The 140,169-nt window shown below is 46.5% G+C and overlaps 6 protein-coding genes and 1 pseudogene across 10 annotated transcripts in view; 3 read left to right on the top strand and 4 right to left on the bottom strand.

Annotated features, from left to right (window-relative positions):
- The first annotated feature begins 7,125 nt into the window (after positions 1-7,125).
- NRL (neural retina leucine zipper) lies at positions 7,126-9,861 on the top strand. Of its 2 annotated transcripts, none has more exons than XM_081048098.1 (2): positions 7,126-7,521; positions 8,420-9,855. In XM_081048098.1, exons 1-2 carry the CDS (start codon positions 7,141-7,143, stop codon positions 8,750-8,752), a joined length of 714 nt encoding a protein of 237 aa, XP_080904224.1. In that variant the 5' UTR covers positions 7,126-7,140; the 3' UTR covers positions 8,753-9,855. The 2 variants fall into 2 exon arrangements, with proteins under 2 accessions (XP_080904224.1, XP_080904223.1); XM_081048097.1 differs by lacking the exon at positions 7,126-7,521 and adding an exon at positions 8,174-8,305 and having other exon boundaries at positions 8,420-9,861.
- A 1,936-nt stretch (positions 9,862-11,797) lies between these two features.
- On the bottom strand, positions 11,798-18,566 carry CPNE6 (copine 6). The gene is made up of 17 exons (XM_081048588.1): positions 18,129-18,566; positions 16,636-16,807; positions 16,076-16,255; positions 15,677-15,751; positions 15,437-15,511; positions 15,221-15,304; positions 15,041-15,130; positions 14,583-14,687; positions 14,261-14,347; positions 13,961-14,020; positions 13,567-13,700; positions 13,429-13,483; positions 13,287-13,338; positions 12,845-12,978; positions 12,468-12,704; positions 12,101-12,275; positions 11,798-11,996 (listed from the first exon to the last, which is right to left on the bottom strand). Exons 2-16 carry the CDS (start codon positions 16,801-16,803, stop codon positions 12,138-12,140), a joined length of 1,674 nt encoding a protein of 557 aa, XP_080904714.1. The 5' UTR covers positions 16,804-16,807; positions 18,129-18,566; the 3' UTR covers positions 11,798-11,996; positions 12,101-12,137.
- Positions 18,567-19,991: 1,425 nt separating this feature from the next.
- CARMIL3 (capping protein regulator and myosin 1 linker 3) lies at positions 19,992-36,782 on the bottom strand. Of its 2 annotated transcripts, none has more exons than XM_081048586.1 (40): positions 36,723-36,781; positions 35,083-35,177; positions 34,722-34,772; positions 34,562-34,621; positions 34,360-34,475; positions 34,055-34,152; positions 33,746-33,816; positions 33,570-33,643; positions 33,241-33,316; positions 33,070-33,158; positions 32,530-32,624; positions 32,218-32,304; positions 31,898-32,007; positions 31,693-31,770; positions 31,063-31,139; positions 30,877-30,981; positions 30,713-30,782; positions 30,162-30,243; positions 29,940-30,036; positions 29,738-29,792; positions 29,490-29,662; positions 29,211-29,279; positions 28,893-28,986; positions 28,707-28,805; positions 28,146-28,274; positions 27,858-27,971; positions 27,255-27,430; positions 26,432-26,519; positions 26,159-26,296; positions 25,807-25,870; positions 25,504-25,712; positions 25,043-25,143; positions 24,094-24,409; positions 23,579-23,707; positions 22,896-22,962; positions 22,708-22,797; positions 21,083-21,201; positions 20,820-21,000; positions 20,555-20,665; positions 19,992-20,430 (listed from the first exon to the last, which is right to left on the bottom strand). In XM_081048586.1, exons 1-40 carry the CDS (start codon positions 36,760-36,762, stop codon positions 20,405-20,407), a joined length of 4,119 nt encoding a protein of 1,372 aa, XP_080904712.1. In that variant the 5' UTR covers positions 36,763-36,781; the 3' UTR covers positions 19,992-20,404. The 2 variants fall into 2 exon arrangements, with proteins under 2 accessions (XP_080904712.1, XP_080904713.1); XM_081048587.1 differs by having other exon boundaries at positions 20,279-20,430; positions 20,820-20,994; positions 36,723-36,782.
- A 789-nt stretch (positions 36,783-37,571) lies between these two features.
- On the bottom strand, positions 37,572-48,617 carry LOC308497674 (dehydrogenase/reductase SDR family member 4). Its single transcript, XM_081048589.1, has 8 exons — positions 48,351-48,617; positions 47,059-47,236; positions 43,044-43,145; positions 40,930-41,000; positions 40,783-40,834; positions 40,352-40,486; positions 39,845-39,900; positions 37,572-38,110 (listed from the first exon to the last, which is right to left on the bottom strand). The coding sequence occupies exons 1-8, from the start codon at positions 48,479-48,481 to the stop codon at positions 37,996-37,998; spliced, it is 840 nt and encodes a 279-aa protein (XP_080904715.1). The 5' UTR covers positions 48,482-48,617; the 3' UTR covers positions 37,572-37,995.
- Positions 48,618-98,686: 50,069 nt separating this feature from the next.
- Positions 98,687-103,787, bottom strand: LOC308497834 (dehydrogenase/reductase SDR family member 2, mitochondrial-like; the record flags this gene model as incomplete). Its single annotated transcript, XM_081048937.1, has 8 exons — positions 98,687-98,798; positions 99,082-99,137; positions 99,393-99,527; positions 99,840-99,891; positions 101,512-101,582; positions 102,738-102,839; positions 103,220-103,397; positions 103,648-103,787. The coding sequence occupies 8 exons, from the start codon at positions 103,785-103,787 to the stop codon at positions 98,687-98,689; spliced, it is 846 nt and encodes a 281-aa protein (XP_080905063.1).
- A 22,217-nt stretch (positions 103,788-126,004) lies between these two features.
- LOC308497835 (mitochondrial import inner membrane translocase subunit TIM14-like) lies at positions 126,005-126,369 on the top strand (annotated as a pseudogene). Its single transcript has one exon. The product of its transcript is annotated as a mitochondrial import inner membrane translocase subunit TIM14-like (transcript).
- Positions 126,370-129,507: 3,138 nt separating this feature from the next.
- The window catches only part of LOC308497675 (dehydrogenase/reductase SDR family member 2, mitochondrial-like), an 11,525-nt gene continuing 863 nt past the window's right edge, over positions 129,508-140,169 (top strand). The window contains exons 1-8 of one of the 2 annotated variants that reach the window (XM_081048590.1): positions 129,524-129,775; positions 132,926-133,115; positions 134,562-134,739; positions 135,280-135,381; positions 138,295-138,365; positions 139,371-139,422; positions 139,690-139,824; positions 140,066-140,121. In XM_081048590.1, the coding sequence (XP_080904716.1) occupies positions 132,967-133,115; positions 134,562-134,739; positions 135,280-135,381; positions 138,295-138,365; positions 139,371-139,422; positions 139,690-139,824; positions 140,066-140,121 (743 nt within the window). In that variant the 5' untranslated portion in view covers positions 129,524-129,775; positions 132,926-132,966. Of the gene's footprint in view, positions 129,776-132,925; positions 133,116-134,561; positions 134,740-135,279; positions 135,382-138,294; positions 138,366-139,370; positions 139,423-139,689; positions 139,825-140,065; positions 140,122-140,169 lie in introns of both variants that reach the window. The other variant, XM_081048591.1, reaches the window with a different exon arrangement.

Consider the following 140,169-nt stretch of genomic DNA (forward strand, 5'->3'; position numbering starts at 1 on the left):
GCAGAAGAAGGGGGAAAAGGGAAAACAAAAAAAGTAAGAACATATCCCATTCAGGCTTAGAGTCCCTTCAAGGCTTCCTGTCACATGGCAATTGATGTCCTTTATAATCTGTTTGCTTTTTATCCAACATTATCACCCCCTCTCCTTACTTGCTGCCTTTCGCCTACATACCAAGCTCTGCAGTTTCCAGAGCACGTCGGTGAACCCTTTTTGCCCTTTGGACTTAAACACCACCTCCTACACGGAGTCAGTTTGCCCCTTAGGATTAACATCTGTCTCATCTTTGTTGGTTTTATAGTGTGTACATACGTATACTTTTGCACTTACCACACTTTATTCAGTTGTTTTAATATATCTGTAATGCTCACTAGAGTATTAGCTCCTTGAGAGAAAAATCTAAATTTTAGTCTTGTTTTTATCCTAGCTTCTAGCAGAATCTGGCCTATAATAGGTACTTTAATAAACATTGGTTAAATGAAAGAATGAACAAGTCCCATGTTTCTGAATAGCTCCCCTGCCCCCATTCCTTCCTTCCTTAACTTTGGGCAGACTGAGCAAAGAGCTCCCATGAGGATTTCCTTGCACTGCTGATTCCCCTTCTCTATCACATACTTTGTTCAGTTCCCTGGCCCTCCCGGAAGCTTGGCCCTCCAGCTGGCCCAATGTCCATGGTGCACCACCAGGGGGCAGGGTGTGACCAGCCTTGGCTCTGGTCCGCATTTACTCCTTCCCAGGGCAGTGGGGGCAGGAATAGGAGGTGGGTGGGGGATGGGGTGGAGCAGGCGTGGGAGGTGGGGGGGGTGTGGGGTGTTGGGGGATTGGGGTGGGGGGTGGAGTGGTGGTGTGGTTGGGTGAGGGTGGTGGTGGTAATGGGGGTGCTGGGTGGTCGGAGATGTGGGTGTGTGTGTGGGGTGTGGGGGTGTTGGATATCTCACAGACCCCCTGTAGTATAGTGGATGATGTGATGTGCTGCCCAGATGCCCCCTTCGGGACGTGGTGCTCACTGTCGCAGCCACTGAATATTGGCTGCTGATGGCTCACAGGTGAATGCTGGCTTCCCTAAGAACTACCTGTGGCTGAAGGGAACTGCCTTACCAAATGCATTGCCCCTTTCCTGGGATAGGACTTGTTGATGTAGGGGTACAAAGGCCTAGGCTCGTTGCCTCATTTTGAAACAACTCTGAAGGTCCATCCCAGCTCCAGCGCTCCTATGGGATCAGCTGAAGCCTCTTCTGTTGCAACTGTGATGCATTTCCACTTTTCCCTCTGCCATCCTGTTTCTCTCACTCCCTTTGAAATTCTTCCCCAATAAACCACCTATACACAAGTTTCCATCTCAGTTTGTTTCTAGCTTAAGATACCCCCCAAACTCAACTTGCATACTGCATTAGCCTCCTTGTCTGATTCTGATTCCATTTTTGCCCTCTGCACTAAGTCCAAAGTGATCTTTTTAAATACAATCTGATCACGTCACGTCCCTGCTGGAAATCCTTCGGTAGCTTCTCACTTCTCTTAGAATAAAGCCCACATCTTAAACTTGGCCTATGAGGCTCTGCATGATCTGGATCCTGCAGACTTCCCCACCCTCACCTACCACCATTCTTCTCACCTTTCCTGGTTTCTACTCTATGGCTCCATTGGTCTTTTTTCAGTTTCGTGAACATGTCCACCTCTTTCCTGCCCAGAGCCTTTGTATATATTGTTCCTGCAGCTTGCAATCCCCACCTTCTTGACATCTCCAGGCATGGTCACTTCTTATTCACCTGACCTGTCTCAGTTTATTGTGACTTTCTTAGGCAGGCTGTCCCCACTGTGCCACCTCCTCCCATCCCCCACATTAGATTAGATCTTCATGAAATAAACTCTCATAGCACCCCATCTTTCTCTTTCATAGCACTCATCTGGTAGAATGGTTTGTTTTCAGGTAGGCACGTCCCTAACATATGCAGGGCCTGCGGCAAGAGTACAGATAGAAGCTCACAAATCTTGTGTTTAAATATTTAAAATGTATAACTCAAGCTAACAAACTGTTAAGTATGTTCTATTCTTCTACCTTGATAAATATATACATAATGGTCTAGAATTTGGTTCAAATTTGGGTTCAAATTTGGATTTTGCTTGGAATCCTCAGGATTTCACAGTAGTATGTGGTGATATGGGGAGAGGCGGATTTCTGCCACTGGCCCTCAGGCTCACTTCTTTTTCCACCCCTGATACCATCTTGTACTGAGAGGGGCCTCATGTACATGCATGTGGACCTCTCTGTCTACACATCCCAATTCTGTCCACAGCCTCCTGCAAACAGTCGCCTTGGCCATCCATTGGGTGTAGGGATGTGTGTATGGGTCGTATGGTCTATCCTTTGGAGGGCAAACCCAGGGAAGCGGTCCATGCATGTAGGCCCTAGAAGTGGGCTTGGAGTTCTTTGGGCAGGGAATCCCTAGGTATCTGGAGTATGGTCCCGAAAGTGATTGGGGGTATGGGCAGAAGAGGCCTGGACTTCTCACTCCATGGGACACAGCCAGAAGAGGGCCAGAGCGGAGCCTTCCAAAGCATAGGGCCCAGAGCAGGGGCCACGAATACACTGATGTTTCTATTTCATCAGTCTATGAGGTCCAGAAAGGCAGGGCTGGTGTCACTCTGATTTACTGAGGTGTCCCTAATGACTAGCACAGTGACCGGGGCAGAGTAGATGTTTAATAAGTATCCATCCAATGAATGTACAAGATAGACCAGGAAGAGGTTTGAAGATTTGGATCCATTACTGATGATCTAGATACCAAAATACAGAACTAGGAACGAGAATTAATCTTACAGGGCTCCAAAAATGGATGCAGCACAGAGGAGAGAGTGACAGCCTCCTGGATTACGGACTCTGTCTCCTTCTTCCCTTCCTTTTTGCTCTCCACCTCTCCAGGCCCTTTGTCTACTTGGCCCTACTTTGCCCATGGTCCAGCATCTCTCTGTCCATATCTTTCTATCTTTTTATCCTTTGGCCACTGTTCTTTCTCTGTGACCTGACCACCTATCTGTCTATTCCTCTGTATTTGTTTTCAGTTCTTGATCCTCCATGTTGCTTTCCTTTTCTTAATTTATTCTACCACTTTTGCTCTTCTAGTCCTTTGCTCCCATCACCTCTCTTATTACTCTTACTCCCTTCTTAGTCCCCTCCCAGAGCCTTCCTCTCTATTTTAGTGCCCCATGGACCTTTTCCAAACTCTTCCATGTGCCTATGTCCCTCTGTCTCCTTAAGCCCCTGCCCTCTAACCCAGGTCTGTACCCACTGACTCCTTAGATAAGTCTTTCTGCTTCCCTTTTTCTGTTCTGTCATTTCTAGAGTCTACCTGGCTTTGTCTTTTTCATCCCCTTTTCTCTGTCCCCAGATGTCCTTGAATCAGTCAGTCTCAGCATTCATCCCCTCGCCTCCCCACAGAAGACCCATTAACTACCACCGGGTACCCAGTGGCTGCTGGTAGTCTCTTTTCTCTGTGCCCTTCATCCTTTCCCCTGGCCCAGACTCCTTTCCCTGGTCAGTGGCCTCTGGTCTGAACCCCTCGAGGCTCAACTTGCTTGAGCTTGTTTAGTCTGACTCCTTTAGCTGGTTAGCAGCTTAGCCCTCCCACCTCTCCATTGAGCCCTCCAGTAAACAAGAGGATTAGGACAAACCTGACAGCGGCTGGAGGGTGGGGGTGGGGGGACATGTCTGGCCAGGCCAGATTGGGCATGAAAAAAGGGCTACATTCAATACTTCCTAGTCTTTACTCAACTAGGGAAATTCTGGGGTCTCTTTCCTGGCTGCCATACAGCTACATTCCATGGGCATGTGTGTGGGGTTCCCTGTCTCCATTATCACCATTCCCATTTTGTGGCTTTGTTTCCAGGCCTTTGGCTTCCTGATTCTTCTACAAAAACAACAGCAGATCATGGCAATCACACTGCGAAATCCTTCTTGAATAATGATAATGGTCTCTGCTCCACAAAATGGAGGCTAGGTGTAGGAAGAGAGAGATGTCATCTGATCTAGGTCTTCTTACATGTATGTAGAGAACATGGCAGGAGATACCATACACAAAAACACATCAGGGGAAGCTGAGTTGACTGTAGGCTTTCTGTAGCTCAGGGTTTATTAAAACACAGATTTCCACCCGATCCCATCTGCAGAGTTTCTGATTCAGTAGATTTGAAGGGAGGCCAGAGAATTTGCATTTCTAACAAGTTCCCAGGTGATGCTGCTGGTCCACAGTTTGAGAACCACTGTCTTAGATTCTATGACTCTCCCACTTTTTCTACCCAACACCTAAGGCCGGGACCAGGTTAATTTTTATAACTGATGATCCTTGGGGCTGATGGACACCCAGGTCTCTCTCTGGGTTGGGAGAGAGGACCTGTTAACCCCATGGGAGACTTTGGGTGTCCTCCGTAGGTAGAGAAGAGCCTTTAACTCTTGGGAGTTCTCTTCTGGCACAGACCCTATTTAAACAGCTTCAGACAGGTTTAAACATTTCCTTGGCTAATTCCTAGTATCCCTGTTCCAACTTCTACTTGGGGATGATAGCTCTAAGAGGTGTTAGGGGATTAGGCTGAAAATGTAGGTCACCCCTCGGCCATCTGGGAATCAGGATGAGTGAGAGAGGAAGAGAGAGGGACAGAGAAACACACAGGGAAAAGATGAGAGGAAGCAGAGGGCACATGAGGGCACTTACAAAAGTCTCAGATGGATTGATGGTGATTAGATTTCAGTGTCCCACAGTGGCCCGGAAGGAAGAAGCAGAATTTCCCATTCTCCCTTCTCCAGCTCCTCCTAAGCTGGGCTGTATCTGCCCTGGGGCTGGGTCAACAAGAGTGGGAGGGGCTGCGGATTGGATGGTCATGTCTAGGAGATTCACCGTGGGGAGGGTGGCTTCTCTCTGATGTGATAGTTATGAGGGTCATGAGGCTAGGTACAGTAGGAGTGAGGCAGGGAAAGAAATGTGAGGATTTCTGAAAATAGGAGACTCTCAACAGGCCAGGTGAGAGGGTGTTTGGGAGGGCGTGTACTCGCCCAAAACACAGGGCTGCAGGGACTTAGAGGGTGAGGGCGCTGGGAGCTTGTTTGGCTCTCTTTTCTAGTCCCATACTTTCAGTCACTGAGGGCTGAGGGTGTTCACACGAGGGTAGTGGTCTATACTGGGAAGTTGAACACGTGTGAGTCAGACCATCAGTGAGAGGCTTTGTTAGGGAAGATGCCCATTTTCCTTCTTTGAAAACAGGCATACTTGTCCTTTCCTCTTGTTTACTCCAACCCCCCAGGCCAATGAGATAGGCAAATGATCCCCTTACCTCATTGGCTGGAGGCCTAAGGACCACAGATGACCTCAGAGAGCTGGCCGTTTAAGAGTGCCTTGTGGGCTCTGTGCCCACAGCCCCTCGTTCTGAGCACAGGGGCACCAAGCCCTGTTCAATGGGGCCTCCAGTCTCTGGGGAAGCTGTGCCTGCCTGGCTCTGACACTGACCACACCATCTCTGTCATCCCTTAAGTGAGTATGTCCCGGGCCTACCTGGGTTCTGGGTCTCTAACCTAGAGCCCCCTCCTCCGACACCTGCCGTCTACTCTCTGTTGTCTATTTTCAGGAATCTTCACACTTCTGTCCTCTGCCCCACGCCCACTCTGACTTTATGTCCCTCACTGCTATCACTCAGAAAGATAAACAAGCCTTCTCACTTATCTCTTCATCCAATTCTCTCTGGACACCTCTCTCAGTGTTTCACCATCTCCTCCCAGCCAAGGACCAGCTTCTTCAATCTGTGTCTTTGTTCCCATCCCCTCTGTCCTCTCAACGGTGAAGGGCTCAATAGATAAGGCAACAACCCTTCCCTGGGACAGAAAGAGAGAAAGGCCTTGTCCTTCCTCCCACCTCTCTGGGCAGAGCCTGGGGGTCTGAGATGTGGTTGGAAAGAGGGCTCCTTAGGCTTGGGGCATCAAGATGGAGCCAAACTCTAAGCCTTGGGAGATGAGCACCTTGTACTTTGCCACTTCTGGGGTTGGGGGGACTGCTACTGGAACAGGGAACTGAGCTAGGGCTTGGGGCTTCCAGGCTGGGGAAACTCCCCAAGGTCATCTAATCAGAGGTTTCTCAGGTGAGCACATGCTCCATGGTTGATAACAGGGAGGAGAGTTCCTTGGTGACATAAGTTTGGGACACTCTGTGTTGAAGCTGAACAGATGGTTTACTGAAGGATTTCTCAGATTAATATGCTGCTGTGTGTTGTGAATGTGCAAAAGGTGGGGATGGGAGGCAGCATTTCTCAAAGTTATCTGAGCACAGCCCTCTTGGGTATTTCTCAGACTTAGTGTTTCATGGAACACTCTTTGGGAAACGTTAAAGTATAATTACCTTCTTTGAAAAGAAGGGGAAACTGGGGTCTGAAAGGGGATGGTGATCTGCTCAAGGGGGTTCTGAATAAAAGGAGGGAAACCAATCTTGGTTGGTTCCCCTTGGAGAGATCGGCCTTGGGGAAAGATGGCCATTACTCAGTCTTGATCTTTATAGAACTGATTCTTGGACCTTTCTTTTTACCTTGGAAAGTCTCACTCATATAAAAGGGATTCGTTGACTGATAAATCCATAGAACAGATGTGTAGGAAGGGTCTTCTGTGTACAAGGCATTGGCCTGGGTGCTCTGAGAGAGAGGTATAATACTCGCACATTATCCTTATATATTAAAATTCACAGCATACGTGCCTTCCCATTGTCCTAAAATATACTTTGTCATGGTTAATTAAGCAAAATTTTTTAATTGCTTGGAAATGGAATGATGCCTCTTGAGATGACACAGCGGCTCAGCATGTCCCAGCACTAGAGTTGGAGCACTGCCATGTTCCTCTTGTTTGTCATAGATCTCAAAGGCACCTCGTGTGCTAGCCTCTTCCTCAGTCAGGCCTTTAAGCTGCTTGCCCTTGATCAGGAGCCCCCACCATCTGAAAAGTTGGCCCCTAGCCCAGAGGTGACTCTGCAGGGAACAGGGCTGCACCCTCACCCCAGCTTTCCAGAATTCAGGCTTCTTGGCCTTTGGGGGAGCAGGTTTCGGTGAAGGCAGCCTCTAGGTGCTCCAAACCTCTCCTCTGTTTTGCAGGTGTTCCCCTCTTAATCCAGCCCCAGAATGGCACTGCCTCCTACCCCCCTGGCCATGGAATATGTCAATGACTTTGACTTGATGAAGTTTGAGGTAAAGCGGGAACCTTCGGAGGGGCAATCTGGCCCCTCCACAGCCTCACTGGGCTCCACACCCTACAGCTCAGTGCCTCCTTCACCCACCTTCAGTGAGCCAGGCATGGTGGGGGCCACTGAGGGCCCCCGGCCAGGCCTGGAAGAGTTGTACTGGCTGGCCACCCTGCAGCAGCAACTGGGGGCTGGGGAGACACTGGGGCTGAGTCCTGAGGAGGCTGTGGAACTGCTACAGGGTCAGGGCCCAGTCTCTGTTGAGGGGCCCCATAGCTACTACCCAGGGAGCCCAGAGGACACAGGAGCCCAGCATGCCCAGGTGAGTGATCAGTGAGCTGGTCCGAGGGGAGGCTGTGTGAGGGAGGAAGGAGAGTTCCCGGACTGGGAAAGAGACAGAGGGCCTGAAAAGGGAAGAAAGGCCCTTGAAAGAAATCAGATCAAGGAAACTACGTTCTGCTCTCTCCCTTCTTTTACAAAACGAAGAAAAATGAATAGGCTGAACCAGGAGGAAGAGGGAGAAGATAAGGTTAGAAGAGGACAGAAAGGGGAGAGTTGAAAATTAAAGGGCATTGCAGACCAGGAGATTACGGGAAGCTAGATATACACCGTGTGTGGAAAGCAGGGAAAGGGTGTGCATGGAATGGAGCGGAATTAAGACTATGGGAACCGGATTGAGGTTGGCCTTTTCAAGACTTCATGCTTCCCCAGCCCCCAACCTTCTCAGAAAGGATTGGGACTCATCCTATTAATTATAGACACTGATGGCAGTGTCGAGGGCATTAGGATAAAATCCAAATCCTTTGAGGGTCACAGGGTTGCGGCCTTCAGCACAGGGGTGCTGGAGCTAGGTGCGCTGGAGGGGCGGGGTGAATCTGGGGGCAAGTACACGTGAGCCTGGAGCCGGGTGCTAAGGACCACTCAGGGGCGGAGCCGGGTTCAGGTACCCGATTGGCTTGCCTGACAGTGGGAGGCGGGGCCTGCAGAGCCGGACAGGCCCAAAAGGGCACCAGTTCCCTGGCAAGGACCCATGGGGCCCAGGAGCATTGGGACCTGCGATTAAGTCAGGATTGAGAGATAGATTCAGTGGGAGGGCGGGCATTCAGGTAAAGGCAGGAGCAGGGGGCGGGGCTTCCGGGGGCGGGGTCTGACTTCCCGACCTGAGAGCGGAGCCCAGCGAAAAGCCGCGCTGACTCCGTCTCTGCGGGTTCCCTCTGCAGCTAGCGGTGCGGTTTTCTGACGCGGCGCTGGTGTCGATGTCTGTGCGGGAGCTAAACCGACAGCTGCGGGGCTGCGGGCGCGAAGAGGCACTGCGGCTGAAGCAGAGGCGCCGCACGCTGAAGAACCGCGGATACGCGCAGGCCTGTCGCTCCAAGCGGCTGCAGCAACGGCGTGGGCTGGAGGCCGAACGCGCCCGCCTGGCAGCCCAGCTGGACGCGCTGCGGGCGGAGGTGGCCCGCCTGGCCAGGGAGCGCGACCTCTACAAGGCTCGCTGTGACCGGCTGGTCTCCAGCGGCCCCGGGTCCGGGGACCACGTCCACTTCTTCCTCTGAGACGCTGGGGGCCGCGGAGTGGTGGAGTAGGTGGGTGGGGGGCACCACTCAGGAGGCGGCTGTACCATTCACCAGATGGTTACTGAGCGCCTTCTGGTGCCAGACACTCCGTTGTATGACCCACCAATATTCGCAAACTTCCTGGACCCTTAAGGCATACTCTGAGGTTAGATGCTGGTCATTTTCTGAGAGGGGTCCCCCTGCCCTCATGGCAGGTTGTGCTCAGAAACCCTCCACTTTCTGCCCCACCCCACATGACCAGGACACTGAGACCTACAGGAGCCAGTGCCAGGCACTGTGCGTGTGTGGGGGGTGGGGGTGGAGGGGTGGAGGGGGAGGGCGTGGATGACGGCTCTCCATGACACAGTAAATGGGAGGTGAGGGAATGACGCAGCTCCCCTTCAGTTTAGATTTTAATTCAAGGTTTTCAACCTATAGTGTATTGGGTGGTAATTAGCAATAATTGCTGTGGTTTTGTTGTTATTGTTGTTGTTTTTTGAGGCTGTTAACATCCCCATTCAGGCCTATTGCATTTTCAATATTTCAATTCCCAGTAGCAAGACAGAGTAGGAAGTCTATCCCATAGGCTTTCTTCCTACCTAACCCAGTGGCCTGCAGGGCCCAGAGAAGCCAAGGTCAGAGGAGCTCTGGGGGTGGTTGGTGTGGGCTGGTGTGAGAGGATCCTGGGCAGGAGTCTGGAGATCTGGCTGCTAGTCCCACTCTGCCACAGGATACTTGTGTCACCTTGAACAAATTACCTGCTCCCTGGATCTCGGTTACCTCATCTAATTCTCATTTGGATTGGATAACTTCTGACACCTTTCCAGTTATGGCATTTCCTTAATGTGGGAGTCCAGTGGTCTCCCCAAGACAATCTCACCAAAGGGACTTCCGGTCCTGTTCCAGCTTCCTGGCTACAGCCTAGGCCATGGAAGAGGCCCAGGCACTGGGAATCTCCTGCTCCCTCCAGGCTGCCTTGAGCTACAGACCTGCATAGGGTACCCCTACCTCCTGCCTCTCTGAGGGCTGAGGTAAGACTTTCCCCAGCATGAAAAATAGCTGACAGAATGCAGCTTTTCTGAATTAAACTTGAAGTCCAGGCAGAACTTTATGCTATTGGCTAAATGTTCTTTGTTCTTGCAATTTAATAAGTGTTCATTCTTTATCCTTGTTGCGTGTGTGTGTGTGTGTGTGTGTGTGTGTGTGTGTGTGTATGGGGGAGGGAGAGGGAGAGAGAGAGAGAGAGAGAGAGAGAGAGTGAGCAGTGACCAGGTCAGGCCTGTCTATAGCTCTCCATCCTGAGGTCTCACAGTTGCCATGGTAATCCAGCTCTCTGATCCAGCAGCCTATGGTGAGAGTGGGTGGGGGATCTGGGCAGAGCAGAGCCATTGAACTGGGAGCAGCAACCTCACTGCTCAACTGGGAGCAGCACTGGGAAGAGCAACCTCAGCAGCAAAGTCACTGTCATGGGTCCTCTAAGGGATATAATAAATGGGGAGAAGCAGTCAGGTATGGGGGAAGAGGTTCCCATATGTCTCTCTTCCTTTCTGCCCCCTCTATCTGCCCCCTTGCCAGCTGTCTCTTCTCATCCCCATTCGTGTTCCCTCCTTCCCCTCCTCTAAACCAGCTTGTCCCTCCTCCACGCAGGAGCCTACAATGGGAGGCCTCTCCTCCATCTCCCCCAGAATTTCTTTATTTTCTCTCTCTCCTTCCCTCCGCTAGCTAATGGCTATTGGCTACCCTCTCTGGCTATAGCTGGCTCGCAGAGCCTTCCTGCTTTCCTTCATCCTCTTTCACATGCATCACTGAAGGGAGAGGCTGGGGCAGGGAGTGTCCCTCCAGGAGTCCAGCGCTTCTTCCCTCATTCTATAGCTCACCTGTGTTCTTGCCTGCTCTCTGTAGCTGCAGTCCAGACCCACAACTGCTCTTGTATACCTTCCTTAACTGGCTGAGGCCCTGCATGGCACACACATGGGCAGAGAGGCACCTACACCTACACATCCACAGGCACCTACACCTGTATACACAATCAGACGTGTATTCATACACCTGGGTCACAAGAGGAGGGTCACACAGATGATACACTCCACACAGAAGGTGCACACTAGTGAATAAGAGTGTGGCCACTTTAGTCAGATTTGTCTGGGCTCAAGTTCCAGGCCTACCAGTTCTTCTTTGGCTAAACAATAGTGTATGCTGCTATTTCCGTGTTTCTCCGAAAATAAGACCAACCTGAAAATAAGCCCCAGTTAAGATCGTCAGCCAGACGGACGCATTTAGTAAGGTATGACGATGTTCCAGAAGATGACATGACTGTATTGGAATAAATGTAGATTGTTGTACATGAACAAATAAGACATCCCCTGAAAATACACCCTAATGCATCTTTTGGAGCAAAAATTAATATAAGACCCAGTCTTATTTTTGGGGAAATACACTATAAGACCTGGTCTTATTTTGGGGAAGACACGGTTTTAATGTACACAGCTGAACTTCCTGAAACATTAAGGCCATACTTATGCAGAGTCAGGGATGTGCAGTGCATGAACACACACACACACACACACAAACACATACACATTCACACAACCAGGAGAACCAGGCTGCATAGACCTTAGATGACCCCTCTGTATTCATAATTCACTAGCAGACCTGCTACCCTCCTTGAATCCTCACACGCCCCTTCTGGGCCCCACCCCACAGCTGTATGGGGGCTGGGGTTCAGCCCCTGGGGACTCAGCTGGGCTTCTCTGGAGACAGCTGTAAAGAGGCATCAGCCTGCCCCCTTGACAGCCCCTTATTACCTCCCCCCATCTCTGGTAGTTAACCCTGATGGAGTCTGGGCCCCCTGGGGTTGGGAGGTGAGGGTAGGGGCTCCTCAGATCTCGCTGTCACATAGTTGGGGTGAAACTGCAGAGACATTTGGCTGCCTGGTGAGCTCTGGCCCATATTTCAAAAGGTGTGGTTCTCATTTCTTAATGGTGTGTGTGGGGCTGCTACGGGCTGCCCAGTGGGCATCTGAGACATGATGAGTAGAGGCTGAAGTGCCAGGAGTGGTTCCTTTTATTAACAGCGAGACAGTCAGGATCACTGAAGATAGTCACTGAGGGGCCAGAAGGTTGAGGCCTACGGGGCCTGGGGAGAGGGGGCAGGGCTTGCCACTCACTTCCAGGACCCAGGGAGCACAGCTGGTCCAAGAGGAACAGGCACTGGTCACTCGAGTCACAAGGGTCAGGACAGGCACCTGGGAGAGGGTGGGACAGTCATCAGCACCCTCCTCTACACCACAGTTGGCCAAGCCCCACTTTGCACCCCCTACTGTCTGCCCCTTGGGTCCTCAAGACTCACTGAAAGGCTGAAGGAAAGTCGGTCCGGTGGGAGGCAGTTAAGGGCTAGGGCTGGGGGTGGTGGCCGGCGTGCAGGGTCTGGGCACCCCGGGGCTGATGCCCTGGCTGGCATAGTACTCCACCACCTGCCGCGGCACCTCAGCCAGGACGCACTTCGCGAGCGCAGAGGGTGCGGCCTGCGGGCGGGGGTGGAAACGTGGTTAGAGCGGGGCCGTGGGAACCGGCTCAGGTGAGGGGCAAGGCTTCTGCGTGGCCTGCTGGGCTCTAGTGCCCCTAGTAGGACATCAGCTAGGTGCAGAGCCAGGTCAGATTTGGGGGTATGAGGAGCTGAGGAGTCCTTCTGCTGGCAGAGGGCATCAGGCACTCACATCCTTGAAGTCCCGGAAGGGCACGAATTGGACGATGTCGCGGGCCGCGGGCACCCCTCGGGGGCAGCGCAGGGGACCTTCGTCGCCGTCCAGCAGGCGCATGTCGGAGAAGTCAGCATTGCCCACGCCCACTATGATGATGGACATTGGCAGGCGGGAGGCGCGCACAATGGCGGTGCGGGTCTCGGCCATGTCACTCACTACGCCATCCGTGAGCACCAGCAGCACCGAGTACTTCTGAGGGCAGGCGGAGGGGAGAAAAGGTAGGCTCTGTGCGCAAGGGCCTTGGCATCTGCCCCAAGCCCAGGTCCTGGCCCTGGCCCCCAGAGGACACCTGGGCAGAACCTGGTTGCCTGCTTCCTCCTTCCTCTCCTCACCGTGGCTTGGCCAGTACTCTGCTCCCGCTGGGCTGGCTCCGCCACGCGGTTGATAATGGGGGCCACGTTGGTGGGGCCATACAGCTGGATCTGGGGCAGGCAACGGCGGTAGGAGGTGATGACCCCCGAGATCTCTGTGGGCAGAGGTGAGGCTGGCAGAGATTAGCAGGGAGCCCTTCTTGACAGCCCTTAAATCAAGGATGTGTCCCCCATCTCCTTCCTCAGTAAGTAGGAGACTTGGGTGGTCCAGACCGGGGAGGAGTTGGTGGATAGATGCCGGGCCAGAGGCTGGAAGTCTTACCAAATGAAGACAGGTGCTGGATGGGTAAAGGGGCAGGGAGCTGGGCCCATGGGAATGGAGTCTGTGTTCTGGCATGGGGTATGCAGGAGAGTGCAGCAAACTGTAGGGGCAAGTAGGGCTGGTGGGCATCTCCTCTCTTACCTTCACATTCAGGATTTTCCGGGTCAAAGTTGATAGCAAAGTCATGAGATACCTGTGAAGATAGAGTGAGAGCAGCAAGGGACTCCTTCCTTCCAGTCTGACTCTCCCACCATCTCCTCCCTTCCCCTTGAACCCAGCCTACCTCGAAGTTGGGAGGGATTCGAGCCCCAAAGCCAAAGGCTGGAAACCGCTTATCACTGGGGAGAAGAAAAAGCTGTGGGGCCCATCGGGCGAGGCCTCCCTGCCTGTCTCCCCACCCCTGCTCCCCACTTCTTCCTACCTGTCATAGTCTTGGCAGATGCCTCCCACTGCACGCAAGGCCTGCAGGTAGTGGTTGGGCTGGCGGGAGCTGAGGCAGTGTAGGGACTGGCTGCTCCTTGGGTCCCCATTGGAGGCAGTGAAGTCAATGGCCACCTGGTAGAGGTGGGGATAGGGACACGTCATCCATGACAGCCAACAGAGAGGCTAGGCCAGAGCTAGGGCTTGTAGGGAGGACTAAGGTGAATCTGGGCAAGCCCACAGGTAGCCTCATCATGGGGTTGAGTGAGGGGTACAAGGTGACAATGCTAGGCTTATTAGAAGCCTAAGTAGCGCAGAGGGGATTCTGGGTTTCTTTTGTTCACTATGGCTTAGCACCTCCCTCTTGCCTGTGTCCCCATCCCCTCGGCCTTTACCGTGAAGCTGATCTGGCAGCCGCCCATGATGTAATCCAGGAAGGTGTGTACCTTCTCCACCTGGTGAGAGCAGAGAAGGTAAGGTGGAGGGATGGTCCTTTGAGGAGGAAGGTAGGTGGGGTGCTGTGGGGGAAATGGAGGGACCAGAATTTTTGAGATTGAAGTTGGCAGTGGGATAGGGCAAGGGTTCTCAGTTTCCAGAGCAGAGAAACTGGTCTTTGAAACAAGGGCAGAGCTGAATGTGAGGTTGCGGTAGGGCTCGGGGCTGCGGCAGGGCTTGAGGCTGGCACTGGGATTTACCATGCATTGGGCCAGCACTACGGTCCCCGAGCTCCTGTAGTTCTTCTTCTTGTCCCGGTACTTGGGGTTGATGCAGTCCCACTGCACCTAGACCCCACATACCCCCAAACCCAGGGTCACAATTCCATAAGGTGACTCCTCACCTTCCTTCCAGCAGAGCCTCCCAGAGCAAGCCCCTGTGGCTCAGTCCTTGGGCTGAGTCTGGGGACTTTGCACTCTCTCCACCTCCTACCACGTATGGTGGCCTCTTCAGCATCACCCTCAGGTTCTCCCAGGGATCTTGGGAGTAGGTTTCTGGGGGCGGGGGTGAGGTCTTTGGCACCTCCTGTCCAGGGTTTGCCGTTCCTTCCTGCATCTCCTGGAAGGTGCTGGTGAACTCGCCAATGAAGTCATGCTTCCCACTCGAGTCATAGTCATACACCAGGAACTGAGAAGGGGCGGAGGGGGGGTGAGGGTCAGGGATGCTTTTCAGTGGTTCCTGGGGGTAGGGGCAGGGACTCAGGGAGGTAGGGGACTAACAGTCTCTAGGCCCAAACAGATGACTTCGATCTGCCCAGAGAGGTCACCTGCTAAAGTTCATTCTTTGGCTCAACCTGGCAAAGACTTTGGCTTCTGATAAAAGGCACCCATGTAGGAACATTGAGCTGTGACCAGTTCTTTGCCCCACAGTGAGAAGACCTTATCTCATGGGGGAGAGGAAAGGGCTTGCCGCACGTGGGGGGACGGTCTCAGACAGCAGCCTGATGCTCCAGCAGGCTGCCCTTGCTTGTGGGGCTTCACCTTGAGAGGCCGGTGGACATCACAGCTGCATAGGGAGTGCAGGGACAGGCGGAATGGCTCCCAGCAAGGGTTCAGGTTGTTCTTCACCACCTTGGAGAGGCACCAGAGACATGGTCACCTGCTCTCTAGGTTTCTCTACTCTGCTCTTCCTCCCGCCGTCCCCTAGCCCCAGGCACCAACCTCGGTCCTCCAGACCAGCTGCTCGCTCTGGTCCTCATTGGTCTTATAGATCTCCATGAAAGGGTCAGACTTGCTGAACAGATCCTGGGGGCAGAGCGGAAGGGGCACATTGGCCTGGTGGGGTCTGCAGCGCGAGGTGGCTAACACTGAGAAGGGAGCAGGGCTAGGGCTCTGGGGTTTGTCTTGAGTGGGGAACCTGGACTCTAGGGTTCCAACCTTGTTGTCCAGCTTGTGGGCTCTGAAGGTGAGTTGCACATAGTCGTTGGTGCCAGAGACCTCCTCGGCCACAATCTGCAAGGGGAACACAAGTGGCAGAACTCCCCCCCACCACCACAAGGGCCACCCTCTGCCCTTTCCCTTAGGTGGAGGCCCATCCTGGGCATGATGTCACCATGGATGTCCAGGCAGAGGCATTGAACGGCCTGCCCAAGCGGGAGGACAGGTGACCTTGCCTACCGTGATGGTGGACTTGCCCGCAGTCTTTCCATTCTTCAGCAGCAATGGCTTAGTGACCTTGGTTTGTGACACAATCTGGGGTGGAGGTAGAGGGAGACCCAGCTGTGATGCCCCCACCTGCCTTGGCCAGGGTACAAGGGACAGGGGTAATAAGTGCCACTTGGACTAGGGTTGGACTTAATTTCCAGAGCAGTTTTAAGTTAGACACTGCGACCCCTTCTTATTTAGATGAGGAAACTGAGACTAGAAAGGTTAAGTGTTTTGCCCAACGCTGCACAGCCAGTGAATGGAGGACATGGGGTCCAAGCCCAGATTGCACTTGCGGGAGAGCATGCTCTCTGTTATTTTGCATTGCAGAGGCAGGAGCTGATGGGAGTGGGATAGGGTGGGATTGCAGACCTGGCCCAAGGTGCACTCTGTAGAGCCAAGGAAGGTGTCATTGCTGGGGCTGGTGGCGCCGTCTTCAGCATCAAACACGTGGAATTGCAGGGGCTGCTTCTCCTCAAAAAAGTACTCAAGGGCCAGCACCCGGGAAAAGACAGGGCTGGAGCAGGAGCGCAGCACCTCCGTGCGCTCTATCTGTGCGGCAGGAGGGATGAGGGCCCTCTGAGAACCCAGTTTGTTTGCCCAGACCCGGATTACCCATCATGCCAGTTTTCCTTGGGTTTGCGCACCCCCAGGGAGCTCTGGGTCCCACTAGACTATCAGTCCTCTGGGGCTCTCATAGGCCTTTGGGAGCTGTGCCACTGCCTCTGGGGCCATCTCAGAACCCTCTGGAACTCTGTGCTTTAGAAGCTGTAAAAACGGCTTGTGCTTGTAATTATGGCACACTCATCACCAAGGTTACCCACACAGCCTAGAAGAGGCCCCTCAGGGTCTTCACACTCCCCCGTGAGGCTTCCTGCCTTCCGCCCAGCTTCCCTCCTTCCCAGGCCAGGAGGTCAGTGACGAGCTCTCACCTCCACCCACTGCTCATCAGAGTAGAGCTTGAGCAGCACACAGGGATGGGGCTTGGTGAGTGTGTCTCGGTCCAAGAGGCCATGGCAGGACACCCGCAGTTCCACCCGTGAGGCCCCCAGTGTCATGGCTGGGGGCTCAGGCACCCATGCCATCTCAGGGTCCGACATGTTACTGTGGGGACAGAGCAGATGGCCTGACACTGGAAAGGGAACGCCTGCCAGGGAAGGGGGTCTGTCTTCTGGGGCCTGGGCCCCGCTTCCCCTGCCTTGCTTCCTGACGCCCTGGGACCTCATGGACCAACTCTTTGCCTTGCCCTCCCTGGCTCAGCACCCCCCAGTGCGCTTGAGCAGGGGAAGGCCCTGGATCTGAGCCTCCCACTCCTTCATAGCCCTATGCTTTTGTCATCCCTGCTGGCCTAGTATGCATGGATGGGACTGGACAGGGCTGGAGGGCTGGGGGCGGGGGTGTTCCTGGCAGTCTTGGCTCTTAGGCCATCGATTGATGATGCTTTCTGCTGCCTCAGCACCTTCTGCTATTTCCTAACTGATGCTTGAGCCAGTGCTGCACTCAGTGTTGGCACGAGGGAGCTGAACTGGGGCAAGGGCTATGAGAAAGGGGGTGGGAGGGTCCCAGGAAGTCTGAAGAGGACGGACCGCAGGAGTGGAGTTTGCACTTGGCAGGAGGAGGCAGGTGGAAGGCGCCCTGCGGGGCTGTCCCTATCTACCTGCCCCTCCTCACCTTCCGGCTGACCGATGGGAAGGGAGAGGTGGTGGGCTTGGGGAGCTAGAGGCAGAGCCCTGCCCCTGCTGAATGCTCCTCCAGGTTCTTGGCAGGGGCTGCCACTATGACAGCTCTCCCTTCCCTCCCCACCCCCCTGTTCTCACACTTCTTGGCAGCACTGGCACTGTCTCTTAGCGACGAGATTTTTGGGGCGCCACGGCCCCCTCCATGCTGCCCGTGGGATGCACGCACGCTCCCCTCCCCCAGCAGTGGTATCAAGCCTCGGGCAGCAGCAGGCAGGGGTACGCTGGCCCGAGCTCCTGGCCGGTCAGTGCATCATCTATCTGTATCTGTCCACGTCTCAGGGTGAGGCTGTCTGATCTCATGTCGTGCTTCTCCCCGTGAGTGTGCATTGGTGTGTCTGAATGCCCCCACCCTGTGTGTCTGTCCTCTAGTCGTGTGTCTGACTCCAGGAGGGTGTGACAGTTCCTGTACGTCGCTCCCTCAGAACTGGGACCCTTCTCTGGCTGGGTATCCCCTCCCTACGGCAGATGCCTTTCTGGATCTGTGAGGGAGGGTCTGGGTTGGGGGTTCTCTACCTTTTGGCCAGGAGTCACCCAATTCCTGCAGGTCCCCTGGGATGGGCAGGGGCATGTGGTGGTTAGGGGATCAGGCAGGAGTAGAGACCTTTCTGGGGGTTGTGGGAGATGTTATGGAGACTGGGCCAGGCTGGGCTGGGCAGGGCTGGGCGAGAAAGGAAGGGGAGGCTCACCTGGGCTTTAGTCAGGGGGCTCCTCTCTCCGGCTCTGGCCCTGGCCCCGACTCCCTCGCTGCTCCAGCCGCTGGTGCCAGCTCCGGCTCTGGCTCTGCTGCTATTTATGGGGCCTGGATGGGGAGGGGGGGGGCGGCAGCACCAGCTCCCCGGGCACAGACCGGTTGGGAGGGAGAAGAAGGGAGGGGCAGGGCCTCTGCCTGGGAGGGAGCCACACAACCGGGGGAGGAGGGTGGGCTGGGGGTGGCTCAGAGGCAGGACCCCCACAGACACAGTGACACATATCTTCCCCTTCATGCCACACCCACACCCACACTCAGCATCACAGAGATACACACATTGTGGTGGTGCGTGCCACACACACACATTCACACCAGAAAATGATGGAGACACGCACCCACGACTCCCAGGCTCACACATATTTTGTCACGTACAGGCGCCAGCACATAAACTCACTGTGACACCATGACAGTCACAGCCCTACAGATACACATAGGTAAACACAACCAGTCTCACAACACTCTCCAATCATACTTGTTAAGGATATTTGTCGTCACATATAAAAGAACACTGGATGAGACTTGTCACACACACACACTCTCACTCACACTAACCCAAAGTCAACAGAATGGAGATCTTCCCGTGCTCCTTGAAAATCATCACCCGCCACGCTGAATCCCATAGCTCTGAGAATGCGATCCAGTGTCCTAGCCACCTTTTAACAGGGAGACACAAGGAAATGGACACAATTGCTTAAGGGCACAGTCTTACATCCTGGTCACACAGCCATCTGAAGACAAGGCTGCACGGTGGGGAGATGTTCTGAAGGCCTGATTCCTGAGGCATCTTCCTACTGCCCACACCTCACCCCCCGCCCTGAGATTGAACCCATTTGGCCATATCTTCGTGGGAGGGGCCATGTCATGCACAGATCTTGCGGAAATGAGATGTTAGTCATTCCCTAGTGAGACCAGGGGAAGTGAGCAATTGCCTGGGCGCTGTATGCCACACGTGAAGATATTTGGTACGTGGTGATCTGGGATGTATGTGCAATAGGGGTCACCAGCACATCTTCACCCTGCGGTCCCTCAGCTGCTCATATATTAAAGCAGCAGCTATTTATTGAGCATTTCATGGGTGCCAGGCACTGTGCTGAGGCTACACAGGTGATTAAGGCCCAGCTCCTGTCCCTGGGGGAGGCACGTGTATAGAACAGACAAGCCCACAGACAGGGAGACAAGTCAATACACACAAGTGCAATGAAGTGTGACAGGTGCAAAGGTATGGACCTGCTCAGGATGCCGTGGGCCACAAAGAGGGAAGCTTCAATTTGGATGAGTTGGGCTAAGGCCTCAGGAAGGGCTTCACAGAGGAGGCGGCTCGTGAGTGGGAGCCTTGAACACCGAGCTAGTGTTTGGTAGCACACCAATGGGAAACAACGAATTTAATCGTTGATCTTCTCACACCACAGACACTTCTGTTCCCCTTCAGGCCACTCTGCTGTTGAGATTTCTATGGATGGGGCCCCCAGGATGCCATACCACCATTTAATTCCACCGTTAGTGAGCCTGCTGTGTGTAAACCACACACACACACACACACACACACACACACACACACACACACACACAGATACTACTCCCCAATCTCCTCCTGGTACACTGGGGTCTTCTAATCTCACTGTACCCTGAAAGCTGGACACACACTGGTGTTGGCTTCTGTCATTTTGGTTCCTTCTCCAGCCAGCTCAGCACGTGAAACCCACCCTGGCTTGGGGACTTCTCAGTCCCTCCTGCCTGCCCATCAGTTCTCTGGTCTTTCTCCCTCCGCTCAGAGCTCCAGCCCCATCCCTGCAAGGTGTTCCTCGGTTTTCCCCACTGAGACCAAGCACTGAAGGGGAACAGAGGGAGAGGGCTGGGGGCAGTGAATGGGGAAGACGGCAGAGACTCCAGGCAGGCAGTGATGTTTTTTTCTTTTTTTATTCTATACAAGTGGGGAGAGGGCCCCTGGGGACAGAGGGCTACTTCAGCCCTCCTGTGAGGGACTGACCACCACCCTGAAGCTCTCTGCTGAGGGAGCTAGGCATTGAGAGCCTCCCTCTCTCCAGTTGCTCCCTCCCGCCCTGCCCCCCACCTCCTGTCCCCCCCGTGCCTCATCCTGCCATCCTGCCCCTGTAGAATGGGCTGGCAGAGGGGCCTGAGGTGCGGGGATGGGTGGGGGTCAGTCCTTGTGAGGCACATGTTGAGAGGAGGGCTGGAGGGGGTACTGCGGTGCTGTCAGTCTGTTCCTGGCTCACTGGTTCCTGCGGGGACAAATCCAGGGAGCCTTGTTTCCTGGGCACAGGGAGCCAGCCACCCGGTGTGGGGCTCGCCACGTTGGACAGATGGGTGGGAAGGGGGCCTGCCCTCCAACCTCCCCAATGGCACCTGTGGGGTCCGGGGGCCGTCGCCTATCAGGCTCCAGCTTGTCACAGGACTGCGCCCGCCGTGTCCTCTTGGGCTTCAGGGGGGCAGTTCGGCGGCCTGGATCCAGGGGCCCTGAAATGACAGTCAAGGCAGGCCTGCCACGTGAGTGGGGCTCACAGGCTAGGTGCTCATCCAGGCTGTGATTCATTTGGGCCTGGATGGGGAGCCGGTGTGGGCAGCAGGGTCCCAGAGGCTCCCTGAGCCCCACGCCAGCCGGGTGGCAGACCTTGGCCCTCAGGCTCCTCTTGATCCTGCTGTGAGCCCAGCCTCAGCCGGGGTTTGCTCATTCCTGGGGCTGCACCCCCAGCCTCAGCTTCCTCCTTGCCCCCTGGCTCCTGCGTGGGACGGCGGCCCCTCGGCACAGCCACCGGCTTGGGGGGCCGTGGAGCTAAAGGGGGGTCCTGCAGCTGGCAGAAGAAGGAAGATGCTGGGTCAGTTAGTCCTTTTGCGTCATCAAGGCGCCTCCCCACCCACCTTGCCAGCCCTCACCTTGGCATTCCTAGCAGGAACCATCCTGTCAGGGAATAGGGCTCCCTCCTTCTCCTCCGCCCCACCTTGGGAGGCTGGGCTGGGGCTCTGACAGCTGTGGCTGGGGGCACTCTCCTCAGCTAGGGGATAGGAAGAGAGCAGAAACTGCAGGAAAGGCATTGTTGCGTAGCCCTGCCTGTCCCCTGCGCCTATGAAGCCCTGGAGGCCAGGACTTCCCCCCCAAGCCCATTTGGTCCTGTGCTTCTGCCTTAAGTGTCCCCTTCTGCTGTCTCATTTCCTTAGCCCTCGGTCTCCAGGATCATCCTGAGCCTGTCACCTCTAGGGGAGCAGGGGTGGTCTGGTCCGGCTGTCTCTCTTGAAGAGCAGGGCCTGAGTCCTTTCCTGCTGGGGCAGAGCCAGAGCCTGGGCCGTCTGGGTCCACACGCACGGCTGCCCATCCAGGGCTGCAGTGCTCCAGGGCCCTGCCAAGTCTGCAGCCTGGCATTCCCAGAACTTTGTCTGCCAGTCTGATTTAAATGATGAGACTCAAGGAGAGGTGCCCTGGCGCCCTCACCACCCCCCGTCCCCTGCCTCTATGGCTTTATGCGACCTGAGCCTGAGGATATACCACCTGGAAGGTGTTGTCTGTGGGTGTATCTGTGAGGTATGAGCGAGAGAGAGCTGAAGGGTGCTGGCAGTGGATGTGTAGAGTGTCCGACCCTTGAGGTCTCCTAAATGAAGGATGGAGCCCAGCTTTGGGTGTTTAACTGCTTTGTGTGGGGAACCAGCAAAGATGTCCCCAGTGCTGGCTCGGCCTTGGAGGATGTGTAGGAGACAGGCATTTCCAAACCAAGAGCTCTGTACCCTAGCCCCGTGCCCTAGCCTTGGGGTGGGAGAGGAGCAGCGTGATGGCGTGTCCATCTACGGAGAGATTTGTCCACGTCAGTATTGTGGGAGGGTCATATTCCAAGTCTGTGAGAACTTAAGTGGACACGGAGCTGACCAGCGTTTTCTTAGAGGCTCCCTAAGTACCTAAGTGAAAGGTACCCTGAACCCAGCAGAGGGGAAGTGTCATACCATGACCCTCTCCCCTTTATTCCTTCTGAGTTGCATAGCCAGAAGGTAAGTGGCTTGTATGTCCTCACGGGTGGCGGCTGAACCTGGACTAACTCAGGGTTCTGACCTCCGAGGCAGGGCTCTTGCCTCTTCCTTGTGGCATCTTTCTGTGTGAGCTGAGGATGGCTTGGTGAGCTGTTTTTGGAGGGGTGTGGAATAGTTGAGGTGGGCCTGGCATGGCTAGTCCTTGCCCACTCTCTTCCCAGCTGAGGTGCAGGGAGAGGCCTTCTCTATAGAGGGTGCCACTCCTCTGACGGTGGCCAGAGGTGGCCCCTGCCCTAGAGAATTCCCCCACAATCGCCCAGAAAGTGTTCTTGTCTGCCAATCCTGGCAAAGCCACTTTTGTTCTGTAGGACCTTTCTTTGGATTCAGTTGTTTGTCTCTTTTGAATGTAGCTTTGTAAATATCCTTAAACATTTTCACTTCTCACTGCCCCACCTGAGTCGTAAATTCCCCGATGCAGGGACCATGGCTTCTTTAGACACACTCTGGGCCTTCAGTGCTGCCGCCCCAGAAGAGGCGTTCCGTACCTATGTGCCATGTGGCCTCTGCACGGCGCATGGCGCTGAAGCATGGCTTGGTGCTTTGGGGTGGCGGTGGGGGCTTCCAGGCTCCGGGCCCTGGCGTGAAGGGAGGGGATGGGAAAGGGGGAGAGGCAAATTAGGAGAGGCTCCTGAGAGAGGGGTCAAAGGCAGGAAGGGAGGGTGACCATTCTCACCTGCATCATCTGAAGAGCGCCGTTTCTGCCAAGCCTGGACGCCGCCCTCCAGGTCTGGGCCTGCGCCCTGAAAGGACAGCTCAGTCAGGTCATCGGAAAAGTCCCCTCCAGATGGGGACTACAGTTAGCAAGGGGCTCCTGCTCTAGTATCCCATGTCATTAGTCTCTAGACACTTGTGTCATTTCTTTCAGAGTGACACCCATACCACCCCAGGGGCATAAGAAATGGCTTACATGAATGAAAATACTGTTAACTTTAATAGTGACGTGTTTATTTTATGTGTGATAGAAGAAAACATGACTCTGGTTTTAAAGATGATAATGCACAGGTCCAAGCTAAGTTACAAAAAGTGAGTTGATTTAAATTAAAGTATTATGTGAATTAGGTGGTATGTGGAGAAGTAAAAATCAGTCCTAAAGGTGGTAATCAAGTCACCGACGTTTTGGAAACAGCTTTGGAGGTGAGTATTTTTACAACTGCTCCTTTTATAAGGAAGTAGAGGCTCCAGGAGGTTTAGTGACCCGTCCAGGATTCCACGGCCAGTGTCTAGTACAGGCAGAGCTGCAGCTAACGCCAAAGCTCCGCTCTCTCCACTGACTCACCGAGGACAGGGTGCGGGCAGGGGAGGGCGCTAGACAGGGACCCACAGGACCCTCGATTCATCACCTTGTGCTCCCCTCACCTCTTGTTTCCCATCGAAGCTCCAACCCTTGGTTCTTCCCAACCCAGGAAGGGCAACACCATGGAGCCTTGGCTGCTGTGCCGTCCCAGGGGCCTGGCCCTCATCCCCTGGTTCTGACCCCTCGGTGCCCTGGAACAAGGTCTCGGGTTTACAGGAGGTTCCTGAGGGAGAAGGGGCTCTATAGGCAGCAAGGGAGTGGGGGAGGACCCCTGCCCCTCTGAGTCTCCAGCTGTGGGGGTCGGGGGTGGGGTGTGTGTGTGTGTGTGTGTGGGGAGAGTCCTTCCTTGGACCCTCTGAGGAGTCCTTCTACTGCCCTCCTATGCATGCAGCGCTTCCAGCATGCTCTGGGTCACCAGGCCTAGCTTACTCTCAAGGAGTAGGGAGTTGGGATGACCAAAGTTCCCCAGAGCCCCGAATCCTAGCATTCTCCCATTAACTGCCTGGGGTGGAATGGGCAGGTGGGCTATGTGTGGGACAGTAAACAGGGAGGACACAGTACCCCCTGCCTCACTTACCATCTTCCTGCGGAAGGAAGGCCCCCGGCCACCCCCAAATCCAGGGAGGAGGCCACTCTCCTCCTCTGGGCTCCAGCAGGGGGAAGAGTTGTTGCCGAGGCTGGGGGGGTCTGGGCTGGGGGGGGTCTCCTGAGTTGGGGGTGGGGGTGGGGGTGGAGGGAGGAGGAGCCCAGTGGTGGGGGACCCTGGCCCCTTGTCCCCCTTGAAGCTCCGGGGCCGGCGAAAGTGAAACAAGCCTCTGCGCCTCTTCTTCTGGAGTGGAGGCAGCGGCGGCTCTGAGAGGCCTGGCCGCAGGGTCCGCAGAGTCCGGGGGTAACTGGGCAGGGTCGGGGTGAGTTAGTGGGTGAGTTAGCGACAAAGCCATGGGAGATGAAAATGCCAGATGCAGAGGTTGCTCGGGGCCCAGGGTGGTTCCGGTGTTAGTTTAGTCTTGGGTCTCACACATCTCCCACTTTCCTCTCATCTCGTCTCTCCTGCCATTCTGTCACCCTTTCCATTCAGTTCTCAGGGGAGATGGCGTCCTCCTCTTCCCTGTCATAATCCTCCAGCAGACCAACACTTTCCTCTGGCACCCCTCCCATCCTCTCCTTCTTCCAGCGTCGCCAAGTGACCCAGTTCCTTGTGTGTAGGACAGTGACGGAGAACATGCCCTCCAGGCCTCTTACCTAACTGTCATCCCAACCCAGGGCCTCCTGCCACCTCTCTCCTGTCTCTGTCCCCACCATCCCACTGTGGTGGCCTCATCCTTTTTAGACAGCTGACCTGAAGAGATTAAGAAAGCATGGGAGACAGGGCTGGGTGGGGAAGGACGAGAACGTGGGGGAAATGTCCCAGAGACTGGCTTTGGGCACTGTCATTGGAGAGGCCTCCATGGGAGCTGGGCAGACACAGGGCCCCCCCGCAGGGCCTTGGGGTCTGCTGAAAATGGGAGTGTGTCTAGGTGCCACACCTGGAACTTTCATCCATGACTCTTCGGCTAAAGAAGTCCTCCAGCCCCTCATCCAGGCGGGTGGCCATCCCATTCTCCTGACGTGTCCCAGGTACTGGCACCTGGTAGGAGGAAAGTCTTGTAGGAAATCTCATCGGGGTCAGGGAGCTCCCCTCCCATCCATTCAGGGCTTTCCCCTTTGGACTTGGACTGGCCTTTCTTGGCCCCATGGAAATTTAGACTTCAGTCCACCTGGGCATTTCCTAAACTTGGCTCTTGGCTCTATCCCTCACCAATGTCTGGCAGACAGATTTCCTATCTGTGACAAGGTCTAGCTCCCATCCAAACTGGATCGTCCCTCCTCTTTTGGTGGCTGGACTGGGTCCCTGCCAGTGCCTCTGACATTTGGGTCCTAAAGCTACAACCCTGGCTCTGGCATTGCTAAGTGGAGTTGGTCCTCCTTCAAGGTCTCAGGGACTTACGCTGCGCCGACCAGGTCCTGGAGGGGTGGTCCTGGGGGGCCGGGGCCTGCCTTGTGTTTGGTGCCTTAGTTTATAGCCATGAGTGGGAAGCTCAGATAGACCTTCCCAGGAGCCACTAGTTGTGGGCTGGCTGTTCCCGAGTCCTGAGAACCAGCCAGGGGGGATTCCCAGGCTCCCCAGCTGGCTTTCCATGTCCTGAGGGCTCCCACCTGTGGGAACGGCAGTGTTAGAGGGACTAGCAGAAGGAACAGGAAGAAAACAGAAAGGGAAACAGGGCCATTAAAACGGAAGCTGGGGACTCACTAATGAAGGCAGACACCGGCCGGATCTTGCGGCAGCGTTTCTGCTTTTTGATGGCCATGGTGTCCTGCAAAAATGGAGATGAACAGTGGGGATGGGTTGTTGCAAGTCCACGGAGTCTCACCTGGAGCCACCATTCCTCATAAAGCCTTCTCTTTCGAATCCCTCCTGCCTCCCTCTCCTCAGGTGGCTGGGGCATTGGGACAAGGGAAGAGGATGGGCTGGATAGCGCTGGGGGATGAGATGAGGCTCAGTGAGGGGAGAGCGGAGTTCAGAGAAGTGGAAGGGGACAGGGTTTTGCCGGTTCAGGGGCAGGAGCTCGGTTAGGGAGGGAATTAGGGGTGAGGGTGCTCACGATGTTGGTCCCAAGCTCATCATCTGTGGTCTCCTCGTGGTCCTGGTTACGGCCTCGGCCCCGGGAGGACAGATCCTGCCCTGGGCTTGGCCCTCCTGGTGGGTCTGCTAGTGTCCTTAGCTGGGCCAGGTGCCGGGCCTGGGGAAGGACAGGCGTGACCAGAATCCCAGGGAAGCCGCCCACCTCCCAGGGCCTTGAGGGAGGGGGCTGCGGGAGAAGGATGAACTGAGGTGCAAGGCTTGCCATAGCCCGGCTAAGATTCAGAAGGCTTACCAGGCTCTTGTGGGAGTGGTACAGCTCCTGCAGGATCTCGTCCACTATGGAGTTAGTCAAGTAGGTGACGACTGAGAGCTTCACTTCGCTGTGGGCACAGGTGGGGCTGCTCAGCCACCCCTCCCTAGCCCTGAGCCTCAGCCTTGCCCTTCCCTGGGTGCCTGAGGGAGAGGGCCAGCTAGCCTGGCTGTCCAGGGAGGCCCTGAGATGCTATGCTGTGGGAGGCAGATTCGGTCCACCATTACCGTATAAAGGTATACCCAGTCCCAGCCACGGGCCCCCCAGCCTAGGCCTTTGTGGATTGGGAGGGTGGGCAGAGAGCATGGAGCTGCAGCGGAACAGAGCTGCGTAAATTGGGGTGCTCAGTGAGCTCTGCTGGTTTCTGCTGTAAGATCAGAAAGCAGTTCTTGTAATTTTTCTTTGCTTTGGTGAGTGGTGGCATCTAGACCCAGAATGAAAGAGGCCTAGGGTTGCAAACTGGGGGTGGGGTGGAGAGAGTGTAGTCCACATACTCCAATCACATCGATTTTCTCTGACCATGCCTCCGAGAAGGCTGTGCTTTGTTTCCAGGAGAGGACTCTGGTGTACGTGGCTAAGTGTGTGTGTATACACTCACTGCCCGGCTCCTAACCCCCGGCTCAGCACTTAGAATTCTAGGGCAAAGATCAGTCCAACCCTAAATAGCAAGTTTGCAGTTAGTTAAAAGATTTATCCCCTGTAATGGAGGTTGTGTCATTCATTATTCATTGCTGAGAGCTGGGCCCCAAGTCCCTAAGTGTTCTGGGCCAAATCCAGCCCCTCCCCAGCCCCGTCAGCCTCTCACTCTAGCTTGTTCTGAATGTCCTGCCCCGCCTGCTCCAGCAGCGCCCCGCGGATGAAGTTCCGGGGCACAGTGACGCGCTCGGCCACATTGCTCAGCATCTTGTTGTGGCCCTCAGCCACACGCATGGCCACGGGGCATAACTCCTGCGTTAGGCTCACCATGGACTCCAGGATCACCTAGTATGGGAGAAGGGAGGTCAAAACCCCACGGGTGGCAGGATCAGGACTGGCACCAAACCCAGGAGACTCTAGCCTTTCTATTCCAGCTCCTCACGGTGAGACTGAGAGGCCAGCCAAAGTCACAGGGCAGTCACAGGGCCGGTTAGCAGCAGGGCCTGGGACACTCAGGCTTTCACCCTACCATATGGACGGGGAGAGTCTGACCAAGGACCAGAGTCCACGGGGGAGAGGTCCGCGATCAGAGGCCCAGATTGAAGCTGGCAGAAAAAACCCAAGCCCAGTTGTCTAGCCATATCTTGGCACAGCGGGAATGCGGGTGGTCTCAATTCTGCATTTTCTTCTTGCCTCTGGTCATCTCCCTGCGCTGACCTTAGCCCTCAGAGTAGGGATTGAGTCCACACTGGGTTCCCTCCTCAGGACTTACTTGTAGTTCCTTATCCACCGCCTTGGACACCTCACTGGCTACTGACTCCAGCCTCTGCCGCACAGGCCCGTCGTTGGCTAGCACGTGGCCCAGCTCATAGAGGCTGGGAAACAGCTGCAGAAGGAAGGAGTTATGACCAGAAGGCCAGAACCAGGCCTTCCTAGGTGCCCGGGTGCCCTGTGCTAGGAGGGCACACACAAAGGGCAGGGCGTGGACACTGCTGGCTTAGTGTGGCCGGCCCTCCTGGCTCTGGACTGTCAGGAGAGGGTGGGGCTGCCGAGGGCTCACCGCCCGGGAGTTCTTGGCATCCTTGATGAGGTCCCGAGCGTAGAGCAGCTCATCCTGCACAGGCTCTAGGGGGCACAGCCTCAGGGCCCGCACCTCCTCCTGCACTCGTCCACACAGTCGCTGCAGCATCTGGAGCACAGCCAGCAGGAGTGTCAACGGGGACCCCACACCCCATCTTCCCAAGCGGGACCCCAGGAACCCCATTTCTGGGTCTCCTTGGGCAGTGCTATTGGCACCGGCACTGACAGGGGTGACGGTGACGTCTCTGGATGGCTTGTTCTCCCTTCTTCTGGGGAAGCCCTTCTTGGATGCCCAGTGCAGCTCCCACAGTCCTGTGCACCCCTTGCTGGCGGGCCCTGCTGTTTGCCTACGTGTTCTCTCATGGTTGGGGACCCTATTCTGAATGTCCTGCCTTCTTGCTCTCTCACATGCTGAGTCCAGTTTTGGGTACCACAAGATGCCTCTGTCATGACCCATCCCTGCACCTGTACGCTCTGTCACATCACACCTGTGTCACCATGCCCCATGCATGCCCCGTGTGTCCCAGAGGGAAACGTTTACTTGCTCGGCGCTGCTGGTCACCAGGCCTTGCTGCAGCCTGAAGGCCTGCTCCTGGGGACACGTCTGGGAGTGGTTGTTCCTCACCAAGCACCACTGGATCTAGAGATGATGGGGCGGGTGGGGTCAGGGCCTGCGGATGTGAGCTGGCCCCTGCCCTTTGCTGTGCCACCCTGCTTAGGCCACCACCTTCTGCCAGACGTCCTCAGTACGCTCGGGGGCACTGCGGTAGGCTTGGGAGATGTCACTCACGGGGAAGGACATGAAGCGCAGCGTGTGGTTGCTGGGGGACATAGAAGCACAGCTGGGTGGGGAAGAAGTTGAGAAAGGGAGGCCCCTGCTCCCCAAAACCCACCCCTTGCTGACCACTTCTTTTGTCCATGGCTCTTTCTAACATTTCTGTGCAAATAGGTCAAGCGGGTTGGTGTGGGGCTGGAGTAGTTCAGGCCTGGCCCAGGCACAAAAAAGCTGGGGGCTTAGGTCAGGGGAGGGCCCTGGTCCACTCACCTTTCCAGGGCCCTTGCAACATCCAGAAAGCCCAGGGCAGATGTATTGTTCCGATCCCACAGGATAGTTCTGGGGAGAAGGGGAGCGTAGCTTGTTAACCTTCACTTTGGGTCCCTACCTCCCAGAGCCCTCCTTCCCTTCCTGGGTAATGAGGCTGCCCCGGAGACGGCTCTGGGACTGAGTGTCTCCTGGAAGCTAGGGTACAGAGCGAGGCAAGCAGGGAGGACGTGTATATGAGGGGCCGGGGCTCCAGGGCAGAGGGGGCCAGTGGGGGCTCACCTGAGAGAGGAGTTTATCTGCAGGGCCTTCGACAGCATCTTGGCCCCGATGTCCTCCATGCCATTGCCACTCAGATCCACCTTAGCCAGGCAGGTGTTGCTGCCGAGGGCATTGATGAGGATGCTGGTGCGTAGCTTCAGCCGGGAGTCCGCCACAGACAGTGACTGCAAGGACTGTGGGCAAGTGGGAGTTGGGCCCCATCCCCACGGCCCCTGCCCCTGCGGCCCCTCCCAGGCCCAGTCACTCACACAATCCTCTTCCTGGATCAGCTGCACCAGCTTGTGCAGGATCTCCTCCATGGTCCTGCGGGGAGTCAGGGCTCAGGGCAGGAGGGGAGGGGGCTGCGGTCATGTATTGGAGGCGCAGGGAGCGGGCCAGAGGTAACACAGTGAGCCAGAAGGATAGGTGGCTGACGGAGGAAGGGTCTGTGGTATGGGGAGGGGGCCTCACTTGGCCTTGACGTTGAAGTTCTTGCCCAGGAACAGGTGCTTGAGGGACTTATTCTTGCCAAGTGCCGGCACCAGTGTCAGGAGGTCCGAGTCAAACCCTGGCCAGCAGACGGGAGAGGTCTGGCCTTGAGGCCTGAGGCTCACGGGAGTCTCCTGAAGGCTTCTCCCCACACTTAGTACCCCGTCCCCACCGAGTACCCAAGAAGAAAAGCACTCCGCTCACCATTGTCAGACAAATCCAGGCTGCCCACACAGGTGACAGCTCCCAGCTGCTCCTGCAAAGCCTGGGCTCCTGCCGAGCGGAGCTGTAGGGACCAGGTGGAGGCAGGGCAGTGAGGCAGGGTGGGGTGGGGGTAGGGCACCTTTAGTGCTCAGAGACCAGAGTAGTCACGCCAGCACTCAAGGTCATGCCAGGTCTGGGGTGTGAAATCAGGAGACCCCTTCTCCCACCAGATCCTTCCCTAGGGCTCTTTCCCCTTCCTCGAGTCAGAAGTCTCCAGGCCACTGCTCTGGAGCCAGCTCTCTCCTGCCCTCTGGTGGGAAAGCCTGATATCTCCCAACTCAAAGCTTTAAGGGGGGAGATACTGGAGACTGAAAGTGACCTCTAGAAAGAGGGACGCAGACAACAAACTGAGAGGGGAATGTGGACGTATGGTCAAGTTGTGGGGGGTTGTCTCAGAGGAGTAGTGCTGAGGCAAGATGTTCCCAGGGGTTTGACTTCGGTCAGAGGAATGGGTGGGGGACAGGCAGCAGGGGTGGGGACTGAGGGCTCACCTCACAGCTGCTGAGATCCAGATGCAGATCACTGAGGTGGCTGTTGAGGGAGAGGCCCTGGAGCAGAGCCCTGTGGGAGGAAGGTCAGCAGGCCCACTTTTACCCCTTATCCCTTCTCTTATGGTTGCCCCTTGGACACTCCCCCAACCCTGCACCCACCCGACCTGAGGGCCTCCAGGGGCAGCTTTGTGGCTGACAGGTTGACGTGGCTGAGTGTGTAGGCGCTGCTGAAGAACTGCTTGAAGGCCGGTGGGGCCTCCCGGCCCTTCCTGCGGAGACCTCTGGGTTCAGCAAGGGAGGGGGACACTCACTACTTGCCCCATCCTTTCCTGCACCCCTCATGCTCCCACCTGTGGGAGCAGCTGTTGCGCGCCAGGTTGAGGTAGGTTAGGTGGGAGCAGCAGCCATGGAGCAGGGCACCCAGAAGCTGTGGGGAGAGACATGGTGGGTGTCACAGGGGTTGGGAGAGGTGCTGGGAGGGGTGGGTGAGGACTCCTCCTCCCTCCCCATTAAGATCCTGGCTCTTTACCCTCTGCAGTCAGTCTGTGAGCCCCACTGTGGATACCCACTTTGCCTCTTCATGCCTCAGTTTCCCCTCCGCGGAAAGTGGGTCTACTCCCTGCCTGGCCCCCAGGGGTGGTGGAGAGGCTCACAGACAGTGGGTGTATAAAGCCAGGGTCACCACGGGCTCCTAAGGTGCCTTGTTCGAGTTAAGGAAAGCGTCTTTTCTTCCTGGTGGACTCAGTCCTAAACCAGGGCACCTGGCTGGGGATGGAGTGAGGGCTGGCTTTCAGGCACAGCCAGCACAACTTGGGTGGCGACCGGGACCAAGTGCCACACAGGTGTCAGCTATGGGCATTGCCTTATAATTCAGCCGAACCTGGAGTCACACTGCCAGCTCTGCCCACCTCCGTACTCAAGGAGGAGGGTGAGGCCTCCCCAAATCACTTCAGGGTGGTACCCCGTCACCAAGCCCTCACCAAGTCAATGGCACAGTCAGTCCCCGCCAGGTCCAGGTGCACGAGAGCATTGGGCTGGGCCAGGAAACTGTACAGGGCCTGGGAAGGAAGGACAGGGGAAGGCGTGATAGAGCCCCTCTACGCCCAGGCTACACGGCAGAGACCCCAGACTCTGAAGCCTGACTGCGCTTCTGCAGGGGCTTGAGGCTACAGTCTGTGGACTCACGTTGGACTCGTCTGTGGCGAGCAGCCCAGCGTTCTTGCTCAGGTCCAGGTATCGAAGGGAGCTGGCAAAGGCTGGGTTGGCCCCGAAGGTCTGGCCCAGCGCCTGGAGCCCTGAGCACAGAGGGCACTGGGCTGGGTTGGTCTCCAACCCCACCTCCTCCCCTGGTACACAACGCTTCCCCGCTCCCGAAATGGGGCTCCTTTCCTTTCCTTGATCCCTGGGATGCTGTGTGAGTGTGTGGGTACACCTCTGGGGCTCAACAGCCCAGGCAGGGCTGGTAAGAGTCAGAGGTCAAAGGACAAGGGTGTCCATGCAAATACCTCGAGGGGAAATGGCAGTCTTCGCCAGGCACAGTTTGGTGAGGCCAGTAGGGAAGCAGAGGAGCTGCTGGCTCAGACTAAGGAAACCTGGGAGCGGGGAGAGAAATGGGCGCAGTGAGAGGCTGGGCAGTGGAAGCAGGTGGTGCAGAGTTAGAGTAGGGGCTCCAGTGGGGGATAGGCTGGGGTCAGGAATGCTGGTGTGGGGCAGAGGCTGGATCCGGGTTGAGAGCCTTGATTCAGACCCAGGTTGGGCTCTGGGCTAGGACAGGGGTCTGCATTGTGGCGGGGGTAGGATTCTGGGCTGGGGCTCACCCTTGTCCTCGATGGGGTTGTGGGACAGAGTGAGGGCATGCAGCACACAGCTCCCGTTCTCCCCAAACACCCCGGCCAGCTTCTGGACAAAGTCCCTTCAGGCAAGGGGAGGAAGGATTTATTTGTCCCAGCCCCTGGGCTTCCCCTCCTCCACCTGCCTGCCTGGCTGGGGCTGTAAAGGTCAGAGGCCCCTACGGGTGGGGAGCTGCTCGGGGCCTGTCACGGAACTTGTCACCATTCTGGAGTACCTGGGAAGTTGTGCTGAGGCAAAGCCCAGCTTCAGGTCCTCGAGACTAAAGCAGCCCACCCTGCTCGGTAGTTGATGGAAGAGGGGTCGTGGAGCTGGGGGTCGGGAGGCTTAGCTCTGAGTCCCAGCTTGACCACTGACTTGCTTTCTGCCCTCTTTGGGCCTCAGTCTCCTCTTCTGTAAAGTGAGGAGCTAGATGAGATAGCTCAGAGGCCTGTATCATGCTCTGAGGTTCTGGGGCCCTAAGACTACGGCAAGGGGGCACCACTGCCCAAGGAGGAGGCTGGCCTCACGTCTTAAGTCCGGCGTTGTCCAGCACCAGCTCTTCGAGGCTCCCTGACTTGCTCAGGGTGTGTAGCACCTGTTCTAGCACTTCAGAGCCCTGAGGACAGAGGGGGTGGTGCGATCAGGAACCAGACAGGGTGCTACTGTCTCCCCCTTCCCCCACCCCTCCTACTCCCTACCAGCCGCAGGTCCTTGCAGTAGAGTTTGGTGAACCACTGGTTGTAGGCTAGAGCTGCCACCATTAGAGCCAAGTCTCTGTGGGGAGATTGAAGAGGCCAGGAAAGTGGTGAGCAGGTAGCTGGGGCAGGAAAGAGGAGACTAGGGATAGAGTGGCTGGGCTGGGGAAAGCCTGGGTAGGTAGAGGGCAGTGGACGCTGGGGTTGAGGAGATAGAGCTGGGGCGGTGGGTGGGACGAGAAGGGAGAGCCTAGAAGGGCCAGGGCTGGGCTGAGGCTGGAATTCGGGGCTGGTGGTGGCGGTGGTGTTGAGTCTCTACCCCACCAGCTTACCGGCTCTCCAAGTGGCTGAAATCCAAAAGATTAAACTCCCGGTTATCCTCGGCATGATAAATGGTGTCCACATCCTGGGAGAGAGAAACCGGCTCACACCTGCTCCCCTCCTCCTCCTCCACCCTCTCTCCCTCTGGGTCCCACCTGCCCGCCGACTGGGTTCCTACCCAACGCACCCATTGCACCTCCTCACGGCAGTGCAGACCATTGTAGTCACACAGGGCAGCGTAGGTCTCGGAGAAGCCACCTGTGGGGCAGGAGATGAGCTGGCTCCAAGAGGGGCAAGGGGGTGGGGAACAGGCTTGGGGGTCAAGGAAAGGTCAAGGTCACTTTATGCACTAGTGTCCTGGGTTCTTGCTCCACCACGAACCTCTGAGGTCCGGGAGCTGTGCAGTTCTCAGGGCAGGTGAAGCCCCACACACAAAGGACTCTGGACCAGGGGCAGGGAGGTTTAGGTCCCACTTTCCTCATGTGCCCCTGCTCACCACAGACACTGTGAGTAGTAGATGTGGAAGTCTCAGAGTTGGGGGACGTGTCTCGGGGCCCTTCTGGGGTGTCTGCATTTCCACGCCGGATTAGACACCTGGAAGGTGAACAAATCCATCCCAGAGAGGGGTGAGAAGAGGCTCTCAATTCTTCCCGTCATAGCTTCTGGATCCCCAGGACAAAACAGGAGCCGGGACATGAGTGCTCTTCTCCTCAGTCCCAGGAGCTCAGGTCCAGGGGTAGGAGGGAGGGATATATAAGTCTTCTGTCCAACCCCTTGAGGGATTCCTCCTGTGCCACTCACCCAGGGCCAGGGCAGACCTTGGAGAGGGCAGAGCTCACATGTCGCGTCACCTGGTCCACACTCTCAGCTGATGGCAGCCGCATGCTCACCATGCCACGCTCTGTTTCCACTAGGATCTGGGGGAGAGGGAGCAGCATGACCTCAGATACTGACTCCATCCTCCCGCTGGCCCAGTAGTGGGGCCCCAGGCTTCGGTGCTCACCTGGTTCTGACTGAGCGTGTTAAAGGCCCGGATCTCCAGGACATTGAAGGAGCTCTCCACCTGGGGGAATGGGGATGCTCCTCAGCTCATGGTAAGAATTTGGCTGCCAGGCTTGGGAGGGAGCATGCTAGGCAATCTCCTGCTCCTCAGCCCAACTCACCTTGGCTGGGATTTTAAGGGGGAATAGGTGGAGGCGCCAGGAGGTCAGGGCCTTCAGAGAGAAGAAAAGAAAGTCAGCCGCAAATGGCAGATTTGTGTACCTTCTTCATCCCCCTGCCCTCCTTTTGCCCCCTCAGCCTGTGCGCAACCCCTGCCCGCAGCGGCCCTCTGCTCTGGCGTCCTCCCTCTCTCTCATGCCTCCCCCTAGTCTCCTGGGCATCTACCCAGTCCAGCCTGTTCCTCTTCCAGGTGGGGTCTCCTCAGCTTTCCCCGATCTGTCTCCTCTGCCCTCCCGGGTCTCTGCCCTCAGCCGTCTAACTGCACTTGAGACTTCCCTTTGCTCCCAAACCCAGTGCCCTCACCAGCACTCGGTCTTCAAATTTCTTTGGCTTTGTCTCCAGCTTCACACGATGTTGCTGGAGAACAGCCCCTTGGCTCAGGCACCTCCGGATGCTGTCTGCAAGTGGGGAGGGGCCTGCTCAGAGTTCCCTTCACCTGGGCACCCCAACCTCCGCAGGACTCTCCAGGGGCAGGGTCAGATGGGAGGAGAGAGAAACAGAGAGACAAAGGACAGGGACACTGACCTTTCCTTTTTGGGTGACTTTTCTCTTCTATGGGGGGAGCGGCGCGGGGCGGGGTGTGTGTGTGTGTGTGTGTGTGTGTGTGTGGTAAACTCTGGGTCCTGATGTTCTTGAGTCAAGGGACAGTCATTTAGTGACACTGTCTGTGGGAGGGTGTGTCTTACACTTCTGAAGGTGTGAAGGATTCTTCCAACCCATTCACTCCAGCAGCCTGGACCCATACACAGTGAGTCAGCACGCAAGGGTGCGGGGGTGTCCCTTTGACTATATTCTAGTGGTATGGGTGTTCATATCTGCCTTTTACTATACATGTGTGCATGCCTTCTGAAGATGCCAGGGAGCCTGTGTGTGGCATTGGTGGGGATGGGTGTGAATGAGTATGCTGTGCTTGCAGTTGTGAAAGGGGCACAGAGCCAGAAGTTACGGTGTGGGTGAGGGTGGGAAGGAGTTAGTGTTTAAATGAGCCTGCACCCATCTGCTGGCAGAACCATCCAGATATCCGAGGGGTAGAGAGAGAGAGAGAGAGAGAGAGGTGTGGGGGTGCAGTGCTATAAAGATGTGTGTACACACATTTCATGATTGTGCGTGCGCGCACGCGTGCGTGTGTGTGTGTGTGTGTGTGTGTGTGTGTGTGTGTAGCTGTGGGAAATCGCCACGGTGCAGCATGCCTGAGTATCCCTGAGCGTCCTGTCCTGGTCTCTGTGGGCTAGCCTGTGCTCCCGCCTCTGGGGGTCAGGGTTGTGGCAGTGCTGGGGGCTTGGGCCTTGGTTGGGGCCCAGTCTGAAGACCATGCAAAATAGGTGTGGGTGTGGGGTAGTGAGAAGGCGGCAGGCTGGGACGCGCGCTGTAGGAGGCAAGCTGCAGAGACCCTGCTCTTGCATTTAGCAAGAATGCAGGCCTTCTTCCCTGACTCCCTACTTTGCTCCACTGGTCTGGGCGCTGCAGGGCGGCTAGGGGGGCTCTCCAGGGCCAGTTCCGGGGCGGGGCCGGGAGGAGGGAGGGTGTGGAGCCAAGAGGCGGTCGGGACCAGGGGCAGCTCCCATCGAGCGGCGGGGCGGGCCTGGCTCCGCCCGGTGGGGAAACCGGGACTCTCCGTAGGGGAAACTGGACGCCTCGCTGAGGGGTGGGTCAGGTTCGCTGAGAGTCAGCCTCAGGGAGCGCCGGGGGACTGCACCTGTCACGGAAGATCGGGACGGGCGGCTCCGGGACAGGAAGGTCCTGACAGGGTGAGGCAAGGAGGGCAGCGGAGGATGGTCCGGGGACAGAGATGCTCCGAGCTGGGGTGCAGGGGACTGCCTTGCAGCCGGTCGCATGGGGGCGGGGGCGGGAGGCGCCTGGGCTGGGGTGTGCCGCGGGGAGGAACGCACTGGGTCTGGGATGCTCCCAGACGGGGCGTCCCGGAGACCACCGCAGCCTCGTACCTTGCAGCTCGCGGGTGAGCTCCGCGCTGGGCTTGGCCATGGCGGCCGCTGCTGCTGCCGCTGCTGCAGAGGAGCCGCCGCCGCCGCCGGGGAGCCGCGGCACATGCTAGACCCGGCTCCGGCAGGGCCCGGGCGCTGAGCGCTGCAGCAGCCGCGGAGCCCGCTCCTGTCAGGGGCGGCTGCGCGAGCGCTCCTCCCCCCTCCTCCGAGCGCTGGGTCTCCCGCCCCGCCCGGAGAGGTGCCGGACTGAGCATGCGCGCCGCGCCTTTCGGCCGCGTGAGACCCCGCGCGCGTTCGCGCCCACCCTTCCCGCCGGCTCCCGCGTGCGGCGTCCTGTGCGTGTCGCTTGCAGCCGGGGCCATCTCCTGGGCAGGGGACAGTGTCCCTGCTTTCCGTGCAACACACTCTTCGCGCATCGTGAGCAGAACTCATTTATTTCGTTTGCGGACTTGGGTACCCCGGGTCATCCTTGCAAGGCTCCTCCCATTTTCCTGTTTGCCCGGGTGGGTTCAGCTCGTCCTCGCTGACCCTCGGGGCCCAAGGTGATGCCGGGAGAGGACTTGGCCATATCTGGGGAAGTTCGTCCTTCCTTTCCTGCTCGCCTAGCCTTGGGGATCCCTGGGGCGTCCTTGGTACCATCCTGGCAGATGTAGCACCTCGGAGTCCCCGTGCCACCTCCCAGCTGGCAGCTCTGCAGACACCTCCACCCCAGAGCATTACGCTCAGGTCCTGGAACAGGGAGGAGGGTTAGGGGGAATGAATCCAGAGATCCAGTCCGTTCACACGTATGCTCTCTGCTTGGTTACCACACCTATGCACCCCACACTGAAAAATGAACACGTTGATTCAAAGCAACAAGATCATCTGTATTTTATTTGCACCTTATTTGCAAATTGTTAATTTCCAACCCAGCTCCTTCAGCTCCAGGTTCCTTCTTTCCCATCTCCCTCAAATTCCCCAGATGTTCCCCCCACAAAAAAGAAAAGTAGTTGGTCTTTGCCAAGGTAGACTCAGTCTTCTCAGCAGGCCTGCCCTATGTCCTCAGGGGAAATCTTTATCCAAGGCTAGAGCAACAGCAGGAGTCCTCATAAGACCTAACCTTGACCTCAGGGAAGGCTGGATCTTTTCACAGGGCAGAACACTGATTTTAGCGGGGTGAGGTATAAGGTAAGCAGTATGAAAAGGCAGAGCTGGGAAAGGCCATTTGACGAATTCTGGGACCAGACCAGGAGTTGGAGCCCAATTTCTGCCATGGTGGGTTCTCTCCAGGTACTCAGAGGCGGGATGGGGCCCCTCCACCCACTGTCACTGTCTCCCCAGTGATGTAGCTGGCATCTTCAGAGCACAGGAAAGACACAATGCCTGCACATTCCTCCGGCTTGCCTATCCTGGGGAATAGACAAAACAAGGTAGGGAGCAAAAATTAAACAGGCTGACCTGGCCCACAGGGAATAAAATTTGCTTAATCATAAAGTATCAGGTGATTTTTCAGGACCAGTGTACAAGCTTACTGTCCATCAATAGGGTTATCATGAAGATAAGCTGTTATAATTCAGTATAAGCAATAAATACTGTACTCTGCAAAAAACCCACTATACATTATATTCAAATAATATAGAGATACTTTGTTTTTTTTTAGAGAACCCAGGACAACAGAATCCAAAGTTATATAAACTGGGGAGCAGCTATTTCACACTTCAAAGAATTTGTTTCACATGTGTGCATATGAGTCAAGCATCAGAGAGTCTGTGAGACAGTAAATGGTTTGTTTTAAATGACTCCATTTGCGCAGCTTCAATTCACAGACAGTTTTTTCAGGGATCTATTTTTGTCCCTTAGAGTCAAGTCCATTCTGTGAGAATGTGCTAATTCTCAGTATTTGTATCGGTGATTGCATAGTTAGGGAACATGTTACCATAACTGCCATAGAATGCTCTAGAGGTGGGGTAGACTGGATACTTCAAACCTAGAAGATCTGGATTAGTGGTTCTCCATCCTAGCTGCACATTGTAATCATTGGGAAGACTTATGCCCTCCTCCACCCCTGCCACACATACACAAAAGATGTCCAGGTTCTCTTGAACCAATTGAAAAAGAATCTCTGGGAGTGGGGCCTGAGCCTCTGGAGTTTCACCAACACCCCAGCGGGTTCTAATGGGCAAGATTGAGAAGCATGGGGCTAGCTCAATCATGGGGGCTCTAGGATGACAATACAATGACTTACTGTTTCCCCGAAAATAAGACCTAGCCGGACCATCAACTCTAATGCATCTGTTGGAGCAAAAATTAGTATAATACCCGGTCTTAGTTTACTATAAGACCCGGTTTTATGTAATACAACGTAAGACTGGGTCTCATATTAAGTTTTGCTCCAAAAGACGCATTAGAGTTGATAGTCCGGCTAGGTCTTATTTTCGGGGACACACAGTATTAGTGAATTGTGAACTAGGCCTGCAGCTCATGCCTGACATCGGAATGGCTTTGGGAGCACTTGAGTGGGTCTCCCTCCTTAAGTAGGCCTTACTTGCATGTGTCCTTGAAGTACAAGATGGAGAAGCTAACGACAAGAGAGTTCCTAGAAGCCAGAAGCTGGAGAGAGGCAGGGAACTTAGAGGAAAGGGAGCCAGACAAAGGTGCCTGAACGGTTCAGCCAGCCCCTGGGGGAAGAGACTAGTGTCCTTAGGCAAGAGGAGTTTTGGGATTTAGTAAAGCTCTTCATTCCTTTTATTTGGATTGCAGGACCATCAACTTGAGCTTTAGAAACATGACTGTTTGTTTAAGGGGAACTAAAAAGGCTTGTTGTGGTTTTGGTTTTGGCCCCTGGTGGCTAGGGATGCCCGGAGGTGGAGGCAAACAGCCAGCTGGAGAGAGGAGTCAGGGCCTCTTCCAGAGCTATGCTCTGCTGAAACCTGGGCATCTCTGTGTTTGGTTTTTACAATAGAAGCAGACTCCTTGCACATCACGGTAGTGATGCAATAGTCACGAACTTGTGAAGTGTGTATGTTTGAGGCCGAAGGGAGCATGCCGTGTTGTCTGTGGGACCAAGAGACCTGAGCTGTGGGCCGTGTGAGGGACCAGACCTTTCCATGTTGATCCCTCCTAACCCTCTCTGTGATCCTTACCTTCTTATCCGCAGGGCTTGTTTTATGCTCTCCTCGCTTGCCTTGTCCTCCCACAACTGCAGGGAAAAGGGGAATGTCTTTAAGTGAAAGAAGAGGCAAGGGAGGGGCAGAGAGAGGAGAAACTCCACGCCCTCACAACACTTGAGAGAAAGGGTGGAGAGACGCTCACCTCCCAGTCCTTCCTAGCCCCCAGTCTCTCCCCACTGCCCTCTTCTGTTTCATTCTTTTTAGGTTCTAGAGAGGCATTTTGCTGGGTCTCCCCAATTTCCATTCATTTAAGGAGCTATGAAACAGCATGAGTAGAGTCTGAATTCCTCAGTTGCTAACACACATCTCAAAAAAGGGGCAGGTCTGGTCTGGACAGGTGGCTGGTAGGGAGAGGGACTATAGAAAAACCCGGGGAGGGGGGTGGAGTGATTCGGTGTTCAGGACCCAGACCCTGGGCTTCCCCATCCAGGAAGAAACCCTACAGGGGTCCCAGCAGGATGCAGGACTCCCCATCCTTACCACTTGGCTGAAGTTAGTCTTGATGAGTCCCGGTGCCAGGCAGTTCACCCTAATGTTCCTTTGGGCCAGCTCTATGGCCAGGTTCTTGGTGAGGCCCAGCAAGGCTGTTTTACTAACATTGTAAGGGCCCAGGCCCTGGGGAAGGGAGAGAATGGGTTAGTCTCTTCGTTTCTAGTTCGTTCTTGGTTCTTACTGGAAGACATACAGGGTAGTAGATAATAGGGCATCTCCTATAAAGAAAGGTCCCAGTTAGGAAACAGTCTTGTGGATAAATTTCCCCAGGTTGTGGTTCATGGAAACAAGCCGCCTATTTTGTGGGAAGGGACTTGGTGGTATTCCAAAAGGGGACACAAACTTCTTTGAATGACTAGAGGGCTGGAAAGCTGCAGGATGGAGGAAGGGATGGAAGTAGCAGAGAAAGGGGTTCTTACTGGAAATGGGGTGTAGGCTGCTATGGAGGCCACAATCACCACTGATCCGCCTCTGGAAAAAGAAGAGAATGACCCTCTTCCCAGAAGAGACTCCTGCCCTCAGCCTGCACGGGGCCCATCTCACCCAGCCTCCCTCATTCTCTGTACCCTCGTTTCTCCATCTCTGGCACTGCTGCCTTTGTCAGCAGGGCTGTAGCCTTCACATTGATGTCCAGAATCTGAAACCGAGAGGAGAAAAAGAAACAGCATGAGGGGAAACAGCTGGAGAAGGCAGAACGATAAGGAGTCATGATAGGGTTCCTAAGATCTGCTTGTTAGGGCTGGAGGAGATCTTGGAGATAATTTCCTGGGACGTTACAAGTAAAGAAACTGAGCCCTACGGAGAAGTATCTTTCACTGGCTTATTTAGCAAGAGAACGAAACATTAGGTTAGGGTGGGAAAGAATGGAGCCTGGTTCATCTTGTTTCCTAACCAGCCAAGTTTGATTTGGCCCAGAATGGACTTAAATCCTCAGGACTATTTTGGATTTGAGCTGGATTTTCTGTGTTTCTTCCAAATAGGGAGAGCCGGGAATTCTGTCGGCCTCCTGGACCTGCCGCCGAGTGGACCTTGCTTCCCAAGGAGAATGTGGCCTGATCTTGGGGTCCTGGGGTGTTCCAGCATTCCTCTGGCTCCTGAACTTAGGGAGTGAGATGCCCTTGGCCCTCCAGGAAGGAGTGGCTTGCTGGACATTTGTTGAAAAGTAGGATCCTGAGGCACTTTTTGGGGAAGCTGGGGCATAGGCTGTAATCAAAACCCCACATCCATAATGTAAAACAAATTTATGACCCTTGTTCACACTGTTCTAGGCACTGCTGGGAATACTCTCCTCCCACACATCTCCAGACAGACTTCTTATTTTGAAAAATTTCAACTTACAGAAAAGTTAAAATGGAAGTACAATGAATATCCTCTACCTAGATCCACCAATTGTTCACATTTTGCCCCATTTGCCCTATCTATGTATTTATACATTTTTTCCTCAACCACTGAAAGTTGCATAGATCATAATGCTCTAACCCTAAATACTTCTGGATGTTCTTTTACACACCACAATCCATGATCACACCCAAGAAATTCAACATTGATACTAATGATTTTTACCTAATATGCTACCCATAATAATAAAGTTTTTCCAATTGTCCCCCAAATGTCCTTATTTTAAAAATCCAAGGTTCAATCAAGGATCAACCCTGGCATTTAGATTTGATATACTGTGATATTAAAAAACAAAACAAAAACACAAACTAAAAGGAAAATTACTTGGTTTGAAATTATTTTCCTGTGGTCTCTATTCAGACTACTGATGAAAGATGTTTTTCTACTTTAAAGAATATTAATCGAGAACTGATTCACTGAAGAGCATTTGGCACTTTGGTCTCTGTCTGTGAAACACTGATAAACAAAGTATAATATTTTAGTATTCTTAAACTTCAGTGTTGAGACATTATTGATGTCATCAGAATAAAAAGCAAAATCATGGGCGATCATAAAAAATTTAGCATTTCCAAATGATGTGGGAATATTAACCTCAGTAAACAAAGACAAATATTTAATTAAGGCTTTATAATTAAAGAATGTAGGTGTGTGAAATATATTGTGCATATAATGTAATTATAAACACATAAAAACCAATATTCTACACTTGATTTAGACATCTGGATCTCTGATTTTCTCAACATTGCAGTTCAGAAGAAAAGAGCACAGATCTTTTCAAAAGAGCGCTCTATACATTTTTTCAAAGGCTGTATGCTCTGAAGCGGCAACTTAGGTCATTTCACTGGAATTGGTATTTCACTTAACTAGCAGCTATTAGTTTTCCAGCTAATGAGAAATACTCTTTTTTTGTCAGCTGAAAAGGGATGGGTGGTATGTAAATTTAAGTGTATGTTATTGGCAGATTAGCTGCCATGTCTGCTGGAAATAAACCAGGTAGAGCCTGGATAAGTAGGGCTGGGTGGGGGTTGGGGGGTATGACAGAAGGCGGCTAGTAAGGAGCAAATGGAAGACAAAACTGGGGAGAAGCAGCAATGAAAGGGGGCAGGGAGAGAGGAAGCCAGCCCCCACTTGCCCGTTACCAGGTGCACTCCAGGTGTGTGGCAAATCACAAGGATTCCTCATTCCTCACATTTACACTGCACTTGACAAATGCATTCTAAAAGCAGACTGAGTTTGTGCTGTTTTCTGAGGCCCACCCCTTGCTGCTTTAATCCCTTCTCACCTTGTCCCACACCTCCTCGGTGACATCCATTAGGTTTCCAAAGAAAGGGTTGACAGCAGCATTGGATACCAGGATGTCAATGCCCCCATGAAGCTTCACAGCCTAGAGAGAGGAGTAAGGTCTGAGTCAGGCTGCAGGTCAGTTGGGGGGGTGCATTATCCATGTTAATACAGAATTACTTCTTAGGAACAAAGTGATGTCAAAGTGACATCTTTGTTTCTTGAAACATTTTTCTCCAAAGGTACCCTAAGTTCCGCTGCTAAACATTTAAGAACGTCTAAGTTCTTTGGCATTTTTTCTTCCTGACCCCTACTTCTTCTAAGGCTGTCACTGATCCTTTTCTCTTTGGGGAGCTCCTTTATCTCATGGCTTCAGCTCTCACCTCAAAATTGATTTCTAGACTCTTCCTCCTTTCACACTGAGTCCCAGCCCCATTGCTTCAAGTGCTTACTGTCCAGTTCTCCTAGAATAAGTTACTATTATCTCAAACTCAATCTGTTCACACCTACTTGAATAGAGAAAGCGGTTTAAATAGACCCCTAGAAAGTTACCACGGGGAGGGGCTTTTAGATCCTCTAGCTCCATGTCGTCAGGGTGAAGGTGAAGACACAAGTCCAGGGAAGGTGATTTCTCAGAGACCGCTAGCTCAGTAATGGCATATTAGGGCCAGGCTAAGAACAAGAGGCCTGTTATTTTGGTCTTTGGGAGAGGTAAAGTGATTTGCTCAGTCAGATTTGCTAGTTAGTGGTGGCAGAACTGAACCAGGTCTGGTGAAGAAGACACCAGCCTGGACTTAAAGCAGTTCCATACTCACTTGGTTGTAATGTCTTCACATAGGTGGTGACCGGCATGTGCTGCAGAAAGGGGTGGCTAAACAGAATCTGCCCACAATACGCCGCCCTGAAAAGCTGATATGCTGCCCTGAAATCTGATTTACATTTGCCCAGAACTGGCAATTTTGATGCCTGGGGCAAGCAGCAGCAAATAGGCCCTCAGTCGACTTTGTGCTTCGAGATTTGGTGCCCAGAGGGGTGTTATTAACAATGTGGACCATCTGCTCGCTCCCGTTTTAACTAATTATTCTTGCTAAGTAGGTGCTAAGCTCAGTTGTTTCTACATTGCTGAAGGAACTGTCACACTGCTGAAGCCCGAGCTGTCAACATGTAAATTTAATAAAACGTGAAATCACGTGATCTTTTAAAACCAGTATCAACACTTTTCTCGTGCTCTATACATTTTGGTGTCCTGGTAATGCCTCAGTCACCTGCTCGGGCTCTGTGTAAGTCTGGCCTATAGACTTATGACTAGGAAAGTGCAGAATATGTTAGAATGTGATGCGTGTGTGTTTCGGGATGGGAAGATGGTAGATTGCGCCAGAATCACCTGGAGCGCTTTTTCATTTCTGCTGTGCAGCCTGTCCCCCTCTCCTTCCAGGCCTATCAGCGCGCAGAGGGGAGAACGTTAATGAGAAAGGTACTCTGAATACCCAGCTGGTGTCTTCTAAGTCTCGCTCTAAATTGTATGATCATTATATGAAAGTGGTTAAGAGTTGTTTGATAGGTATATGTTTTAGAAAAAGTACAATAAAGTGGAGAAGTGGTTAAAGGTGCTCATCACATCTTTGAGAAGCTTCGAGGAGATGAGGAGGCCACTGGGTAGTAACCATCCTCAGGGCAGCAGCTTTCCTCATGTCAGGGTGATGGCTGGCAATAGGCACAACACATTTCAAATTGTTAACAAGTAACCTATCATTCTCCATCCTGACATTGCCCTGAGGGTCATTTTTGACTCATTCTATTGTGTTTCCCGGAAAATAAGACCTAGTCGGACAATCAGCCCTAATGCGTCTTTTGGAGCAAAAATTAATATAAGACCCAGTCTTATTTTACTATAAGACTGGGTATAATACAATACAATACAATATAATACAATACAATATAATACCAGGTCTTATATTAATTTTTGCTCCAAAAGGTGCATTAGAGCTGATTGTCCAGCTAGGTCTTATTTTCAGGGAAACACAGTATTTCCCATTTCTAACCACTGGGTTAGAAAAAAATCTTGGTTGGTTCCACTAAATGTCTGTTGGGAGTATACATTCTGTATACATTTTGGTTCCACCACCACTGCTGTAGACCTGAATGACAGCAACAGCCCCCCCGCTGATGCCCCTGGCTCAGAGTCTTCTCTATACCAATATATCTTTCCTCCCAGTGCCAGATTCTCTTTCTTTAATAACCATTTTCATCTTGCTCAAAACCTCACATGGCCTCTTCTTTCCTACAATGATGTCTAAACTCCTTTGGGAGACTCTGGAGGCCTCCGTGCCCTCTCTTTCCCATCATCCCATTACACCAGCACTCCCGAGCCTGTACTCTCTGCTGTGGGCTGACAGTGCTCCTCTCTCCCCTTCAGTCCCTCCTTAGCTGTCTGCTCATTTTGTAGGGTCATCTGGAACCCCATCCTCCATCTGTCCATCCCACCCACTCCTCAAGGTCTAGCTCAGGCCCCACTGCTAGGCCAGGGCTAGGTTAAATGGACCTGGTGCGGGTGAGAGGTGGTTTTCTTGGCAGGATTTTGGTATTAGGTTGCTATGTACATTTCATATGGCTAGTCACTAATTGGCCCAGGATCCCAGATGTCTCCCTTCAGTCTCAGGATCAGAGAACCAATCTCAGGCTCTGTCCAGCAGCCTATGCCAGGCAAGGTGACTTTCTTGGACTTACAGTTGGTTCTCTCTAATGCGCATTTGAGCATTCCCAAATGGTTCCTTAAAAATGGAATAACCTTGATTACCGGTCAAGATGGCAAAGTACGTAAACACTGTGCTTACCTCCTCCTCTCAGGACCACATCAATTACAACTAATCCACACAACAACCATTATTGAGAATCACCTGAAATCTAGCTGAACCGAAGCCCCACAACTAAGGACATAAAGAAGCCACCTTCCCTCTAACCACTATGCTGTACACCTGATATTAATATAAAATAATATTGAATGTCAAAATAAATAAAGTGTAAAAAAAATGGAATAACCTGAAGTCGTCTACCATACCACCATCTATCATCATTTATCGTCCCCCTCTTCTAAGATTATTATCAAAAGTATATTACCAAAATTATTTCTACCAGACTTTCAACTGGTTAGTACAATCCCATACTTTCCATTCCGCAGTAGATTCTCCCTTCCACTCCAGGGAATAAAGTGTGTGCCCTGAGACTAAGGGAAAGGGAGCCTCCTTTGCCAGATTCATATTTTCTTGTGCAGCTGGGAGGCTGGCGCCAAGCACCAACTCTGACGCTGGCTTAGACACTGTCCAAGTGGGCACCCAAGGCCTGACCTGATACTAATGGGGAAATGCCGGGTAGTCTGCAGGCAGTTTGGAAGGTCTGGGTTGACTCACAGCTCTTTTCTTACTGGCTGTGGGACCTCGAGATGTTACTACATACACATTTCTGAGCACAGGGCAAACAGGGAGAATAGTCCTTGCCTTGTTTGGGTTGTTGTCAGGTTTATAGATAACCAGTATAAGCCTCTGAACAAAGTGAATGGCACACAGTAGGTGGCTGAAACATGTGGCTGCCTCCTGCAGTTTCTAGGCACTTGGCTCTATATACTAAAGAACAGGCGATTGACTACTTATTAGCTCACTGGTGGGAACATCTATTTTGTAATTGTATTTACCCTTCTCATCTGCCCTATTAGATTGGAGAACACACTGGAGAACCAGGACCAGCTGTTTTTTTGGCGGGTGCCCCGAAGAGCTGATGCAGGGTTGAAGCATTAGAGTAATTTTTGATTCTCTGACTGGGATGGGATGATTCTTGGAGACATAATAGAAAGGGTACACAATAAAAATGTGCTGGCAGACTGGTGTGGGTATGCAGAATGCACTGTTATGTTTTAGTTAATAGTGCTGGCTTGGATCGCACCAATGTTGTCCAGGGAAGGAGGCTCAGGCTGGCTCCCTTCTGCTACCTCCTGGCTCTGTGCCCATGTCCTTGCTGCTCACCGTGGCTACCAGCCGCTCCCGGTGCTCTGCCTTCCCCACGTGGCACACGATACCCGTCACACTCAGCCCCTCCCCCTGCAGTGCTGCAACAGCCCGGTCCACGTTCTGCTGCTTCCGGCTGCTGACCACCACGTGGGCCCCGTCCTGGGCCAGACGCCTGGCGATGGCGAAGCCTATCCTGTGGGCAGAGAGAGAGAAGGACTGTCAGGCCAGTACAGGGAAGAGGTTGAGAGCATGGGCTGAGAGTCAGACTGCCTGGGTTTGAATTCTAGGTCTCCTTCCATATGACGTTCATGTCTGTGTTATGTGTCAAATAGGGCTAATGGCACAGCCATTACCATACTGATGGACATGCTTAGCATAACCATTTACTTATGGTTTTTATGGTTTTGGTCCTCAGACTAGGATCCCAGGAAGTGATATCACCTTCCACAAGTCTCATGATGGGTGACAGGCCCCATACCCTGTAGGGACTGAGGGGAGAGAACCGTGCTACCCGTAGAGCAGCAGCCACTTCTGTGATTGAAAGGTCTCACTCAAAAGAGCCCCTGCTTCCACATATTTCCTTACTAGTCTATATCATTTCAAAATTCTGTCTTTAGTTATGTTTTGGGGTGCATATGAAAGGGTGGGTCTCTGGTTAAAAATGTAAATTTTTTACATACATTACTTCCCTGGAAGTAATGGTTACACATTTTGCAAATGTTAGCTATTAGCATTTTGAGTACATTTTAGATTTGTGGAGAGCTGGTGTCTAGCTAAGTCCTGTGGGAATGAGAAGCAGCATAGACAAAAGTGGTGGGTGAGAAACAGGCTGGGCAAGGAAGGCCAAAATGTACTGAACTAAACAAAAATCTGGATACATGGGCCTTTGTGTCCCCTCTAGGTCAGGGGTATGGTTCTGGGAGACTTGTCAGGGTGCCCAAATGGTGAGTCTGGAACTCCCATTCCATAGTCGACGGAGGCAGTAGGATAGGATTTTTGAAATCTGGACTGCCTTAGATTTCCAGTCTGCTGATCTTCCTAGACGCCAAGGGTGGCGTAGGTTGACTGGGGCAACCTAGAGCACTCCGGGGGCAGCACGGAGGTGGCGCATTGAGCCAGAGGGAGCAGTGACATGACACTGGCTAGGGGATTCAGAGGGGCTGCAGGCCAACCACGTGGTTCCTTTCTTCCGGGGCCAGACTGGCAGCGTGTGAGGCCTGAGGACACGGTCCGGAAGGCAAAGGACGAGTTGTGAGTACCAGTTTCCGGAGAGCGGAGGCCTCAACGACTCCCGCCGGGGTACTCACCCATCGGTGGAGGCCGTTACTAGGGCCACCTTATTCGCGAGCGGGTCCCGGCGCGCCACCCCGGAGCTGGCCATTCGCACCGACTTCCACAACCGTACACAGCCGCCCAGCAGCAATCCCACCTTCTGCATGGCGCCTTCCAATCGCAGAGGGTTCCTTGGCACCCTGGGGGAGGTGACAGTAGGGCCGACTCCCGCCCCGCGTCCTGCTCAGGGCCCGCCCTTGGGCTGGACCGCTCCTCCCGCTGCCGCCGACCCCTCGCACCGGGAGCAGGCCGTGGCTGCGGGCGCCCCCTGCCGGCGCCTGGCCGCCCCGCCCCGCAGTCCTCTGCTCTGCCCCGGCGGGTGTGGGACAGGGCTGTCAGTCCAAGTTTCCTGTGTCCCGCACCCCTGCCGGTACCCGCAGATTTCCCCACACCCCTCCTTCCACATTTCCTTACCCACGTCATTTTTCTAGGAGGTAGAGGGAGCTTTGAGTTAGTTGCTTTTGCTTCCCAGAACCTCAAGATGGACCCCCTTCTCCAACAAAGTCTGGGTCTACTTATGCGACAGCCCATAGAAGGACAAATATTTTGAGATTGCCAATGGAGATGTGGTCTCCGCGGAGTCACCGTATGAGCGTCCCGGGTGAGGGTGGAGGAGACTGGGATAGAGTCCTGATGGGGAGCAGCTGGGCTAGGCCTGCCACTGCCTTTCATTCTGGCTCAAGGTCTTCTCCATCCTGACTGACAGGCCTGGAGGGCAGACTCTGATCATTGTGGTAACCAGTGTGCGGGGATAAAAATCCTGGCAGGACCTGACAGGTCCCCTTATACTCTCCACCCTAAGAGGACTTCCCCACTCTACAGGGTCTAAGTGGTAGCAAGGAGGCCGGAGGGTCCCCCAGCCAATGGTGGAAATACCCAGAACTCAGGAACACTCACTTCTCCACAATCACCACGTCCCCGGGTCTTAGCCTCCATCCCAGTTCAATGAATATTTGTTGAATGTAAAAGCACTTTATAAACTGTAAACTACTAAACACATAGAAATTATTGCCAGCATAAAGTAATTATTATTGCTGCCACAGGCTAGACTCTTTAAAAAAATTTTTTATTCTATTACATTTATTAAATAGTGGGTTTCCACACATAGCATTTTAAATAATCCAGGCAGGGGGAGATGGGAGAAGATGACACATTTAGAGCTCCCTTCTCCCAATACATAAGTATTTACATTTTAGCAACTGGACAATCCTGTCTCAGAAGGAGGAAGCAAGAATCTAAAAAAGATGGGGGAGGCCCCAGAAGAACAAACAAGATTTATTTCCCGGACCCCATTTCCCCAAAAACCACACCTCTTCACCTTAGTGGACTTTAGTGGTATCCATCTCCCATTCCTTCCCAAATTATGGAAGTAGGGTTCCCACCAGAATAAGAGCACTTAGAATAACACAGTAGGGTCCCCTCACCAAAAAATTTAATTAATTAATTAAAAAAAAATAATTTTTTAAGCCCTGGGATAACAATAGGGCATTACCTCCCCCAGAATAAACAAACTCGGGCTGAGTTAGGCAAGCAGCTTGACTGAATATGGGACCCTAGACTAGAGGAAAGTATCCCTTTACTAAAATAAAAGCTGCTGGGGTGTTGAATGAAAGCACCCTTGCCCAAGTTAGAGCATTTGAACTAAGTTTGTGTGGTGGTAGCAGGAAGTGCCCGTGTAAGGGTTGCAACAAATCAGAGTAAGGGTCCTGGGACTCATAAGGTAAGTAACTTCAACCAAGTAAACATCCTTAGCAAAATGAGAAGCAAGGAAGTCCTCCCTCCAGATAAGAAACCGTAAATTCTGGGAGGGCTCCTTAGCAGAATTGGGATGGGGACAGACTTGGTTCATGTCTTCTGACCCCTGATCCCCAATCTCTGACCCTAGTAACACTGGATTTTTGATGGCCTGTAAAACCAGGTCAACAGATGTCCTTCTGTCCCTTTGGCATGGTCATGGGATGGCCACCCCAACTAGGGCAGCAGGGACCAGGCCAAAGGGGTGAGACCCCCTTTAGGGGTGCTGGGGGGTGCATTCTCAGCTGGTATCTGAATCCAGGGGTCCAGCCGGATCTCCTCCAGTGAGGGTCGGGCAGAGGGTTTGGGGGCCAGGCACCAGCAGATTAGGGCACAGCAGTCTGGGGATACAGGAGCAGGGAAGTGAAGCTCAGCCTGCAGAATCTCCTGGTCCCCTTTGAAGGGAATGTCCCCACACACCATGTCATAGAGAAGGACATGGCTGGGAGTGCATGGTACTGCCGCTCCAGGGGGCTGTAAGCCGTCGTCCCCTCAAAGTCGCTGTAGGGTTATCATGAAGCAGGGCACCAGGACCAAAATCAATGAGTTTATACAATCCTGGCGGAGGTCGGTCAGGATGTTCTCATCCTTGACATCACAATGGACAACTCCACGGGCATGGCAGTGCCGAATGGCTGTAACTACCTGGGCAAAGAGGCAGCGGCTTCAGCCTTCTCCCAACCGACCCATTTCTTTTTCTTCTTGGTGTTAGTCTTTTCGTTAAAAAAAGATGGTAAAAGCAGATGGATAGCTTGAGAAAAGTGTTGTTTGTTGGTGAAATCCACCGTTTGGCAACCCTATGTCAGTCCCTACAATTAGAGGAGAGAGAATACTAGTCTGTGAAATTCAGTTTGGGGGATTGCTGTTTAATAAAATTCATACTTACTGAAGATTGATTTAAGTATATGTGTAGGTCAGCTGATCAGCTAAAAATGGAATTCAGCATTCAAAAGGGGGGTGTATGGGTAGCAAGTGATATAGCAGTGTGCATTGGATTTATAATATATTCCTCAGCCAAGAAGTTACAGCTGTGGTACTGAGCTTTGGTACTCAGCACATCCTGATAAGATAAGGGAGCTTATGTCTAATTTTCCCCATATCTGGGGAAAACTGACTCTCTGACTGGTGCCCCTCAGTCTGAACCTCATGAATTATTGACAACAGAGGCTGGATAGCATGACACGACTCTTCCCTCTCCCCCGTTCAGAGCTAATGTACTGTGGGAACCCTTCCCAGCACTCTCCACCTCTGTGTGGGGCTGGGGGGAGGGTGTGTAGGAGGACTGAAGTAGGGGTTCTCAGGGCTTTTGGTTCAAAGGGACAGGCTTGCATGGTGAATTTGATCTCTCTTCATCTCCCGCTCAGAGGTGAGCAACCAGATCCAGGAGCTCAGGGTGGGGGAGGGGGAGGGAGACTATACCTCAAAGAGCAAAGGGTTCTGGGAAAAGAGAATTCTGTCCTGGGAGCTCTGTGATCATTGGCCCCTCCTCATCTGGGCAGGGTAGATATTGGCCTCTAGCATAATTTCTTTTAGGAGAGCAGAGGGGACATTTGGGAGGATATCTGTGAACAAAAAGGGTAGAGGGGAGGCAAGAAGTGTGGGAGTCTCTAGCTCCTACTCCATATCAAGCTAGTTTGCTGGAGATGGGGGTAGGAAATCTTTGGGGAAAATAATTGATCATGTCGGAGTCCCTTTGAAATGGGAACTTTAATATGAAACGGGATTGCTCTTGTGTGGAGGCGGTACCCTCTGCAGGTCTTGAAGAAATGCTTTTGTGATTGAGGACTACACTCCCGGCTTCTTCAAGGGTGACTGTGGTCCAGAGGAAATTCCCCTGGGGTGGAATTTAAATCTTGGGTTTTGCAATAGCCATCCCAGATTGGTCATTGATTCACACATCATCATTTGACATAACCCAGGAATGGGCAGTGTGGCAGGGCTATGGATAACAACTTTTATTGAACACTTACTAAGTGCTAGCAAGTGTTGGGTGCTTTCTATTACTTTACTGAATATTTCCAATCCAGTGAAGTAGGCATTTTTATTTCCATATGTGAAATCACAGTGAGTCATGACAACCTGACCCCCTGTCAACGTTGAATAGCTGTACTTAATTTTTCTGACATTGTTGGAGAATGACAGTTTTCTTAGAAATTAATTTACTCTGGATTGCAATTTTACTTTCAGCACCAATGTGTTTTTGTTTTAATTATTAAAAATCTATTCTTTAAATTATAAAAATAACACATGTTCATGATTTTAAAAAGAGACAGGTTATAAGGTGAAAAGTAAAGGTGAAAAGTAAAAGTAGGTAAAAGTGTTTCTTTTACCTACTTCCCATATAGCTCTTGGTCTTGTGTATCCTTCCAGAAATTTCCTATGCATTTTTCACTTAAAAATGTTTCCCATGAATGGAATGACACTATACATACTGTTCTTCAAATTACTGTTTCTTTTCTTTTTTCCTTCCCCCCTTCTTTTGTTTCTTAAAATACATTTTTGAAGACTATTCTAAGTGGTACACAATAGATCTACTCTATTCCCTCTCCCTCTAAAAATAGCGGCACAATATCCCGTTGTGTGAGTATTCCATCATTTATTTAGCCAGTCTTCTACTGATGGACATTTAAGTAGCTTCCAGTGTTTTGCTATTTTCAAACAATATTACAGTGAACAACCTTGGATGTATATATATTTTGTATTTGGTGCAAATCTGTTTGTAACCTGGGTCAAATGTTTTAAATCGATGGTTATGGTTTAATTACCTTAAAAAAGATTTAAGCAGTTTTGTTGGAATTGTTTTTCTACAGCGTATTTACCTGCCGCCTTACACTCTGATACACAGAACGTAGACTGGTTTAAACTTAAGCTAAGTGAAAAGTGTCGACATACCTCAGTGACTGAGAGTCCATGGGGAGTAGTGGGTCCCACTGACGTTTAGCTTACAGAACAGAGACATTCTCAGTTCTACCCACGTTTATCATTGAGAATGCCAGGTTAGCATTGTCAGATCTTAACATTTTTAAACAGAAGGTAGAAATCTGGATTTTACTATGAAATATTTGATTTTAAACTGTTGACAACTAATTTGCTTAAAAAAAAAAAACACACCAAAAAGCAACAAACCAAGACTGTGCATGGATTCTGTAGGTGCCAGAGTCTGACACAATCTCTGCCTATTTAAATATAATGAATTATTAATTTTGTGATTATATTGCTCTATCTAGAATGTCATAATTCTATTTTATAGCTTATTCAATTTCTGGTTTTTAAATTTTCTCCCCCGGTGACCCTGTATTTAGATAGTTTTTGTGAACACCGTTTAGAAATCATCCTTCCGGTGTTTGTTCAGATCTTTTTCAGGCACTCTGTACAGCAGCGGGCAAAAGGTTCGTAAAGACAGGCTACTCTTTTCCCTCAGGCCCAGGATTGCTTTCTTTTGCTGTGTTTGGAAAGGGGTGGTGGTGGTGGTGGTGGGCTGTCCCCCAGTTTATTTTCAAGTAGCAGTTGGCTCCATCTTGGTGCTCAGCACTCTCTGCTGCTGGTTACCCCAGGATTACCATCCTGGTGTGGTTTGCAGATAGAAACTGAGATGCAGGGACAAGATCATGTCCCCAACTGCCTATCCTTTATTCCTCGTAATGTCATTGCACCAAGAAATTCACTGCAGATTTGGGGGTGGTGTGAATTACAATGTAAGGGAACAAATCTCCTTATAGGACACCTAATAAGACTTCCCATTGGGTTCTTTATGGGCTCAATCAAATTCCTAACCCTGTTTTCAAAATGGTGATTTCCCCTCTTTCCTCCCTCAGAGACAGCCCCTGTGGCAGAAGTGGAGATGCAGATAACAGCTTAGATCCTCCTTCTAGAAAGGACTCTCACTGGCTGCTGTGAGTCTGATTAGCTGTCAGCCTCCAGCTGACCGTAAACTCCTTCTCAGGATGGCTCCCGCCAGTGACTAAGCATGATGGTGGTACACGGGCCTCATCATTTTTGCCTGACACGGGTCTCCTCTAACAGTCATCTTTGCTTTGGAGCTTCCTGTTGGGCTGGTGTTTGTCAGATCTGCGTCACGTGGTCTAACAGTTCCTCCTTTTCAATCCTGCTTCCTCCCCTTTCCATTCACAGGTTACTCTGACTAAAGCTTTGGACTCCTAACTCCAACCAGGCATCTGCTTTGCTGAGGACTCACTGACAGTCTCCTTTCTTCAGAATCTTTTCCATGCAAGACTATTAGCACACAGGGGATGTTCTCCCCAAGGATTTGCCCTTTCCCACAAATCAGAGCATCAGGGCTTTCTGAAGCAAGAATCCAGTCACTACAGTTCCTGCCAGATTGGGTTATTCGATGGGAGACTTTCATAGAAAATTGAATGGTGGGCTTTGGCAGTCTAAGGCCAGCACAACAGCGCAAGTTCAGTTCTGGAGCGCCATGTTTTTCTTTGCGATTTCTCTGGTAAGATAAGGTGAAGAAATGTACCCTCCCCCCTCCTGAGGTATTCCATTTTCCTGTGAGGAATTTCTAGATCAACTGAGCACATGTGCTGCACACACACACGCGCACACACACACCCTTCCAAGAACCAATTGCAATTCTTAGGGACAATGCAGTCTAAATCCACATTAAGAAAGAAAACTGTTTCCCTAGAGGTGCCAGCCAGTTCTCTGTGGAGATAACATTTGACACTGTTATGCAAAGCAGTTTCAGTTCTCCAGTCCTGCTTTTAGAACAGTGTAAGAGGCTGATGGTATGAAATGAATAAGGCCTATCATAAGCCTTGCCAAAGGACAGACAGAGCAGTCTACTTCTGAGGGCTCTCTCTTTGTTGGGCTAGATCAAATTCTTGGAGCACTCCTTTTAATCTCTGTAAAGGAAGTAGGGTAGTTTAAGAATTTATCATCCTTATGTCTCAAGCAAACCCTCAGGAATGAAGGGAAATGGGTGGGTTAGTCCTGGTTACAAATGCTCTGCTCACTCATTTTGAATTAACGACAGAGGGTTTGTTCTTACCTTTTGATATTTCATTAATAACCAAGGAATCATACAATACACAGTTTCTGCACTTTGTAGTTTAAAAAACCTTTCTTTTGAAGTACTTATAGACTTACAGTTATTGTAGACTCAAAAGTAGCACATAGAGTCCAAATGTCCCCTCCCCCCAACTTCCCCCAACGGTGACATGTGACAGTGGTGACATCTGTAGTACAATGCTAAGACCAGGACATTGACGTTGGTGCAATACTGTTAAACTGGACTAAAGACCCTATTCAGTGTTCATCATTTTTTATGTGAATGCATTTGTGTGTGTCAGTGTGTGTGTGGTGTGTGTGTGTGTGTGTGTCCTTAACTTGTTGGTATACCTTGGAGATCTTTGACTAACAGGCCATACAGATCTACTTTTTTCTTATTCCTTCTTTCACTATCTGGATGGACTATCACTTATCAGTCCCCTGTTGAAGTCCACTTTAGTTGTTGCTGGCTTTTCTCTACTACATATGATGTTGCAATAGCATTTTTGTACACATAGGTAGGAGAACTTGTACCAAGCCCAGGTAAATAGTTGAAAAAATGGGGCAAAGGTATGTGCCTTTGACATTTTGATAGAAATTGCCAATTGACCTCCAGAAAAGCTGTGCCCTTTTCCAGTCTCAGGGAACCTTCCTGAAGGGCAATTCAGGTGATGGTGTCCATTTCATCACACCCTCATGGCACTCAGTTTCACCAACCATTTTAATTTTTGCCAATCAGGGTGAAAAAAGTTTTTTTATTTGAATTTATTAAGATGATTGAGTGTTTTTTCAAATGTTTACAGGTAATCGTATTTCTTGTTTCATAAACTGCTTATTCCTGTCTTTTGTCCATTTTTATTGGGTTGTTTACATTTTTCTTACTTATTCTTATACATTCTTTATGAGAGGAAACTACCCATTTGACTGTTATGTGTTGCAAATATTTTTCTCAGTATAACTTTTGAATTTATATCTTTTTAACGTCATGTAGATGTTTTAAATTTAAATGGAATCAGTTTTATTTATCTTTTCTTTTATGGCTTCTGAGTTTTATGTCATGCTTAGAAAGGCCTTTCTTACTCCAAGAGTGTAAAAAAATTCATGTTTTCATGTAGTTATTTAATGTTGCCAATGTGTGTATGTGTTTAAACATCTGATATTTGTTCTGGTATAGGAAGTGAGATAGAGATCCAAGTTTATTTTATTTATTTATTATTTTATTTTATTTTTAAAGAGAAACTTATGAGTTTATTTGAGCCAAACTGACGATAATTGCTGGGAAGCAAAATCTCAACAGAGGAAATGCTCCCAAGTTTATTTTGTTTTACCAAATGGTTATCTAGTCAGCCCGGTTTGAGTTACCCCCATTCCTTGGTGTCTTTATTATTCCTATACATATCTGAGCCGATTTCTGGATTTTATTTCATTCCACTGATTTCTGTCTGTTTCCAAGTCAGAATTTAAATAGATACTGCAAAAAGGAAAAAAAAAGGGGGTGGGGGGTGGACAAAGTACCATAAAATAATTTCAAATAAAATAGCATGGCAATTCAGAGGTGGGAGAGAGTATTTTTAATTTGGGTAGTCTGGAAAAGCTTCATGAAAGAGGGACATTTAAGACAAAGCTTGAATGAAAGGCAACATTAGACAAAGGGAACAAAGAGCAAAGGCATGGAGTCAGGAGGTGGTGAATATTTGTGTAGATACCCATTGTATCTCTGCAAAGAAATCCATACCCAACCACTTATGTTTTTATGCACGGACATCTTGAATATAGTCAAGAGCCCACAGAAATTTTTGTATTACTCTTTTGAGGCATTTTGAGGATACATTTATTTGTCACAATAGTTATAAATTGAGCACCTCCGATTTGCTAGCGATATCTATGTCAATTATGATTTTTCAACACAAGGAGCAAAGCTGATACTATTATTCCCATTTTAGGAATGAAGAGAAGCCTCAAGCAGGCTAAATAACAGCTTGTAAGTGGCTGCACTGAGATTAAAATTCATGACCAGCAAATTAAAAAAAATAAATCAAAACACAACACCAGAATAGGAAACATCACAGTCTAGCACTCGTTAGGGGTTTGGAGCAGGTGCTGTTCCTGCTCTGTTTGTGTCACCTGGGATCTCTTTACCCTCTCTGTGCACACCAGCTGAATTCCAGTCCGAGTTCGTTCCCCAAAAGCCAGCATGTTGTTGGAAGGTAAAGGAGAGCCAGAGGGGCCTAGGAATTTGTGTCCCTTCCCTCCTTCCACAGCCCTTAACCAATGACTAATGGAGACAGTGATAGACACACTTCAGCTCTTTTGTCCTCTCATGGGTATGACTTTGAGATGTGCACAGTGTCCCCAGGCCCTTGGTGGGAATGAGTCAAAATTACCCTCTCTACAATTTAGCTTGATGTCGTACCCTTATTCAGTCACTTCTTGGTCCAACTTCCTCACTCCTCTAACTCTTTTCCCTGGAAATGTTTCCTAATAAATCACTTTCACATGCATCGCCCTCTAAGCCAGTACTGTTTCAAGGAATGTGTTTTAGCTCTCTAGGCGTGTGTCTGTGTGTGTGCCTGTCTGTGTGTTTGTGCATTGGGCTGCTATTTAACATGAATTTCTTACTGTGGAGCCAAAAAGTTTGACAGCCACTGTCCTATTCCACATTAAATGGTCTCGTTATTTGTGTGTAGTTCAGTGAGCTGGAAAGTTTCCTGGATGCCCCAGAATCAGAACTGCAGATCAAACTGCCTATTTGAATACAATGATTTAAAATATATTCTGTAAAAATGTATTAGTCATGGGTCTAGAGAACACCATCAAGTTTGACACAATTGGCTAGGCTGTTCTTTGAACTTTGGGCACTCAAGCCTGGAACTTTGGGCACTCAAGCCTGTGAAATAGCTTTCTTTCTTTCTTTCTTTCTTTCTTTCTTTCTTTCTTTCTTTCTTTCTTTCTTTCTTTCTTTCTTTCTTTCTTTCTTTCTTTCTTTCTTTCTTTCTTTCTTTCTTTCTTTCTTTCTTTCTTTCTTTCTTTCTTTCTTTCTTTCTTTCTTTCTTTCTTTCTTTCTTTCTTTCTTTCTTTCTTTCTTTCTTTCTTTCTTTCTTTCTTTCTTTCTTTCTTTCTTTCTTTCTTTCTTTCTTTCTTTCTTTCTTTCCTTCCTTCCTCCCTCCCTCCCTCCCTCCCTCCCTCCCTCCCTCCCTCCCTCCCTCCCTCCCTCCCTCCCTCCCTCCCTCCCTCCCTCCCTCCCTCCCTCCTTCCTTCCTTCCTTCCTTCCTTCCTTTCTTGTTTTCATAACTCAGAGGGGCACCAAGAAGATATTTTATTATTTTCTTTAAATTATTTTTTATTTTTCAATTGTAGTTGACGTTCAATATTATATTAGTTCCAGGTGTATAGCATAGTGGTTAGACATTTATATAACTTATAAGCCTGCCAAATAGCTCTCAAAGTCCAGATTCCCTTTTGCTAAGGTTGATGAATGTGGTATAAAGGTCATGATGGTTGACTGTTAATTTTTTGCAGACTAGCAGGAATAGGAAGCCCAAGTTCACTTTGTAGCAGAGCCAGAGGATGTGTCTGCCCACGAGGCAGGGCCGTCATCCCAGAGCTCTGACCCTAGGCTTGGCTTAGATGGAGAGAGGTAGGGTGTTCAGAATTGCTCTGCATTAACCCCCAAAGATAGAGCAGTTAAGGAAGGGAAACATAATATACCACATAATCACTAACAACAAGTGAGACCTGGTAAAGGTCAGGCAAGTCTCTGTCGGTCAGATCTGTGGGGATCCCGGGGCAGGCCTGCCTACCAGAACCTATGGGGGGCCCTGAGTGGAGGTACAGAGCACCAATTCCCAAAGTATGATGGAGATGAAATTGGAAGGCAGCGCAAAGGAGAGGGAGAGCAAGATACCCATCTTCCCAGGGAGACCATGGGAGTCCTGCCATCAAGGTGTCAGAATATCCTTATTTGTCAGGACATGATGTAAGATTGACTGCACATTTAGAAAAGAACAAAAATATGTTGAAAATCCAATGGAATGGTTTGGAAGAAAAGGACGGATAAAGATGGCTGTGGGTTAAGAATTTATAAGGTCTCTAATATTGTCCCAGGGAAGAGCCATGCTTTCTGCTAGACGTGGACATTCTGGTCACCCTGGAGGTGACCTGCAGAGTGGGGATGGCTGCTCATCAGCACCATCAAGGTCTGGTTGAAGGATCCTTCAGCACCAGCAAACTCCCTCTCCTCTGATTCCAGAGCCATTCCGCTGCTTCCAGATTGTTCTCCAGGTAGGAGGTGTGGATCATGGACAACACCTTTTTCCTGACTGGAAGGGCATGTTCCCCACTGAAACTTAATCCATTGGCATTTGAGACTTAATCCATTTCATGTGAGTTCCCCCGGGTGTTGGCTCTCCATGTCCTTGGCTGACCAGTCCCAGAGCCACTCCCAGGGTCAGGACCCTGTGAGGCCTCGCCTGAAATGGGCAGTCAGATCTCAGGCTCCAAGACCACAAAGGAGCTCCAGGATCCTGCCAGAGAAGATCCTGAGGCTGAGCTGAAACCCTGGGGCGAGGCAGTACAAGCTGATTCCTGACTGACTGTTGGTGAGACTGTAGAGTTCAGCAATAAAGGCTGTGTGCATAGAGCCTATGGAGGTGGAGGTGAGAGTGAGAGAAACCTTTGACGCTAGGGAGCAGAGCAGCGATGGAAGGGAGATGGGGGCATCAGTTTTGTCCCCAGTTTGTTTTGCCCATTGTTGCCAGAAAGTTAGGTGAGAAAGAAGCCTTTGGGCTCTGTCTCCAGAGGAAGCTCTGCTCGATTCCAGTGGTGGCGACGAGAAGATCCCTAGCTCTAGATTCTATCTCTGTCCAACAGGGTGAGGTGGAGTGGCTCCTATGAAGCAAACTTTATTATATTCATACAGCACTTTCACATAAATTTTCTACTGTAATTGTTGCCAGGATACACTGTTTTTTTCCTAAAGTAGATTCTAATTAATCAACGGCGTGCTGATTAAGCATCTGTAAGAGAAATGCTGTGCTAAACCTTGTAGGAGATTAAAGATTTACAGCATAAATTTAGTCTTTGCACTCAAAGAATTTACAATAGAGCTGATAGGACATGTCAGTGAAACACCTAGAAAACAACTGCTACAAACAGTGCTAAACTAAGTGTTATTTATCCACCTCCCACGTCCTTCCCACCCTTCTATTGCATCTCTCCACAGGGAGGCTCAACCCTACCTCAGTTGGCAGGATGGAGGCACTTGGTAGGTAAACAAGTCTTCCCTCCTGTGCCCCACCCACTCCTTATTCTATGGGACTTATTCCCTCCTCTCTGTACTGCCTTCCCACAGGGCTCAATGTGAGTGGCTGGGAGTAGGGGTTCATGTGGAGATTTCTCTAGAAAATGGATCCTGCAAAGGTAACCATGCTCAGATAAAAATAAGTTTGATTTCTCCGATCATCTTCTGTTAAAATTGCATGGGTTTGGTGAGTTGAATGGGTCAGATGTACCTTCTTAAATCGATAAGCACCTGCTAGGTCTCAAATATGCAGAAGGAAAAGACCATCAGGAGACCTGGGTGTGGCTTTCTTGGGGATCCTCTGCTTGCTTTTCCGTGTTCCTCCCTATGCTTTTATACCCATATTCGTGAAATAAACATTTCACACCATCTTGTGCTAATGCTTGTGTACCATTCTAGAAGCATAACAGATACAAGTTAATGTGTTACGTATAATAGATGCCCTAGGGCATTAGGGCTTAGGTCTCTCATGGAATCCAGACTGAGAAGGGCTGCTTCAGACCCTACTCCAAAGGTCTCAAGTATAATAAGACCTGAGTACCCTCCTTTCTCTGGCCTGCCTCAGTTGCCACAACTGACTCATAATGACTTCTTGAATCATGAGTTTTGATAGTGTTGAGTCATTTGGGGTTCAAAAGAGACCAGAGCCCTGTGGGTGGTAGTATGTTGACTTGTAATGTTATTAGACACGCTAAGATCTAATATTAACCTAGACTTGGAGTGAGGAGAAGACTCTCAAATTTGCTCTCTCCCCCATTTCATATCAGGGAAGTCAGTAAAGCAGGGAAGCTTGGAATGACCATTCATTTGGGTAATGACTTTCCTCTGTAGCATGGAATTGAAAAAACTCAGTTCAAAAAACATGCTTTAGGTCTTGTAAACAGTGAGTAAAATGGCAAAGGTGAAGAAAATATGCCTGTTCCATTGGATACATAAATTTAGAGATTTTATGATTTGGCAAGAGGAGTCAAGGTGTTGAGTAAACCTGGAACTTCACAGTATTGAGGGAAGGATAGAGAAGATAAGGTGCCTTGAGCTTCTGAAGACAAGAATGGAAACCTGTTGGGACAAAGGAGCACAGCAGCCTGGGGCCTCTCCCATCCTCACTTCCCATACAGTGCCGGGCTGAGATCAGGTCTGGGAGATAATGTAATGTTGGAGCTTAAATGTTTAGGAAAGCATTTTCTCTGAGTCAGGCTGGGCCTGGACATTGCCTGACTCGTGTATTTTGGAGGTTGCCAGGAGGATAATACAGTCCTCCAAGATCCTGGTTTCTGCCCTGGTAGGAACAGGCAGAGCCTAGTTTTCTTGGGTACTGGCAGGCTGCCAGAAAAACTCCATGCTTTGTTCTTTGTCACTACTGTGTACTGAATCCTGCTTGAAACCCTTAACTTCCCCCTTTCTCTAGTGTCCCTTCCTTTCTTCCCTGCTGGATCCAGAGAGGATGAGAGGTGGCATCCAAACTTGCCATTCTGCAACCCTAGTTTATGAAGCTGTGTCTCTGTATAAAGACCCCCTTCCTTAAGTTTATAAAGTCATCCATGGAACAAAAAAATACATTCTTATTCTAGGTTAGATCGCCCTGCTTTATGTTCTTATGCACTTCCCTTTTGAAGTATTTATCATACTAAAGATTGTTTATTTAGTATGTGAGTTCCCAGATAGATTGTGAGTTCTGTGGGATCAGGGATTGAGCCTGTCTTGTCCACTGCCATATCTATCACCATGTACAAGGCAGTCATACCGGGCCTTTCCAAGAGGGAATTCAAAACAGGAAATTGGTTACACAGGAATTGGACAGAGGTGAAAAGCTGAATGAGCTGATGAAACAACCAGAGATTAGTGACAGCAGGAAGCTGCTACCACCACAAGGGTACGAAGGACACAGGGAAGGGATGGTGTCATCAGAATCAGAGACTGAGGCTGTACCATGGGACTGCCAAGGACTCTGGATGGAGGGGCTGCCTGATGGGGAGCTGGAACCATTGCAGAAAATGATGCTCAAAACAGAGAGGGGCATGAAAAAATAATCTGGCTTCTCCTTGCTTCTCAACCTCCTATCTCTTGCTAGTGCCTCCCCTTGGCCATCCCAGCTGAAAGATAGTTGGCAAAGATAAACAGGAAGCACAGTTCTCAGGAAAAGGGTGCTGAAAGGAACTGATAGCAAACAGGCAGTGACCGATACAATATGAACTAGTAAATATTTGTTGCTCCCATGAATGAATGGGTATATAGACATGCATTAAATATTGGCGGATCAATAATTTAAGGTAGCCCTACCATTCACAGCTTGTCAAAACAATTCCATCCCTCACTGCTCTGCCACTAGTTACCACAGATGTCTTCTTGAGACAGGAGTTTGGACAATGTAAATTAAGTGTAATTAAAGTTCAAAGGAGAGACAAGAGTCTGGGGGCTAGCAACTTCATTTTGATTAATTTTGTTCTGAAACATTTGAATTAAAACTTTTTTCTTCTGCTGGGAGTACCCAAAATACTGGTAAACATGTAGGCCATTTAACATTGCCCAGTTTCACATCCCACATAGTAGTTATTTTGGGCCTCAAATCTAACAACTGCAGGGATAGCGTGCCTCATAATGACACAAGGTAAAGACCTAGCCTGTCCCTCACAGGCAGCACCTTGGTTGGGGTTTCAGGTTACTGTTGGAGCCATCTGTGGCTGCCATCCCAGGTGGGCTCAGGTGCCTTTTCTGATGCAGAGAAAGCTGCAATTCTACAGTGTGTCCACCAGAGGGACACACACACGTCCAACAGAGTCCAGACTGGGCTGAGACTTGGCCTTGACTGCGTGTGGGGTCTCCTCCTAGGTATCTCGTGTGCTGGAGCAGATCTAGGCGAGCAGAGGCTGCCCTGATTCCAGAGGGAAGAATTGCCTATTCAATTCTCTCATTTCCCCACACTCACTGGTTCATTTTACATTTCGTAACAGTTGATTTGAAAAATTTACAAACGGGGATATCAAGAATTTTAAGAAACAAAATCAAGTGTGTGTGTGCATGTGTATGCACAAACACATATGTGTGCATTTTGAAGGCGGGGTGGCAGGAAGTGGGGAGAATTCTGGTCACATCAATTCATTCCTAACCTGCAGCTTAAATATTATTTAATGTAGAAATTCAGACCTTGAAAAAAACCTTGGAAATAATTTAGCATCCCCCTTATTTATAGATAAGGAAACCAATGTAGCCTTTGCTGCTTGCAAAATGTCTGGAAGGTTCAGAAATGTTAGGAATGCAGTTAATAAGTAGAGTTATTAGGGGGTTTGTGGCAAGATTTTATTTCCGTATTCTATCCTTTCTTCCCCTTCCCTAGGCCCAGCCTAAACCTTAATAGCAACAACAAAGTACAAAAAGGCGTTTTTATTAGTTTACTAATGAAAATGTTGTCTCTCTAGTTCGAATCCCATCTTTGGTCTTTGGATTCTTTCTAGAATCTATTGAACCAGAGGATAGAAAAATCTGACATGGTAGGAAAATTATCCAGGAAGATGGTGGAGTGAGTAGAAACTCAAACTCCTAATCACAAATGTTATTAAAATCAATCAGAAAGTCTACTAAAGAAATTTCAGCAGTATAGCAGAGATAAGTCACTACGGTAACTAAGGGGAAATGCATTCAACTCAAAAAATTAACGTGGGCTCCCTGACAAAGCACCACTCAAAAAAGACCAAAGAATGTACAGAAAACTTTATTTTAATTAATCTTGAAAAAGAGCAACTGCAGGGAACCACACAGAATTCAGAAAATGGTTAGAGCCTCTTTTCAAAGAAATGAAGTGGACACTATATCCTTTTAAGTGAGAGAAGGTCAGAATAAAAAAGAATGAAAGTAATGATCATTGCAAAAGACAAACTGAAAATGTTTAATCTGCACAAAGCAGAAGTGGCACTTAAATCAGTAAAAAAACAAAACAAACAAACAAAAAAGACCTTGAGTGATATATCAAGAATTTTAAGAAACAAAATCAACAAATGAAACATTTCAGGAGGCAGATCTGGAGAATAGAGTTCAGCATTGCGATTTTAAATGATTAGACTTCTGAATAAGCAGCCAAAATAAAAAGCAGTACATTAATAATTAAAGATGCAATAATACATTTTTGTAGAAGCAACAGAGATTAGACTTGAAACAGAGAAGAGTCATATGGCCTAATAGAATACTTATGAACATTTGAGGAGAGACTTGCTATTTACAACACAGTTCTCACACTCATACATCTTTTCACTTGATCTTCACCACAACTATGTGAGGTAGACGTATGTTTTTATTTTCCCACTTTACTGATAGACATCAACCTCCAAGAAGCTAAGTGATTTCCCCAAAGGATATAGCTGGTAAGTGAAGAGCCCAAGTTTAAGTCCAGGTCTTGTTTTCCAAGGTGGGAGGGTTTTACATACATTTTAAACAATAAGGAGAATACATCTGTGATAACAAGTGAAAAGAGATAATTTTTAAGGAATGTAAATTGGAAAGACTATTGCCTTTTCTAGTAACATAAAACTGGCTTGGTGGATATGGATCAAAATCACTAAGGTTGGGAGAAAGGCAGGGGAGAGAGAGAGAGAGGGAGAGAGAATGAGAAAGTGTGCATTTATTATTTTATTATTATTATTATTCATTTCAGGTATACAAAACAGTTAGACATTTACACCCCTCACAAAGTGATAACCTCCCCCACTCTACTACCCCTCTGACATCGTACATAACTGCTACAGTTCCACTAACTCTATTCCTTATGCTGTACTCCACATCCTGTGATTATATACATATATAAAATTATAGTTGACATTCATTATTATTCAGCTTCAGCTTCAGGCATACAGCGCAGTGGTCAGGCACCTACACCATCCATGAAGTGGTCTCCCTAATAAGACAAGTGACCATCAGATAGCCTATAAAGTCTTTACAACATATTGATTACATTCCCCAAACTGTCTTTCGTATCCCTGTGGCACTCTTGTGGTTACTGATTGTGCATTTTTTCATTTCATTTATTTATTTATTTATTTATCTGTCTATTTATTTATCGATTGTGCTTTCTAATCCCCTCACCTTCTCCCTCATCCCCACCCCCTCCCATCTAGCAACCCTAAGTTTTTCCTCTATATGTCCATTCATTCTTGACCTTGCCAAACTGCCCTTCACATGGGATGTGACAAAAACCCATAAGCTCTTCAAGGTCCTAGAAAATCCAACCAGTCACTCACCTTTACTCTATTTTGCTCCGAGGACTGCTTCTAACAGAAGTCTGCATTCAACACAGAAACCGAAATAGATGGCACTGATCTGAGTTATCTATTACAGAAATATATAAATGAGAACAGTATGAGGGAGTACTTTTTTTGTTGGTAAGTATAATTATTGTATTTGATGGAATAAAAGTAAAGACGTATGCTCATAACTGTACAAGGCATTGCAAACTGCTGTCACCTTTCTAAGAGAATTATTTGGCTAAATGTGACATGAACCATTCCCTAAACTGACTACTACCACTCTAAGAACTTATCCTAAGGCAATAATTCAAAGAAGAAAAAGTTATAGGTGGTCATACTGGTATTATTTATAATTGTGAAAACTTAAAATAAAACCTCCAAAACCCTATTATGTAGCTATTAAAATAATGAAAATGAAATGTGTGTATGAAACTAGTAATGGAAGTAGAACTGAGCTTTTATAATACAACAATTAAGCAATGAAAAACATGTGCATATAGTTAAAAATTGGAATGCAATTTAGAGAAATGACATGAGTTCATTTAGGGGGGTAGGACTGATGCTGAACTTATTTTTATTTCTTTCTTTGAACTAATTTTAAATTTATAAATTGTTAAGAGATTGTCAATGCTGTTGCTGAAACATGACCAATACCACCAGGTCAGGGATTCATGGCCTGGATCTGGAAGGATAAGAAACTGTTCACAGTCGCCGTGTCTGAAGTGGGGAACGGGAGGCCTGTGGGCCTGTAGAACAGGACTAACAAGAGACTTAACATTTACTCCATACCCTTCAATGCTTTTTGAATTTTGTATCCTGTGCATGTGACACCAATTACAAAAATAATATCTAGGTGCAGTAAATCTACATTGACTATATTTCTGATCCAAAAATTGGGCCAAATGGTCTGATGATGGGACAAAATAGTTGAAATCAATGTAGTCTTGGAAAATCCAGGACATTTAATCAGTGTGCCAAAAATTGCAAAGGTGGGGAGTAGAGATCATTCCAAGGCTAAAAAGAGGGCAACGAGTGGGAATGGGCCCTCCTGGGAGTCCAGTGGATGTGGTGGAGACCAGGTTGAATCTTGGGGTTGAGGGTCAAGGGAGAAGAAAGCTGCAATGCAAAAGATGAACAGAGATGGTGGCAAAGACCACAGAGGGAAAGTGTGTATGTCGTGTGGGTGGCATGGCTAGAGCAGCAAGCAAGGCCAGAACCAATCACTCTGTAGTGCAGATGGAAACTGAGGTGTAGGGCGTGGTCAGACCCTCTGGGTGTGTTTAGTTGGGACACCAGGGAGGCTTGGAGCAGGTAACCTGCTGGGGTATGTTGCCGAGGCCAGCGTGAGAGAGGTGGGGAGGAAGCAGACACACCAGGCTGGGCTCAAGGATCTGGGGCCAATGGTGCTGGGGTAGCTGGGTATCTTCATAGTTTCTTCTCTTCAATAGTTGGTAAGGTAGAAAGAATAGGATTAGCAGTCAGAAGGCCTAGGTTCAAGTCCCGCTTTGGGGACCAGCTCTCTGACCTTAATCTCTGTTCTGTTATCCTCAAATATGGGTAATATTACCTGACGGCAGAATGAGGAGGCAACAGTGAGGTCACCTGCAAGAACTCGGAAAAAAGGGGGGTTAAATGTTTTCTGAGCTGTAAACTATAAAATCAACATAAAACAGATCAAAGCTGAGGAGTGCCATGTCACTTGAAGGAGGCAGAATGACTGTCAGGCCACTTCAGATCTATTGAAGCCTGAATGAAGATATTTACTTGTTCATCAGAACAAGAGCTGAGGAAACACAGACCCTTGAAGGAGGAGTGGCAGGTATCTATACTGGTCTATGCAGCGCTCAGGTGAGGGGGCTGGGGACAGGTGTAGTGTTTCTGTGAAAAGGGATGCATTAGGCTACTCTGACCCCATCAAATGTCAGAGTCGTGGTAACATGTTCACAAGTAACCCTTTTGTGGCACGATTTGGATTCCCATATGACCCTGTGTCATGCAGGGACTCAGCTCCCGCTCCCCGCGCCAGAACGCAGGATATGCTGAGGCCAAAAAGGAACACCCACGGATCCACGGATGGGGGTTCATACCACTACAGTCTTGCTGGCAGTTGGGTTGGAGACACAGGAAGCAGGCTCCACACGATGCGTAATCCGCCGTCTGCTTACTCTGCCAACCAACCCACCCCACTTGCTAGCGGCAATCCGCCCTCGGCTTCTCTGCCAACCAACCCCCTAGCCTAGCCACGGCAGTTATATTAGTGGCTAATGGCTAACCAGTAACAGCTGATAGCCAACGAGCCACAGCGCATGGCCATCTGATTATAGCTAATGGCCATCTAATAACCAAGCCAGCACCTTTCCACGTGAGGCCGAGAGCCTGGAAACTGCTCTCTGGGACTCTGTCCCCACACCCTCCTGACCCTGCTCCCATGAGTTCCAGCTGCACCAGGGGACACTGGTTAGTGTCCATGCTAAACCCTTTACAGAACAACTGTGCTGCTTATTCCGGATCCTGAGGAAATTACAAATGATTTCTGTAGCTGAGAAGGAAAAGTCTGTGCTATGACCAGCAGCTTTGAAGTTCGTTTCAGCTAGTAGAGGATAATGTACTCTTTTATCTCATAACAAATATGTTTTAATTATGTTTACCACCAGATTTAACAAAGCTCTAAAGTTAAATGTAAAGTAGCACAAGGACTTTATGAGTACCCCGTATAATCAGTTCTGGCCATATTGCCTCCCATTCACAGAATCTGAAAGACTGCTATTTATTTTTCCTACTATTTTCAAGGGGAAAATTTTTAGATCTTTTTGTCCCCAGGTGTCCCAAATAATGGTGGTGTATTATATTTTTCTCTGTACTGGCATGGAGAGGGGCCCTCTTCTGCTGACTTTATTGATCAGGTTTGAGTTAATGGCAGTGGTTTGTTTGAAGTAGATTTTGGTATGTATGTGTTTGAGTTAAAATTTGTAAAGAGACAGATGTAATAGTCCTCTGCATTCTTGCTGTGACCAAGAAGATTTTATCTTTTTTTTACTTCGCTGTATTTCCTTTGGGAATAAAAATAACACTTAAAAATCTTAGTTGGCTTTGTAGTTGGTCCAATTATTGGGAATCAAAAAAAATCTCATCAATGACATTACCAGGTTTAATGTGACTACATTTATATAATTACACGGACCAGTTGTATTTAAAAAACGCATTAATTTTGATGAAAACTATAAATGTTTATTAAGGCACTTTGACTTTCTTTTTTCAGGTAACTGGTACCTAAATATATCTCTGAATATTTTCTATAAGGGAAAATGTTTTGAAAAAAAGTGGAAGGTTATGTGAGAAGGTGCATAATCCCAGATCACATAGAAACAAAACAGAGCCAAAATATAGAAACAGGATGTGTGTGTGTGTGTGTGTGTGTGTGTGTGTGTGTGAATGTATAAACAAATTACATACACCATATACTCTCTTCCTTCTGCTCTGAATAGAGAATATTATTTTCTTGTATACTCAAGAACACAATTAGTAATGACATATTTCTAGAGATCCCCTAGAAATCTTGATAAGGTTGACCAAGAATAGGAACCTGTAGTTAAGCTTAGTCCTGGTGGCACAAAATAAAGGAGGCAGCACAAGAAGCTGAGGCAGGCTCCACTCACTCTTTCTCTACTCTGTGGTTCTATTTGGTCCTTGCAAAACCAGCCTCAGGCAGATGACCGCAGTGATGAGGGGTGTAGAAACTGGAAATGAATTAGAACACATTCTAGAGACTCTGAAGTGCACCCAGTAGAACAAGGAGAAAAATGCTAGCCAACCCATTTCTTTTCTTACTCCAACTTCTAAATACTGGGGGTGCCAAAAACATGTATAGAAGTGGACACTTTGGTGTTCACCGTAATCAGAAATGTCTAGACGCTGATGGTAACCACTCTGAGCACCTTTTAATAATTGCAGAAGTCAAACGTGAATGTCACATGTATTCATCTTCTGTTATTGGTATATATTGAGTATTATGATTTTAATACAGTTTTCCTTTCTTAAAACGAGTATACATTTTTTTGGCACCCTCTGTAATTAAAAAAATATTTTTATATGTTTTGCTGGGAGGAATGATTAGAATGTCTGAGGTGGTGAAGGGGAGAAGAAAGTGGTAGAAAGACATTTGCTACAAAGGGATGGGGAAAAAATAGAATTGCTTCTTGGCTGGTTGAGTTCTTTCAGCTTTATCTATGACAAAGAGAATGGGCAATTGGGGATTTTCCTCCTGGACAGTTGTTATTACAAAGACCACTACTAAAATCAGAAGCATTGCTGCTGTGGATGACTTGGAGGAGAATTATTATTGAGAATCATTTGTAATGGGATTTTACTTCTAGTTATGAAAAATTTGATAACCAAATTTATAAAACAAATGATTAAAAAGGCCTAAAGACCTTTAATGGCAGAGTTTGTTAAATGATGTATTAATCTTAAGTACCAGTATGTTTCTAATTCATGTGCCTTGCTTGGGCATGTTAAATATGTAACCTGTGATCTATCTGGATTAAAATGGGCCTTATTAAGACAGCATTCTGGGAGAGATGTTTTTTCCTGCTGACCACTAACATGAAGTTTTAGTATTGTCACTCCTAGAAGATACTTAAAAAAATTTCTTAGATAAATTGATCTCAAGCACAATTCAACGTTTATTAATTTGTTAACAAGGAAACTAAAGAGTTTGATGGTCTAGAAAGGGTACGAAGGGAGAGGTTTTAGAGTTGGCAAATGATGCTTATGTGCCAGCTCGTTTTTAAGCAGTATGAAACGTTGCATGCAGTTTCATTTCACAGGTCACCAAAACATCAAGTGTATGTCGGTTGTTGGGAAGGAAGTTCGTGGTAAGGTGGTCTGAGGTGACAGGCGTGCAGACTCTCAGGCCGGTGATAGCAACACTTTTCAGGAGCAAATGACAAGCAGCAGCAGTGTGTCCAGGAATGGCAATAACAAGATTAAACCTCCGAATTATGCTCAGGCCAATAACAAGAAAGCATGAATGGTGTCGAGCCAGGGGGCTTGCCGCCAGGTAACCAGATCTGAATTTGGAGCTGCCTAAAGCCAATGTTTTTTCTCCAGTGCAGATAAATCTGCCCATTTCTTAGTTTTGGGACAAGTCTTTTTACTCCCTTTGACAAAAGATGCTTTGATTTGAAATTAAGAATGACCAAGACAAAATGTGGCCTGGATTCTGTTTCAGTCCATTGGTCTGATACCATCTGGTGTATTGCAATCCAATTCTGGTACTTACCCCAGAATTACTGCAGACCCCACAAGTTGAGGGCTTATTCCTCCACAGCACTGCCTCCACCTCGGATGCCAGACAAACTTTGGGGGTCCCCAGGCCACCTACATTTTTGACCAACTGGCTGCAAATTTGGGAGGTTTCCACAACCCCCTTAGGTTTGATAATTTGCTAGAATGATTCACAGAACTCAGGAAAGCACTATATTTATAATTATAATTTTATTATAAAGGATATAGAACAAGACCAGCCCAATGAAGAGACAGGTGGTGCAAGGTCTCGGAGTGTCCCAAATGCAGTTTCCCTGACCTCTCCAGAGGAATCAGGATCTGTCATCCTCCCAGCACATCTAACGTGTTTACCACCCAGGACGCTTCTCTGAGCTTTGCTGTCCATTTTTTATGAGGTTTTATTATTAGGTCGGTGCAAAAGTAATTGCGGTTTAAAAGGTTAAAAATAATTGCAAAAACCACAATTACTTTTGCACCAACCTGATATTTAGGTATGCTTGATTAAATCACGGAACAAGAGATTGTATGCAATCTCTAGCCTTCCTCCCTAACACTGCAGGTGGGGCAGGGCTGACTTTCTCATCAAGTGGTTGGTCTTTCTGGTGACTTCTAGATAGCTCCCACTTAATCATCTTATTAGCATAAACTCAGGTGTGATCCCAGGAGCTCATGAATAACAAATACACTTGTATTTCTTGGGAAATCCCAAGAGTTTGAGAAGCTCTGTACCAGGAACCCAGCCAGGACAAAGACCAAACAAATTCTTTATTATACCATAGACTGGGAATACAGGTAATGAGGGCATGCTTTATATAATGAACTTTAAATGACATATGGGGTGGGGGGTTCTGATTTGTTTTCCAAACTGGAGCCAGAGTAATCTTTTCAAAACTGACAGCTAGTCATGTCAGCTCCTGCTTGAAATCCATCAGGGGCCTCCTACTGATCTCAGGATAAAGAGTAAAATCCTAACCTGGCCTCCCAGTTCTCCCAGGTCATGTCCAGACTCATCTGCCACACCCTTCGCCCATTGCTCTCTGGAGCCGGCCTGTCAGTTTCTGAAATGTGCTTGCTGTTTTGGCTTCTGCTCTGCTGGTCTCTCTGCTTGAATCAGTCCCTTCCTCTACCTCTCAGTCTATGTGCGGTTATAGCATTGAGTATCCTAGCCGTCACCCCACTCTATCTGTCTTCCTTATTAGCTGTAAGCTTGAAGATGAGCTGTTTGTGCTTGAAGTTACATCCCTGGCTCCTGTTAAAAGAAAAACTGGGCATATTAAAAATTTTAAGTTTATCTGAGCAAAACTCGATTTGAATAGGGCAGCACCAAACTGGAAGTGGTTAGGAGTACTCCACCTGCCGGAGCGTCAGGAGAGACTTTTATAGAGAAATGGTGGAAGCAAAGAAATTGTTGACTGGCTATAGCCTCAAGCCCAGTTGGCTGTTTGTGACAGGCTGTCTTTAGGTTTCAATTTTGTAATCTTGAGGCACTTGCAGGCTTAGATTTTGGTTTGCTGACTTAGGCTGTCATGGCATTAGATCCACCTTAGTCTAATAGCCTCCTTGCTTAGTTAATTTAATACCCCCAACATCTATCACAGTCCCTGGTACACAGAGGATACTCGATATACCTGTGTTGAATGAATTATAAATTGTTTCCCAATTCATCCTCAGGAAATTGGCAAAGACTTTTATCCAGGTATGGCTAAGAGAACACAGTTTCGCTCTGCCTGGATTTCCCTGTTGTGTTTTCCATATTCTTTGTGTCTCTTTATTCTTGTCCCGTGTCAGTCTGCACAGGGCTCTCTCTGATATTACAGCCTGTTATGGACTGAATTGTGTCCCTGCCAAATTCCTATCTAGAAGTCCTAACCCCCAATGCTACTATATTTGGAGATAGGGCCTTTAAAGAGGTAATGAAGGTTAAATGAGGTCAGAAAGGTGGGCCCTAATCCAATAGGACTGATGTACTTGTATGAAGAGGAGGAGACACCTTTGTGCATGCATAGAGGAAGGACCATATGGGGACACAGCTAGAAGACGACCCTCTGCAAGCCAAGGAGTGAGGGATCAGGAGAAACCAGACCTACCAACACCCTGATCTCAGGCTTCCAGGGTCTAGAACTGTGAGAAATACATTTCTGTCGTTTAAGCCCCCGAGTCTGTGGTGTTTTGTTCTGGCAGTCCTAGCTGACAAACACAGGGCCTTTGCTCATGCGCTTGCTCAAAGTTTGCTTTTTTAGAGTCTGTCAATTGTATTCCTGAGGAGACTCTAAGATGTCTTACAAAATGCCTGCTGCTAACTTACTAATGTGGGGATGGCTTCTGGCTCTGTGTGGTGTGGTGATTTGGCCTATATCTCCATTCTGTGGTGAAACTTCTGTACTCTGCTTCTTTGTGCTGTATTCTTCTGTCCTTTTCTGTCCTAGGCTGTTCCTTACTTGCATTTTGTGACATTTCCTGTTTTCATCATTAAATCTGTCCTGGGCTATACTACCCCACAGCAGTTTCTGTTGAATGGTCTTAACTGGTGGGTTAGTCTTGTTACATGTAATCATTCTGTTGAAAAGCTATAAGAAACAGACACAGAAAAATTGAATGCATTTTACCTGAGCATATACAGCTAATTGGTAAAATAAGTGGAATTAGAATACCAAACTTCTGACCTCATATTTAACTGTTCTTTCCACTCTACCCCTAAATTGGCTCACATTTGTGAGCAGATAAATAGAAAATTTTGTTGACTATCTTTCCATCTATCAAACTTTGTGGGAATATAGCAGATTACCTGTCCTGTTAGTATCACCTCATTAGATTCATGGAATGCGAGCACTGGAAGAAGAAATTAATAGCAATAAGCTCGACTTTTCCTAACTTTCCCCTTTAGAGGTTCTGAGCAAAGAGAACAGGCAAAACAGATCACCAGGAAGCTTCATTTAAAGAAAACTTGACTGCTCTCTAGATGTTAAAATTCCTACCAATCGTCTGAAGGTTTTCCTTCAGTGTTCACTTTGTAAAAAGTGGCTGATGAATTCATCCCTATCAGGCACTAGTAGTTCATACCTTCAATGAGAAAAAAGATCTCAGTTTTCTCACCTGAGGTAATAGTGTTCTAAAAATATTTTATTATGAATGGCTTGTTTATGGACACCCTAAAGATTCCCTAAAAGATGGAATATGGATATAATTTAAACAAGATGAAATTTAGGATTCTATGAAATTTAAAAAAAAAAAGAAAGAAAAAAGGTTGCAGAGAAAATTTCCAGCTCTCCCAGTAGATCCTACGGGTGCTTGAGTTCTTCCCTTGGTTATCTTGTTCTTTTGCCAGCAGTCCTCAGGTTGAAATGAGTAAAATGGAGATGATTAACACCAAAATATGTAGGTCATCTGACAAACAGGAAGAATAACCATCAGCCAAGAAGACCTGTCCTACTAGTACTTTTGCATCAACTCTAAGGTTCAAAGACATTTTGTGTCTTTCCATGAAGTGTCACCAGTCCTTAGACTCAACTTTCCTCCCGCTGTAGATACCTGCTTTTTTTTTTCATTTAACTTTTGTATTTTATTAAATAGACAAGAAAATTGCAGTAGAAATAATTTACAGAAAAGTTACTGACAATAAATGTTCTCCAATATTTACTCATGGCTATTAACTTTTTTCATTAATATAGGCTCCCTAAATCTAGTTTTTGTTTAAGAGTTTTTAAATGAATGTCAAGGTATATGCATAAAACAAAACAGCAGAGTTAAAATTTGAAAACTCTGCTAAAATGATCCCTATCATAAATTCTGGTTTACAATAGTGCTTGGCAAAGGAACAGTATGTTAAAAAAAAAAAAAAAACCTTACTAGAAAAAAATAACCTCTTGTGTGTGATGCCAGAGGGGTAGTGGATGGGACGAGGGGGATTGTCACTGTGTGAGGGATATACACTTATATGTCTTATATACACTTAAATGTCTAACTCTTACATTGTTTTGTGCACCTGAAACTAATAAAAAAATAAAAATAGAATGCTTATATAAATGATGAACGTCTAAGTATTACCTTGTCTTGTACACCTTTAACTAATAAATTATAAAAAAAAATAGAATGCTTAAAATCTGCATCTCCAAAAAGTAATTACGTTAAGATACCTGCTTTTATAGTCCACATTCACTCAAATCTGTGGACACATCACACGATTTAGAAGAGTTTTCCCCTTTTTAGTAGGGATACAAACAGGATGAGATCTGCAACAGCAATAGTTTTAGAATTAATCGTTTTGTTTGTTTTTAAAGCCCAAGTTCATAACTCCTTCAAAATAGATCTCAAAACTGAGTGGACCAATTATAATCCAAATTCTGGTGCACAGCCCTACACGTCACAAGGCACCGCCTTCCCTTGGCTTGTTCCTAAATCATTGTACATTGCTTTCTCAGTCTTTTCATGTCATTAATAGAGGCAGATGAAAAAGCAGCTTAATTCTATGTCCCTTTCCTCTGTTGGGTTCTCTACTTGGTGTCTTCTTTTTATTGCCCCTCAGACCCACTTTGCACCCATCCACTCCTAGCCAGGAAAGCTGGCCCACATGGACATCATCAATATACTCTGATGCCTTCTGGCTGGGTTCAGCTCACAGAAACCATCAGCAGGAGATGGAGACGGGATGGGGGGTGGTACAGACAGGTGGAGAGGTTTATTGCGGCAGCTTGTGCCCTTCCAGTTTAAGAGGGATGGCTGCATCCCACTTGCAATGGTAGCCCTCTTCTTGTGGCTATTCCCCGAGAGTGCCCAGAATCTTTCTTTTCTGAGACCCTTTAGGCCTAAAGGTGGTAACCAAGGCACTGCAGTATCCCTTGTTGCTTTCATAAGCCCTTTGAAAATAGTCCCTTTATTAAAATCTTAACTAGCCTGGTTTGCATGAGCCATGTGTTTCTAGCTGGGTCTGATACCACTTTTTGTGTTTCTCCCTCTCTTTTCATTCTTTCTTATTTTCCTCTAGCCCTTTCCTCTTCACCAATTTCCGCCCTTTGACTACTATCTTTTTATCTCTGTTTCCTCTGTCTAATTTTCATTGTCTCTTTTTCTCTGTTTATATTCATGCTTTTCATTACTGTAACATTGCATTTTTCTTTTTTTACAAGATTTTATTGGGGAAGGGGAACAGGACTTTACTGGGGAATGGGAACAGGACTTTATTGGGGAATGGTGTGTACTTCCAGGACTTTTTTTCCCCCCAAGTCAAGTTACTGTCCTTTCAATCCTAGTTGTGGAGGGTGCCATTCAGCTTCAAGTTGTTGTCCTTTCAGTCTTAGTTGTGGGGGGCGCAGCTCAGCTCCAGGTCCAGTTGTCATTGCTAATTGCAGGGGGCACAGCCCACCATCCCTTGTGGGACTCGAGGAATCGAACTGGCAACCTTGTGGTTGAGAGCCCACTGGCCCATGTGGGAATCGAACCGGCAGCCTTCGGAGTTAGGAGCACGGAGCTCTAACCGCCTGAGCCACCGGGCTGGCCCCAACATTGCATTTTTTTATAAACCATATTTATGGGTGGAGTTGAACTCCACTTAATGAAACGCTTAAACAGATTAAAAAAATGTAAAAGCAAGCTATTATCACTGCTGGGAGTGTAAAATTGTACAACCACTTTGGAAAACAGTTTGGCAGTTTCTTGAAAAGTTAAACACACACCTATTATGTGATCTAGCCATTCCACTTGTAGATATTTACCCAAGAAAACTGAAAACATACAAACACTTTTACATGAATGTTCATAACAGCTAAAATGGAAATAACTCAGATGTTTACTAACAAGTGAGTGTATAAACAAATTGTAGTATGTGTATGCAATGGAATACTACCTAGCAGTGAAAGGGAATTGACTACAGCAGTCCCCCCTTATCAGCAGGGGATATGTTCCAAGACCCCCAGTGGATGCCTGAGACCATGAAGAGTATCAGACTTTATATATATAGTTTTCTACACATACGTACCCATGATAAAGTTTAATTTAAAATTAGGCATGGTAAGAGATTAAGAATAACTAATAATAAAGTAGAATAATTGTAAAAACATACTGTAATAAAATTTATATAAATGTGTTGTCTCTCAAAATATCTTATTGTACTGTACTCACCCTTCTTTTTGTGATGCTGTGAGATGAGAAAATGCCTACGTGATGAGATGTGTTTGCACTTTGAGGTCTGACAGCAAAACTAGCATGAATTTCTTTTTCTTCACAATTTTACAAATGGAAGATTCATTCTTGCCATAGGTCTTAGCAACCTCAGCATACATTTTTTTTTCTTTTCTTATGAAGCCAGGAACTTTCATCTTTTCACTTAAAGGAAACACTTTTTCGCTTCTCTTTGGCATATGCAAACTGGCAGTATCGCTACCATTGCACATTGGGGCCAATATTAAGCAACAGAAGTGTTACTTGAACACAAGTACCGCAATACCCCATAGAAGATCTGATAACCCAGAAGGCCACTAAATGACTATGGAATGGGGGTGGTTACCCTTAACAAAAGGATGATTCACATTCCAGGGTAGGAAGGAGTGAGATGGCCTCACATTACTCAGCATGGTGCAAAATTGAAAACTTATGAATTGTTTATTTCTGGAATTTTCCTCGTAATATTTGTGGATTGTGGTTGAGCTTGAGTAACTGAAACCACAGAAAGCGAAATTGTGGATACGGTGAGGGAGGACTACTCTATTGATATGCACATAAAAAGGATGAATCCCAAAACATCTAGGTTGAGTGAAAGAAGCCAGACAAAAAAGAGTGCATACTGCATGATTCCATCTATGTAAAACCAACTAATCTCTAGTGATAGAGAACAAACTAGTGGTTTCCTGAAAGGGAGAAAAGGCGGCTCAGGGAGGGCTGGGAGTGAGGGATCACAGAAGTACATGAGTTAATTTTTGGAGGTAATAAAAATATTCACTATCTTGATTGTGATGATGATTTCATGGGTGTATACATATATCAAAACTTATCAAATTGTGCACTTTAAATATGTATCATTGTTGTGTGTCAGTTATATCTCAATAACACTGTTAAAAATAACACATAATGATAGACTTAGAGAGAGTATATTAGTTTCTTGCTGCTGTAACAAAATACCATAAATTTACTGGTTTAAAACAATATACATTTATTATCTTATAGTTTTGGAGGTCAGAAGTCTAAATCAGTCCCACTGGGCTAAAGTCAAGGTGTTGGTAGAGCTGGTTTCTTTTGGAGGCTCTCAAAGGAGATCCATTTCCTTATATTTTTCAGTTTCTAGTGGCCACCTGTATTCTTTGGTTTATGGCCCCTTTCTCTACCTTCAAAGGGCATCACTCCGATCTCCACTTCCAAGATCTGCCTGTGCTTCCCTCTTATAAGGACGCTTGTAATGACATTTAGAACCCATCCAGATAACCCAGGATAATCTCCTAATCTCAAGGTCCTTAAGGTAATCACATCTGCAATATGTTTTTTATTATATTTTATTTTTTGCCACAGAAGGAAACATTTACAAATTCTGGGGATTAAGACGTAGATATCTTCCGGGGGCCATCACTGAGTCTGCCTCAGAAGGTATGTTCTGAGCAGTGAAAGGGAATTAACTACAGCAATCACCTCTTACCCGCAGGGGTAAGTCTGCAGAAATGCATGTTGCTTACTGTCTGGGAATGGTTTACCTCTTTCTGCTTTGCACTGAGCTATTTATAACTAGCCCTGCCTCTTGAAGAGAGGAGGACAACTTCCAGGTTGTCCTGAAAAAGTTCACTGTGCAGAAATCATTGATTATGTTACTTCTTGTGCAGAATTATGAGATTGGTGCAAAAGTAATTGCGGTTTTTGCATTTTTTAACCTTTTAAACTGCAATTACTTTTGCACCAACCTAATATAAGTCATCCCCAATGTAGTAGCCTAAACATTTCAAGTTCATTCTCATGTGGGCTAGGGAGGCTAACTCTTTAGGTAAATGCCACTTTGCCCAAAGTTAATCCCTATATTATAGGCTTGAATCTGCCCTTTGTTAATGTACCTCTAATCACATCCCCCCATTAAAACACTGTCTTAGACAGTCTGACCCCTTGAGGTGCTGGGAAAACCCCCCACCTGATTACTGTGTAGGAAGCAAACATCAGGGCCCATATTTAGAGATACTTCTAGGGAAGCTGCTGAGATGGAGTCTCATTCTTAAAAGAAGATGACCATTGGGCTTTGCTGACCTGCAACCTTTACCTTGGAGAGCCTTCTCAGAGGAGCAGGGAAACTAGAGATAGGGTATATTGTGATGGAAAGGGGGTCAGAGAGAAACTTTGCCTCTTAAGTAGCTCCCAGGGGCAGCAGATGGAATCAGAGCTATGTTTTTGCTGCCCACAGCCTCTGGGGGCTCCCTCACGGCCCACATCTGCAGGAGTCCCAATTTGGGGAAGCAGCCCTACCCAACCCCAAAATGTCTCCAAACTGGGAGTTCTCTAGTGTATGATTTCCTTCAAAGGGAAAAAAAATTACAAACAAATGACAAATGCAAGACTTGAATCTAGACTAGGGACAATTGTTGAAGCTTGGGTCCTCTAGCAATGCCTTTGGGGCCCGTAAATTGATTCTTAGTCTGTACAATGAGGGAATAGGCCACATCTACAAAGTACTCTCTTCTATGCAAGGAGAAGACCCTTTTTGTTCCTGCTTGTTGTCCTGACAGATGGGTTTCCTCCACGTAGCATGGAGCCTGGGGACTCTGGCAGTTTCTCCTACGCAAAGGGTCAGGTAAGGGAGAGGCAGGAGCCTGCGGAGATGGAGTGTTATGCTCATGTCGACACAGCTGAAGTTCCTTCCCTCGCCTGAAGGGGTCAGCAAAGGCCCAGGAAGGGTGGAGAAAAAAAATTCATGATAGGCCATTAGGTCCCAGGGATGGCCCCTACCTAGCTGCTGTGTGATTTCCCTGCTTGGACCTTCACAGATCCTCCCACAGGGTTTCCCAACGTTTCTGGAGATACTGGGGAGGGTCCTGGATGTTGGAGAATGGGAGTCTATGTGGGACACAGGAAAGGGAGTGATCCCAAGGCCTCAATTTAGGGGAGCCAGGGGTGTGTAGAATCTCCCAGTTATGCTCTCTTGGACACTTTCCCTGGAATGTCTGTGCCCCAGAGATTGTAATCAAGCCATCAAATGTAATAAGATGATTTCCGTATTAAATGAAATTGTGGATGAAGAATGGGGATGCAGGAAACAAACTAATGGTTCTAATGTTTTTTCACTTCTCAATAAAGTGCGTCATCTGACTCCTTGTTATGTGTTAGGAAAATGATGACTCTTCTGAGAAGCTCTCAGCAATGATCATTTTGTTCTTCATTCCATTGCGTCTAGTTGGGTGGGGACAGGCAGGAGAAACCATGACAGAGATAGCCAGTAAGTCACAGTCTGCCTTTTAGATGGGTATCTGGCTTCTGACCCAGTTTCACTGGTTGCCACGTTTTCAAGTCAAAAATACTTCTATTTTTTAAATTGAAAACAAATTCAATTATAGTTGATGCTCAATATTGTATTAGTTTCAGGTGTACAGCATAGTAGACATTTATATAACTTACAAAGTGATCACCATGATAAGTTTAGTACCCAGCTTGCACCATACACAGTTGTTACAATAATATTTCTTTTTTTTTTTTCCAAGTCAAGTTGTTGTCCTTTCAATCTTAGTTGTGGAGGGTGTCGTTCAGCCTCAAGTTATTGTCCTTTCAGTCTCAGTTGTGGAGGGCGCAGCTCAGCTCCAGGTCCAGTTGCCATTTCTGGTTGCAGGGGGAACAGCCCACCATCCCTTGCAGGAGTCGAACCGGCAACCTTGTGGTTGAGAGCCCTCGCTCCAACCAACTGAGCCAACCGAGAGGCAGCTCAGCTCAAGGTGCTGTGTTCAATCCTGGTTTCAGGGGGCACAGCCCACCATCCCTTGTGGGACTTGAGGAGGTGAACCGGTAACCTTGTGGTTGAGAGCCCACTGGCCCATGTGGGAATCGAACCGGCAGCCTTCAGAGTTAGGAGTATGGAGCTCTAACCACCTGAACCACCGGGCCGGCCCCAATATTTCTATTTTTTAATTACAAAAGTATGACAAGATCATATTGTTATTATCAAAAAGCAGAGGAAAAACAGAAAGCTCTTTTTACTTGACTTCTCTAGTCTACTCCCTTCCTCAGAAGTATCTATCATTGTCGATTTGGGAAACACCCTTTTCTCTATATGTAGTGGTTTGAAAATATGTCCACGATTATTTGATACTACTTCTTTCAAAAGGTAGAGCCTAATTCTTCTCACATTAAGTGTATGATATATTTAGTGACTTGCTTTTTTTTGTGTGTGGTTCTTTAAAAAAATGTTTTTATTAGTTTTAGGTGCACAAAACAAATAGTTAGACGTTTATCATTTATATCCCTCACACTGTGTCAACCCCCTCTGCCCCCATCCACTATCCCTCTGACATCGCACACAGCCATTACATTTCCACTGTCTCTATTCCTAATGCTGTACTTCGCTTCTTGTAAGTATATACATATATATGTATATATATAATTGCAGTTGACTTTCATTATTGTTCAGCTTCAGCTTCAGGTGTACAGTGCAGTGATCAGGCATCTACATCTTCCCTGAGGTGGTCTCCCAGTGACTTGTTTTTAAAGCATAGAATATGGCAGAAGGGATAGTTTGTGATGTCTGAGATTAGGATTTGAATAGTATTGAGTCTCTCTTTCTCACTCTCTTGGACCACCTACTCTGGGGGAAGCCAGCTGCTATGATGTGAGGATACTCAAGCAGATCTACAGGGAGGCCCAGGTGGTGGGAAACTGAGACCTCTAGCCAACAGCCATGTGATTGAGCCATAAAGAAATTATTGTAATACATTTGGTAAACCTGTGAGGGCACAGGCTGTCAGGGGCACTCTACTCCTCAGTGTTCCTGTTTCTGGAAATGAGCAGAGGACAGAGCCCATAATCCTTAAATACATTTTTCTATTTGCAAAGAGTACCCAAGGGTTTATGTAACAGGTAGGGCTAGTTATGTGGTGATTGCTGATATTTGCTGCCCGGGTCACCCTTCAGGATTAGAGGATTTATCACCCCAGCTGCTGGGGGTGCTGCTGGCAGAAAGCCCTCAACAATCAACCCCCTCAGGGGTTTCTTTAGCTGAAGAGAGCTGCCATACCCAAGGTTATGCCCCTTTCCCAGCAGCCCACACCCAATGATTGATTAATGAGTGGAACTGAGCTCAGCCCTCTCACCCCAACTCAGGAGAGCTATGAAGGGTCATCCCATCTTCAGATCTCCCTGCAGAGGTGACTGAAGTGTTCCATTGAGAATGTATCACAGCTACGTAGACTTCATCCTCTGCCTAACCCTGTTTCCCTCTTCCCTTTCACAGGTGTTGATACCAAAAGCACTTTTTAATAAACCTCCTGCATGTTGGTTACCATCTCAGAGTCTGATTCCTGAGAAACCTAAGTAGGGACAGTGGGTGCCGGGAGTATTCTAAGAAAGCAGATGATGAGATAGGTTTTTAGAGCTGGATTACTTGCTATCCAGCTGGCATCACCGGTGGTAGGTGGAGCAGCGATGGAAGGTGGCAGTGCAATTTTTCATCAGTTATGAACTGCAGTGGTGTATGGTGGAAAGGAATGCATCAACTGTTGCAAGTCTTTTGAAAAATGGGAGAAATAGCAACTCTATTTATGCTCTGGAGAAGGATAACAGAAAGCTGAGCGTAGTCAGTTATTAAAAGCTATGTCGAAGCTGGAGGACCTCCTGGGGGGCATATAAAGAGGCTCTCTCCTGCAACCAGAGGACAGACAAAGCTGAGAATCAGGTTCAGGCCTTAACCATAAAGGCAGAGGAGCTCCATAGAACGTTCAACTCCCAACTAAGGCAGGGCTGCAAGGACAGGGGCCTGGATGGGAAAGAATGAGACCCTACAGATGAGATGGGCCATCAGAGTTCATGCCCCGGTGTCACGCGGGGTGTCATGCGGGTTCTCAGCTCCCACTCCCCACACAAGAACACAGGATACGGTGAGGCCAAAAAGGAACACCCACGGAGCCATAGGTAGGGGAGTCATACCACTATAGTCTCACTGGAGGCTGGATTCACACGACGTGCGACCTGCTGTCCACTTTTCTGCCAACCGACCAATGACTCTCCTCGACTCCCCTCCCCAGCGCAGCCGCAGCAGTTATATTAGTGGCCAATGGCTCAAGGGTTACAGCTGACGGCCATCTGAGTCAGCACCCCCCCACACACCTGAGGCCGAGAGCCTGGAAACTGCTCTCTGGGGCTCTGTCCCCACACTCCACCCCTACAGGGTCTCGCCTCAATCTACGCGACAAGCGTCTTCCACGAGGGTCTCGGTGCGAGGAGCCTGGAAGTGAATGCAGTATCCTGGACACAGCCAGGGCTCTCAGGGCACTGCCACTCTCTCTGGGCACAGGCAGAGTTTTTCAGGGCAACACCAGTCCTTCTGGGCACAGCCAGACTTCCCGGACTTCTTAGGGTACCACCAGTCTCCCCGGCACAGGCACAGGCAGGGTTTCTCAGGGCAACACTAGTCCTTCTGGGCACAGCCAGACTTCCTGGACTTCTTAGGGTACCACCAGTCTCCCCGGCACAGGCAGGGTTTCTCAGGGCAACACTAGTCCTTCTGGGCACAGCCAGACTTCCTGGACTTCTTAGGGTACCACCAGTTTCCTTCTGCCCTCCTGGCAGGCGGTACTGTCACACTGTAACCACGCACAAGGGCTGTGGCAACACTTGAGGAGAGTGGTGAGCACGCCCACGTGTCACCTCTTTCACCATCCGGATCTGGAGTCAGAACTCTCCTACTAATGTCTGTAAGCTGAGGCCATGTAGCATGTCCACCCCCAGAATATACTCTGGAAGGGGGAGACATACACCTTGTAGGTACGAGGGGGAAGCTTTCCTATACCCAGTGGTAAGGAAACGGCTTTCACAGTCACAGTCTTTCCCCTGTAGCCATCAATGCAGATTGCTAACAGTTCTGGATTCCCATAAACGAGACTGCAGTCTGCGCCAGTGTCAACTAGGGCCAAAACCCTCTGCACATTAGAAGGGAACCAATGTATGGAGAGTTCCACGTGGGGCATCTGGTCCCTGCTCGTCCCCTCTGACCGGGTACCTTGGCTCCACCCCTAATCAAGCTGAAAGGAGTCCGCCTCAAGCAGCCGCATGAAGTCCTGGAGGGACACGGGTTGCGCTTTCCCAGACTATCTTTTAGGCTTCGCCTGAATTGCTGATCCAGACGCAACTGTTTCCAAAGTTCCAGCAGGAGTGCATTGGGTTGTCGGTCTATTTTCTCCCGATCGACCCCTGCTGCCACGAGATCACACCACATTTGTGCGCATGTTACTCTCTGAGGCCCGCGACCTCGCCCCTTTACCTTTGGTTTGGACTTCCAGGTCTCAACTGTGCGGACCTCCTGTCTTAACTTCCTTCGCCTCCGGCTTTCAACATCCCCAGGGTGGCCATGGCAGTTATAATTTCATGGATCTGTCGCCCTACATAAGGTGTAAGAATAGCAACCAAGGATCCAAAAGCATTCGCAGGTGCAGTATCCAAAACCAGATCTCTCATGCTGGCTGTAAAAAGCTCGTCATCTGGCCCCTGCATATTAGGGTTGAAATAGCATGTCATCCGTGAAATGTACCCATTTCACGGATGATTTGAGTAAGTTCTGTATATGACTGCCATTGTCTCACAGTGTCTGGCAGCCTGCCAGCCTGTCTCCATTCTGTGCGTACTGCAGCAGTGAGCCACTCTGTTAGAAAATGGTTGCCCTGGTCGTGGGCCAACCTATGGCAGTTCTGTAACCTCTGTCGCAGGGATGGATGCACTGTCACAAAGGCTAGCTTTTCCATCTCGCTTGGAGAGCAGAGAATGTTGTCTGCTCTCTCATCCCATAAACGTAGTAGCGAAGCCAAGACTGGCTTTCCAGGGCACTGTCTGTACCGCCTTTCCAGCTCCTGCAACTCAGTGGGAGTGTAAGGGGTGTGGGTTGTGAACTCAGTCACAGCTGGGTTGCCGGCAGCAATGCCCCAGTGCCCAAAGGTTGCTCACGGTTTACCCTTTGCTTCAAGATTGGCTGGGCTTAGGGGTTGGGAGCTACATTGTCTCCACTCGCTTCCTCCGCCTCTGCCTCAGAGTCTCCACTGTGGGGTCCCTCTTCTAACAGAGGACCCCAGCTTCGAGCGTTTCCAACAGCGACACCTGGTCCGGCACCTGGGCCATTTTATTAAGCGCATTTTCCATGTTGAGACTCAAGGCCATGAGGCCGGCTGTAATCTTCTCCTCCTCTGGCAACCACTCAGCCAGAGCCTGCAGGGCCCTCTCCACGCTGGCTGGAGAGCCGTCCATGTCCTCCCACCCCTCCTTGGGGGTCCAACTCCTGAGAACAGTGGCCACCGGACACCACACCATTTGTCATGCAGGGCGGCCTGCAGGGCCTCTTCTGGGGTCTCTAGTCCCACTCCCCACACAAGAACACAGGATATGGTGAGGCCAAAAAGGAACACCCAAGGAGCCATAGGTAGGGGAGTCATACCTCTATAATCTCACTGGAGGCTGGATTCACACGACGTGAGACCTGCTGTCCACTTTTCTGCCAACCGACCGATGACTCTCCTCGACTCCCCTCCCCAACGCAGCCGCGGCAGTTGTATCAGTGGCCAATGGCTCAAGGGTTACAGCTGACGGCCAACTAGCCACAGCTGACGGCCATCTACTAGCCGAGTCAGCATCTTTCCACGTGAGGCCGAGAGCCTGGAAACTGCTCTCTGGGGCTCTGTCCCTACACCCGGGATCTTGAATCCTCACTTTCCTCTGGGAACCAAGGGGCGGAAGCAGAAGGGGCCCGGTTTACCATCACTCCCAGAGACCAACTTGGGAGAAAATTTTTCCCCACCCTACATCTCTGGGCTCTGTGAGTATGCTGTGAGTATAAAGCATTCCCAAAGAGGAAACGCTTTCACTTGGGAAAAAGCAAGAATTCTATTGAACTATAAGCTTTGGCTGCCATCTGGCTACTTTGGGCTCTTTATGACAAAGGACAGTAAGGAAATACAGGATTCACCATCCTGACAGGACTAACTGACCCAGATCATTAAGCAAGATAGAACTGTTATTACACAGTGGGGCCAGGGAGAATCACATTGAGAAAGCAATATGAGAAATCTCTTCGAATACAAATCTCTTCCTATTTGATATAGAAATGTAGGAACATTTCTATACATCTATTAACAGAATGAAGTAGTTCTATAATGCTCTTCTCCAAAATGTATTAGTAAGTGCAAAAAGTATGTGCAGAATAGCCTACAGAAATCCCTTGATAGGACTAAAAAAGATATAAGTATGCATGCTCATATATACACACTCAATGTGTTTCTGAGTGGTACATAAAAATATTTTTAAAGTAGTGGTTGCCTTTAGGGAGTGAAATTGGCAGGTTTTTAAAAACATTTTTATACTTTTCTGTAATATTTGACTTATCTAACTATATCCATGTATCATATTGCTTTCATTTATAAATAGTTAATAGCAAATGTCTGGGAAGTGGCATTATAAGCCATTTACATTTTATTCTTTAACATTTTTGTTTAAAAAATGATTGAATGCCATATAAGAATATCCAGAAATCAGAAAAAGCAGTGGGGAGCAGGTTAATATCTTGCTCCCCCATTTTGGGCTTTAAATCATTTGTGAATTAAATTCTAAGACTTCACACAAAACAGCCTAGTGAAGAATCCATTTGTGTGTGTCATTACCCACAAGTCCTCAGTCCCCCCCACTACCTCAGCCTTGACAGTCAGGGGAACCATTTTTACTGGGTATGTGTAGCTATAAAAGGGGTGAGTGTGTGTGTGTGTGTGTGTGTGTGTGTGTGTGTGTTGAGTGGTGTAGAGGGACAATAAGGGATACCACATACCAATTGACATAGTCTTCCAATACTACCACTCAGCGCCGCCTGAGTCCTTTTGAGGCATAAACCTGATTTTGGGCTGGCAGCGTCAGGGCAGGTTCTGGCATCAGCTGAAATCTTCCACCATCACTTCCTGCTTCTGTCCCTCTCCGGCTGCATCAATGGTCCTGCCAGCTGGTCTCACTCAGGGACGTTCCAGCTCCTTAGGCATACTGTAGTAACTTTGGCTGTCAAAAGTTCTCAGGTTCCTTCCTCACAGGAGTTCTGCTTTGTGTAAATGTAAGGGAGCAAGGAGAAATATTTGGATTTGTTTGGATGCCTAATAGCCTTTAAGAACCATATATCATATTCAGGGGAGGGCTGAAGTGATTCCATTTGCCTACAGAGTCTGAACCCAGGCCCTCATTCACTTTAATACCCTTTTACTGCTATGCAAATAGTTCACAAATGGATGAATCGCTCCATTGTTAAATCTTGTTACATTCCTAGTCACCAGGGTTGGGTTCTCCACAAAATTACCAGGTCTGTCAGTGTCCTCAGGTTCTGTATGTCTTTTTCTCTCTGGGAATGACATGTTTTCCCAGGAAGTGCCAATTCCTCTGGGCACTGGGAGAAATGTAATGATTCTGCATCTCTAGCATTTTGGCTCAGACATAGGAAACACACCTGGACAGTGTATGGGGCTGGAAAAGGAAAGAGTTCTTCCTTCTAAGCTAGAACTTCATGACTCTGCAGTTGACCATGGTATCTCTGGTTCTACTGTGGGACTGGGCTGTTCTCTTTCTGCTTTGGGATTAGTATGGCCACTGGCTTCTCTTCAAATCTGATTTGGAGATGCTAAGGCCTCTAATCCAAGCCCTGTCAGTAATTTCTGTTAATGCAACAGAAGTTTATCAAGTGGCCACTCTGTGATAGCCAAATGATCCCACATTGCCTTAGGCTTAGAAAGTATATACGCCATGGGTAAACAACACCACCTCAGTGAAACAACAAGGCAAGTGTCCAGGGGTGGAGAAGAATAAGCCCTAGATAGGAGGCATAAAGAAATCTACAAAATTCATATCTGGGATGACTTCTGGAAATAGGCTCTTAGCTACCATGCCCTGGCACATAGCTGTCCATTGTCATATTATGACATCTGAGTCTCTGCACTTCTCCTCTAAAACTGTTCTTCCTGAAATTGGTAGCAGATAGTGCCACCATCTACGTATTAGGTCAACTGGGGAGGTAATACCCCTGTGAGTAGGGGGGATTTTGCCTGAAGGAGAAGCCATAGTTATCCCAGTGACAATCACCAGGGAGGCTGTAAGCCGTGAAGAGTTTCCTGTCTCTTGACTGAGACCTGCCTAGGGAGTCCAATTCCTTCATTTTTTTTCTGAGCTTCAAGGAGTCTATTTATACTCAGTACCATTTGGCAGGGGAAGTGGCTGCCTGACCCTCCTTGCTCCACACTCGCTCATGGCAATAGGGCAGGCTAAGCTATACTGGCTAATAAGCAGTCCCCAAATCTCAGTGACTTAGACCAATAAAAATTTATCGTTTGTGTCACAGTCCAGCGGAGGCTCTGTGGCACTCATGGGCAGCTTTTCATCAAGTAGAAAGTCAAGGATTCTGGCTGCTTCCATCTCGCAATTCCATCATTTCAGAATCCTTCACTTCCAACCATGCAAATAGGGGAGTCAAAGTTCTTGTGGGAAATTTGGGGGCCAGGAAGAGGCAGAAATTATTATATTGCTTCAGCTTAATTGCCAGGGAGGATTCCTATATGTACAGGAGAGGAAAGGGGATTGGTGAGCACTGAGCTAGTCTCTGTTATTCATGCAGAGGCTTCGATTCCCGTGGTTATTACAAGTACATAGTGTTTTCAGGTTCCCTTGCAAATCTATCTCCCTCCCCGTCACAGTGTACCAGCTTTCTTGAGTTTTTAAAAAAACCTTAATGATACTGATGTAGGGTATTCCTTAGTAAATGCCAGAGTTCGGAGTTCATCTCATGGAGCTGAAGAATGGATACACGGACCAAGCAGAGGCAAAAAGTTGCACAGGAAGATAGTTTATCATAGCAAGCAAAGAGTTACAGCTTCCGAGCGGGAGGGGGTACCCAAAGCTGGGATGCCCAAAAGCTAAAGCAAAAGCTTGTGTTTATATACCTTTATTTCAGTCTGGGAGGGAGATATTGGGATGTGGGTGCCTATGGATACAATGTTTCCCCGACTTGCTCTACTGCTCAGCTTGGGGGAGACCATTGAAACAAACCCATTTGTCCCAGAGTATGACAGTTTTTTCCTGGTACAGTTGCCCTGTGTCCTGTGTTTGTTCTGTTTTTGCTTAGTCTACCAAGGAGTCTCTAACTGCCTGATTTCAGACTAACTAACCTGTCTCAATACCTGTTTACCAATGGCACATAAATATTTGAGACCTAATCCACTGTGTGATAACACGGCCATTTCATATTTGTTGTTCCATAATGTTTGTTTAGTTGAATTAATGAAGAAGACTAAGGATGTTTGGATTAGCTGTCTTCAAATCAGATTTGAAGAAAAGCCAGACTTAGGGCTCAGGCTGAATCAAAGGCAAGAAGAGATCACCAGTTGTGTCTGCACCCAGAAATGCCTCCTGACATTCTGGAATCCCGTGTGGCACAGAGAGTTCAGAAAACACGAGGAACTGTGGTCAACCACAGAAGCATGGAGTTCTGGCTTAAAGGCAGTGACTTTTCCCCCTCCCCAGCTTTACACACAGGCCTGATTATGACTCACCCTGTGTTTGAGCAAACTCGGGGTTCATTATGTTAGTCCTCAGCTTTTTTCTTTGGTTTGTCCCTGTGTGTGTTGGCCTGGGCTTCCTCCCCTGGATTGACCAGTACAGAAGATCTTTGCTGGTCCTTGTCTGTGGAGGGAGGGTAGGTCCCTGAGGCCTGAGCTTGGCCAGGCTGAGCTCCCACGTGTGCTGAATCACAGACCTTTCAGTAGCTGCCTGAATTTTCAAAAAATCTGATCTGCCTGTTTCTTGTCTGTGCTAGGATATTACTACTCTAGCAATAAAGAGCTTTACCAATAAATGGAAAGACTTGGGACTTGACAGTTTCCTGTTTACCTCTCTTTGGTGTGGGGTTTGGTTCTATGTATTTTTGTACCCACGCCCTCCCCTCTGCTGCTGATGGCTATAGTCTATGATAGCGTATTCTTCCTGGCACATTTGAAAGGGTGGTGGAATGGGCAGTTTCTTTTCTTTCTTTTTCCTTTTTTTGGGTTTTCACTATTTATTTATGACACGTATTACATATCTGTGATTCTCTCCAGTCAGAAGCTACTTGAGATAATGCTGAGGGCCTTGGCCAGTCGGAGAGTGGAGTCATCTGACTCACCCATCCTGCAAATGGCCCCACAGATAGCATCGGTTTTAAAGTAGCTGTTGAAACTGCCTGTCACCTTCTTATCCTCAGCTATGTTCCTCTGGGTGGATATGTGTTCCTTGGAGCCAATGAGGCGTTTGCTGGTGGAGCCTTTGCAAGTACAGGTCCACGACCTCGCCGGTGTCGTTCTGTATGTGGCGGCCATGCCTGGTGCCACCATGACCTGGGGAGTTTCTTGATTTATTTCTTCAGCTCTGTGACCTGAGACCAGATTGCACCAACACAAATTTCTGACACGAACAAGACAATAGGGCTAAATGCTGTCTTTCTCTCGTCACAAACAGTCCTCTTTTCTGTGCTGAAGCTCAGGCTGATTGAAGAGCTTCACGTATCCTAAACCACTCTTCTAACTCGGATCTGGTGTTTTCTGCTGTTTTACTAGAGTGAATGTTACTGAGTGCAGTCCCAGTGGCCATTCCCATGATTCTCAGTCATGACTCTTATGGGATGGGGCTACTAGTTTTTATCAAGAAGAGGAGAGTTTGTGTGTCACATGGAGAACCTTCTCAGTTCTCTTGGACCCATCTTTCTTCTGTAGTTAGCACAACCTCTGAACAACTCAGCCTCCTGAAGTTGACCTCTGGGCTCACTCCATAAAAGATCTGGCCAAAGGTCTTAGCTCTATCTTTGTTTCATGTCCATGGAAATAGCATATACCTCTTACCCCTGATTTAGGGCACTGCCCACACTCTTGCCCTGGTGCTCATTCTCCTCTACTTGAGTCCTTAAGTCATGGGCCTGTTTCATCTAAGTTTCATCAATGTTGAAGTTAATAGGAGGGGTAATGACAGTACTCAGGAGAACTAATAGATCCATAACGTAGGAGGAGGTATGGAAAAACTTAAAAAACAAAACAAAACAAAATAACTATCCAGGAGAGCATTAAATCCAAGGTTAGCCATATGTAGGTAAAGACTATGAGAAACATGGGAACCATTTTTAAAATTATTTTTTAAAAATTATAAAAGACATATACTTGCCTAATTTAAAAAATGAAATAGTCCAGAAAAATATCAAATGAAAGGTAAAATCTCTAGTCCCCTTCTATTTTCAGTTCTTCCAGAGGCTAGAGATTAGGAAAAACTGAAAAGCTGGATCATTACTTCATTTTTTAGAGTTATATAAATTACACATAAATCAAGTTGTTTGATATAAAAATGAAACTATAAAAGTACTAGAGGAAAATATAAGATAATATATACATTTAAAAACATTAACGTGTGACTCTCTAGGAAATTTAGTAACATCAGAATTACCTTTTTTTTCACATTGTTTTGGTAGACTCATCAGTGAAACCATCTAGGCTTGAGGTTTTTCTATGTGGGAAGATTTTGATTACTAATTCAATATCTTTAATCATTATAGGATGGGTTAGTTTTCTCTTTCTTCTTGAGTCATCTTTGAAAACTTACTTTTTTCTAGGAATTTGTCCACTTCACTTAAATTTTCATATTTATTAACATAATATCTCATAATATTTTTAATGTCTGACCTCTCTATTACTCCCCTCTTTTTATTCCTGATATTAACTATTTTCCATGATTTCCTTTTTTCTTAATCACTCCAGATTTTGTCAATTTTACTGAGTCTTTTCAAAGAACTCTTGGTTTTCTTTATTCTTCTATGACATGTTTTCTATTTTGTTAATTTCCACTCACATTTTCATTATATTCTTGTTTATACTTTATTTGGACTAATTTTATGTATTTTTTCTGGCTTCTTGTGGTGGATGCTTATTTCATTAATTTTTGGCTTTTCTAATATAAGCAATGTAGGTATAACTTTCCTTGTACGTACTGTTTTAACTGCTTTTGGCAAGTTTAAATAAGTGATATTTTTACTTATTATTTACTTCTAAATATTTTCTAATTTCCTTTATAATTTCCTCTTCCAACTAAGGTCATTTAGAAGTATATTCTTAATTTCCCAGCACATAGGAATAGTATAATTCTCTTTTTAATATTGATTTCCAGCTGAGTTGCACTGTAATAAAAGAACACACTCGATACAATTTCAATAATTTGAAAAAATTTTGCAACTTACTTTTTGGTCTAGAACATGGTCAATTTTTAATGTGTGTTGTGTGTGCTGGGTATGATCTTATATATGACCATTAAATCAATTTTGTTACTCACATTATTTAAATCTTCTATATTCACAGTGACTTTTTGATCTGCTTGTTCTATCAGTTACCAAGAGAAGAATATAGATATTTTCTACATGATTGCTGATTCTCCTTGTATTTCTGTCAAAGTTTCTTTTATGCTTTGGGGGTTATGTTTTAGGTTTATATAAGTTAAAAATTTGTGTATCTTCTTGAGTTAAATCTTTTTGAATAAAGTTACCTTCTTCATACCTAACATATATTTTTTGCTATAAAGTCTTTTTTTGTTTTGTATTTACATGTGTGCAAAAAAGGGTTAACTCAGCAGGCATGGGTGGTGAAACTACACATTCCAATAATAATAAAAAAAGCCCTATTTTCAGGAGTGGTCTATGACTGCTTCCTGAAGGATAACCTTGGAATATTTTGCCTGATAAGAGTGTTTTCCGTGCCTGAAGCCTTGGGACACACTGTATTAGTTTGACCTCTAGAGTGTTGGAGACTGAATAGCTAAAATCAGTCATGTGATAAGCACCCCTAGGTTCACTGTAGCATTATTTACAATACCTAAGATATGGAAGCAACCTAAGTGTCCATCGATAGACGAATGGATAAAGAAGATGTGGTACATTTATACAATGGAATATTACTTGGCCAAAAAGAGAATGAAATCTTGCCATTTGCAACAATATGGATAGACCTAGAGGAAATTATATTAAGTGAAATGATTCAGATAGAGAAAGACAAATACCAAATGATTTCACTTACATGTGGAGTCTAAAAAACAAAATAAATGAACAAACAAAATAGAAATAAACTCATAGATGCAGAAAACATTTGGATGGTTGCTAGATGGGAGGGGAATTGAGGGGGTGGGTGAAAAAATGGAAGGGATTAAGAAGCACAAATTGCCCTTTATGGAAACAGTCACAGGGATGTGAAGTACAGCGTAGGGTATATAGTCAATAATGTTGTAATAACTATGTGTGGTGTCAGATGGGTACTAGACTTATGGGGGATCACTTTGTAAGTTAAATAATTGTCTGATCACTATGTTGTACACCTGAAGCTAATATAATACTGTATGTCAACTGTAATTGAAAAATAAAGACAGCTAAATAAATAAAATAAAATCAGTCACGTAAGTGCTTCATGACTGCCCCCCAGTGCAAACTCTGGCCAGACCCCAAGTCTTGAGTGAGCTTCCTTGGTTGGCAACACTTGACATATGTTGTCAATATTGTTGCTAGGAGAATTGAGCATGACCCCATATGATTTCATTATGACAAGACACCTGGAAGCTTATACCTGGTTGCTTTGGAGCTTTATCCCATTTGCCTTTTCCCTTTGCTGCTTTTAATCTGTATCCTTTCTCTGTAATAAATTATGAGAATAACAGCTTTTCTGAGTCCTGTGGGTCTCAGATAAGTGAATTATTGAACTTGAGGGTAATCTTGGGGATCCTGAACACAATATGATATACCCTTTTCCATGCTTTTAATTTCAACCTTCTTATATACTTCTTATATACTTATATACTTATATACTTATAAGAAGTATATACTTCTTATATACTTGAGATTTTGTTTTTAAAGTCTCATATATGTTTATTGTTGACAGACTATGCTTAGACTCTTTCCTTCTTCCTTCCTTCCTTCCTTCCTTCCTTCCTTCCTTCCTTCCTTCCTTCCTTCCTTCCTTCTTTCCTTCCTTCCTTCCTTCCCTCCCTCCCTCCTTTACTTTCTTCCTTCTCTAGTTTGATAATTTTTTTTCTTTTAAGTAGAACATTCAGTCCATTTACACTATTGTATATATTTGGGTTTATATCCATTCTCCTATTTTGTGTTTTCCACTTATCTTAAGTGTTTGCTATTTTCTTTTCTTTCTTAACTCTTTCGCTGTGTTAATTGATTTCAAGTTTTTTCAAAATGTGTCAGAAATCCACAAAAAACAAAAAGTTGATATTTTGACTATTTTATGCATTGAATAATAACAATTTGAGCTGCTTTGTATACAAATGGCATTATTTTTATGTATAAAAATTTCCTACTGTTATTCATTCTTGAAATATACAAAAATATAGAAAAATGTACATCTGCTTCCCTAAACTTCCTTTCTGGAACACTGACAGGATTTTTTATATTTTACTTTTGAGTGATAATTCTCAAAACAAGGAACAACACACATTTCTGGATTTCCAGGACACCTAGCACAATAATACCATGTTTCTCCGAAAATAAGACATAGCTGGACAATCAGCTCTAATGCATCTTTTGGAGCAAAACTTAATATAAGACCCGGTCTTATCATACTATATTATAAGGCGAGGTCTTAATATCGTATAATATAATATAATACCAAGTCTTATATTAATTTTTGCTCCAAAAGACGCATTAAAGCTGATTGTCCGGCTAGGTCTTATTTTCGGGGAAACAGGGTACATGGTTTGTTTTCATTTGCAAATACCTTTCCCTTTTTTTGCACATTGTGAGGGCATAATGCTGCACATGCAGCAATTAGGCTGCTTTTCTTGTCTTCAAATTACCTAGGAAAATGGCGCTCTGTCAGCCTAATTTCTTTTGGTGCAGACATCCTGCAATCCCTTTTTTCCCCATCTTTTCTTGATAATCCATCTATAACTTTTCCCCTGAATTACTGCTGGCTCACTTTATTGTTAGGGGTTTGAATGTTGGAACATATATAGCCATTTACTAGAGCCACTTCAATGAGAAAATGTCATATATGGTTTGATACCACTTCTCAGACTTCATATCAAAAGGATAAGTGGCACAGAGTTGATCAAAACAATCAACTCCACCCATAAATGCACTGTACAGAATTTGAATATTTGGTTTCAACACAGTTCTCATTTCCTGTTTTGATCTTACATGCATTTCACTGACACCACCATTCCCAACAGTGGAGATATATTAACTCTCCTCGTATCCTGCCAAGTACAAGCAAGCACTGACTGATCATGATTTCCCTACATTACCAGGAGGTCACCACTCTTTAGCTTGCCAATCCTCATATCTGAAGGTAGCCCTGTCCTATTGGCATGCATTGTACCACATGCTCCAATTTTTTTCAATCTTAGACTCTCAAAAAGTTCTACACTTGAATAAAAATTGTACAAATTACATGTCCCTTGCCTTCAAATCCATTCAGCAAACTGGACATCACCCTTGCTCCCAATCCAACCTTCCTATCTTGAGATGAATCTTTGCCTGTATATACATCAAACCGCTACAGAAATCCGGTTCATGAATCACAGAGTGACCAAATCTTTATGCCCCACTTTCTACTTGGTTTACTGGGAAGAGATTGCTTGAAAAATAGACGCCCCTTGAATTTCAACGTGGACTCATCCACACACAATTCATTATTGCTATTATAGGTGGAAATATATGTATCCTTCACTAAATCTATTATGGGTTTGATTTTTGCAAACCAATTATTCTTTGAAGATTCAGCATCATTGGAAAAATTAAGGAAGGACATTTAGTTGATATTCATCCCTTCTAAAAACAGTGTTGGGGAGGCCAGTTAGCTCAGTTGGTTAGAGCATGAGCTCTTAACAACAAGGTTGCTGGTTCGATTCCCACATGGGCCAGTGAGCTGCGTTACCCCCCACCCCTGCAACTAGACTGAAAATGGCAACTGGACTTGGAGCTGAACTACGCCCTCCACAATTAGATTGAAGGACAACAGCTTGAATTGGAGCTGATAGGCCCTGGAGAAACACAGTTACCCAATAAAATTTTTAAAATAAATAAAAACAAAGACAGTGTTAAAATTAGGACTTTGAGTCAATTAGTAGGTATCCTGAAAGTATTACTCTTGGCTTGCGTACCAACACCATCCTAACACACAGCACTCACAGACTTCTGGCCCTAGATTCAAGTACCTGAGAATATACTTGAATTCTGCAGTAGAGGGAAAATTTTTTTTTATTTTTTCTTTGAGCTCTTAGGGTAAACTAGAATGCCACAGTCAGCAGATGGAAATATTCATTCAGATATATCTGACCGTCACGGCAAAAGGGTTATTAACTTTATTTTGGATTGATTTTTTAAACGTCATTTTCATTTTCTCTGTTTGTTAGTTGGTATATATCTCTGGTTTCATTTAGTGGTTACTCTAGAAATTACAATGCATTAGCTTAACTTTTAGATGTAAAATGAATAACTTTACCAACCTCCTAGTTTAGCTGGATAACTTCTGTTTGCTCTTCTATAGCCACTTTCCTCCCTTTCTTTCTCTGTTCTGTGCCTTAGGAGACTGACCTATATAGATTGATCAATGGGCTCCCTTTCCCTCCGGTTGAGTATTTATTCCCTCCATTCCCTGTCTGCTAGGTCACAATGTGTAGGCTGAGACTCTCTGTCTAAGTCCAGATCTCCTGTCAGTTGGCCTACTCCTTGTAGCTACACAAGCTACAAGGTTCCTACACAAGCTTCCTTTTCCTTTCCTTTGGGCTCAGAGATTGTGCTGGGTTCCCACTGTTGGTTTTCTTCATATATACACACACACACACACACACACACACACACACACGTATACATATATACATACATGTATATACATGTATATGTGTACATGCATGTGCATACATGTGTATATACATATATGCATACATATACACACATATACATACATATACACATATATGTATGTATATGCATGTATATATATGCACACACATATATGCATATACATGTATATATATTTTTAACTTATTGGGGAGACAATTGTTAGTAAAATTACATAGATTTCAGGTGCACAATTCTGTATTACATCAATATATTTTAATTTTATTGGGGAAGAGTGTGTTTTTCCAGCTCCAAGTCAAGTTGTTGTTTTCAATCTAGTTGTGGAGGGTGCAGCTCACTGGCTCATGTGGGAATCAAACTGGAGAGCTTGGTTTCATGAGCACTGCGCTTTAACAGACTGAGCCAACCGGCCGCCCCACTGTTGGTTTTCTTAAATGCTGACCACAGTACTGTAAGTGGTACTTTCATTAAATCCTTCTCAAATTACTCAATTTAGGAGCTGCCGGGTAGCTCAGTTGGTTAGAGTGCAGTGCTCATAACACCAACGTTGCTGGTTCGATTCCCACATGGGCCAGTGAGCTGTACCCTCCACAACTAGATTGAAAAATTACTTGACTTGGAGCTGATGGGTCCTTGGAAAACACACTGTTCCCCAATATTCCCTAATAAACATTAAAAACAACAAAATTATTCCGTTTAAAAGTTTGTTGTTTTCTCACTAGGATCCTAATTGACACATAGACAATATAAGGACCTAAAATACTCTCCTCCCTTTCAACTTATATGTCATTCTATTTATTATTTTTCAAATTATGAAATCTTTTATTTATGTTACAATGAGTCAAAGCAAAGTCCTACTCATACCTGTTAGATTTTTAATATTTAATTGAGAAATGTAATATATATATATATATATATATATATATATATATTTAATATATAAAATGTAAATGTAGAGCTTAAGTATTATAAAGCCAATGCATGTATAATGATGACCCAGGCCAAGAAACAAGTAGGAAAAGTGAGACAAGGAAGAAAAGCGTCAACATTAATGTGCGGGTAATCACTGTGAGTAACAGGGTCTCATTCTTTCCTAAAAAACCAAGTGGGGAGCCTGGCATTGATCCACCAACTCCCATCTTCTGTTGCTTAGGGCTGCCTCTCCTCGTGTTAACTCCCTTGTACTTCTGGGTTGTTTTTGTGTACAACCAACCAGTCTCCCATGGTACTGGGGAGGTACAGACGCTTGAGAAACTGTCAGTGTACCAGGAACTGCTCATAGCTATAAATGAACTCAGAGGATACCCTTTCTAAATATCCTTTATCTTGGTCAGCATGTCCTCTGGTCTAGGTTGCTCACCTACCAGGGTGGCCCAAGCCTTCATCCCCGAGGGCTCTGATCTCCTAGTAACCATGCTCTTTTTTAGGCTATGGTTCCTAATTACCAAAGTCAGAAAAATGAAAACACTTAATGACAATTTCATGCTGTAAACTTTCTTTTCTGATGTTCTTTATTATTTCACACTCTGGCAATATCGAACTCAAAGTGTATATTTGGAGCAGAGGCTCATCATTTATAGAGGTGTCCCAACAGCGTGGCCCGAGAGCCACAGGAGGCTTCCACACTGAGAGGCAAGCCTGAATTCTGAGCTCATTTCTTCAGAGGACAGGGGAGAATCCAGCCACCACGATGTTCTCACCGGTGATGTAGCTGGCATCTGGAGAGCACAGGAAGGACACGAGGCCTGCACAGTCCTCAGGCTGCCCTATCCTGGATGGAAAGAGAAGGTGGAGCCAAGAGTGATGACACCTCCCCATGAGCCCTCGTCTCCTGTGGGATGTTCTGAAGTCAAGACCCCTATGGGGATGAGCGAAGGGCTGCAAGTGGAGATACATGGGTTCTGCAGGGAGTTTTACTCATCCCAGGGCTCAGAACTCAGGAAGAGGAATGGGTAATAGCCTGCAGAGGGATGACATGTGATCTTTTGTCCATCATGAAGGTTCTGAGGTTACAGTCCTGATCTACAAAGGACACTGCCTCACCCACAACTTACCTCTGTATGCCATAGAGTCTCTTCATACTGTTCCAAAGGCCTGGCTCCGCATGTAGCTAAAAGAAGAATCAAAAGATGAGTGTTGCTCATACCAGTGGAGTCGCGTTGGGCTCCACATCATGCAGACCTTTGTGGACAGGGCTCTGGGGGACACAGAGGACTGATACTGCTGCTGATGCAAAGGCTGTGGAGCAGAGTGTCAAGTTCTCAGGTCCAGGAACGAGGGTGAGGTCTCTGTGGGACGTGACCTGGTAGGGGAAGGTACCCTAGTGCTCAGTGAGGCAGGAGCAAGAGTGGACCTTCGTCCTCACCACTTGGCTGAAGTTTGTCTCAATGAATCCTGGCACCAGGCAGTTAACCCGGATGTTTTTTGGTGCCAACTCCACTGACAGGGTCTTGGTGAGTCCCAGAATGGCTGTTTTACTGACATTGTAGGCCCCTAGTTTCTGTGAAGAGAAAGGGAAGTAGATGGCATATATAGTAACTGGGGAGGAGAGTTTCAATTGGGTTTCTAAGCCTGTACCTAGAAATACATCTCTTCAGTAGCAAGTGCAGAGATTAGTGATAATATCATAAAGAAAGGCCATGGGTGTCCTTTCTGGAGAGGAAGATCTGAGATACCCATTGACAAATGTGCATACAGGTGTGCCCCACCTAGCAATGGCCTGTCATGGGACCTTCCTGGACCTCTCTGCTTTTCTCAGCAAATGGGGCTACGTCTTTTCTTTTAATCTATAGTCATAGAAGTTCATACTTACAGCTTCTGATATGTATGCCCCAGTTGAGGAAACCAGAACCACAGAGCCTCCCCTAGGAAGAGAAAGGTGGGGGTAAATACAGATGAAGCACATACAAATGGAGCAAATACAAACCAGTGGGGCACAGACAGAAGTGGAGATCTTGGACCATGAAAGTGAGCAAAAAGAGCTTAAGTCCAGATTAGAGTCCTCTTCTGCCTTCCTCCAGCCTATCTCCTGTGTCTTAGAGCAACCTGAGGGCCAGGACCAACTTTGTTTTCATGCCACACTTGGGCGCTGAATGTCCATTAAGAAGTACTAATATGGACACTTTTATGAAATACAGCCAACAATTTCCTTTATTCTAGGCTATTGTCTCTTTTCTGGCTTTGAAGGTGTTTTATACTAGGCACACTTAGGAGTAATAAACATATTTCCCAGTGGATCCTTTGGAATCTCAATCCCAGAAGCCCCACATTCCCCCACATCCCTGTCCCCAAATCTCTGGAAGTTTTGCTCAAGGAGTCTCAGTGCTTCATCACTTACCAAGTCTAATGACCCTTGTTCAGGCCTCACCTCTCTACACTCTGGTTTCCTGTCACATCAAATACTGTAGACTAAAATTTCCTTTCTTGAACCTGTTTGGTTCTCTTGAGAAATCTGTACTCCTGCCTCTCTTTTCCCCTCTACCTACTCATTCCCTTTCCCTCAGTGCCTCTTCTGTCTAGGCCTGTGAATCAAGATGTTTTTTTGTCCCTCAGGTGTTTTCATGCTCTTTTAATTTAGAAAGAAGATAAACTACGCCTAAAATAATTATAACAAACAATCATGATTTTCACCCTTGCTTCCTGAATATGGACAAAATTCTATCACAATATTCAAGGCTGTCCATAATTTAGCAACATCCTGCTTTCCAGACTTGTCTCTAACCTCTTCCCTTCACTCACCCATGGTTCTATAGGTTGTTATGTGCAACACACACAGAGAAGGAACTATGGAGGAAGATGATAGAGGACATGGCTGGTCCAAGACTTAAGAAGTGTTGAGAAATAAAAGTTGAGTGGGATTGGGAAACTCCACTACTCTTGTTATGGGAAGGCTGCAGGGCGCCTCAGAGCCATCAATCTGGACTTTTGTGCCCTGACTTGCTGTAGCCCAAGAGAGGCTACTTCTAGTTCCCCAATTCCAGGACAGTTGTGGGAGCTCCAGGCCTTCCTGTCATTAGGATCCCACTTCTCTCTTCCATGAGAGTCCCTGCCTGATTTATGGGCTCTCTAGAAACTGGGGAATAATGGAAGAAGACAGATTTTTTTTCTCTTTGGTGACCTAGAAATATGAAGTCAAACTTTCACTATTCTAGAGGGACCACTTGCATTTCTCTGGTTTCAGGACAGCTGTGGGGCCTCTGGGCCTTTCTGGCTGTAGATTCCCATCCTTCTTCCAGTAGAGTCCTTCCCAGACTCCCTGGGCACTCTAGATATGAGAGAATGACATTAATGGGTAGAATTCTTTTGTTTGTTTAGCTGACCCAGAGTCTGAAAGTCAAACTCTCACTTCTCTTACATTACTGGCTCAATTTCCTCTGTTGCCCAGAGGGAAGGTCTAAGTCAACATCTGGACCCTCTCACTCTAGCTCCTCTCCTCCACATTTGACACCAAATGTCTTCCTCCCTACTTCCTTCCCTGCCCTCACCTCCTCTTCTCCATATGGGGCAGCAGCTGGCTCAGCAGCAGGGCTGGGGCCTTCACATTGACGGACAGGATCTGAAATCAGAGCAAATGAGGGGGGGGAGAGATATTCAGTCCAGTGCATATTCTCACTGAACTAACAAATATGCTAAATTAGAACGTGGGCATGATGGCTTCTGACAATGGAAAGTGGGGAGAAAGCTGCCTTTCTTTGACATACATGGCAAGGAGGCATCCTGAAGATGCAGGAATATGGGGATCAGGTTGACTCTATAGGCAGAAGATCCCAGAGTCTGCAAGATGTCATCCTATTTCTCCAAGGGCACAAGTGGGGAAAGGATGTTCCATCCAGGTTTGAAAAGACATCAACTAGCTGAGTCGGGGGAAGACTGGTGTTATAATCTGAATTGTGTACCCCTCAAATTTCTATGTTAAAGGCCTAACACCTAGTACCTCAGAATGTGACCTTATTTGGAAATAGGGTCATTGCAGATGTAGTTAAGATGAGCTCATAGGATGGGCCCTAATTCAAAATGAATAATGTCCTAAAAAGGGGAAGTTTGAGCGCGTGTGCGTGCGCGCGCATACATGCACACACACACACACACACACACACACACACACACAGAAAACGCCATGTGAAGATGAAGGCAGCGATTGGAGTGATACTTCTATAAGCCAAATAATACCAAGGATGGCCAGCAAACCACCAGTAGCTAGGGGAGAGGTATGGAACAGATTCTCTCACAGTCCTCAGAAGGAACCAACCCTGCCAATGCCTTGGTCTTGGATTTCTGACCTCCATACTGTGAGACAATAAATTTCTGTAGTTTAAACCACTTGGTTTGTAGTGGCTTTGTTGTGGTAGCCCTAAGAAATTAAACAGCTGGATTTCAAGTTTCTAGCCTTGGACATGAAGCATTCTTGGGCAAGGAAGGGAGTCATTCCGTTCTCTGTGCCCCACATTTATTGTGATTATTTGGTTCTTTGTTGGACCCTCCTTGCAGACTGGGAGCTCATGGACAGTGGGGACCAGAACTGCCGTTCAGACACTCTTACCTCCATCTCAGAAATGGGGAATTGAGGGTCAGAGTTCAGGTACCTGGCCTTGCTCTGTGCCGGTGAGTCTGTGAGAGGAGGGTGGATTTTGGGGAGCCAAGATGGAGAGAGGATCTCACAAAAGATGTGGATGACATCCAGCCCTCCCCACCTGGTTTCCCCAGTCCTCACCTTGTCCCAGACTTGCTCACTGCTTCCCAAGGTACTTCCCACCAAGGGATTGACCCCTGCCACACACACCATGATGTCGACACCCCCATAGTGTTCCAAGGCCTTTGGGGAGAAGGAGACAATGAAGATGAGGGTCAGGGAGCAAAAGAAGTTTCCTGCTGAACTGGGAGGTGATTCCTCTTTACTGTCCCTGGGATTATGCCTGGTCAAATCCAGGAGGGGAGCACACCAAGTGAGGGCAGAGAGCCATCTCTCCTCATCAAACTCAAAACAGCTCTCTCTGCCTAGATTTGTGAACCTGTTCAGACGTGTGGTGGGCCTCTTGAGTGAGACCAATGCCAAACACATGGTCAGTCTTTCATTCCTGTGCTTTTGCGCTTGATCTGGTTATGTTTTTAAAAATAACATAACATCCTGGCTTCTACTGAGGCAGAGACCTCTTCCTCCTTCTACACACACATCCCCCTCCTCTCTCCCCTCACCGTGGCCACCAGCCGCTCCCGGTCCTCTGCCTTCCCCACGTGGCACACGGTGCCCGTCACACTCAGCCCCTCCCCGTGCAGCGCTGCCACAGCCCGGTCCACGTTCTGCTGCTTCCGGCTGCTGACCACCACGTGGGCCCCGTCCTGGGCCAGACGCCTGGCGATGGCGAAGCCGATCCTGGGGTCAGAGATGCAGAGGATGTGAGAACTGAACCTTGGGCTGAGCCCCTTTTTTGGGGCTGTTCTCCTGTCTCTGAATCCTTGTCCCCACCCCTTGTACTTGGATTCTCTCCACAGCCCAGGGGCTGATGAACCCTTTCTCTTCCTATGATGGACGGAGGATAGGAAGTAATGCGGTGAGTCAGAGCATGGGTGAACAGCCCCAGGATCACTTGTCACCCTGTGGACCCCCGACGTAGAGCACTCACCCGTTTGTGGACCCAGCGACCATTGCGACCTTATTGGCCAGTTTCCCCTTGTCGTTGGCTCTGCTGCTGCTGCTCCTCAGCAAGAGTGAGGCTGCGAGTGTCAGGGAGCCCCTCCTGGCCTGGGCCACTGATTTAAACATGCTGGCGTCTGTCCGGTCTCCCCAAGATGGACTTAGCCCGAGGAGGTGTGCTTTGCAGGTTATGACAGATGCCAGGTGGAGCTCCCCATTTAACCCCAAGGCGGGCCCTCTCTGGTAGCTGAGTTCACTACCGCCTTCTGGCCCTGGCCGCCTGCTCACAGCCTGCCTGTCAGGACGCTCCACCCTGCCCTGCGAGGCTCCGCCCTGCCCCCCAGCGCCTGGCTCTGAGATTGGAACACAACTGGCACGCAGCAGTGTTTTCTAAGAAACTAAGCATTGTCTGCTTACTTAAAAATGCCTATACATATTACTTGTGCTTAAATACAGTTCTTAAAACATTGTCTATCTCCTAGTTTCAAAACTGTGTTTGGTTTACGAAGAGTTTTTAAGAGCTAGGAGAGCAGAAGTGAGGTGGGGCTGCAGCCATGCTGTTTCTGTTTCCTCACTGAAGCCTGGATGCGCAGTTGCTTGTTATTTGCAGCCCTGACCGCTCCTGGCTTCTGCCTGCCAGTCTCCTTGCCTCGTGTCTGCTCCACTGCAGCACCATATCCCGTCGAACCCAAGCTATAAGGTCGGGCAGCTGGGGAGCTGTAATGTTGCTGACGCACCAATCTACCTCACGGTGCTGGGCGCGGGCCTAGACTTGGGAGATGACACATGAACAAGCAAGACCCAGGCCCTGCCTTCGCAGTGGGGAAGCAGGCAGTGAACAAAGAAATACACAGCATGTTGCCGTCAGATAAGTGCTGGGTGGAACAGTCAGGCAGGGTTAGGGTGGAAAGGCAATGGCATGCTGCTTTACAAGGGGGTCAGAGAAGGCTTTTGGAGGAGGTGACTTTGGAGCGGAGACCCAGATGATGTGGGTGGGAGGCAGCCTTGTGAGTGCTGGGACTCGTACCTGGTTGGTGAGAAGTTCCGTGTTCTCTTGTCTACGCCTCTGTCACACGTGCAAAATTAATCACAGTACCAGAGCAAGCAGTGGTGGCACACTGTTTGCTCATGAACCCCTGGAAGAATTCTGAAAAGTTAGTTCAACACTCACACATTCTTAATATTAACATCTAAATTTAAATCATTGTAAAGGAAGTAATTTCTGGCATACTTAAAATATTCATATTTTGAAACAAAACTTATATCACTCTTCTAAATGTAACCGATGGAGCCTACGTACCATAGTAATGTGATACCCGTCATTATTGGTTTTAAAAATACATGAATATCTGGTCCCCAGCTTCATACGGGTAGCTAAGCATGGATTTTTGGCCCAGGTGTCTTCTTCTGAAGCCAATGGCTGTGACAACAGCTTCTGATCCCTCAGTTGCCTGATTGTGGCTGAAGTAGGAACTGCCTTGGCAAGTCACTTCTGCTGTGGCATCTGGGGATCAAGCCCTTCCCAATGCTGGCGTCTTCTTCCTTTTAAAAAAAAAGGTTTGTTTTGGTTTGGTTTTTTGTAAAATATACAAAACATGAAATTTACTGGTAAACGTCTTTAAGTGCAGAGTTCTGTTGCGTTAAGTATAATACATTCACATTGTCGTGCAATCATCACCCCATCCACCGGCAGAACTTTTTCATCTTCCCCGGCTGAAACTCTGTGCCCACTAAATAGTAACTCCCCTCTCTCCTCTCTTCCCCCTACATCTGGTAGTCTTTTACAAAAGCGTTTTTGTAAAGTGTCAGAATCTTCTCATACAATAAAACATTTACCACACATTAAATAGAAATAAATTTCCCGTAAGGGAACTAATGACCGACAACTTGCTAACGTTCAGTCAGTGTGCAGATGTGCAGGAGCCCTGTCCCCCAGCTCCATCTATCTTGCACCCTGACCGTTAACACACTAAGGTGCTCCCCCAAAGGGTTCACAGTTACAAGGTGAAACAGATTTCACTATCTTTTGAAGGAGGTGGTTGAACTTCTGTTTCAGAAGCCTCTCTGTATTCCCTAGTCTACCTGTCGTCTGCTAAAGGCAGCCTGATGTGGTAGCAAGAAAAATGGAAAATGAGTCAAGAGGTCTGATTTATTCACTTGTCCCCGCCACTAATTAGTTGTCTCCTTTTGGCTAAATCACTTACTTCTCAGGGCTGTAGTTTTCTAAATTATGTAGCAAAGAGGAGAGCAAAGTGTTTGATGAGCTTTTAAAATTTGGTGGTCTACTCTTCCTGTGCGGACCTCTTTCCTTTCAATCTCAGAGACACCCCTCCTTTTTCCTTAGTCTTTCACCACACTTATCCTCTATTCACTCATTCCCCACAAACCATGTCAACTTGGACATATTGAAAATATAATTTTTTACCTCCCAGGAAACTCCATAAAATGTTTTTTCTAGGTTCTTCTAGTTGAAGTTAAACCTATATATGTAATTAAAAAAAAAAAAAAAACACAATAGAGTGGCTAGAAGTAGGAAGAAAAACATTTTTAAATGCCAGCAATTTTTCTGTTTTGTTAAAGGTGAAGGTTAAAGTTTATCTTTGGGGAACAGAGGTCTTGCTTTTCTGACATTGTGAAAATATTTCAAGTGGGCTTTTTGGTTATGCTAAGTCAAGCCAAAATACCATTTTGGAGTAGAGAGGCACAGGGCAGCAAAGAGACTGCTATGAAAAATAAAAAAGCAACAGTTTTCCTTCAGTGGGAGGTTTGTCCTATCGGTGAATGATTATGTTTGATAGAAAGCTGGTTTTAAACTTAGATTTTCCTCTTTTGGCTCAGAATAGCCTGAGTGCCTGAGTTACTAAGTAGAAAAATAGTCAAAGGCCCATGTTTGGCCCCTGCAACTTTGCTGCAAGTGGGAGGGCCAAGGAGGGCACTGGTTAGTGGATACTTTCTTGTGGGTGGTCACAACCTGGGGAACCTAGAAACAGATGCAATGAGTTACGGGTTCCACATTGTCTTTTCTGGGGTGAAACTTGGTCCTGTTGTTGTATAAGTCCAAAGCAAATGTGAAGTGCTGCACAGGAGGAATCTGGGGCTGTATCTACATGGAGACTTGGAAGAAGCGGTTTGAGGGGAGAATTCTCTGCGTGGAGAAACTAGTGATGAGGTGAAAAGAGTCACCTGTGGTAGAGATGAGCAGGGGTCCATACCCAGGTGAGGGGGAGGGACGATATGGATAGCTGGATTTGTGGAAACTTAAAGCATTCCTTAGGGATAATCAGAAATATGCAGGAAGGGAATCTTGGTAAAAGATGGCATTTTCTATGAGTAAGCAGGATGGGGATTTAGGGAGACTCATACCAAGAGAAGAGTGATCCCTGGTAGCTAGAGATGGTAGGAATATCTGGGTTACATTAAAAAATAATTGCTTGTAGTGGGCCATACACTGGTAGATTATAGATACCTGAATTTAGAAGGAGAGGGAGCTTAGGTGGGGTGCAGCAGTTGTCAAGTGAATACAACTGGTGAAGGGAAAAATGAGAATGGTTTCCTTACCTCCCCACAACTAAAACATGATGGGTACATTGAGGAAAAGCCTATGGACTCAGAAAACAAAGATCTAAACTCTCTCCTGGTTTTGCTATCAATCAGTCTATAACCTTGACTATGTTCTATGAACTCCTATCCATCAATTTGTTCATCTGTAAAACGAAGTGAAGAGTGATGACAAATATTTTTAAGTCTTGTACAATCCCAACTGTCTATGATGCTGACTGTAAGTGGGAAAAAAACAAGGCAGCCTCTGTGTCTCAGTGAGGCAAGCGTGTCACCAGGAAGACTCCAGGACAGATTTCAAACTCTAATATTTTAGAGCGTTCAGACAGGTGATCTAAATAATAAAATGGAATGGAAATTTAGATGTTTATGTAGATTTATGTGATTTCTAAAATGTTGACAACTAATTCAAGATGATATGGTTCTACAAAACATATCTTGCTGACATATTGCCAGTTTGGGGGGGTCCGTATTTGAGGAAGGAAAAAGGAAGGGGAATGGGGAGGTGCTGGTGCACTAGCAAAGTGCATTGGAGGAGGACACAGAGACTTAATTTTAGAGGAAATGAGAGAGTCTCTGTTCATGTGCACAGCTTGTAAACAGATGGGATTGAGGGGTCTTCCTCTGTCTTCCGCTGCTCAATCTTATGTGTAAAGGGTATAAATATTTGTCTTCTACTGCAGGGACGTTTGGAGTCGATGGCATGAATTATGTTCTTAACATCCTGTACTTTCAAATATTTGGATATGTATGAGATAATAATTCTTTATTATTGCCAAGTGTCCTAGAGCTACTCTCAGTGCAAGAATGTTGGCATCAACGTCCCTGGCCATCAATTGCCCCTCCATCCTTCACCCACCCTCAAAACCTGCACTCACCTTCTTTCACCCCTCTCCCTGTCAGGTACTAATCAGGCAGGAGTCGAATGGAGGGCATCTTGGCTGTGGGGATGGGTGGCAGTGATGACTGTGGGTTGGCATTATGATCGGGTGGGATTCTACTCACTCATCTGTCAGCCCTTCCAGGAAGTGCATCCTGTCCTGACTTCTACTGAGACAGAGACCATCGTGTTTTCCTGTTTCTTCCTCCCCATGCTCTAATCAGTGGTTCAGGTCACTGGCTAGAAACCTGCTTCCTTGTGAATTCTGCTTCCCATCTTCAGTCCCCACTTGGGGTTGGAACTCCAACTCACCAAGGACTTGGCCTGAGACTTCAGCAGCCTTAACAGAGGTGGTGTGGACAGCACGGTCCTGGGATTCAGGGGCGGGTGTGCCCACCAGGCCCTTTTTAACTTCATAGGAGCAACAGAATGAACTAAGGTATTCCCAAGGGAGAAGTCATAAACACCTGTCACTGGCTTCTCGGAGATGGGATTCCTGGAACGTCTCACCTTCATAGGGTAACCACCATTTTAAAGTCTTCCCTTCGCTCTGGAGGCCCAGGTCCTCACTGTCATCTTATTCATGAATGACCAGACCATTGGAAAATGCCTCAGGCTTGTGAACTTATAAGATAGATTTGTGGCAGGATATTTTGCTTCCATAAACTTATCAAGTAAAACAGTGGATGATGTCATGTCAGTCAATCAGAGCATTTTTTCCCCCAGGAGAGTAATCTGAATGAGAATTTAACTCTTATTGGAGATTTGCCTGAGAACTATGGACTCAGTAAATGGAACTGGATTATTTTAGGAGGCATTTTGTTCAAATTGATAGCCCATTCATCACCCATTTCAACAGAGATTTTTTTCAAGGGGACCAAGTGTTTCCATTGTCTTTCTCCTTGCAGGTTGCTTGAGAATCTTTTGCATTTTGCTCTATCAATCATGTCTTTCAACAAAACTTTATAACTTCTTACTGATTTTCAAGTTTGTGTATAAAAATTTGGATTGCACTTAGATTTGCCATTTCTTGGTGGCATGTAAAATGGCCCCTTGAGCTCCACAGTAAGGTACTTTAGTTCATATGGCTTATACATTTTTCTCCTAGGTTTTTAACCTAGGAGCTCCACAGTAAGGTACTTCAGTTCATATGGCTTATACATTTTTCTCCTTGAGCTCCACAGTAAGGTACTTCAGTTCATATGGCTTATACATTTTTCTCCTAGGTTTTTAACACTTTTCATTTGCCTCTCTTTCACACATTAAAGAAATCAGTCCTTTTATTAGATGTGCTGTGAATATTTTTTCTCAATTTTTTTTGTCATTTACCAACCAGAAGTTTTTTCACAGTAAAATTGACCAATCTTTTCTGGTTTGAAAGATTAGACTTTTAGTCTTGAGTGTTGATTAAAATGTCTGAAGTGAAGGGAAAGCCAATGCAAAGGTACATTCTCCAGTTGGTTACCACAATGAGAAATGGGGCTCAAGCCTTCTGGAATCCTCTGAGAATGCACCTGGGCATCTCTACTCAAAGGTTGGGTGGCGGGGGGGACATTTCTCCACCAGCTCCCTCCACCATTGGCCAAGGCATGTCCCAGGGCTTGTTAACTCCCTTGCTGTTTCAGACTGCCCCTGAATCCCATGTCACAGCATTAGAATTGCACTGGGAAGAGCAAGAGAGACATGGTGACACTGAGGAAGGTGGTGTCGGTTTATACCTGATGAAGCTTATTGCTACAGCAATGGGAAGAATAAAAGGGTTGCTGAGAGCTTGAGTTTGATTCACCGGTCTTTGTGGTTATCTTCTTTATACTTTTTTTGAATAAAAAAATCAAACGCATATTATTTGAAAACATATGAATGTATTAAAGAGTACTAGATACCTGTTTCTTAAAACTGGTTTCAAATACTTGAGAAATAACCTAGAGACTTTAGACATAGGGGCCATTGGCAGAGACTCTTACTCATCACAACTACAGCCCCCAAATGAGGACAAACTATCTCCTCTGGATCATCCTCATTTTAAAAAAATATGATGAGGGCAAAAGAAGGTAAAATACAGTGCTATTTCTTCCATATTATATGACCAGAGGATTCTAGAAAAGTGATCTGACTTTATTAGACCTATGGAGGCTCTGGCTTCCCCAGCAGCTGTTAACAAACCAAAAAATATAGGAGAGTTCACAGCCCATAAGGTGAAGCTAGACCAGTGAGAAACAGGAGATGGGAAGGAGCTGACAGATGAAGTCCTTGTCCTTTCTGTCATACAGACTGTTCTGAGCTCTCGGCCTCTCCAGGCATCATGCATAACTGAGCAACTGGCAGTGTTTCTTATGAGGCTGTGGACAGCTCTGTAACATGCCCCTTTGAATTTGCTCTCCTCCCCTCCTCCACTCTCTGCCCTCTGTTCTTCCGTTTTGCTGCCTTGCCCATTGGTAAAGTGTTAGCATGTAAGCTTTGTCTGGCATTCACATTTCTAAAGAACTCAAGACACAGCACGATGACTAGCGTTGGATTGGGGTTGGATTCGCAACATAATGACAAAGTACAGTTTATAGCCCTCAGGTCTGTCCTATTTTGTTCTGTCCTGTGATTTTCAGAGCTCAAGAAAAGGCAAGCACTAGAGGTCAATGCTTAGATCTGCAGGGCTCCTGGGGAAATGACTGTAGCAGTATGGCTCTCAGGGCGTGAAATGCATGGAGGGCAAGAGTGAATCTGGGAAGGGCTAGGGAGCTAGCAGTGTAGTGATTTTGTTGTGTATTCTCCACAAGAACACACAGAATCCTGGCTCCAGGGCCCTATTGGCTGTCTCTACCTTGCATTCCTGAAGACAGCTTAAACTCGGTGTGTCCAAATGAATTCACCTTCCTCCTCTGAAGCTCCTTTCTCTCCTGCACTTATCGCACCACCATCTTGCCCGCTGGACATCTGAGAGTGTAACAAAATGAACGCCCTGCTACTGTGTATGCTTATGTCTTATACGGTGAATTGTCATTTTTTTGCACAATAATGTGGCTGTCCTATGGGGCCATAGGTTTAGGCCATACCCCTCTGCAAGTAGACGACCTTGGATATTCATATCAATTATCAGGGAAGCTCTGGATCCTGCAACGGGGTGCCCCAGGGAGGACTTAGGCAAAGCACAAGGACACCCCTTTGTCTTTCTGGGCCTTGCTCTCTTGGGCCTGCGCTTCGAAGAGCCAAATTATGCTTGAGGGCACAACCAGGCTGAGGGAAAGGTAGCTTGTGCTACATGGGAATTATATGTGCATCAGAGCCATTTCTGAGACTTTCAGGCAGTTTGACATTTGAGAGGAAACAGAAGCTAGCTGAATTATTAAGCTACCACATCCATGTGGCCTTATTTGTCTTAGGGATTCTGCTCATGGCATCCATGAGGTTCTTTACTAGCACATGAGGAGTCAAAAGCTTTGATGGCACCCTTGTGCCTTTCACCCTTAATATAGGTATTTGGCTTCATTTGCTTGTACCAGATTGTCTTTGTCAATTCGGTATCATCCACCCCTTTCTCCATTCTCCTCTGCATTGCAGGGAAGTCTGGAGCTCTATTTCCTTGTATCATTTTCCTGTACAGCACTGGGTTAGAGTGTGCCAATTAAAGGTCTGATTTCATGAACCAGCAGCAGTTTCCATATTGCTTCCTCAACCCTTCCAATCATTGTGTAAGCTTCTAATTCCTTTCTCCTTGGAATACAGAAGTGCTTCTCCTTTACCAAGAGAGTCCTTACTGATAGCACACTGCTGCATTGCCCCCCTCTCCTTTCATGATGGTTGTCACAGTGGTGGTTGGGGGTAACTCTCACTCCTCACAGATTTATTACTGTAGTAGGCAAGGCAGCTTCTGGATAATTCCTCCAGCTCTGTGACCCAAGGTCCTTGCTGTACAATAACAGTCACTCCTGATGGAGCAAGACAAATAGGATCAGTTCTTATTGACTCTCCTCTCACAACTTACTTCCATTTGCTGGAGCACAGTGTGATCCAGGCGCTTCACTTAAGATGAGTTGATTGGCTAACGGGTGGTCTGGCTGTAGTCTAAGATGATTGCAGTGAGTGATATTGAATGAAAGGAACAGTTGTCCACTCCTAGTCTCAAGCTGTCTGGAGACTGTTTTCATAAGAAAACGGATGTGAGTGTGTGTGTCACACAAGAACTCTTGTTCAGTATCATAGACCCACATTTCTTTTGTTTTTTAACACATCTGAGCTAATCCTTGGGGAACTTGGCTGTTAGGACCAAAGGAAACTACGACAACATATGGGTGAGATGTCTCAATGCAAGTCAGCGTTATTATATGATGAGGACCACTGAAACAGACACTGCCAATGCCCTGTCACTTTTCCCTCAGTGCCCCCATTCCCACGGACAGCATCTTAAGACACGTACCTGTGACTATGCACTGTAGTCAGCACAACTGCACAGTGAGTTAAACAGCATGAAGTGGTCATCACAATCCCTTAACTGGTTATCTGGGTCCCTATTTCTGCTCTGACCCTTCTGGTTCCAAATTCCCTCCAGTCTTGATGTCTGACCCACGGTAGGACAGAGCAGTGCTAAAAAGAGTCTGTAGAGAAAAAATAGCTAAAAATAACCTCAACAAGTGGCCTCCTGGAAATAAGTGTCTCTGGGGAGTCTGAGGAGTCTAAGACATAAGCATACATCACTGCTTTAGACACACAAGGGGTTTCCACCTTGGGCCACATTCATGCTTCCTGAAGAGCCTCTCAGTCTTCTAAGGACCGGGGAAGAACAGTGTAACAGTGTGTGGTCCAGTTAGTTCTTAATGTTTATAGTTGTTTAGCTCTCATGACAACCCACCCATAGATTTAAATCTCTGGGCATTTATACTTTTCCCTAGTGTCAATCAAACACATCCGGCCATCAAAAAACCTGGATGCTAGAAGACATCCTGAAGATCATCGTTTTCAGCCTCTAACTTTGGAAGATCCTAGAGCTCAGTGAGGTGAAGTCCTTTGCCCAAAGGCCCTGTAATTTAGAAACAGAGGAGGGATCTTCATCCAGCTTCCCAACTCCCAGTCCAAGTGTTTTTGTTTGTTTCTTTGTTTTTTTCCTGGCTGGACCATGGCTATCTCAAAGCAAAAGTTTCCCTGGACAAAGTTAAACAGGTAAAGAAGACTTTGTTCAAGACTATTGCAATAGCAGCTAGTGGTAAGCCTTCCTAAATGAAGAGATCATTCTTAGGCCCCAGAAGGTTCACATCCCTACCCAGGGGATCCTATGCTGAGATGAAACTGTGGTACCACTGTGGTGACCTATTCTGTTCCTGTAATCCTTGCCAGGCACCCACCGGCCCCGGGCAAAGATAGTGAGTCTTGCTATGCATGCTTGATTGTTCTCTATTCCCTCCATGGGGAACTGCCTCTTTATATTGTATTATAAAGCCAGCTTAAATCCCTGTGCAAACACCTTTTTCATTTTTGTTCATTATTCCATTCAAGAGATGGGGGGATGGGTTTCCCCTGAAATTTCCGAAGAGTCTTTCACTGAGGCCTAGCACATAATAGATGTTAAGTAAATATTGATTGAATGAATGACTAAATGGCATCATTTGTAAAAATTCCAGTTACTTAACAGTTCTAGGCCTCCATAACTAAGAATCTGTTGGCTACTCATTAAACAAGCGTTGTGTAATTATCAGAAAGAAAGCAGGTAAATTGCATCAATTTTCTTTTTTAAATATATTCACTAAAACAGTGTTTTTTAATCTTTCTCTTCGTCCTCCACCTTCTTCTTCCTTTACCTCAACCCACAGAAGTATATTTTCCATTGCAACTCACTACACACACACACACACACACACACACACACACACACACACACGCGCGTGCGCGCGCGAAAGAAACAAAAATTTCACAAAACAATTTTCACCCTCACTATAGTTTCAGTGTACTCTGATATTTTCTATTCTATTTCATTTCTTAAAAAAGAATATGAAAAAATGATCAACATCACTAATCATCAGAGAAATGCAAATAAAAACCATAATGAGATATCACCTCACCCCCAGTCAGAATGGCTATCATCAACAAGACAAATAGTAACAAGTGTTGGAGAGGCTGTGTAGAAAAAGGAACCCTCATACACTGTTGGTGGGAATGCAGACTGGTGCAGCCGCTATGGAAGGCAGTGTGGATGTTCCTCAAAAAGTTACGAATAGAATTACCATATGACCCAGCAATTCCTCTTCTGGGTATCCACCCCAAAAATTTGAAAACATTTATACATAAAGACACATGTGCTCCAATGTTCATTGCAGCTTTGTTTACGGTGGCCAAGACATGGAAACAACCAAAACGTCCTTAATAGATAAATGGATAAAGAAGTTGTGGTATATATACACAATGAAATACTATTCGGCGGTAAGAAAAAATGATAAAGGAACATTTGTGACAACATGGATGGATCTTGAGAGTATAATGCTAAGTGAAATAAGTCAGACAGAAAAAGGAGAGAACCCTATGATTTCACTGATATATGGTATATAAACCAAAAACAACAAAAAAACAAGACAAACAAATGAGAAACAAAAACTTATAGACACAGACAATAGTTTAGTGGTTACCAGAGGGTAAGGGCGGTGCGGGGTGGGAGATGAGGGTAAGGGGGATCAAATATATGGTGATGGAAGGAGAACTGACTGTGGGTGGTGAACACACAAAGGGATTTATAGATGATAATACAGAATTGTACAACTGAAATCTATGTAATTTCACTAACAATAATCACCCCAATAAATTAAATAAAAAATAAAAGTGAATTGAGACCCACTATGTTAGCTTTATGACCCACTACTGATTGAGACCTACAATTTGCAAAATACTACTCTAAAGCTACATTAACAAATGGCAATGGAAAAACTGCTTGACGTATTGAATATAAAAGCCATACCTGAGATTATTTAAAATTTTAAAAATATTAAATTCTAGAAAAATGGTATGACGTTGGGATGGGTGAATGAAAGAGAGAACAGGTACATAATCCATAGGATTATAGGGCTCCAGACCTGAGGAATTAAATTTGAGAAAGGGTAGAAAAATGTGAGTACAAGATAAATGGCAGTGATAGCAAATAGATTGAAATACTAATAACTAACTTCATTTGACAAATTCTGCTGAAAACAGTGGGGTACACTCCTGAGTCAGGAGACCTAAAAATGTCTAATTCCCAGATGGTATCATTGGCACAATGTGAAACAACATGTTCTTTTAAAATTAATTCAATTTTATCTATTTTTAATGACAAAGTAATACATAAATACATTTTTGTCAAAAATTAAAATCATACAGAAAAAAGTTTCTCTTGACACTGTATCTCCTTTCCAGTCCCAGTGACTTAAAGAACTATTTTCTTTTTTTAAAGATTTTATTGGGGAAGGGGAACAGGACTTTATTGGGGAACAGTGTGTACTTCCAGGCCTTTTTTCCAAGTCAAGTTGTTGTCCTTTCAGTCTTAGTTGTGGAGGGTGCCGTTCAGCTTCAAGTTGTTGTCCTTTCAGTCTTACTTGTGGAGGGCGCAGCTCAGCTCCAGGTCCAGTTGCCAGTTGTTAGTTGCAGGGGGCGCAGCGCATCCCTTGCAGGACTGGAGGAATCGAACTGGCACCCTTGTGGTTGAGAGCCCACTGGCCCATGTGGGAATCGAACTGGCACCCTTTGGAATTAGGAGCACGGAGCTCCAACTGCCTGAGCCACTGGGCTGGCCCCTTAAAGAACTATTTTCAATTTCAATATACTTCTAGGCCTTTCCACTGCAATTAATGTGTTTGGATTAAGGTATACTGTTTTATAACTTTGTTTTTGCTTGTTCCCTCTGGGTTTGGCTCCTGTTTCCCCTTTCTTGCTATGATGTGACATAATAGGAAATACACAGTTGGCCATCATTCCCAGTTCTTGGCACAGAGTTCCTAAAACTTAGAATCTCCATAATAGTGTCTTTTTGTATACTAATGAAGTGACTCTTGGAGGCTGGAAGTGGATTGCCAGGGGACAAACCACATGACTAGTGGGTTGGAACTTTCAGCCCCACACCTCAACCCACCTACCTGAAGTACCTCCCCTACCTCCTGGGAGAGGTGAGGGGCTGGAGATTGACTTAATCATAAATGGCCAATGACTTGATCAACCCCGCCTACATCATGAAACTTCCATAAAAACTCTAAAAGGAGGAGTTCAGAGAGCTTCTGGGTTGGTGAGCACAGGGTAGTGCTGGGAGGGTGAAGCAACCTGGAAGGGCATGGAAGCCCCACACCCCTTCCCACAGGCCTTGCCCTATGTATGCTTCTCTTCCAACTGGCTGCTCCTGAGTTGCGTCTTTTGTAATAAGCTGACAATGGTAAGTAAAGTGTTTCCCCAAGTTCTGTGAGCTGTTATAACAAATTATTGAAATTAAAAGGGGGTTTGTGGGAACACCTGATTTGTAGTCAGTTGGTCAGAAGTATGGGAGGCCCAGACTTGTGACTGGTATCTGAAGTGAGGGTTAGTTTATGGGACTGAGCCTTTAACCTGTTGGGTCTGCATTCGCTCTTGGGTAGTTAGGGTCAGAATTGAATTAAGTTGTAGGACACCCAGTTGGTGTCCGCAGAGAATCAGAGAATTGCTTGGTATTGAAAACTCACATATTTAGTGTCAGAATGTTCTATGTGTAGAGGAAACTAGTTTTCTTACATCTGCTTTCTTTTGAGTTACTTGAATACCTTTTAAATATTCTCTTTTAATTTATTTATTGTGATTTTGATTATATCCCTTTGAAAAGATTTTTTTTTTTACTGGTTGATCTAAGGACTACAAAATACATAACTTTTTACTGTCTACTTAGAATCATTATTTTACCATGTTAATTGGAATGTAGAAAATTACCACCTTACAGGATCCCTTACCCTCCCTACTTTATGTTATAGTTGTCTTATATATTACTTGTACATATATTGAAAAATCCCATCAGACAATGTTATAATTTATGTTTTCAACCATCAAACATATTTTGAAAAACTTAAGAGATGAATAGTCTATTATATTTACTCAGTGTTTATCATTCCTGTGGCTCTTACTTCATTCCTGATGTTCCAAGTTTCTTTTTTGTATCATTTTTCTTGTTTGAAGAACTTCCTTTTGCAGTTCTCTTAGCAGATGTGCTGGCCGTGAATTCTCTTAGTTTTTCTTCATCTGAGAATGTCTTTATTTCACCTTTATTCCTGAAGGATATTTCCACTGAAAATAGAATTCTGGGTTGACAGTTATGTTCTTTCAACATTTTAAAAAAGCTCTGTCATTTCCTTCTGGCTCCACAGTTTCTTATGAGAAATCTACAGTTATTTGAATTATTGTCCCCTCTAGGTAATATGCTGTTTTTCTCTGGCTGCTTTCAGGATTTTTTTTCTTTGTCTTTAGTTTACAGCAGTTGAATTATGATGTGCCTGGGTGTAGATTTCCTTGTTTGTTTGTCGTTTGGTGGTTTTCCTATTTGAGGATTCTTTCACCTTCTTGAATCTGTACATTGATGTCTTTGGTCAAATTCAGGAAATTTTAGCCATTGTTTCTTTAAATTTTTTTTTCAGCACTGCAGGCTTTCTCCTCTCCTAGCACTATCTTCAAGTTCTCTGATTCTTTTCTCTGTCGTCACTGTTCTGCTATTGAGTCTTCCCAGTGAGTGTCTTATAATGAGAGAAATAGAAATATGCTGTGAGCTACATATGTAATTTTAAATTTTCTCGTAGTCATATTCAAAAAATTAAAAAGAAACATAAAATTAATTTAAATAATACATTTTATTTAACCCAATTTATCCCAAATTTATTTCAACATTTAATCAATATTAAAATTATTAGTGAAATATTTTACATTTATTTTTTCATCTTATTTTTTTGAAATCCAGTATATATTTTATATTTGCTGAACATCTCAATTCAGATGCAAGATTTCATCAGAAATACTTGGTATGTATTTAGAGTTAATAAAATTTATGGTTGAAAAAGTAGATTCACTTACCCAAGCTGTTCCAAACACACCTAAAACTTTTCCAATAACTGAGCAGTAGTTTTAAGTTAAAATGAAAATAAAAAGTTTAGCTTCTCAGTCACATTGGCCACATTGCAAGTTCTCCATAGTTGCATATGCTTAGTGGCAAATGCATTGAACTGTCCAGTTTTAGACAGAGACTTAATTTATATCTGTTTGGAAGGAAGTTTGAAACTTCCGTCTGAGAGAAATGTTCTGTATGTTCTTTGCTTTGGGAGGTAAATCTTTACCAACAGAAGAATGTGATGCAATAACAATATGAAATATTGTGTTCGTTTTCTATGGCTACCATAACAAAAAAACCACAGACTGTGTGGCTTAAACAGTAGAATTTTATTTTCTCACAGTTCTGGAAGCTAGAAGTCCAAGATCAAACTATCAGCAGGTTTGGTTTCATTATCAGGTCTCTCTCCTTGACTTAGAGATGGCCAGCTTCTCCTTTTGTCTTCACATGGTCTGTCCTCATGCATGTCCGTGTCCTAATCTCCTTTTCTTATAAGGACACAAGCTATGCTAGATTAGGACCCACCCCAATGACTTCATTTTATCTTAATTACCTCTTTAAAGACCCTATCTCCAAATACAGTCACATTCTGAGGTACTGGGTGTTAGGACTTCAACATGTGAATTTGAAGGGACACAATTCAGCCTGTAAAAATATGAATCTAAATGTTCTTTCTTCTTTATTTGGTTACCTCCATTTTGGCCATGAGACAAGATGTTCCCACTTCCCTCAGTATATTAGTTACTTTGGCTATGTAACAAATTATTCTAAAACTTAGTGCCTTAAAACAACAAGTATTTATTAGCTTACAGTTTCTGTGGGCCAATTTATCTGGGTAGGTTTGGCTCACAGTCTCTTGAATTGTTGCAATCAAAATGTCAACTGAGGCTGAAAAGAATTGAAGTATCTGCTTCCAAAATGGCTCACTCACATGGCTGATGACAGGAGGCCTCAGTTCTTCCCCACATTAACCTTGCCGTGGGCGGCTTGAAGGACCTCATAGTAAGGCAGCTGGCTTGTCCCAGAGTGAATGATCCAATGGAGAGGAAGCAGGAAGTTGTAGTACCTTTTATGACTTACTCTCCCAAGTTGTACACTTTCACTTCCACTTTATTCTCTTCATTAGGAGCAAGTTACTAAGTCAAGCCCACACTCAAAGGGATAGGAATGTGGCTCTACCACTTGATGGGAGGTGTGTCAATGAAATTGTGTATATGTTTTAAAAACGCCACACGTTGTGAGGAAGTAAAAGCTTGGGAAGTTTCAGTGAATAAAGTACTACATTTTTAGCTTCTAAACTTAAGAGGTATGGTCCAGGTCTTAGACCAAACAAGATTAGAAAAAGATGCGAGCCAATAGAACAGAGTTATCAGGTTATGGAGTCATGCAGACAAAAGGGGACACACACACACCTGCGTGCTCTTTAAAAATTGTCTAAACTATTAGTGTGCCTTTATTTTTCCACTGCCATTATAGAACAGTTTAATCAAGTTTCCTAAAAGTTCTGCTAGGGTTTCAATTGAGACTGCTTTGAATTTATAGAATAATTTTGGGGATAATTGACATCTTTACAATGCTAAGTTTTCTCACCCAGAAACATAAATATCTATTTACATTTACCTTTCCTATATCTTTCAATAAAGTTTTTTCTAGAGGGATTTTATGCGTATTTTGTTGTTTATTTCTAAATATCTTATATGTATTTATTGATGTTGTCCATTTGATGTCAGTTTCTAAAAAAATGTGGTAAGATCTCTTATGTTTATGGGTTCCTTGTAATTCTGTCCATTTTTTATTTACATATGTGTAACACGATGCTAAAATTGAAATTTTGATCAAGGCATTGTCAAGGGTTCATAAATAGCCACAGTAAAATCAATGAATCACTGAAATAGTAATTAGTAAAAATAATTTTGGTTCACACACCAAAAAGACAGTTTGCAAACTGGGATCATTCAACCCAAAACATGGAATGAGGCTCAGAGAGCAGTGGCTGTTCATTCATCATATTGATCGGTTATAATATTAGAATTTACCTAAATGATAGGGAATTGGTCAGTGGTTACCTCAAATCAATCTTGAGAATCAGTTCTAGTTTTGCTTATGATTTTCAATGGCATAAACAAAAAATGACTAAAGTTGACTTGGCTTTGCAAAATAAGGTAAATTATGCTTTATTTGTATGACAAAACCGGTTTGTCTGCTCAGGGAATTGCCAAGGCTGGTCTTCATTTATATTCAATTTTAACAGTGCAGGGATACAATAGATAAAAAATTCCAAAGCCAAGTCACCATATGCAAATATTCAAAGAAAATGTTGAAAAACCTGTTACATGACTTTTCAAAACTCTCTCCCAGTTTAAGGACATAAAAAAGGAATGAGAGTATAGAGAGGGACATAACTCCATTTTTGAAGAAATTGGTGAAGAGATTTCTTTGGAAGGAGATGGTCCCTTGTTGCTAATGTCCACCCCAACCTAAACCTTTGGAAGAGGAAGGAGGTGCTTCATTTCATTTTTTTCTTTAATTTAAGCAAGCACTACTTTTCCTGAAAGCCCTATTTCCAAACCTTCCATCCAATCTGCTCCTCAAAGGGCTTTGTTTTAAATTTCCAAGTAATGTATGCAGTAGAAGTCACCAAACCACAGCTCAGCTCTCAAAGCCTCATTGTGGAATCAGGAATGGGGCAAAGGTAAACATTTCTGATGTCCTATGATGGTCCCTTACAGTCTGAGTCACAAATTCCTCACTACCGCATCAAAATAGTGAAGTGCATAGACACGGAAGGTTCTCCTTGTAAAAGTGTGATGGTGAAGGTGCTGGAAAGTATGTCATTGATTTGGTTTAGGTCAAATGGGCTTCTGCCCAGATCATCAGCACACTAACTCACTGTCAGCCAGAAAGGCTAGAAGTGGAACTGTTTTATAATCTTGCTCAGGCGAAAAAATGAAAATAAAAACGTAGTGTTTGTTTTCCTCACCTCTTTGACAAACAAGGTCTCTCATGTAGGTAGATCTGGAATCTATGACATCTTACTCACTGGGGGGAGGTGGGGGTAGAAGGGCTACTGCCTGCAACGGGAGCTCTAGGGAGATCTATGAGAAACAGGAGAACACAGAGAGCCTGGGTTCCTTCCTCCCCCTAAACAGCTTTCTCCAGGACTCCCCTTCAGGCTTCTGAATGTTGGAAGCAGAAAGTTCCCCCCACACTTATTCAGGGAATCATTTGGTTACATTAAAGAATGTAACCAAAGTATCAGAGCCAATGAAATGATTCCTGCATTCATGAAGGTTCTGGATGTTCTCTTTATCGCTGGTTTTGAACATTTTTACTATAATATGCCCTAGTATAGTTTTCTTCTTGTGTGTGTGTGTGTGTGTGTGTGTGTGTGTTTAGGGTTCATTAAGCTTCTTGTATATGTGGGTTTACAGTTTTCATCAAAGTTTGAAATCTTTCAGCCATTATTTTTTTGAATATGTTTTTCCTATTTCTCCCCCTCCCCCCTCTTCCTTGGGGACTCTAGTAATACGTAGATATGTCACTTAAAGTTGTCCCGTAGCTCACTGATTTGTTCATTTTTAAAAAAAATCTTTTTTCTGTGCTTCATTTGGATAGCTTTTATTGCTGTCTTTAACTTCACTAATTTTTTCTTCTGCAACGTTTAGGTTGTTGTTACCCCATCTAGTATATTTTTCATCTCATACATTATAGTGTTCATTTCTAGAAGTTCAATTTGGATCTTAAAAAAAAAAAATCTTCCTTCTCTCTCCATAATGTCATGAACATATGGAATATAGCTGTAATACCTGTTTTAATGTCCTTGTCTGCTAACTCTAACATCTGTGTCATCATTTATGTGTCAGTTGAGATTGATTGATTTTTTTTTTTTTTTTTTGCTGTGACAAAAATCCATGCTTTATTTGCAGCTCAAAGTAGCTTCTTTTTTTTTTTCTTATATTTATTGGGGTGACAATTGTTAGTAAATTTACATAGATTTCAGGTGTACAATTCTGTATTACATCGTCTATAAATCCCATTGTGTGTTCACCACCCAGAGTCAGTTCTCCTTCCATCACCATGTATTTGATCCCCTTTACGCTCATCATCCACCCCCCACCCCCTTAACCTCTGGTAACCACTAAATTATTGTCTGTGTCTATGAGTTTTTGTTTCTCATTTGTTTGTCTTGTTCTTTTTGGTTTATATACCACATATCAATGAAATCATAGGGTTCTCTGACTTATTTCACTTAGCGTTATACTCTCAAGATCCATCCATGTTGTCACAAATGCTCCTATATCATCTTTCCTTAATGCCGAATAGTATTCCATTGTGTATATGTACCACAACTTCTTTATCCATTCATCTATCGAAGGACATTTTGGTTGTTTCCATGTCTCGGCCACCGTAAACAAAGCTGCAATGAACATTGGAGTACACGTGTCTCTATAGAGAAATGCTTTTATATTTTTGGGGTAGATACCCAGGAGAGCGATTGCTGGGTCATATGGTAATTCTATTCGTAATTTCTTGAGGAACCTCCACACTGCCTTCCATAGCGGCTGCACCAGTCTGCATTCCCACCAACAGTGTATGAGAGTTCCTTTTTCTCCACAGCCTCTCCAACACTTGTTACTATTTGTTTTGTTGATGAAAGCCATTCTGACTGGGGTGAGGTGATATCTCATTGTGGTTTTCATTTGCATTTCTCTGATGATTAGCGATGTTGAGCATTTTTTCATATGTCTATTTGCCATTTGTATATCCTCTTTGGAGAAATGTCTCCTCAGGTCCTCCGTCCATTTTTCAATTGGGTTGTTTGTTTTTTTGTTGTTGAGTTTCATGAGTTCCTTGTATATTTTGGATATTAGCCCCTTATCAGAGGAACTGTTTGCGAAAATCTTCTCCCATTCAGTTGGTTGCCTCATTATTTTGTCAATAGTTTCTTTTGCTGTGCAGAAGCTTTTCAGTTTCATATAATCCCATTCGTTTATTTTAGTTTTCACTTCCATTGCCTTTGGAGTCAGATTCATAAAATGCTCTTTGAACCCAAGGTCCATAAGTTTAGTACCTATGTTTTCTTCAATGCAGTTTATTGTGTCAGGTCTTATGCTTAAGTCTTTGATCCATTTTGAATTAATTTTGGTGCATGGTGACAGATAGCAGTCCAGTTTCATTCTTTTGCACGTAGCTATCCAATTCTGCCAGCACCATTTATTGAAGAGGCTGTCTTTCCTCCATTGTGTTTTTAGCTTCTTTGTCAAAAATTATCTGTCCATATTTATGTGGTTTTATTTCTGGGTTCTCAATTCTATTCCATTGTGTCTGTTTTTCCGCCAATACCAAGCTGTTTTGATTATTGTAGCCCTGTAGTACAAGCAAAAATCAGGGAGTGTGATACCTCCAGTATTGTTCTTTTTTTTTTAATATTGCTTTGGCTATTCGGGGTCTTTTGTGGTTCCAAACAAATCTGATGATTTTTTGTTCTATTTCTTTAAAAAATGCCATTGGGATTTTAATGGGGATTGCATTAAATCTGTATATGGCTTTGGGTAATATGGCCATTTTAACTATGTTGATTCTTCCAATCCATGAGCATGGAATGTCTTTCCATTTCTTTGTGATTTTTTTTTCTTATTATGATTGAATTTTCCTGCTTCTTTGCATGCCTTGTAATTTTGATTGGAAGCCATACATTATGAATTTTGTCTTCTTAGGTGCTGGATATTTTTGTATTCCCATTAATACTCTTGAGTTTTATTCTGGAATGCAGTTAAGTTACTTGGGAACAATTTGATTCTCTTGGATCTTGTTTTTAAGGTTTGTTAAATGAGATCAGAACAGTGTTCAGTGTAGGAATAATTATTCTCCACTACTGAAGCAAGACCCCTCTGAGCATTCTACCCAATAGCTCATGAATTGAGAGATTTGCAGTCTGGCTGATGGAAACAGGCACTATTCTTGGCCTTGTGAAAGCACCTAGGAACCTTTCTAGTGGTTCTTTCCCTGGCCTTCATTAGTTTCCTCACATGCATGTGCTGATCAGTATTACTCTAAACACTCAAGAAGCACCTTCTATAGATCTGTGAAGTTCTCTCTCTGAAGCTCGCTCCTCTCCAGTCCTTTGGTCTAGTTGCCTTGGTCACCCCAAACTCTTAGTTTCATCTCCTCAAGTCAGATAAACCATAATCATCAGGGTTTGTAATTAATAAATGAATGTGATTATTTGATTAACATCTGACCCTCACTTCACAACCAGACTGTAAGCTCCTTGAGGTCAGGGATTTAGTCTATTTTGCTCATCATTGTACCTCTAGTGCTTCATACAGTATCTAGCTGATAATGGGTCCTCAGTAAATACTCAGTAAATAAAAGAATGAACATTAAACCCAATCATAACAGGGATATACTAAGTTCCTAAAGACTTCATGTGCATTAATATGTGCTATGGTCTGAATGTTTGTATCCTTCCCAGATTCATATGTTGAAATCCTAATGTCAATGTGATGGCGTTAGAAGGTTGGCCCTTTGGGAGATCTATCAGTCGTAGGGGCAGAACCCTCATGAATGGGATTAGTGTCTTTATAAAAGAGACCCCAGAGAGATTCTTCATCCCTTCCACCATGTGAGGACACAGAGAGAAGGTTCTGGCTATGGACCTATGTTATCTTTAATAAGCTTTATTTGTTTCACCTTTCACATTTAATGTATAATTAATTTGGGATTGAATTTTGCATATAGTTTGAAATAGGTACAAAAGTTCATTTGTATCCATTTAATATGCAATTAATCCAGCATCACTTATTGAAAGGACCATTCTCCCTCCATTGTGTTGCTGTGGACCCTTTGTCATAAATTGGGTGACAATATGTGTGTGGATCTCTTTCGGGACTCTTCTATCCCATTGATATTTTTCTATACTTGCAGCAATACCACATTGGTTTAATTATTGTAGCTTTGTAAAATGTCTTGATTTCTGTACATCACTGAACTATGCTTTTCTCTGTTGTTCTTGACATTTGCAAATCTATGCAGTAGTTAGAAAATGTTTGTCATTTTCCACAAAAAGTAAGCCCACTGGTCAAAGCTGTAACAATTTGAGCAACGAAATAAATAAAGTAGTACTAGATTATAACCTAAATTATGACATAAATATCCATGAGTCCATACTGATATAAATACATGATTGAATAAATAAATAAGTGGGAAAAATAGACAAACTTCCCATGTAGAAGTATTTTAAGTAATTTGTGTAAATACTCCATTCTCAAGGAAATGTAACATAATTCTTCACTTCTGTGTGAGTTGTGCATAGTGAATTCCATAGTGCAAAAGAGCATAGCATGGAAAAGAGGGAAAATGAGTGACTTCCTAATGGAGAAAGTTGATAATATACACCCTTGACATGATGCAATGAGAATGGCACTTTACCTCTTTGTGGTCTTTCTCCCCAAACCAGTCTAATCATGAAAATACATCTGAAAAATCCCAGCGGAAGACATTCTACAAACTACCTGATAAGTACTCTCAAAAGATACCAAGTATTTCTTTGTCCTCCAAGACAAAGAAAATCTGAGAAACTGTCACAGCTAAGAAGAGTCTGAGGAGACATGACGACTACATGTAATGTGGTATCCTGGATGGAACACCGAACAGAGAAAAACATATTAGATAAAAACTAAGGAAATCTGATTAAGCAAAGGATGGACTTTGGTTAATAATAAATTCTTATTGGCTGATTAATTGTAACAAAGGAACCATATGAATGTAAGCTGTTAACAATAAGGGAAGCTGGCTTTTGGCTGGGGTGAAAGGTGCTCTCGGTGGAGGCAGGAGAGCTGAGCCAGAGCCATGGCCAGTGCAGTGGTAGCAGTTGGACTGACCATTGCTGCTGTAGGATTTGCAGGCTGTTACGTTTTGTAAGCCATGAAACATGAGGGGCCTCAACTAAATCAAATTTTTCAATGTCTACCAAAATCTGTCTGCAGTGGTCGCTATTACAGAGGTGGGTTTGAACCCAAAATGAAAAAATGAGAAGCAGCATTAATGCTAGGTTTAAGCCCAACTGCTAATAAAGGAAAAATAAGATCTGCTCATTGACAAATTATGCTTTTAAATCACCAGACAAGGAAGGAACTCCTTATATAGTAGTCAAAATCAATGAAGCTAAAGATTTACTAGAAGGCCAAGCTAAAAAAAATGAAGTAAACGTATGATGAATTTTAAGTTCTTATTAGTTTATTTATATGAGTACCAGCTTTTTATAATAAAATTCCTCAAAGCTACACATTTTAGAAATGATTTATCACAAACTAAAAGCCTTGGTATAAGTTTCTTGTTTAAATTTGAGGATTTTAAATCAGATTATAGAATATTTGGAGATTAAGGCTCAATAATTATGGATAAATACATACCATTTGAATAGAAATATTGTTCATTACTCATTTAGCAAATAATTTAGTACCTATTTCAAGACAAAGTAAACATGACAGTCTCTGGGGTGTGACAGTGATACACTGGTCATTAAAATACCATGTGATGAATATTATGATGGAATGAATCAGTACAGGTTGTTATAGTGGGGACTCGTCTCATTGGGAGGAAAGACCGTCAGGGAACCAAAAGCTGGCCCAGCTGCTTGGAACATTGAATTTAAAAGTGAATTTAGCCACAACTTTGCCATAAGAAATTGATCGAGGTTATGTATATATCACTGACAGAATTCAGATTTCGTACATTAAAAACTTGATAAAAAAATAATAATAATAGAGGAAACTGGGTGAAGGGCACATGAAACCTCCCCGTACTACCTTTGCAAGCTATCTGTAAATCTAAATCTATTCTAAAATAAAAAGTTTTTTTTTAAGTAGAAGTACAAAACAACAGAGCACCGTCTGACTCGTGTGCATCCTGCTGTTATGTTGTGTTGTCCAACTATGTTGTGTTGTGTTATGTTGTCCAACTACCTTGTGTTGTTCTTGCCAAATTGTTTAACCTGAATGGCATTATGAGTAAACTATCAAAGAAACCTAAAGCACATTCTGCCAAACAATTGTCCTGTGTTTTTCAAACAATGGAAAACTGGTGAATTTTTTTCTAGATTTTAGATGGATGATATGCAGCAATCAATTGCAAGATGTGAAAGTCGACTGGATCCTGAATTGAAATGAAAAAAAAGAAAACAGCTACAAAAAGACATTTGGGGGCTCATTAGAGAACATTGGATCTGGACTATTTTGTTGAGACTTGCATCTTTAAGTGTTTGACAGTTGTAGGGAAATCTGGCATGAAAACAGAATTCAAATGTCTTTGAGGTGATTATGGGAAAACTACACTCTGAGAGAGTTGTGTCAGTTTCGAAATCTTCAAGCGAGGCATTATTAGCATCTGTGAAGCAGCAGACTCCCAGCTCTTGGAACAGCATTTTGTGAAAAGCCAAATAACACGAAGCATACATGTCTCTCATCTCTGTGATACACTGAGACATCCAATCCATTATCAAGTCCTCTCATCTATCTCCTAGATGTAACTTGAATATGTCTATTTTTTTCTATCCCCACTGCCACTATCCTAGCCCATGTCAGTGTTATCTACAGCTGAGACTTCTGCCTTACCTGGCAGGGCCATTGCCTTGCAGAGCTCCAGGGTTCCAGGAAGCAATTTACATTGCAGCCTATGTAAGTACCCGCCCCACCCCAACCCCCACCACCACCCAGGACACCTCTACCTACAGGATACATTATAATAAGGAGTCCTTGTTGTTCAATGCCACCCAAAGGCTGTTCTCTCTCCTTTCTCCCTCCTGGGATCTATTTTCCTTTGTTATTTATTATTACTTTTCCATTGTTATTCGTTATTATATTATTTCCATCTGTTATTTATGATTATAATTAGAATATTTCAGGTAAATAGAAAAAACATGTATTCATCACCCATCCTTTTCACATTTTAACACTTCATAAACTTTTTCAGTTAGGTAACCTAAATGATTGTTATGAAATAAATCACACATAGGGAAGAGTATACATAATGTAAATGGATAATTTAAAGAATACTCATGTATCCATCATTCAGCTTAAGAAATAGAGTATTTCCAAATGCCCCTAAAACCTCCCATATGCTTCTTCCACACCAGAAACGCTGCTGTGTCCCCAGAAGTAACGGCTATCCTGAATTTTGAGATAACTGTTTTCTTGTGTTTCTTTATGTTTGCAACAGATACAGACAGATCCTTAATGTTTTGCTTTATGTTGTCTGGTTTTTGACTTCTATGTAATGGAATAAATCTGAACGTGTTCTCCTGTGATTTGCTTTTTTTTGCTTAGCAATATGTTTTGGGAGTCATCTCCGATGTTGCAGGGAGCTGAAATCTGTCTGTTTTCCGTGCTTTCCAATCCATACTTCACACTGGAGCCAGAACAATCTTTTAAAGATATACATCCAACTGCTTGTCACTCCATTGCATAAAATCCTTCAGTGGCTTTTCAATACTCTTGGAATAGAATCGCAGATCCCTGGCGTAAACTGTGAGTCCCCTTGTGACCTGGCTCCCTCTTGGGTCTCATCTCACTCCCTGGGCTGAGGTCCATTTCCTGGATCTCAAAAGCTCTTCCCTTCCTTCTGACCTTTGCACACACCTGGATTCTTCCTTTCACTCTTCACCTGGCTATTCCTGCTGAAATTTCAGGTCTGTGATTAAACATCACTTCTTTACATGGATCTTCACTAACCTCCCAATGTAAATTAGGTGTTTCTTATTTTGCTTTCTTTCTATCGGGTTTCTTCAAGCGCGTACCAATTTTGTTATTATATATTTATCTATGCATTTATTTTTAAATGTATTTAATACTTGTCTCCCTTAAGATGTATTGAGGGCAGGATCACATATGTTTTGCTCATAATGGCCTGTCTAGTCCTAAGCAGAGCCTTGGTGTGTAGTAAGTTCTAAATAATTACCATTCAGTGAGTATTGAAGCCAAGAAAAGTTGATGCAATCAGGACAAAACAGTGTTCAGCTCATGTATTCTGGGACAATTCTCTGCTGGATAAAAATTGTTTAAAATGAAGGTGTCAAAGCATTGTTCAAGAAAGCCTGTCAAGGTCAGTGTGATCAGAGGCAGATGTTAGGCTTTATATTTGCCCGATATGTTGACCTGGAGAAAGTGACCAGGAGGCAACTTAATGTAGTGAGTCCTGTGCTATATTTTAAGCATAAAATACATAAATATAAGTAAAGCTCATTGAGTCCTTACTTGTGAGAGCACTATTCTAAGTGCTTTGCATAAATGAATGGATTAATTCCCATAATAATCCTAACAAGGAAGTGTTTTGTTACCCTCATTTTTACATACCAGGACCCTGAGGCACAGAGAGATGGACTTGTCAGAGTTTATACAACCAGTAAGTCGCAGATCCAGTCTGTGGACCCAGGCAACGTTACTCCAGTGTTCTTTGCCATTATGCTGTTTTGCCTTTTAATAATTTTACTCAATGAATATTTGTGGCAAGAATAAACGAGGGTGTCTTATACAGCAGAACACTCGGGCGATCAACCTCACAACTGCTGCAGCCCTAGGCTTCTGATCAAGGATCAGAGAAAAGCACGGAGTCCGTTGCTTCCAGGTAGGTGTTTATTTCCTTGAGGGGTCCTCCTGGGAACAGAGCGCTCTAGAGACTGGAGGGGCCAGAATTCTCTAGGAGACACATACTTCTTCTCAGCACAATCTCTACTCTTCAAGTCTCCACATTGGTTCTGGGGGTGCCTAGAGGTCCGTGGCCTACACTGCTCAAAGTATGCACACGGAGAGTTAAATTTAGGACTCCAGTCGTTATCAGGGGAAGTGCTAATTAATCTTCTTCTTATTTTTGTGCCCAGAAGTATCAGGTGAAATCCCCTTTCCCTGCTGTGGTAGCAAGTATTCACCACTCACCAGAGGCACCACTGGGCCAATGGGTCTATCCTCAGAGACCCAGGCCAGGAGGGCTCCTGCAGGGCTAGGCACGGGAGGGAGGAGAGGGCTCCATCTGAGCCCTCCCATGAATCCCTCTGATGCAGAAATGTGTCCAGAAGTTTCCACAATGAAATTGGAAATACTATTTTGGAAAATTTAGGAACAGCCCAATTTTCATACAAGTTAACTAACATTTCTAAATGTGCAGCTAATTTAAAGGTGTGAAAATTTTTATAGCAGATTTTACTATTCACAACTTTAATAATCATTGCCAAATTCTACCTTCAAAATTTAAGAAACAGTCTCTCAAAATCCACTAAGGTATGTAGGGTTAATTTTAAAAATTAACTTTTTATTGAGGAATAATTTTAGAGTTACTGAAAGGTTACTCTACAACGTATTCTGGACCAAAAATGGGAACACGTATTTTGTTTTATGGTCAGTCTCAGAAGATCAGGGATGGAGTATGAAATCATACATGTAGTTGTTTTTTTTACTTCCTCTTGCCATGAAACTGACTTTCTGATATCATTACCACACAGTAGAAGCACAGTCTATTTCACCTGCATCACCAGAGGCTCCTTGAATGTAAATCTGAGGCTCACGGAAGCCTTTCTATTCTCTATTTCCTGGGATTCTTTCTGTTGGTCTGAAATCCTTAGCACACATTTTCTGTTGAAAAGAAGGTTGAGGAAGATTAACAGGTATTAATGTAAACTGTTAAGAAATCTTATTGTGAGGTACCTTCTTGTATTCGTTTGCTAAGGCTGCCATAACAAAATACCACAGACCGCTAATGTTAACGTCTTGTATGAAACAAGGGATGGCTTAAACAACAGAAATTTATTTCTGATCACTCTGGAACTCCAAGATCAAGATGTCGGCAGGTTTGGATTCTCTGAAGGTCTCTCTCCGTGGCTTGCAGATGTGCACCTTCCCCTGTGTCCTCACATGGCCTTTGCTTTGTGTGCACCCATCACTGGTATCTGTCTCCTTTGTGTGTCCCAATGTTCTCTTTATGAGAATGACAGTCAGATTGGATTAAGGCCTATTCCAACAGGCTTATTTGAACTTATCCATGTCCTTAAAGGTCCTATCTCCAATGACAATCACTCTCTGAGGTTGTAGAAGTTAGGGCCTCAACATCTGAATCCGTGCACAGGCGGACACGATTCAGTCCATAACACTCCTTGAGATCAACAAGACTGAACTTGCTTTGAAACCCAAAGATTCACGTAGTAAATCATGGTTGTTTCAAGTTTTTATGTTGAGTGTGAACTTGTCTATTATCAGAGCCCTATGATTTTCTTCCCTGGGAAGCATTATGTTAGTGTGTGCAGGGGCTCAATAGGGGTAGAAAGACTGGGGTAGACCACTCAGAAAGTGGAATAAGAATTAAGAGAAAATAATGAACATGAGAGCCCCAGTGATCAGGTGTTTTAGTCAAGAGGACCTAGAATGAAGTTTATGCCGCCCTAAGTGTGATCATCATGGATTTATGTAAAGATTATCAATGTGTAAAAAGCTCCATGAGCTTCTTTTTGTCCATAAAAGAAAGTCCAAAATCGCATGGCCTTACGACACCGTCCCACCTTAACAAGGTCCTCTGCTCTCGCTCTCTCTGCTGGTCACCTCCATGTTCCACAGGATCAGTCCTCACCCAATGATTGACAGGAGTAGGAGGTATGCCCTTATGAGGGTAACCAACTCTTCTGGTTTGCCTAGGACTGAGCACTTTCCTGGGATGTCGGTCTTTCAGTGCTAAAACTTGCAGTCCTAGGAAACAGGGATTCTTGGTCACTCTGAGTCCAGCGTCCTTGCCATTTGACAGGGATCACTCTGAAACTCAAACTATTGCTCACAGTTCCTCCACAGGATTGACCTCAGTTTTCTGTAGAGATAACCCACTTGATAACGTACGTTTTATAAGTTATCTTCCCTTCTGTCCCACCCCTCCCACACCCCTAACATTGCTTCCCAGGACCATCTCCAAAGAAACTATTTGTTTCTTGAGTGTGCTTCTGAAGTAGCCAACCTAAGAGAGTTATTGTGTCTTGATCTTATAGACGAGGGGCCTTGAAATAAAAGACATGGGTTGAGAGAAAGTTGTTGCATATAAGAGCTGCTGCTGATACAGTTACAATGACACAGAGCCTTGGGATCGTTGCACAGGTGGGCCTGGACTGTATGGCCTGGGGGCAGGAGGGGTGAGGATAGAGGCCCTATGAAAGTTTTGGGACAAGGGGGTAGTGGCTGGACTTTTATCTACTGTTGGATGAGTCATTTGTGCTTGGGGGAAGCAACTAGTGTGTCCGAAATGCTGACAAGTTTAGTATCTCTGATGAAGGGACAATGGCTGCTGCTTCAGGTGGGGAGCTTCAGAGGAGGGCACAGGGGGTTGCAGCAGATCAGAGAGGTGACAAGAGCTTGGGGCCAGGGTGGTTGCAACAGGCTGGGGAAAGGTGAGAAGAAAGTTCAATGCTGTTCCTTTGTGGAAGCATGGATGTGTGGAGGGAAGTACAAAGGTGACCCTCAGAATCATACAGTGATATTTCTTGTTTGGAGACATGGAGATGAGTCAGGTAAGTATCACTCGCATCTAGCAGGGCCAACACCGTGCCATCCACGTCTGCTGTGGTGCTGTGGCTCACGGTGACGGGAAGCCCAAGGGACTAGGTCGTGCAGAGGATATGAGTAGCGCTATGCTGTACATGTTTGAAGGCTAGCGGGACATGTATCAGAGACTTCAGTGGAACCCTCCCATGAAGGATGCATGGAGACCCAGATCCTAACATGTTTCAAGATGTGATTGTCTTCCCAGGTTCTCCCCCAGCTTTGGGTCCAGGAGGAAAGAAATCAGACATGACTGCCACTTTCAGGGCTGTGTCGTGGGCATTTAGAGGTCTTCATTGCTCCTCGGTCCCTTTCTCAGCCAGAATGAGCAGCCAAAGAGCAGATGGGCGCTGTGCCCTGGCTGAGAAAGTGGCTGTGACCACCGGATCCACAAAAGGGTGAGTTAATGGGAGTCCCTGCTGCCTCGTGACCAGGAGATGTTAGTGTCCCCATCCCAGAGCAGGGATGCCATTCTCACACATCCCTGCCTGACACCCCCACCTCAACACAGCCCTGGCATTTCCAAAGAACTCCAAATCCTAGAATCGCTCTCTAACACACCTGGTGTCTAAGTTCCAAGAATGATGTTGTTGGGAAAACAGGTGCTTCTGAGTTGGTCAGGTAGTGTCTGATCTAGTCTCTGCACTAACTGGCTGGGTAACCCCAAGCTATTTAACTTTATCACAAATTATTATTAAAATAGAGCTAACATACAATATTGTGTTAGTTTCAGGTATATACCATAGTTATTCAACATTAAGCTATTTAACTTATGACCGTCATGGGGACAGCCCTCTTTCCCCATCCGTCATGGGCACTCAGCCATCAGTCTTTTAGGGTTCTGGTCTAATAGGCAGGAGAAGCATGAGACCTATTTGTGTCTCAGACTCAGGGCTCTCATTGACTGCAGAGTGTCAATGGCACAAGGACATGTCTCGGTACCAGCTCAGAGAGCCTTTATTGATGAACCTCTCCTGATCACATCTCTGCCTATGTCCCTTTAATTCCACTCATCCTCTAACTGCCAAAATGGGCCACGATCGGTAATGAGTGGTTTCCACAGACTGGAGGAGGGGTAAATTCTGGGGTCCATTGCTTCAGGGGTTCTGTCTTCCTTTTGACCTTTCATGATCTCTAACATCACCAATTTACACCGATGTATTGTAGAACTCGTTAATCAATCCAGACTTCTGAGAGCCCCATGATGTTTGAAAACTTTGTGTGTATTCCCATATCCAGCCTTCATAGCAAATGAATACATTGAAAATTCCAAGCTGCCCAGACAGTTTATACAAGAGGGGAACTACGCCTTCTGTTCTTTATCACAGGGGCTCAACCTGCCCCAGTCAAGAGTGCCTCAGACCTCCTTACGCAAGGAGAAGGAGAGGGGGGCTGCACACGTTCTTTGGCAGAACAGTTTTAAAGGGCAGAGCAGAGGAAAGCTGTTAGGCTTAGAAAAGTGCAATGTATACCAGAGGCCTTGGCTAGAACAACCGGGAGAAAACGTTGGGCAGTGAACGAGTGTCCCCAATATAGGCTGTGTGCCCAGCGAGTTTACAAATGTTCTGATGGAACATTACTTTTAAAAAACTCCCGTTATCTAAATTGATATGAAAGTCTTCTTGTCTATAAAATATTATTATTCTACTTGTAGTTGTGGGGATTCAATGGGGAAGTCTTGTGAAGGCCTGATGTGTAGTAAGCGTTCAATAGTTCCTCTTCCCCACTGCAAGGATTTGGAGGCCGCTCTGGGCCACATTCTGGAACTCACTTTGTGTCTCATGATCAAGGTCCTAGGAGGGGGGTGGGGATGGCAGAGCCGTCACAGCCATGTCTGCCCACAGGATCGGCTTCGCCATCGCCAGGCGTCTGGCCCAGGACGGGGCCCACGTGGTGGTCAGCAGCCGGAAGCAGCAGAACGTGGACCGGGCTGTGGCAGCGCTGCAGGGGGAGGGGCTGAGTGTGACGGGCACCGTGTGCCACGTGGGGAAAGCTGAGGACCGGAAGCAGCTGGTGGCCACGGTGAGGGGTCGAGGGGTGGAAGGACACAGGCAGGAGAACACACAGAACCTTTTCCTCACCGCTCAGCCCTGCAGGAGCAGGGACCGGGATGGGGACAGAGCCCTAGAACACGTCCTGAGACCATGACTGCTCACAGTAACCCTAAGCAGACACTGGCTTCTGGAAAGTAGCCAGTTCATGAGAGGACCCTCACCCCTACACTCCCTCACCACACATCCTGAGAGAACTATGGTTGAGGAGGGGCCTAAAGGAATTTCACATCCCAAGACCCCAGAGGGGTTCCTGGAGAAGACCTTCCTCCCCCGAGGCCCTCAGCACTGAGAGCCTGCCGGTGGCCTATCCAGGGCACTTACCTTCGCCAAGAGTTTGGTTCTCACAGGAGCCTTGTGACTGACCATTCCTGGTGGAGACACTAACAAGCAAGTGCATAGTGCCACTAATCAGCAAGACACTAATCTGCCTCAGTGGCCCGTGCACCTGGGCTCTCTCCACAGACCATCTTCACACTCACCAGGTCCTCCTTGTCTCCCCTCCCCACAGGCACTGGAGTACAGTGGAGGTGTGGACTTCCTGGTGTGCAATGCTGCTGTCAATCCCCTGGTGGGGAGCACCATGGGGACCAGTGAGCAGGTGTGGGACAAGGTGAGAGGCAGCTGGGAGCTGGCTGAAGGCTGATGTGCTGGCTCTGCATGGGCTCCCGCAGGGCAAGCCCCCACCGAGCCTCTCCTCTCCCCTCCCTATGTTATTGTAAACACACACACTGTGCCCTGATGCTCCTTTCTGGTTTGTGTGTTTTTAAGGCTAGTTCCTCACTGTTTCTGCGTTCTTTTCTCTTCCCATTCCTTTCGTATTTATTCAGCAAATACTTATTGAGGGCTTGCTATGTGCCAGGCACTGCTCCAGGCTGTGGGAGAAGAACTGTGGGAGTAAGTCTCTGCTCTTGGCAGGACTCAAGAATCGTAAGGTCTCTGCTCTCTTTCAACAATTTATGTTCTTACCTTCATTTATGGGGTCATACGTTGGTGGTGGTGCTCGACTGTGGTAATCTGTACCTGCCGCTAAAATTCTCTGCCTTTCATAGATGAGGGTTTCTCACTGTCTCCGCGATGAACCTGCTGCATACACCCATCAGGCCTGCACCCACCCATCAGCTTTCTGTGGGCTCGGATGTTTCAACTTGTTATGAGTCCACTTAACCATCCTTCCAGCTGGTGTTCAAAGGTCCAGGAGAGACTTTGTAAAATGCTTTTGAGGTCCACCTCCGGCTTCATTACTCTCCTATGTCTCATCTTCTGTTCACTCTTCTGTTTTTTTCTTTTGTCCTAATGATGGGCAAGATGGATGGATGGAATCATGTACTTCCTGTCATTGTTAGCATTCCCTTCTGCCCCAAGAACTGGGCCAGAGTATTTCCTTCTGCCCTCCCTAGTTCTCCTCGCTCTGCTCGCTGTCCTCAGGGCTGCTGTTCTTGCTATGTACCCAGGCTGGGTGCCCTTCCAGCCCACCTCAGGAATGACCTGAAATCGGAGATCGCTGCATTTGCTGCCAGCAGACTCCAGATTCTCTACTTCCTTAATGTCTCTGAAGGATCATTAGTCATTAAGTAGCTGAGATTTAATTGCTGACAGTCCCCTAACCCTCCTGATTCATTTTCCCTGTTAGTGTCTCAATTCATAGGATCCCGACTCTCTCTTTTTTGTCAGCGCTGTTAGAAATCTTCCCTCCTGAAGCTGGGCACACTTGCCGACAGCCAGCTTAACTTTCTCTGCTGCTCACCTATCCTCCAAGGACTTGCTATTCCACATGCAGTTCTGCACCACTAGACAGAAATCATCGTCTAATTACATCTGCCACCACCTTGGAGGTGAAATACACGGTCAAATCAAGTTCAGAATTTACTCGATGATCTGCTTTTACCGGAACCCAATGTTCGGTAGGTGTCCTGTGAGGGAAATTCCTTCTCGCTCATCTTATCTTTGGGCCAGCCAGAGCACCTCTTCAGGGAGACCCCATTCTCCCCAGCAGGACGGGATCTCTCATCTACCGCCCCACCATGTCTCCTCCATGGATTCCTCCTTCTCCATGATTCCAGCATGCACCTGACTCAGGCTCACGGTTCTTACCCAGGACTTTGATGGCACTGAGCTGGTCTTCCTTCTTTGCTAACATAGGGCACTTCTCCTGAACAAAAGACAGACTCTCTGTTTCTCCGTGGCTCACATTTGGCTCCTGAGTCTAGGAGGGGCCTTGTCACAGCCCATCATCCGGGGAGCCAACACTCATGGAGCTCAGGGTAGACATCTCATGCGCTAGAGGGCTCTGTCTGAGCAGAGAGTGATCAGGAAACTCTTAGCCTAGCCTCAATTTCTTCTTATTGGGGACCTCATGCTGTTTCCCCTTTAGAATCCAAGCCACTTCTAGCATTCCTAGGGGTCATCTCAACACTGGTTCCCTGCCAACAGATGGGCCTCAGCAGAACTCAATGGAAGCACTTCCCTGCCCACATCTAAGGAAACGAGTTGTGTGGGATGAGGAGTGGGGAAAACAGTGGACAGTTACAGACATGTAACTTTAGCGACTCGTTCTTTAGAGACGCAGAACACAGCTGACCTCACTGAAGACAGCGCCCCTCAGGAGGGATTCCTGGTGTGACTCCAGTCCTGGCTGGCACTCGGTCTAAGCCCTGGGCTCAGCGCCTGCATCTTTTATTGCCATTTCCTCCATATTTCTTCCCGTCCCCAGACACACGGGCAGAGTTGCTGGACAGAACGTCAGGCACCCTGCTGTCGAAGCCCAGTTCCAGGGTTTAGTCACAGACAGGGTCAGCATGCGCACCTAGCTGCCACAATGGCAGTTCTCTGTTGTGCCTCCCTGTTCGTGTTGGCCCTAGGAAAGCTCAGAGCCAAGTTTGCAATAACCTGGCGCTTAGGTTGGCCCTGACAGCACGTGTTCTTGTGAACGTAGAATAGAATAATACTCAGTTCCTACCACGTGCTGTGAACCGTGGGCACCAACCTCACTCTAGCTTTTCCTGCACTATTTTCCCTAGTCTCCATGCTTCACGCATAATGCCTTCTGATTTGCTTTATGCTCTTGCATTCTGAGAAGCCTTACATTCTATGGGGACAAGGCAAGAGCATCAACAATAAAAACACAGAGTTAAAAAGACGACTCTTCCAGAAATCTCCCTTGCTCTCAGCACCTAGTACTTTCCCTCCTTATGTTCTTCAATCTTTTTCCAGTATCCTCTGCTTACATAATTATTTGTATTGGCACGACGAGTTATTTTAAACACCTGAACAAATCCTTCTATCGCCCCAGTCCTGAACAGGTCACATATTCAGGGCTTTGCTCCCAGGCCTGTCCCTTAAACTGCCTGCCTATTAAACCATGAGAAGTCAGAAACAGCTCTTGCCCAGGTCAGAAGGGGGATTAGTCTGTCCGATCTACACACATCTGGATTTGCTGCACAAATTGTAAGGACTTCAGGTGTCTTACGAAAACAAAGCTGGGCTGACGGTGTCTGTCTACGCCCTCCACCTGCTCTGATTTCAGATCCTGAACGTCAATGTGAAGGCCCCAGCCCTGCTGCTGAGCCAGCTGCTGCCCCACATGGAGAAGAGAGGGTAGGCTATAGGGCAGAGTGGGGACTGGTGGCAGTTGGGGAGACTGAGGCACAGGAATTGAGTCCAGAGAGCTTGGGGCACAGTCGGGAGTGGGCGTGGACAGCACAGGTCTTTCTGATATCTCCACGTCCCTCCTCCCTCTGTCCCGCCTCACCCCGCGTGCAGCTATAGTTTCTGATTCTAGTGGCTGCAGGATGAGGGTGAGGTTCCAGGGACCCACGCACGTTCTCCTTGGCCCTGACATCACCAGGCTTGGGAAGAAGCTGTGCTTAGCTCCTTAACCTTGTGGGCTGTTCATCCACACCCTCACTTACTTTGATTTTGTCAGAGCTGGACAATCCCTTTTCACCAACTTACAAACTATGACAGGGTTTGCCCCATGTCTGCCCAAAGGGAGAAGCCACCCCAGGCCCTCCTCATTCCTGCTTCTTGGTCTAGGGACTCTGCCTCTGTTCCAGATCCCATATATCTGACCACGCTCTACACATATTACCAGGGGTCTCATGACAGGAACTTGGGCCAGCACCTGCCTTGGGACCCATCTGCTCCTCTGACCCCTTCACACAGGCATACCCTGTAGGAAGTAGCTGAGGACTGTCTGGAGAGAAGAGAATGTTGCTATCATTTCTTGTCTCCTCCTGCCCTATCTGCTCTCAGAGGTGACCCATTGATAAGCATTTCCCTTTGGCCTTGTTGCCTCTTCACCAAGCCCACTCAGCTCATTTCCCACACTTGGCTTGGCTATTGTTCCCCAATGGAGAGGCAGAAGCATAGTGGTTCTGAGCTTGGACATTGGGTCAGAGAGATAGGCTTTAGAATCCCAGCTCTGCCACTCATTGGCTGGGTGACTAAACCGCTCTGAGTCTCGGTGTCTTTAGCTGTGAAATGGGAATAAGAGTAGGACTGTGTGAGGATTGCGTTATTCAATGACTGCATTATAGCCCTTCAATCAATACTGACTTATGAGCTTCCTCTCTCCTTTTGTGTTTGTCTGTCTCCTCTCAGGAGGGGTGCTGTCATCCTGGTCTCTTCCATTTCAGCTTATTTACCACAAGTGGTGAGTGCTTGCTCCGTGTGTCCTGGTTGGGAAAGGGTGTGGTAGTTCCCCAAGCCTGGGGCAGACCCCCTCTTAGTCCTGCTGCCCTGGGCAGAACTGGTGCCCATGTGGCTGCTGGGTCGCTCACACCGGCTTCTGTTCTCAGACCAGGCTGAGGAGTACGTCTGAGCTCTGGGCTGGGCAGGTGTGATTCTCTGTAGGTGAGAAATCCAACTGACACTTCCTTTCACCCCCATCACCTCCTAATCACTCTTAATCCCATGTCAGGCGCTGGGTGCCTACAATGTCAGTAAGACAGCCCTGCTGGGCCTCACCCGGACGCTGGCGTTGGAACTGGCCCCCAGGGGCATCCGGGTAAACTGCCTGGTTCCGGGATTAATCGAGACTGACTTCAGCAAAGTGGTGAGAAGTGGGGCATATGCCCCGTTCCCTAGGCTGGCGCATGGAGACACTGCCCGAGGACTAATGGGGAAAGGGGACATCCTTAGAGCTGAGGTCCTCACCATCCTCTGAACTCAGCCATGACTCAGTCCATCAACACTGAGAAGGGCAAACTTGTCATGTGTGTTTTGTCACAATCTCGGGGGCCCTCCCATCGCCTTGTTTAGCAGCACTGACTCTTTCACCTCTTCCTTTTGCTCAGATTTATAAGAATGAAAGTCTCTGGAACAAAATCAGGGAAAACTATCAGCTGCAGAGGCAAGTGGGGTTTGGTGCTCTGGTGGTCTGGGTACAATTGGGGAGGGT

The sequence above is a fragment of the Rhinolophus hipposideros genome (assembly GCF_964194185.1).
Source record: "Rhinolophus hipposideros genome assembly, chromosome: 5".
NCBI lineage: Eukaryota > Metazoa > Chordata > Mammalia > Chiroptera > Rhinolophidae > Rhinolophus > Rhinolophus hipposideros.

What these genes read in the sequence shown, in the direction of transcription:
- NRL (XM_081048098.1), top strand. Translation starts at nt 7,141, where the DNA reads ATGGCACTGCCTCCTACCCCCCTGGCCATGGAATATGTCAATGACTTT. An exon ending in CAGGAGCCCAGCATGCCCAG is followed by an intron (nt 7,522 to 8,419) that starts GTGAGTGATCAG and finishes TTCCCTCTGCAG; the next exon opens with CTAGCGGTGCGGTTTTCTGA.
- CPNE6 (XM_081048588.1), bottom strand. Translation starts at nt 16,803, where the DNA reads ATGTCGGACCCTGAGATGGCATGGGTGCCTGAGCCCCCAGCCATGACA. An exon ending in AGCTGGTCTGGAGGACCGAG is followed by an intron (nt 15,131 to 15,220) that starts GTTGGTGCCTGG and finishes TGCCTCTCCAAG; the next exon opens with GTGGTGAAGAACAACCTGAA. An exon ending in ATGTCCACCGGCCTCTCAAG is followed by an intron (nt 14,688 to 15,040) that starts GTGAAGCCCCAC and finishes GCCCCTTCTCAG; the next exon opens with TTCCTGGTGTATGACTATGA.
- CARMIL3 (XM_081048586.1), bottom strand. Translation starts at nt 36,762, where the DNA reads ATGGCCAAGCCCAGCGCGGAGCTCACCCGCGAGCTGCAAG. An exon ending in AATTTGAAGACCGAGTGCTG is followed by an intron (nt 34,773 to 35,082) that starts GTGAGGGCACTG and finishes TTCTCTCTGAAG; the next exon opens with GCCCTGACCTCCTGGCGCCT. An exon ending in CAACCCCATCGAGGACAAGG is followed by an intron (nt 32,305 to 32,529) that starts GTGAGCCCCAGC and finishes CCCCGCTCCCAG; the next exon opens with GTTTCCTTAGTCTGAGCCAG.
- LOC308497674 (XM_081048589.1), bottom strand. Translation starts at nt 48,481, where the DNA reads ATGCAGAAGGTGGGATTGCTGCTGGGCGGCTGTGTACGGTTGTGGAAG. An exon ending in GGGAGCGGCTGGTAGCCACG is followed by an intron (nt 43,146 to 47,058) that starts GTGAGCAGCAAG and finishes TCCTCTCTCTAG; the next exon opens with GCTGTGAAGCTTCATGGGGG. An exon ending in CAGCCTACACCCCATTTCCA is followed by an intron (nt 40,487 to 40,782) that starts GTAAGAACCCCT and finishes TCCCTTCCCCAG; the next exon opens with GGCCTGGGCCCTTACAATGT.